The sequence below is a fragment of the Acomys minous genome (genome assembly GCF_964271855.1).
Source record: "Acomys minous genome assembly, chromosome: 3".
NCBI classification, from domain to species: domain Eukaryota; kingdom Metazoa; phylum Chordata; class Mammalia; order Rodentia; family Muridae; genus Acomys; species Acomys minous.
Window position 1 is genome coordinate 82,688,112 of NC_140485.1, and position 140,247 is coordinate 82,828,358.

The 140,247-nt window shown below is 47.5% G+C and overlaps 4 protein-coding genes across 7 annotated transcripts; 1 reads left to right on the forward strand and 3 right to left on the reverse strand.

The window, feature by feature from the left end:
* Positions 1–4,123: 4,123 nt before the first annotated feature.
* Positions 4,124–7,470, reverse strand: SOX12 (SRY-box transcription factor 12). Its single transcript, XM_084775358.1, has one exon. The coding sequence runs from the start codon at positions 6,947–6,949 to the stop codon at positions 6,005–6,007; it is 945 nt and encodes a 314-aa protein (XP_084631484.1). The 5' UTR covers positions 6,950–7,470; the 3' UTR covers positions 4,124–6,004.
* A 16,591-nt stretch (positions 7,471–24,061) lies between these two features.
* On the reverse strand, positions 24,062–25,273 carry ZCCHC3 (zinc finger CCHC-type containing 3; the record flags this gene model as incomplete). Its single annotated transcript, XM_084775224.1, has 1 exon — positions 24,062–25,273. One exon carries the CDS (start codon positions 25,271–25,273, stop codon positions 24,062–24,064), a length of 1,212 nt encoding a protein of 403 aa, XP_084631350.1.
* A 4,458-nt stretch (positions 25,274–29,731) lies between these two features.
* LOC311593940 (uncharacterized protein C20orf96) lies at positions 29,732–49,725 on the forward strand. 4 transcript variants are annotated; one of them, XR_014777873.1, is made up of 12 exons: positions 29,732–29,866; positions 30,041–30,089; positions 30,625–30,724; positions 36,128–36,240; positions 38,012–38,170; positions 40,572–40,671; positions 42,031–42,188; positions 42,271–42,372; positions 42,496–42,582; positions 43,169–43,287; positions 44,054–44,177; positions 44,331–44,588. XR_014777873.1 is itself a non-coding variant. In XM_084775355.1 (11 exons), the coding sequence occupies exons 1-11, from the start codon at positions 29,856–29,858 to the stop codon at positions 49,440–49,442; spliced, it is 1,029 nt and encodes a 342-aa protein (XP_084631481.1). In that variant the 5' UTR covers positions 29,732–29,855; the 3' UTR covers positions 49,443–49,725. The 4 variants fall into 4 exon arrangements, 3 of the variants coding, with proteins under 3 accessions (XP_084631481.1, XP_084631479.1, XP_084631480.1); XM_084775355.1 differs by lacking the exons at positions 44,054–44,177; positions 44,331–44,588 and adding an exon at positions 49,412–49,725; XM_084775353.1 differs by lacking the exon at positions 44,054–44,177.
* Positions 49,726–64,059: 14,334 nt separating this feature from the next.
* On the reverse strand, positions 64,060–68,623 carry DEFB129 (defensin beta 129). The gene is made up of 2 exons (XM_084776519.1): positions 68,526–68,623; positions 64,060–64,607 (listed from the first exon to the last, which is right to left on the reverse strand). The coding sequence occupies exons 1-2, from the start codon at positions 68,581–68,583 to the stop codon at positions 64,165–64,167; spliced, it is 501 nt and encodes a 166-aa protein (XP_084632645.1). The 5' UTR covers positions 68,584–68,623; the 3' UTR covers positions 64,060–64,164.
* Between the last annotated feature and the right edge of the window lie 71,624 nt (positions 68,624–140,247).

Consider the following 140,247-nt stretch of genomic DNA (forward strand, 5'->3'; position numbering starts at 1 on the left):
GCAAAGTACCAGAGTTCTCCGGACCTCCATGAGAAGGGTTCCACTCTAGCCTTTAACTCCATCTCCATGGCCACCCACATGCACATGCAAATACATGAACACACACATAGACATAAAAAATAAAATAAAATGTATTTTTGGGGGGAGACAGGAGGTCCATGACAGGGCTTCTCACTGCCCTGGAACTGGCCCTGTAGCCCAGACTGGCCTCAAACTCAGATTATCTGCCTGCTTCTGTCTCTTGAGAACTGGGATCCAAGGTGTGTGCCACCACCCACCCAGATAAAACTGTACCTTAATAATAAAAAAACAGAGCAAAAGCTTGTCACAATATGAGCAAATCTGTCAGTTTATTCAAACACATACAAGAGAACAGAGCCCACACGAGCTGGTGACAGGTAAGCACAGTCTGAGATAAAAGCCAGAGAGGCTGGGTGGCTCTTTTAAGTGACACGGCAAATGCCCCTCCACCCCCCCAACCCCCCGTACTTCCAGCCCAGGCCGTTTCCCATTCCATTCCAGGCCGTTGTACCTTGGTCTCTACACAGTCCCATGGCTTTAGGTTTTTTTGGAGCAGAAAGAAAAGAACTTGACATTTAGTTAAAAGGAGGCCAGAAACAGTGGAGGGCCAGAAACTCTGAGGTTGCTAAGAAACCTCTCAAGATGGGGAGAGGGTTGGCATTCACAGCGAAGCAATCTAGAAGAAACTAGATTGGCAGGTTTGCCTGCAAACCCTCGCTCTCCCTTTTACAGACCCCTGGAGTGCCAGGCTGGGTAGGTGCCCACGTGCACAGCTAAGGAAACTCACAGGGGCTGGCAACTGCGTTGGCAGGGCCACCACCAGGGAGCGGCCAGGTGCAGCTGAGGCAGTCTCAAAGCAGAGCTAATGACTGAAGATGAGTTTAGAAGAGTAAAGGAGCCAAGTGCAAACGGGACTTGAACTAAAGCCGAGACTTTGGGGACTGGATCCTGGGATCAATGGGGAGCCTGGGACGGTTTGCACTGACCACTGTCTGCATTTTCCAAAGGCCCCTGTGGAGACCCTTGATAAAAATCCAAATAAAGCTCAAGAGCCTTCCTACCTGTCTGTCCCACACTACCTCCTGCAGCCATTTCTAGGTCAGCTCTTCTGGTTGGGCTGTCCTTTTGTTGTTGTTGGGTTTTTTTTTTTTTTTTTTTGGTGGTTGTTTTTTGTTTTTTGAGACAGGGTTTCTCTGTTAGCCTTGGCTGTCCTGGTCTCGCTTTGTAGATCAGGCAGGCCTCGAACTCACAGCGATCTGCCTGCCTCTCAAGTCCTTTTGTTTTATCTAAACTGTCTCTTCTGGCCATGACTCTGCCTACCCTCGTTACTGCTTCCTAATGAACTGCCTGAAACCTTAGTGTGAACAGGCATTTCACTGCGCTGAGTTCAGAACGGACCCAGTAGAATGGCTTGGCTCAATCTCACGGGAGCTGAGCTTTCAGAGCCTCCAATGGCTGGTAGGGACATAAACGACTCTAGGCTGGAACTGTCCCCAAGGGTCTGTGTTTGCATACCCAGTATCAGACCTCAGTCCTCATGGTCTCTTCTGCGCTCCATCCACATGACAGGCTCTATACTGGCCTTTCAATGTGGTGGCTCTGAGTGACCTTAGCCTGGAAATCCTTACTGCTACATCCCGTTCCTTACAAAGGGATTTCAGAGGCCAGCCTAGAAGGTCAGAACCTGTAGCCATAACTGTAAAACCACCACCTACTGCAATTTCAGGCCACAGGGCTAAGTGATGTGACCATGTCCTATCGTGACTCTGCAGTCCTTGGACTCATTTACTGTTATCAGAATTTTTTTCTTTTTTTCCTTTTTTTTTTTTTTTTGAGTCAAGAGTTTCTCTGTGTAGTCTTGGCTGTCGTGGAACTCGCTCTGTAGACCAGGCCGGCCTTGAACTCAAGAGATCTGCCTGCCTCTGTCTCCCAACTGCTGAAATTAAAGGCATGCACCACCACTGCCCGGCTCATCAGAATCTTTTTTAAAGATTTATTTATGAGTCCAGGACAGCCAAGGCTACACAGAGAAACCCTGTCTCAAAAAACCAAAAAGAAAAGAAAACGATGTCGTGCTCTGCCTGCAGGCACACCGGCAGGCCAGAAGAGGGCACCAGATGTGAGCCACCATGTGGTTTCTGGGAATTGAACTCAGGACCTTTGGAAGAAAACCAGTGCCCTTAACTTCTGAGCCGTATCTCCAGCCCTTATGTCTTTTTCTTAAGATCCATGAGCTGGGTGAAGACTGTGCATGTTTGTCTTTTCCATTTTTGTATACCTAGGAGCTAAGACTCGCCTGGCTAATGCCCGCCCGCAGGAGATGCTGAGCTCGGGACAGACGTCAGTTGCTGGAATGCATGCCTAGCATCTATGAAGGCTTCAGTTCAAGCCTCGGTACTACATAACCCCAGCATGGTGGTCCATGTCCACAGACAGTCCTAGCACTCAGGAGGCAAGCCTAGGCTAAAAACTAACCCTGTCCCCCAAAAGCAGAAGAGGAGCTGTATGTGGTGGCACGTGCCTTTAGTCCACACTCTGAAAACAGAAACAAGTCAGATTTCTGAGTTCACGGCCAGCCTGATCTGTATAGTGAGGCTCCAAACTAACTAGTGTTATAGAGAGAGCCTGTGTCACCAAACCAAAACCAAATGACCTTGGGAGCCTGACCTCCATCTACTCCTCACTCACTAGATGTCCCCAGATCTCTACGAGCCCTCCCTTCAGAGCATCTGAAATGCAATCAGTTGTATCCCCACCAGCCTCAGTGTGGGACCCTAAGGTCTGCGAGGGAGACTAGAGAATTCCCCCTAGCACCTCTCCAGATCGTGGTAAGGACACTCAACCAAGTTCACCTTTTGTGTGCCTTGACCCAGGAAGGACAGATGACTAGCAGCCTTGGCATGGAGGGCAGGCTTAGAAAGGGCCAGCTTCAGGGCTGACCTTCCGAGGCCCATTGAGGGAGGAGTAGCTGAGGTGGGAGGGAGTAGCTGAGGCGCCCTAAAAGCCGTGAAGTCAGTGACACTTCCCCCTTTGCCAACCCCTAAACCGTCCAGTGAAGAAAACCAAGACCGAGTTTGGGCGTAAGATGTTTATTAGGATGAACACCTGTGGAAAAAAGAGGCGGGACTGGGCATCCAAGAACTCAACTGCAGGCCAGACAAAGCCTGCCCCATAGGCACCCAAACAACCTAGCTTACACTGGGGCAGCTCTAGGAAGGGGAAGGGTGTGGCCTTGGGCAAGCTGCCGCCCAGGCATGGGCAGACCTTGCAGGAAGCCCTCCTTTTCTCAATGCTACCGCTTCACTATTTCTCCCCATTTTGCTTCCAATCAGAAGCGGAAAGGATGCCCTGGTAAGACCCACACCCCATCTCAGCTAATAGAACAGAGTTAGAACCTCCTATGAAGACTCAACGGCCTGCTGCCCTCTGGTCCTCGGGTCACGCCTACACTGCAGGCTTGTGAAACGCCACTGGCCACATCTGAGGTGATAGCTCAGTGAGCCTCTAGCCATGGCTGCTCGGCGGGGGCTGTGAGACCCGTGATCCCCAGCTTTCTACTCTGGAAATGAGGCAACACAGCTGATGGAGCATACTAAGCTGAATGCTGCTCATCTGAAGCATGGTTTCACTCTGAAAATACCGCTGTGTGCCTCACAAGACACACGCGGGTAGAGCTGCTCAGGAGCTGGGGCTCTGGGCTAGACCCATCCAACCAATCCTTCTTCCTAATCCTCATTAAACAGTCAAGTTGACCTCCTTGGGTCAGTCCTACCTGCACACCTGTCTCATCTGACCTAAGGAAACTTAAATATTTGCATGGGATTTTGTAACTACAATGACTTGTTTCCTGCATCTCTTGAAAAAAAAATGTGGATATTGGGCTACAGAGGGCTGTCACTCATCCCGGCCCTCCCGTTTATGATGCCTGCCTGGCCACTGTGAAGATGACTTTGCCATCTTTAATGAAGGCAGGGATTCCTGAGATAAGAGGGTAGCAGGGGCCTAGAGAGACATCCAGCTCTCCCTGCACCAGCCCGTATTTCTAGGCACTTGAAGCTGGCCAGAGGTGAGAAGGACACACATGCAGAACCACAGGGCGAGGTCGGGGCAAATACACTTTATTCAGTCCTGGCATCAGACTGGCGAGTCCTGCTGTGGGTGCCAGCGCCCCAGAGGAGGGAACCCCCTCCCCTCCACTACAAGACTAGTTCTCCAAAGACCACAGACAGTGACATCTCTTCACTCACATGACGTTTTCCGCTTTTTTTTTCATTGTCTTTTTTGTTACTTGTTTTCTTAAAAAAAAAAAAAGGAAAGAAAAGAAAACAGAGAAAGAAAGAGAGAGAGAGAGAGAGAGAGAAAGGCCCAGAGCCGGAGCACCAAGCTTAAAGGAGGCAGCTGGTGGCGTTGTCAGCGAAGGGAACGCGTGGGGCAGAGACCTGCGGCGACCCAGGGCAGGGGGGGTCGAGGACTCTGGGACCGTTTGTTCCTGAGATTTGTGTGTGTGAATGAGTGTGTGTGAGCCACCCGGAGGGTGAACACACGCCGGTGAGATACAGGTAGTGAGGGCAGAGGGAGGATGAGGAGGCCGGAGGGGCGGGGCTCGAGGGGGAGACCGGTGGAGAAGACTTGGCACCTAGGCAGGGCTCAGGAGGGCAATCTAATCTCAACACAGCTTCCTCCTAACTATAGCAGTGCCGCCCCCATTTCTCACAAGGGCAGTCCGAGGTGCAAAGCACCAGGTCCACAAGCTTGGCTACCACCTCCAGTCGCCCTGGCCTGGTCTCTCCTCGAGCCACTGTTTAGACGTGGTGGTCCTCACTCCTGCCATCCCCTCTCTGCTGGTATGCCCGTCCAGAACCCTAGCAACAACGTGCTTCAGTGTCTCCCACTAAATTCTGCAGCTATAGTTGTTGAGCCTGGATTTGAGTGTGATTGGAAAAGGTCGATGGGCTTAGGGAGGAGCCCAGGCAGAGAGGATGCCCTGAGCTGATAGGGCACTTCCCGTGGAGGGGGATTGAGGGGGCAGCAGGAACTCTGTCCCCAGACTGGTTAGGTGTCTTGGTTCTGAGTTCTCGTGGACAATCCCATCTTGGTGGATTTCCAGACAAAGACCGAATTCCAAATTCCCACTTGGGGGAAAGGAAGTTTCCGGCGACCAAGATGGGTTGTAAAGGCAGTCACGCGGTGGAGGGTGGTAGTGGGCGTGGGTGACCCCGTCATAGAAAAGGGGTAGACACTTGCAGAGTTTAGGGCTAGCTAGTTTCTATCTCTCCCTTTGAGCGAGGCCCCCCCCCCCATTAAGGCAGTGACGCCCCGTTGGGTTGAGAGGAAGCCACAGGCTCCGGGATCAAAGGATTTCTTAGATCATTCTATAATCGCCCCCTCCCTTTCGGAGTTGGCGACAGAGGCCTGCAGCTCAACTGGGACCAGCCCCCTCCAAGAAGCATGAAGCATGCGCAAGAAGGGGATGGTTCCAGCTGAGGGGTGGGGCCACGAGATCCAGGGGGGGAAAAGGGATGGCGCCCTTCCCCCCAAGAAGAGGAGGGACCTGGGAGGAGCGGAGGAGCGCCAGACCGCAGCGCCCCCCTAACCACCAAGGCAGGCCTGGGTGAGGGCGGAGGGATTCTGGAGCGAAGGGGCGTGCCAACCGGCCACGAGGAGGGGAGTGTGCAAAGAGTTGGTGGGGGGAGGGTTCAGGTATGTAGGAGGTGTATGGGGGGCTGGCTGCTGGTGGCTACGCGGGACAGGACTGGATAGGGAGGGGCTTAGATGTCAGGGAGAAGGTGGGGGTTGGGCGGCCTTGGGGTGTGTCTGCGGGGGAGGGGTATGTCTGGATCTGTGAGGGGGGATGGGCACGACTAGGAGGGGGGAGGCTGTGCGGGAGACGGGGTGCCAGCCTCGGCCTCCGAGGGGCCCCAATACCTGATTCCTGTATGTAAACAGCTGGTTTGGGGGCGTGCGCGCCCCGCTGACGGTGGGCTCAGTAGGTGAAAACCAGGTCGGCGATACTAGACGGGCGCCAATCCCCTGCGATCATCTCGGTAACCTCAGGGGTGCAGTAGTCCGGGAATTCGAAGTGTGACGTGCCCGAGGGGGGCAGCAGGTCAGGGTCGCGGTCCAGGGCGCTGCAGTCCAAGCCGGTGGGGCCCGGGGGCATCCTGGACAGAAAGCCTAGCGGCTCCTCCCCCGACGCCACCGTCTCCTCTTCGCCCTCCTCTGCTGTAGCCACCTCCTCCTCCTCTTCCTCCAGCTCCTCGTCCTCCGACAGGGTCGGGGAGGCGGCATTGGCGGCTGCCCCCTCGCCGGATGTCCCCTGCGCGCGCTCTGCGGGTCCGCGGGCGGCGCGCCCCGCCGGGACCATCCTCCATAGCTCGCGCCCGGGGGTCTCCAGCAGGCGTACTTCCAGCAGCTCCTCCTCTTCGTCCTCGTCGTCGTCCTCCGGCGCCGCCGCGCCGCCCCCCAGAGGCCCTCCTGTCGCTCTGCGGCCCCCGCGGCCCGGCAGCTGTGGCCCGGGTTTCAGGCGGCTACCGCCACCGCCGCCTCCGGGGGGGCGGGGCCGCGCCTTGGCGGGCGCCCCCTTGCTCTTCTTGCGAGGCCGGTACTTGTAGTCCGGGTAGTCCGCCATGTGCTTGAGGCGCAGCCGCTCCGCCTCCCGCACGAACGGGATCTTCTCCGAGTCCTGCAGCAGCTGCCAGCGGCGGCCCAGGCGCTTGGAGATCTCAGCGTTGTGCATGTCGGGCCACTGGTCCATGATCTTTCTCCGCTCGTGCTGCGACCACACCATGAACGCGTTCATCGGCCGCTTGATGTGGCCGCTCGGGGTCTTGCACCAGCCCGGCTCGCGCGCCCCTTCGGCTGCCGGCCCGGGCCCCGGGGGCGGCGGCCCGCCGTCCCGCTTGGCCCGCGCGCCCCGCTGCTGCACCATCGCGCCGGGCCCGGGCCGCTAGACGCCGCCGGGGGCCGTCCGCATCCTCCGCGGCGGCGGTGGGGGGGAGGAGGCAGCGGCGACGGAGGGGCGGCCCCGCCCCGTGGCTCAGCCCGGCCCCCGCGAGCTAGGAGCGCGGCGCTCGGGCCGTCTGTGAGGGGGGAGGTCAGCGGCTCGGGCTCAGGCGGGCTCGGCGCGTCCCCGCCGCCCCGGGCCAGTAGAGCTCTGCCGCGCGCCGTGCATTGTTTTGCGGGGCCGAGGACTTGAGCCTCGTGGGGCCCCCGCGGGCTCCGGTCGCGGCCTGGCGCTCCTCTGCGGCCCCGCGCGCGCTTGCCCGCCCGCCGCCGCCTTCCAATGTCTTTCTCCCGGCGCGGCCCCGGAGGCGCGCGCACTCCCCTCCCTCCCGCCGTCTGCGGGCCGCTGCGGCGCGCGCGGGGCCGCCCCGTGTAAACACCGAGGTGCCCGCTCGGGCAGCGGCTGGGCCACGCCTCGCGCTCGGTGTCGCGTCATCCGTTGCTGGGCAGAGTACTCGGTATTTGCATCTCCCAATCGCTGGCTGCCTGGGCGGGGCGGTCTCGCGCCTGAGATGTAGGGGGAGAAGGATGAGATCGGTTTCTTTTCTTAGGATGGGAGCTGGAGTGAAGGGGGTGGGACGTGGAGTGCTTCCCATCTGTCCCTCAAAGCATTTCCTTTATCCGCCTTGCTTTTGCACGTTTAGATTGTTAGAATGACACCTGCCGTTAGGTAGGACTCCTTCCCAGTCTCTTTCCGGGACACCGATGGTGCGGGACTGCCACAGAGGGACCAAGACTTGGAAGAGGTTTTTTGGTTTTTATTTTTTGTTTTTTTGAGACAGGGTTTCTCTGTGTAGCCTTGGCTGTCCTGGACTCGCTTTGTAGACCAGGCTGGCCTCGAACTCACAGCGATCCGCCTGCCTCTGCCTCCCGAGTGCTGGGATTAAAGGCGTGCGCCACCACGCCCGGCTTGGAAGAGGTTTTAAAGGGGACAGACCCACCTTGCCGTCAAAACCCTCCCTCCTACATACTTGGTCCAGCCACAAGAAGGCTTAACAAATGCTTTGAGATCCAATAGTAGTTTTTATTTTTGTTTCTTCATCTTTTGAGACACTAAAAGAATCCCCAAGGGACTAGAATGCCCGCTTTCTAAAGACAACCCGCGGGACGCGCGCTGCCACCCTAGCCTGTCAGGCGGTCCCAGCGCGCTCCTTAGCGCACCGAGAAGCAGCGCCATCCTGCGCCTGAGGCGGAGCCGCCTCTTGCGTTTCTTGCACCCCGGGCGCGTCCTGGATCTAGCCCAGCGCGCGCTGCTAGTCCAATCCCGGCGGGTGGGCGCCCCGCCCCGCCCAGGGCGGAGCCTTCCTGGGGGCGTGGCCGAGAGGACTGCAGGCGGCGCGTGGCGGGGAGGGGCCGCGCTCTCCAGGCTCACCACGTGTGAGCCAGTTGTAGCACCACCCGGCGCGTGCAGCCCTAGGGGGAGGTCACCTTCATGGCGCCTGGGCTTGGCGATGGGAGGGGGCGTAGAGGCCTCGCCCCTCTATGCCCGAACTAGGAAGGGTCTGGCCAGTATCTGGAAAGTGACATCCTCTGTAGTGGCGTGGGCATGGTTCAAGGTGGGCAGCGAGTAGTAGACCTCTCGCTCAACTCTGGGAGCAGCAAGGACTGAGTGCTAGGTGTAGTGAGCGAGCGAGGGCAGAGGTGCGGGATGCGGGATGGTGATGCGGGGCTAGGGGGTGGGGAGGGCGAGGCGGATGGTTGGAGAGGCCCTAGGGGGAGGGGGCAGCTCTAAAAGGCACCGATGCTGGAAAGGCTCTCTCTCTCTCTCTCTCTCTCTCTCTCTCTCTCTCTCTCTCTCTCTCTCTCTCTCTCGTTTCCTGCCCGGGGTGCCTTCTCATTGGAAGCTGGAAAATCACTGTATTTTAATCTGCCCAACTGGGGCCGGGGCGGTTCTTTGTTCCGTGGAGTCAGACATCCCTTGTTTCACTACCCAGCCCCTCCCCCTTTTGTTTATCTAGAAGTGCAGATAATGCTGTTTCTCCTTGGCATAGGGGCCTTAAGGATTATGTGGGATAACGTATGTAAACACCTTCGTGATGTCTAAAGTACGAGTTATCTGGAGTTAGATTTCCTAGTAGTTAACCTTGGTCACCAGCAGTGCAGTTGATACCAACTTCATGAGGAAAACATCTAGTGAGCTTGCGATGCTTTTTTAAATTAGCACTTTTGTAATTTACTAGTCAGAACGTTTAAGACGATATGGGGAGCCATCGAGGCAGCTTAGCAGTAATAGACAGTTGCCCGAGATAATATCCAGATCCTACAACCGGAGAACTGACCCCTGCAACTTGCTCTGTGTCGTGTGTCCTCTTTCTCGTTCGTTCTCAGTGTCTGACTCTCTCCCCTACACAGACGCAAAACAAGTAAATATATTCTTTCTTTCTTTTTTTTTAGTTGTCCACCAGCCCACGTTTTTATTGTATTCAGACCCTCCTGGCTCAGGCGTTTCCATTGGTAGGATCACCCTACTGGGTGATTTGAGTGTTGAGCCGCTGGTTGGTCCAGTCCTGCCGAATGGCATCAAGGTGACAGTCAAAGTCCACAAGGTGCTGGTGGGCCCAGCCCTGCATCAGTACTCCCACCATCTGTTGGGACTCCTCCCGGTCTTTCCTCATCACTCTCTGCTCCTCCCAAAACACACTGGCGTGATAATACTCAGCTATACCAGACGGGCCCTTGTGTTTCTCCACCTCCACCTGCGCGACCTCCAGCATGATGCAGGACATGACGGACAAGGCAGGTGGCTGGGGAAGGGGCACACAGTCAGTGAGGCGGAGGCATTCTCCAGCCCCATCTTGGGAGCCAGCAAAAACCCGTTGAAGGCCCCCCCACCCCAGCCTACATTTTTAAAAGACTGCTGGCAGAGCTTTCTTTTCATTGCTCTAAGCCTCTCTGGGGTTTTGTTGTTGTTGTTGTTGTTTGACCCTGTAGCTGCAGCTACTATTAGACCAGTGTCTTAGAGTCATTCCCAACCATATTCTTAGATTAATTTCTTAGAAGCAATTTCCAGTTGCTTCAGTGTTCTCAGAAGAAGAAAAGAACGCCGTCGGCTAGTCCACCACCCTCCGAGCCATGTGCGCATGCACTCAGTTAGTAGCAGCACTCCATAGGTAACAGGCCCTGTGTTGGATGCTGCACAGCTATAGGTCATCTGGCAGAGACTGGTCTGCTGGCAAACAAACTAGCAAGCAAACAAAAATTCTGCCCTCTCTATTACAGGGGTTAGAACAGACAGGACAGCCTGGGAGTTCCATGGAGAAGGCAGGGCTACTGAAGTGCAGAACTGACTCCTATTTTACTTGATTTACCTCGCCCCGTACGGTTGGCCACACAAGCACAGGTACGCGGCGATCCAAGGCCAAGCAATGGCAGTCATCTCTCCTCCAGTCCCTGTGTATGACAGGTGTGTGCAGATAGTCGGCAGAGCGCTTGCCAAGAATGCTTGAAGCCATGGAGGTTTCAGTTTTCAGGTCCCCAGAACTACATAAAACTGGGTGTGGGGGTGCACCCTTGTAATCCCAGCACTCCAGAGGTTAAGGCAGAGGGACCAGAGGCTCGAGATCACCAATGTGCTGTACAGGTTGGAAGACAGCTTGGGCTTACATGAAATCTTTCAGGATGCACGATGATGGATGAACAAGTGAATGGCTTGTTTCCCAAAGTGGTGCTCTCAGAAGTCGCTGTATGCTTTAAGAGAGGTACAGGCTGGGGCTGGGGGTCCTCAGGCCCTGGCAGGAGGTACCTAAATATGCATCCTTCCCAATTTTGTTCCCTTTTGAGGTAGACAGGGGTTTTGTTTGGCCATCCCCATCCACCATGCCGTGCTCTCTGGCTTTCTAGGGCCAATGTCAATCAACTGTGACTGAAAAACCTCACAAACGCTCAACGGAAATAAACCTGTTTATAACTTGATTGGCTCAGGTAATTGTTGAAGTTACTGAAAACTGACCCTTGTTTTTTTGTTTGTTTTTGTTTTTGTTTTTCTTTCTCCCCTTGCCTGTTTCCTTAGGATGAGGTTACAGGGAGAGAGAGAGATAGCTGAAGCTACACACATGTAGTAGAGCTGGAGAGACGCCACAGTAGTTGAGACCCTGTGCTTCTCTTCCAGAGGACCTGAGTTTGATTCCAAAACCCCAAACTGAACGGCTCACAACTGCCTGCTAAGCTCCAGCTTCGTGGGGGACCCTTCACTTCTGGCCTTGGCAAGTACCTGCATTCATGTGTGCATACCCCTATGTATATAATTCTTAAAATACATACACATTTAAGGCTGGGGTGTGAATGAGGCTCTAGGTTTAATCCCAGGCCTAAACCAAAATAACAAAAGGTCCAGTTATATGTTCCATAGGTGTAACAGGGTTAGGTCAGCCTTGAATTCTATTTATTTATTCACTTTTATATCGTGTGTGTGTGTGTGTGTGTGTGTACACATGTGTATGCCATGGCACATGGATGGAGGTCAGAGGACAACCTCTCTCCTTCCAGAATGTGGGTTCCAGTCATTAGGTTTGGGGACAGCATCTTAACCTGCTGAGCCATCTCACCAGCCCCTGGCCCCCCATCTTTCTTTTCTTTAGTGTACTCAGCTCACTGACACCTGGGGCAGACAACATTTAAACAGTCACTGTGTTTAAATGATATTTTCAAGTAGCAGTCACTAAAAAGTGAATAATACTAATATAACTTCTGGGAAAATATAGGTAGTGTATATATATATATATGTATATATACACTCAAATGGTATATACTCACTTATATCTGCATATTAGCCCAAGGGGTATGTCCCACTGTGTTTAAATGATATTTTCAAGTAGCAGTCACTAAAAAGTGAATAATACTAATATAACTTCTGGGAAAATATAGGTAGTGTATATATATATATATATGTATATATATACTCAAATGGTATATACTCACTTATATCTGCATATTAGCCCAAGGGGTATGTCCCACGAAAGCTTTCACTTACCAGAAAACTGAGACAGAGGGGAGGACATTCTATTGGGACTCTAGATGAGAGAAGCATGGGAGAATGGCAAAGTAGAAGGATCCAGAGGGTCCTAGAAACCTACAAATCGAACATTATGATAGGCAGATTTGGGCCCAGGGGTCCAGCTCAAACTAAAGCACCAGCCAAGGACAATACAGGCGGTAAACCTTAAACCCCTACTCAGATCTAGACAATGGACAGAACACTCTCCACAGTAGAGTGGAGAGTGGGATATGACTTTCTCACATACTCTGGTGCCTCACCTTTGACCATGTCCCCTGGAGGGGGAGGCCTGGTGGCACTCAGAGGAAGGACAGCAGGTTACCAAGAAGAGACTTGATACCCTATGAACATATACAGGGGGAGGAAATCCCCCTCAGAAACAGTCATAGGGGAGGGGAATAAGGGGAAAATGGGAGGGAGGGAAGAATGGGAGGATACAAGGGATGGGATAACCATTGAGATGTAACAAGAATAAATTAATAAAGGAAAAAAAAAAGGCCAGGCAGTACCTTTAATCCTAGCAGGCCAGAGGCAGAGGCAGGCAGATCTCTATGAGTTCAGAGTCAGTCTACAGAGAGTTCCAGGCCAGCCAAGGCTACACAAAGAAACTGTCTCTGGAAGAAAAAAAAAGTATAGGTAGTGAAAATCTCTTTGATTGAACTTTGTATATGTAGTTATCTCAGTCAAAGTAATACTACATCCAAGAACAAGAAGTGGAATAAAGGGGCTGGAGAAATGGCTCAATTGTTAAGAGCACTTACGCTCTTCCAAAGGACAAGGGTTCAACTCCCAGCACAGATACAGTGGCTCACAAACATCTATAATGCCTGTTTTAGGAGAACCAACCCTTTTTTTTTTCTTTGTTTGGTTTTTTTCGAGACAGGGTTTCTCTGTGTAGCCTTGGCTGTCCTGGATTTCCTTTGCAGACCAGGCTGGCCTCGAACTCACATCTATCTGCCTGCCTCTGCCACCTGAGTGATGGGGTTAAAGGCGTGCGCCACCATGGCCGGCTTGAGAACCAACACTCTTACCTGGTCTCTGTAGACACTAGGCACACAAGTGGTGTGGGACGTGCATGCAGGCAAAACTCACATTCACATTAAGGAAAGAACAGGCAGAGTTCGAGGCCAGCCTTGTCTCTATATTGAGTCTCAGGCCTGTCAGGGCTATGTATTGAAACTCTTATCTTAAAAAATAAAATAGAACTAAGAGCCAGCTGCAGCTGTGGCTCTGTAGTTGTGGAGCTTGTCCAATATGCAAGTCACAGCCCAGGGTTCCATCCCCAGTGCTGCAGAAATAAACAAAAAATAAAAAAATAAATAGATAAATTAAGTAAGTACATGAAAGCCAGTTTCAGTATTAAGTATTCAAATTGGGTAAAATGACATTTTAATAAACAGTAGAAATAGAACTTTACTAAATTATATGTTGTGGCTTTTTTTTTTTGGTCTTTTAAATTTTTAAATAGGGGGCCAGCAAGATGGCTAAGTAAGGAAAGGCACTTGCCATCAAGTCTGATAATCCGAGTTCAATTCCTGGGACCCACATGGTGGAGAGAATCAGTTCCTAAGAGTTGCCCTGTGACCTCCATCCAGACAGGCACAGGGGCATTTTTTTCCTCCCCCAAATAAATAAATAAATAAACAAATAAAACTTTTTAAAAAATTAATTGCAAACACTGCAAATGGCCACGTGAAAATACAGGGTGTAAACATCTCAAAAAAGCAGATTCGTCGGTTTTAGAGCTGATGTGTTACTGTTGTTTAGTCTGAATCTGCTGTGTAAACTCCTCATACAATAACCAGGGGAGGCAGTGTCTGTGCAGGCATCAACGTGTGCAGGGAGGAACTTGTCTCAAAACTGATGCATGGAGCTGGCTGCCTCTGTCTTCTGGGGTGTAGGGCTGACTGTGTGGCTGGAATGCTTTGAATGGATTTTGCTTGTATACTGCTACCTAATAACAATCTGTAAGCGGTTTAGAGCTTACAGATGTGCTGTGAAAACTCAAGGTAGACCATCTGAGTACCCTTTACAGAGAGACACTGTTTCTCTGGTATGGTTCAAGAGCTGAGATTGCAAGGCCTTTATAGAAAGCAGACTGCAGAGCTGGGTGTGGTGGCACACGCCTGTAATCCCGGCATTCTGGGAGGTGGAGGCAAGCCTGGTCTACAGAGTGAGTCCAGGACAGCCAAGGCTACACGGAGAAACCCTGTCTCGAAAAAACGAAAAGAAAAAAAAAAAAAGGGCCGGGCAGTGGTGGTGCATACCTTTAAACCCAGCACTTGGGAGGCAGAGGCAGGTGGATCACTGTGAGTTCGAGGCCAGCCTGGTCTACAAAGTGAGACCAGGGCAGTCAAGGCTACACAGAGAAACCCTGTCTGTCTCGAAAAACAAAAACAAAACAAAACAAAAAAAGAAGCAGACTGCGTTCAATAAAAAAAAAAGTTTTTTTTATATGTATGAGTTTTTGCCTGTATGTATGTCTGCACACAACATGTGTGCTTAGTACCCAAAGAGGTAGAAGAAATGGACTTACAGACACTTGTCAGCAATGCTGTGGGTCCTGGTAATTGACCCTGGAACCTCTCTGGAAGGCCAGCCAGTGCCCTTAACTGCTAAGGCATCTCTCCTGCCCTTGAATCAGTTTTTGCTTTTGTAAATTTTATTTGTTTATTTATTTGGTTTTTGAGACAGGGTTTCTCTGTGTAGCCTTGGCTGTCCTGGACTCACTTTGTGGACCAGGCTGGCCTCGAACTCACAGTGATCTGCCTGCCTCTGCCTCCCGAGTGCTGGGGTTAAAGGCGTGCACCACCATGCCGGCCTGAATCCGTCTTATTATTTTTTGAATTTTCGGCAGACAAGGTACCCAATACCCACACAGCTGCTTGGTACCAGACGGCACAGCATTTCTGTAATGTCCCCTTCTTTGTGCCCCGGAAGCTGCATGAGATTGGTGGATACACCCTGTTCTCTCTTCTCACTATGGTGTATGCCAACCAGCTAGAAGACCCTCACATACTGGCGGCTCCCCGTGTGTGTCCAGAGAGGGAAGATAGAGTCAGCTAGTGTGGGCATGGCCGTGCTAGACCCATACCAACTGTCTGGCCCCCAAACCCCCCCATCTTCAAGCCTCGCCTGGTTCTGTGGGAACATTCAGGACGAGAAGACAAGCGAGCATTTAGGATCCTGATGTAGGCAGGCCTGGCCGGCCTGAACTACTTGCTGTATGGCACAGACTGTCCTTCAACTCAGAGACCCATCTGCCTCTTGTGTGCCGGGATTAAAGGCATTCACCACCATGTCTGGCCCTTGAATAAATTTCAATAAAATAAAATAAAATAAAATAAAATAAAATAAGGGCTCTGCAGTTAAGAGCACTGACTGCTCTTCCAGAGGTCCTGAATTCAATTCCCAGCAACCACATGGTGGCTCACAGCCATCTATAATGTGATCTGATGCCCTCCTCTGGCCTGCAAATATATATGCCGCAGAGCACTGTATACATATTAATAAATAAATAAATCTTTAAAAAAAAATAAATTCAGACATTGGGCCAGAGGATGGCTCAGCAGGTTGGTAAAGGTGCCTGCTGTCTGAGGATACAGACAGGATAACCTGAGTTTGACCCTGGAACCCACACAAAGGTGAGACAGGGCAACCAGTTCCACAAAGTTGCCCTCTGACCTCTACATACACTGGGGCACCTTCGTCGAAGCATCATACACACATACAGTCACTTATTCAAAAACCAAAACAAACCCCCAGAGATTATGAAGCCAGACATGGCGGTGCACGTCTTTAATCCCAGCACTCGGAAGGCAGAAGGCAGGTGGATTGATGTGAGTTTGAGGCCAGCTTGTTCTATATAGTGAGTTCCAGGATACCCAGAGCTATATAATAGAGAAACTGTTTTTTTTGTTTGTTTGTTTGTTTTTTTGTTTTTTTGAGACAGGGTCTCTCTGTGTTAGCCATGGCTGTCCTGGACTTACTTTGTAGACCAGGCTGGCCTCGAACTCACAGCGATCCGCCTGCCTCTGCCTCCCGAGTGCTGGGATTAAAGGCGTGCGCCACCATGCCCGGCCTGAGAAACTGTCTTTAAACAAACAAAAAACCCTTAGAGGTTATGATAGTGTAAGTGTGTCACAAGGATATTATCGTGTGAATGTGTGTGCATGCAGGTGTGTACACATGTGGAGGCCAGAGATCCATATCAGGTGTTGTCCTCTGTAACTCCATACCTTATTTTTAGAGATGGTCTCTAGAAGGTTGTTTAGGGTGTCAAAAAAGTTACGTGGCAGAGGCAGGTGGATCGATCTGAGTTCGAGGCCAGCCCTGGAACTCAGCACTCAGGAGGCCGAGCTAAAAGGGATTGCTGCAAATTCATAGCCACGGGAGAGCTACGTAGTGAGATCCTGCCTCGACATGCCTAAATAAATAAAGCCGAACAAAAGAATGAGGACAAATGTCTTATTCATTTGTGAAAGAAACTGGCAAAGCCAGGGTACATCAAGCCCGTGGCACATATGTCCACTGCCTGAACATATGTATTGTTCGATCTTCTACCACAAAATGAGGCCGGAGAGCACTCGGGCTGCAACTGGCAGAGAGGCCTTTCTCCAGTTCCTTCTAATTTGGAGCATTCCTTTAAAAAAAAAAAAAAAAAAAATCAAGTCCTGTTCTAGAGAACCCGTAAGGATGTCAGGGTCACTGTTGGTTGGTGGCGTCCCGGTAGCGGGGCCGGGCACTCAGTTGTGGGAGCCTGCTGATTGGTGAGCTGTGCTCTGGGGCTTGCTGCCCATTGGCTGAGTCGCTGGAACGTGAGTTATGGACCACTGAGGGCCCGCGCCGCGGTTCCCATGGCAACCAAGGCTTGGGCGAACAATTTAGAGAGGGGTGCCGCCCCCAGCTCCCCGCGCACCCTGCGCAGGGGGCAGGGCGGCCTGGAGGAATCCTGGGGCCCCGCTTGGGGGCTAAAGGAACACTCACTGCTACCTGGAGGAGGGTTGGAAGAGCCATCCTCAAAGAAAGAAAACTGACCCGTAATTCCATCTCGTCCTGACCTCCTTGTTGGCAGCATTTTGAACCCAGATCCTGACACAGACTATCCCCCAGTTCTCCAGAAGGAGGAGGATACCTGAAGATGAAGGCCGCTAGGCCTGGTGTAAGGCCAGTACCTGCCCCTGTGAACTCCTAGCGCCAGAGTTATGACAGCCTTAGACAAAAACACATAAGTAAGGTGTAGTGAGTGCAACGAGGAATGTGTGTTTTGAAGTCTCAACGCCACAGCTGTGTGGTTCCTGTTTTTATTTCTCAGGCTCAGCGCTGTCCTGGGAGGCTGAGGGCGGTGCTACCTGCCCAGTCCCCTCCTCCCATTAGCTATCCATCCATGCTGAGACAGCGGTCCTGCTGCAGACTGGAGGAATGAATTGATTTTAGCTCATAGTTTTCAGTCCATCCTAGTAGGGAGGGCAGCTTTGACAAAGTAAACTAACCGCTCAGCGGTGGCCAGGAAGCAGAGAGAATGTCTATGATTGTTTTCATTTTTTATTAGAGGCAGTCTCACTCTTAGTCCAGGCTAGCCTCAAACTTTTGGCAGTTCTCCTGCCTCAGCCTCCAAACAGTTGAGATTACAAACATGAGATAGGATATCCAGATTCCTAAATCTTTCTTGAATGTGGATGTGGGTATACATATACCACGTGTGTGTAAACCAGACTACAATAGTGGGGTTTGTGCCTACATGCCAAACAGATTTTGTTTTGTTTTGTTTTTTCCAAGACAGGCTTTCTCTGTGTAACAGCTCTAGCTGTCCTGGAACTCTCTCTGTTAGACCAGGCCGGCCTCGAACTCAGATCCTCCTGCCTCTGCCTCCCAAGTGCTGGGATTAAAGGTGTGTGCCATCACCACCGGCCTTGTTTTGTTTTTTGAGACAGTGTCATTTACTGGCAAATAGGTAAAGTATTTATTATTGGCTGGTTCTGAGCCTCAGATGTCTGCCTAGATGTCTGTAATACCCCAACACTTGACACCACACCTGGCTTTTTTTGTTTTGGTTTTGTTTTTTAAGTTATTTATTAATATGTATACACTGTTCTGCCTGCATGTACACTTGCAGGCCAGAAGAGTGCATCAGATCACATTATAGATGGTTGTGAGCCACCATGTGGTGGCTGGGAATTGAACTCAGGACCTCTTGAAGAGAGGTCAGTACTCTTAACCTCTGAGCCATCTCTCCAGCCCCCTGTTTATAACTCACTTATATTATGTAAACATGTTTTTGTTTTTATCCCCCAAGTATGGGATTTTAGTTTGGGCTTTAGTTTGTCCTCAACTGATAACTGTCTTGTTTGGGGCGTAGTCGTTGCCAGCTGATAACGACCTGCCTTGTGCGACACCGAGAAAGGCACTGTCTAGGACTCTGAGGGAGATAAATAAGAGTCTGCACGTCTTTAATCCCAGCACTCAGGAGGCAGAGGCAGGCGGATTGCTTTGAGTTTGAGGCCAGCCTGGTCTACATAGCAGAGAAAATGTGGCATAGGCATGTAGCAGTTTAGAGAGACCAGAGACAGATACGGCAGACAGAGGAAAAAAAAAATTTCAACGCAGCAGCTTGGAGGTGACTGCATGCTGCATTTGCTGTTGACAGAGACTGATATTGCCCCGAAAGAACCCAATTGACCCTAAACAGCTGGGAGAAGTAATGGGGTCTGCACCCCTCTCTCCATTTACCCAGGGTTAAGGAGTTGATGGAAGGAAGGTAGAAGCTTCAACACCCCAAATTGGAAAAAAAAAAAAGTGAACAGTAGTGTTTGGCTGTCCTGGAACTCACTCTGTAGACCAGGCTGGCCGGGACTCAGGGGTCCGCCTGCCTGAGCCTCTCGAGTGCTGGGATAAAAGGCGTGCGCCGCCACCGCGCAGTCACAGCTGGCTTTTTGACAGGCATTGCTGATTGAATCCAGGTCTTCAGGGTTGTATGGCAAGACCGCTAACGCTTACACTCTTCCCAGTCAGCCATTAAGTCTCCCTTGATCTCGCTGCTCTCTAGGCATCCCCACCTTCCAGAGTCAAGGCATCGATTGCCACCAGGTCAGACTGTGCTCAGCTTCTAGTTGGACTTTTCATTTTCCTTTCTTTCTTTTTCTTTTTTTTTTTTTTCTCTCTTTACTGGATACTTAAAACCTCATCCCTGGGCTTGGGGTTATAGCTCAGAGTTTGAGAGCCTGCTTAATCTGTGTGTTCAAGCTTTGATACTATAAATAAGTAAAAACATCCCAAACAATGTACAAGACTTCCCCCGCTTAAAAATTCTTTAGCAACTCGCTGGACGTGGTGGCGCACGCCTTTAATCCCAGCACTCAGGAGGCAGAGGCAGGTGGATCGCTGTGAGTTCGAGGCCAGCCTGGTCTATAAAGTGAGTCCAGGGCAGCCAAGGCTACACAGAGAAACCTTGTCTCAAAAACAAAACAAACAAACAACAACAAAAAAAAAAACAAAGCAAAACAAAAAATTCTTTAGCGACTTAAATCTGTTCTCTCTCTCTCCCCGATCTTGCGTTGTAGTTCAGGCTAGCTTCACACTCACCATCCGCCCACTTCAGCCTGTGGAGTGCTGGAAAGATGGGCGTGAACCACTGTGAAATTTTATGTTGCCCAGGCTGGACTTGGTCTCTCCTGGCTCCGCCTCCCAAGTACCAAGTGCTCGGATTGCAGGTGTGCATCACCTTGCAACCCACCTGAACAGGCATGGAGAATATTCTAGAAACTTGTGATCCTTCTTTGACTCAGGTTATAAACACAGTGAAACCCAAGACATCAGAGTTTCCTCTAGTCCCATGTTGGGAAACATGCCAGCCCCCGGTCAGGGAGCCTGTGTGCAGGAGGGAGTGCTCACCCAGTCCTAACAACTACCATACTGTGAGACCCACTGGAGCACAAAGGGCACTTGACAGCTTGGCCAGGGCAATGTTTACCTCTATTTAAACCTTAAACGTATGTTAGAACCCCAAAGATGGACCTGGCCTCTGTGTTCCTCTTCCCAGAGTGGCCACATTGAATAAATCTCTTTTCACTGGCGGTGGTGGCGGTGCACGCCTTTAATCCCATCACTTGGGAGGCAGAGGCAGGTGAATCTCTGTGAGTTCGAGGCCAGCCTAGTCTACAGAGAGAATTCTAGGGCAGCCAGGGCTACACAACAGAGAAACTCTTGTCTTGAAAAACCAAACCAAACCAAACCAAACCAACAACAAAAAACCTTTCTATTGTTTGTTAAACTGTCCTCTCCCAGGCTGACCCTCGCTGTGGCGGGCATGGGATTTTGATTTCTGCCATCCCACCAGTGGCATTGGTGGTGGGTGCTTCATCGCAGCAGCTTGCCTTGAGCGTTAGCTTCAGCGGTGTGCTGTCCAACCACCAGTAGTGGCCTCCTGTCTCTTGAGAACCGGTAGCTGAGCTGTGATGATCTAGATGCCACCGCTACCACCCAGCCCAGGATCCATTTTTTAATACCTACAGCTTGTACACACACCTGGGCTGGTGCACCAGGGGTCACTCAAGTTTCTAGAATCTTCTATTTAATTGCTCCCTGTTTTGCATAGGCCAGCAGCACTCTTGCTCTCTCTCTGTTTACCTCCCTACTTTCTTTACCTTTCCACGTCACTTAAGGGTTTGTTGGTTTTGTTTTCAAGACAGGGCCTCACGTAGGCCTGGCTGTCCTGGAACTGTCAACCAGGCTGGCCGCTGCTTGCCCAAGTGCTGGGATTAAAGGCCCATTCCGGGTATTTTCTGTGCAAAGTTATCTCTGACCCCAGTGTAAAGTACCTTTCCTTGTCCATCTTGTGACTTCTAGATACTTCCAAAGGACCCTTTACAAATGTTGAAGCTGCCAGAATGGAGAGCTGTGACTGGAAGTCCAGAGACAAAAATCACTGTCCTTAAGACATGGCCTTCTGGCCCCATAGTCTCCTGGCCACATGTGCAACCCTCGGCTGACCTGCGGGCATGGCAGGAAGGCATGGCATCCCGGAGCTGTCTCCCTAGCTCTGTGTGATCTCTGCTTGGGGCCGCGTCTGCTGTAGCTTCCTCTGGTGGGAATCAGGCAAGACCTAGCCTTTTGACATTCAGATCCTTCTAGACAACACGTAGCTTAAGTACAAGCTGCTGGCTTGGTTACCTGTCCACCCATCTCCACCGAAGCCCTACCTTAGTGGATGGTGGCCTTTCAGAGTGCCACACTGGGCCTGTTTGCAGCAGGGGCAGGCTCTGGAAAGCTGAACAAATGCACAGGTCCGGCAGCCTCCCTGAGGAGCTGCAGCTCGGGGGCTGCGCTCTGACGGGGAGAGGAAGCTGGGGGAGGGAGGGTTGCTGTGTTCCAGCTAGGGCCTGCACTGTCTGCTGGAGGCTCTGGCGTGCATCCCGAGGGGGATGGGCAGCGAAGCAAGTTTCTTCCTCGGGATTCCAGGGGGTGGGGGAGGGGCGTCGAGAGAAGCCTCCTTCAAACACCAGCTCCTAGGCACACAGCCTGCTGGGAGGAAGGGGGTGGGGAGTGTGCTGAAAGCCCGCTTTCTCTAGGAGGCCGCCAGCCCCGTAGGAAGGAGAAGGGGGGGGTGGGGGAGAGAAAGAAGGGGAGGGAGTTACTTGGGAGGGGTGGTGCGTCTGATGGCTTTTCGACCCAGGAAGGAGGGGTTGAGCTGGTTAAGAAAGCAAATTCCCAAGAGACTCCCAGGAGGTCTAGCTTCACATCAGTCCTGCAAAATCCTCAGATCGCCAACTCTTGAGAATCCGACGCTGGGAACTTCATCCTGTTAATAATCAAATCTTCAAATACCTCACCGCTGTTAGCCTTTCATGGGATTAGCAGCATCGGGTCCAGAGACCTGGCCTCTTATTTTGCCCAGATGCCTACTTCCCCCTCACATATTTCCAGCAGTGTTCTGCTTGCGGGAGCGCTCAAACACACCAGGAAGTAGGCCTAGCCAGGATTGAGAGTTCCAGGCCTGGAGTGTTGAGTCTGTACTGGGGTCTCCGAGTTCCATGACAGCCTAGGCTACACAGATACCCGCTTCAAAAAACCAAAACCTGAAACAACGCACGCCCCCCCTCAAAAAGAAAAAACCTGAAAAACTCACACAAAATAGTTTAACAGTGAGCCAAGCCTGGTGTGGTGGCACACACCTTAATCCCAGCACGTGGGAGGCAGAGGTAGGCGGATCACTGTGAGTACGAGTTCGAGACCGGCCTGAACTACAAAGCTAGCTCAGGACAGCCAAGGCTAACAGAGAGACCCTGTCTGGAAAAACAAACAACAAACAAACAGTGAACTGAGCCAAGGCAACGCACTGGGTTTAGGTAACTGCACAAGGCCTGGCTAGTGCCTGCAGGTTAGAGAAACAGCGAGGAACTCAGGGCTCTACAACTTCATCTGACACTTCAGGAAAAAACAAAAAAACAAAAAACAAAATCAAAACACAGTAATACGAAAGATAAATATTTATTCAGAACAAATCTTAACAGTTGATTTTACATTCTAAGCCACAAGGATATAGCAAAACAGCAAAGACAAAAACTGAAGCAGGGCAGTTTACTGTCTTTCACTTTAACTTGGAAACACTTTTGACCCAGGCCTTCTGTCCATCTTGGCCTGGTTCCCCAAGAACATTTCGAGTTTACAGCTCAATCATGATTCTGGGTTCAAACCACCTATGTCCTGAGGGTCAGAGGTTGAAGGTTGCTGATGAGCTGTGCTACCTTCCCTAGCCTTCCTAGTAGCTGAGGCAGAGGTGCAAATGTAAACATCTGGTAAGTTTCTTCACTGAGGGGAGCGTGCACCGGGAAGGCCCTGGACCATGTAAGATGTGGTAATCCATGGGGCTGATGCAGAGGGCTTAGTGTGTTCCTTGGTCCCTGCCCTGGCTCCCAAGTACTATGAAGTGGCAAGGCAAGCCCTCTCTCTCCGCTCCTCCTGGGCATGGTTTCTCAGCACGGTGCTGAGGCTGTCCAGGGGAGAGAGCAGACTTGTGTGGCCCACCAGTGCTGAGGAGTGCTGTGAGGTGTGAGAGGTAGCGGAGGAGCACCGGGCTTGGGGTCAGGGGACTCTGCTGCGGGCTATCTGAGGCCCCGCACATCACTGAACTTCTCTGGGGTCATTTTCTTTCCTGGAAATCCAAGGGGTTAGTTGAAAACACCTTTCAGGGAGGCAGAGGTGAGGGAGTCGCTGCAAGTTTGATGCCAGCCTTGTTCTATGAATGCAGCGAAGTTCCAAGCCGGCCAGGGCGAGACACAGTGAGACCCTGTCTTTAAACACAAAACCAAAAGCAACCTCTCCTGAAGAAAACCCAACAAACCACCACTTGGGTCTTTTCCAGCAGGAATGTATGACTTGTGAGCCAACACAAAGAGCTGTCACAAAGTCGGTACACTTTTATGCCACTGAGAGGCCCTTGGCCGCCATTCAGAGCTTATTCAGATCACACACTTCCAGCAACACGTTTTCACCAAGTCTGATACCACACTGAAGCAGCAAATGCAAAGGGCCCAGCAGAGAGCTGCAGACGGTAGACACCCTTGACAGAAGCCAGTCAGCAACGTTTTCGATCCAATAAAACACTTGATGGGAGTGCCTATCCCCGCGCTGGGCCCTGAGGCATAAAGATGACCAAGGCAGCCCAAAGGGCAAAAATCTTGTTAAGGAGACAACGTGTGAGGAGGGAGGTAGTACGAAGTACAAAGTGGGGAGACTGGGGTGTGTGTGTGTGAAAAGGAATTGACGAAAGTACCAAAACAAATGCAAAACAGGAGGGGGGGGGGCGGGGGACAGGCAACAGATCTGCATTTTACAGTTCCGAATAGTCCTTACGGGCAAAATTCACCATTTCAAACAGGCCGAAAAGGAGCACACGCGGTTTAAAAAAGGCATAGAGAGAACGTCTCTGGTAGGTTTTAGAAATATCTCCGTCTAAAACGATTAAAAAAAAAAGTCTTTAAACAAGAAGTTTTGGCACTTAAGAGGGGTAAGCTGGCTGTGTGTCCACCCTGGCAGACGCATGTGCGTTCAGTTCCCCGCCACACCAGTGAGCTGAGCTGCCACGGAATTGTGAACTGCTTTGGGACACTGGGCAAAAGCATGTCCTCTCTTGCCACAGAGGTTGCACACGATGACCTTCCGGCAGTAAGGGCTCAGGTGCCCCTCTTCCCCGCACCTGAAACACCTGTCCTGAGTGCAGGTGCCGCTCATGTGGGTCCGGGAACCACATTTAAAGCACGTCTTGGGCTGCCCCTTGTACCAGCTGTAGCCCCTCTCTGCTCCCAAGAAGAAGGCCCCGGGCAGGTGCCTCACTCCGCCCTCCCCCTGGCGCAGCTCAATCTCGCACTTATACTCCCCGGTCCAGATCCCAAACCTGTCGGTCACTTTCACGGGCACGGCCAGCACGTCGCAGTGACGCTTGAGCCAGGTCACGATATCCTCCACGTCCACGGTCTCGTTCCGGAAGAGGATGAAGAGGGTCTTCAAGCTGGATTTGCTCCGCCCCAAAACCACGAAGTTCTCCCAGCAGTCCTCCACCTCCCGCTTCTCCTCGTAGACGCGGAGGAACAAGGCTAGCTTGTCGGCCGATCGGAAGCTCACGTCGAACTCGCGGCTGCCGGGGATCTGGATGACCGCGTAGATGTCGTCCGGGTCCATGCCGATGGAGCGCAGGATGAGCGTTCCCACCACGAAGTCCCGGGTCGGACAGGCGCTCTCGTCTCCCTGGAAACAGATGCGCACGAGGAAGCGGCCCTTCCCGGGGCCAGCAGCCGGCGGCTCGTCCTGCAGCGGTCGCTCAGTTGCATCTTCGGTCGCGCCGGGCCTGGCGGGGGTCGCCATGGCCGCCGCCGTCCCCGCCACCTCGGCTTTCTTCCTTCGACCGGGGTCTCCCGCGCCGCCCGCGCCCTTCTTCCTGTAAGCGTCTGCCGCCTCACCCGCTGGGTCTCTCCGGCGGCCCTTTGGGTCCCCTCGACCGGCCGGGGGGAAGTCGCTGGGGTCCGGTGCGGCCAGGCCCCCGGGGCTGTCGAGCGCGCCACTCGCACCGCTGCCTGCTTCTTCGCGCCGCCGCGGCTCGCGGAAGTCGCCTTTCTTCTCCGCCAGGTTCTTAACCACCTGTGCCCAGCCCATCTTCTCGCGGACGCCCTCGGCTTCCTCGGCGCGGGCTACGGGCCGCGCGGCCAGCGGGAGTTGCGGCCGGCCCCGCGGTGGCTCCTCCTCTGCTCCGCCGCCGGTGGCCATGTTACCTCTTTCCCAGCATCCTCCACTCGCTCCCGCCGCGGCCCGAGGTGCTCATGGCGCGCGCCCGCCCGCTCCGGAGAACACCGCCGGCAGCGTGGGCCACTTCCCGCCCCCGCTCTGAAATCCGACTCTCCTGGCTTCCGCCCTCTTCCAAGGCGTGTGTGCGCGAATCTCGTGCCGGCCGGAGACAGCCCGGGCCCCCGCCCGCCCCCTCCGCGCGTGGCCGCGCCGCCCGGCCGCTCTCGAGGTTTTGGGGTTTCGCAAAGCCAACCTCAGTTGCATTCCAGGAGCAGAGCGCTCACCGCCCAAAGGCTGTGAGGAGTTCGCCGTGGTCTCGCTCATCCTTTGAGTGGCCTTTCAGTTAAAAAGCAAAAGAAATGGCGGCCCCCAAATACATCACAATACGTCCCCCTCCCACCGTTTTTAGGTTATGAACTCATTATACAGTGAAGCTGAACAGTTTCAGTGAAGGCTTTACTATTAACTTTTAAAGTTTTTTTTATTTTTATTTTTTAAGAGCTGGAGAGAGGGCTCAGCGTCAGGCGGCTTACAACTAACCCTGGCGTCTGCGGAAAACGAGCACACACATAAAACTAAAAATATGAGCCGGGCGGTGGTGGCGCACGCCTTTAATCCCAGCACTCGCGAGGCAGAGGCAGGCGGATCTCTGTGAGTTCGAGGCCAGCCTGGTCTACAAAGTGAGTCCAGGACAAGCCAAGGCTACACAGACCCTGTCTCGAAAAACCACATACACACAACCCAGTGTTGGTAAGGTGGTACACAATCCCAGCACTCTAAAGGTAGAGTCAGGCAAAGCCTTGAGTTCCACTCTCCAGAGCTACTTATTTACTACTTTTAAAATATCCTATTAACACCTGTATCCTTTCGCTGGTGTTTATTATTTTATTTTGGTCCATTTGGAGGTACTTGGACATTACTTGTATTTTTCAGAACTGGTATGGGCTAGGCATGAGGACGCACATCTATAGGGAGGTAGAAGCAAGTACAGTGAAATCTACCTAGAGAGGGCTGGGCCAGACCAGCTTGGGAAACACAAGAAGACCTTGTCACAGACCACAAAACAGGAGGAGGAGATGGTTTAGTGGGTAAAGGCACTGGCTACCGCGCCTGCCCTGGGTTCCATGCCAGGGACCTGACTGACCTACTTGGTAGAAGGACACCCAGAGTGTCACCTGAAGTTGTCTCACCTCTATAGAGGTGTCATGACAAGCACACACAGAGACACAGTAAGAATGGAAAGAAAACAAAACAGGTCTAGGGACAAGGTCCCCAGCAAGTCAAGGTGCTTGTAGCACAAACCTGGAGCTCTGAGTTGGATCCCCGGAACCTACTTGAAGGGAAATAAATAACTTTACAAAACTGCCTCCTGATTGTTACACTTGGCTTGCCATTCGAGTCCACATGTACACAGGAATAATAATAAAAAATGTAAAAAACATACTTGAACTCTGCTCAAGTGGACAAGAATCATATATTACATGCTTTTTAAAAGTGCCTCCATAGTGTACTGAGCACACTCCAGGCTTTAGCACATAGACTCATCTTCTATAAAACCAGTTCTGTAGCCGGGCGCGGTGGGGCATGCACACCTTTGATCCCAGCACTCAGGAGGCAGAGACAGGTGGTTCTCTGTGAGTTCGAGGCCAGCTCTTGTAGTCCAGGACCACCAGGGCTACACAGAGAATCCCTGTCTAAAAAAACAAAACAAAACAAACAAAAAACAACAACAACAACAAAAACTTGAAAGAAGATAAACTATACTCGAGGTTACCTGTTAAGTCTGTCAAGTGATCTGAACTGCTTTCTTATCTATAAAGTTGGTATCGTTACCAACTTTAACGGTAACCAACTTTGGCAGTCCTGGACTACAAGAGCTGGCCTCGAACACATAAAGATTCACCTGCCTCTGCCTCCCAAGGGCTGGGACTAAAGATGTATGCCACACCGCCCAGCTTTATTTTTTTAAGCTAAAATTTATTTTATGGAAATGTGCACCACATGTATGCAGGTGGTCATGGAGGCAAGAAGAGGGCCTCAGATTCCCTGTAACTGCAGTTACAGATGGTTGTGAGCCAGTATATGGGGTGTTGGGAATCAGACCCAGCCCATCATGGCGGGCCAGTCGCAGTAGCAGGACCTTGAAGCGGCTGGTCACATGGCATCCGCTGTCAGTGAGAAGCTCGCAGGAGTTGCTTCTGCTTAGCTCACTTTCTCCTTTCTACCAGCTAGGGAGTGGCGCGCTCACACTGGGTGGACTCCACAATTATCCTAACCAAGGTAATTCCCTACAGACATGCCCCCGAGGCCAGTCTGTTGGGTCATTCTAGAGCTCATTAAATTGACAATTGTGATTAACCAACCACACATTAAAAAAACTGGGACCCTAAGGCAGTGATGACTCATGCTTTTAGTCCTAGCCCTCTGGAGGCAGAGGCAGGTGAGGCCATTTGAGTTTGAGGCCAGCCTAGTGTACAGAGCTAGTTATAGCACAGGCAGGACGACACAGAGAAACCCTGTTTGAAAAAACAAAAATTAAAAGAAAAGCTGCAGGGAGGGGGGGGGAGTGGCGTGTGTGTCTAAGGCATTGGGGTCCTTCACATGGCTGTGCTCACGTCAACACATTCACTAGTGACCTCCTTTGCCTGCCACCTCAACACAGAAATGGTCTTCAGTTTTTTGTTTGTTTTGTTTTTTCGTTTTTGTGATGCTAAGGATTGAAACCAGAGGCGTGTATACTATGGCAGTGCTCCACCCCCCAGCCCTCTGCAGTGGCTTTTTAAAAAATGTATTAGTTGGGGGCTGGAGAGATGGCGCAGGGGTTAAGAACACTGTCTGCTCTTCCAAAGGTCTTGAGTTCAATTCCCAGAAACCACATGGTGACTCACAGCCATCTATAATGAGGTCTGGTGTCCACTTCTGTCATACAGGCACACACGCAAACAGAATACCGTACACACGATAAGTAAATAAATATTTTCTAAAAATGTATTAGTTAAGGCCCGGCGTGGTGGCACACACCTTTAATCCCAGCACTCAAGAGGCAGAGGCAGGCGCATCACTGTGAGTTCGAGGCCAGCCTGGTCTACAAAGCAAGTCAAAAAGAGCAAGGCTACACAGAGAAATCCTGTCTCAACAAAACAAAAAACCCAAAAACATTCTGCCCCCTCCCCCTGTCTTTCTCTCCTGGCCCTCAGCTCTGTAAATAAGGATGACTTTGAAGTCCGTGACCCTCCTGCGGCCAAATACAGGGCGCTGGGGTTACAGGCCAGCCCACCATGCCCTGCTAGCACCTGTGTGTTTTAGAGGGTGGGGAAAAGTGAGGAGCTTTGCCCTAGTGTTTTACAGTAACATCCTTTTGTTGAAGTTGTGGAGAATTTTAAGTCATTTATTCATCCCCAGTTGGTGTTAAATGGTAATGCTTTTGTGGTGGCTGTTCTTCATTGTCAACTTCACTGCACCTGAAATTAACTAAAATTCAAAAATGGAGGGATTCCTCCCCCCCCCCTTTTTTCTTTTTCTTTCTTTCTTTGCTTAATCTGAAGTAGAAAGATCCACTTCTAATCTGGGTCTTGAGGTGGGAAGACATACCTTTAATCTGGGCCACGCCTTCCGCTGGGAGCCCTTTTAAAGACACAGAAGACAGAAGCTTTTCTTTGCCTGCTTGCCCTCCCCTTGCTGGCCAAGTCTGTTCCTCTCCTGGCATTAGAGCCGCCTTCTGTGGGATTCCAGCACCTATTGAAGACCAGCTGAGACTTCCAGCCTCCAGCACTCAACTGGACAACTCGACAACTTCTGGATTCTTAGACTGCCCATTCATAGTCAGCCATTGTTGGATTAGTTGGACCACAGCCTGTAATAACAGCAGGGCAGAGGATCTCTGTGGGTTCTAGGTCAGCCTGAGTCACATGGTAAGAACCTGTCGCAAAAATAAAACTGATAAGTAAATAAAATAAAAATAAATAAAGCCCAGAGGTGCCTCCCCCCATTTATCCTTTGATGGGTTCACACATGCAATAGAACACACTGCAATGTATGCATCTCCCACTGCCCCCTCCCCCAACTCCTCCGGGATCTTCCTTCCCATCCAAGTTGGAGAGTGAGCCGCCTTGATTTTGTGCTGGTCAGATATCTTTGAGAAAATAGGGGCATATGAGATTTGGAGTGCATATGTAGGAACTGGTCCCAGGTGGCAGTTAATCCACGCACGTAGGACGTGTGTGTGTGTGTGTGTGTGTGTGTGTGTGTGTGTGTGTTTTCAGTGAGATGAACAGGTCATGTTTCCTAATCTCCACAATATTCTCGACGAAATAGGAAGCAAAATCAGTAGTGAGGACGAGGAAGCCAGTGATGGAAGTTTGATGAAAGTGGGAAGCCTGTTGAAAGTTTGAAACCAGAATGCGGGGCGCTACCGTTTTGCTTAGGTTAGTCTCCTTCGGCGTGCCGTAGTTGCGTTTCCTTGGAGACCAGACGCTACTAAGGTCCATTCAGAGACTAGAGGTGGCTGAAGCCTCGCGGCATCTGGAGGCGGTCTGTGCTCGGAGGAGCAGGACTTTTTTCCCCAATGGCGCAAAAGTAAGCAGAGAGCATGGGAGTTGGGGAGTGGGGAACGCATGCGGGGGCTTCAATCCCTCAGCCTTCGCTTTCCAAGCTCCAGTTCCCTGGGGTGCTTGGTAAAGCCGGGCTGGCGGATCCCTGCTTGGGCTGGGGATAATGGACGTTTTCCCACCTACTCTCGACTCTTTCTAGAAACACCTACTCTAGGACTCACTCCTCAGGATACAAGTTTCAAGTACCGGTGAGTGCGGGAAGGGTAGGGCAGACTGGTGTGGGGGAGGAGGGTCTCCGTGCCCCAGGGTTTCACCTGCATGATAGATTCTAGCCCTGAATGCCAAGCCCAGCCATGCCGCTGGAGCCAGCCTCTGAACCTCACTTAAACGCCACTTATTACCTGATTAGGTCATAAGGGTGAATCAAATGGCTCCGCACATTAATCTCATCACCAGGGAGGTCTTGCTTTCTGTTTCTTCTGGTTCCTAGCACCTCACAGCCTGCATGTCCTTGGCTCTACCTGGTCAACACAAAATAAAAGCGAAGGGCAATATTCACAGATCAGCTGAAGGCTGTACACAAACTTCTCAGAATTCTTGCACCAACCCAAGGAGTTAGCTTGTGATGTTAGATTCGCTTCACAGTCGGGAAAGTCGAGCCTTAGAGCTTAGGTCACTTGCTCTAGGACACAGATAACCTGAAAAGGGTGAGCTGGAGTTGAACCCACTGACCCTGCGACTGACTGACTGTGTTATGTACGGTGGCATTGTGTTCCTTAACAGCGGTCAAAGAAGAACTTGAAGCCGTTTACCCTGCCGCCCCTGGGACGAACCAAAAACCCCAACAAAAGCGAAATGAAGACGCTGATTAGTATGCAACCAGGTGGGCAGAGGCTCTTGGGAGCAATTATGGGTGTTGGGGACAAGCTATAGTGGCTGTTTTTGGCCACCAACATACCATTTATAACTAATGTGACAAATATGGAAGTTCATTTCTCAGGAATGCATTTGTAGGGAGAGGAGTTGTCTGTTCCATGCAATGACTTAGGGATCTAGGCTTGTTTTTACCACATAGATCTAATGTTTGGTAAGTCCTTGAGGACCTGTAGAGAGGGGTGAGAGAGCAAGAACAAGGGGACCTAGATCTGAAGTGATGCATTCCAGGGGTTGTAACTCCCATCACATGAGCATGCCTGACTGGGAAGCTAGCTGTCTGGTTTTATGTTCAAGAGGGGAGCACATGGTCTGGGGGAATTATAGAATCTTCTCTGTCACATCATTGTTAGCCTTTCCAGGGAAATTCTGAGGTCTTGGCTCAGGCAAATGTGGGTTTGCTTCTTGGCAGAGCTAGTTGCTCACTTGGAAGAGTCATCTTTCTGAAGCTTAGTGAGCTTAATTGGGGGAAAAGGATTGTTGTGGTCTAGGCAAGGTGATGCACACAGGTAATCCCTCCAGCATTCAGGAGGCTGAGCTTCAAAGAGCAGCCCTTGTGTGTGTAGCTATCTCCTAACAGAAACATTCCCCATCCCCCTGGAGGGAGAAGTAAAGGAAATTTACAGGGCCCAGGAAGTAAAGGAAAGTTACAGGGCTCAGGAAGTAAAGGAAAGTTACAGGGCTCAGGAAGTAAGGGAAAGTTACAGGGCCCAGGAAGTAAAGGAAAGTTACAGGGCTCAGGAAGTAAAGGAAAGTTACAGGGCTCAGGAAGTAAGGGAAAGTTACAGGGCCCAGGAAGTAAGGGAAAGTTACAGGGCTCAGGAAGTAAAGGAAAGTTACAGGGCTCAGGAAGTAAAGGAAAGTTACAGGGCTCAGGAAGTAAAGGAAAGTTACAGGGCTCAGGAAGTAAGAGAAAGTTACAGGGCTCAGGAAGTAAGGGAAAGTTACAGGGCCCAGGAAGTAAAGGAAAGTTACAGGGCTCAGGAAGTAAAGGAAAGTTACAGGGCTCAGGAAGTAAAGGAAACGTATAAAGCTCAGGAAGTTCATTAAACAGGAATCACAGGACCCCTCCTCTAGGGTTTATGAATAATTACAGCTGCACAGAGAGATATGGCAGGGCTGCTTGCGACCAAGGACCTCTAGGAACATTGTTTGCATGAATTTTCACCCACATGTGAGTGGGCTTTGGGGGATGCAGCTGCCTCTGGGCCATCTATGCCATCGGTGCTCCTGTACATAACCCCTAACTCCCACAAGTAACCCCAGAAAACACTAGTTCCAGCGGCTAGACTTGGGTAGCATGTGTCTGATCTGTTGTTTGGTACCCTGCCTAAAAAGCTCACACCTCCCCCGGAAAAGCCACACTGCACCCTATCTCCCTCAAGCAAAAAACAACCACCATATATGTATTTGAGACAAGGGAGGTCTCACTATGTAGAACAAGCCGGCCTCAAACTCACAGAAATCCTCCTGCCTCTGACACCAAGTTTAGACTAAGTAGCAGATATTGGGAACACCCCTTATGTGAAGAGGGGCTTGGGGAGGACGGGCTTAGAGTAAGAAAAATTGCTGGCAGCCGGGCGTGGTGGCGCACGCCTTTAATCCCAGCACTCGGGAGGCAGAGGCAGGTGGATCACTGTGAGTTCGAGGCCAGCCTGGTCTACAAAGCGAGTCCAGGACAGCCAAGGCTACACAGAGAAACTCTGTCTCGAAAAACCAAAAAAGAAAAAAAAAAAAAAAAAAAAGAAAGAAAGAAAAATGCTGGCTACAGAAGCATTAGGACCTGAGTTGAGACCACCAGTACCCATGTAAAAATGGGCGTGGCAACACAGTGGGCGTGGCAGCACAGTGGGCGTGGCAGCACAGTTCTACAGCCACGGAGCTACATCCCAAACCATCTCTTCGTTTCGTTTTGCTTTGCTTTAATTTTATGTGAATTTTTGTTTTGCCTGCATGTATGTCTATGTACCACTTACGTGCCTGGTACCCTTGGAGGTTGCCGGTGCTTCAGTGGATGGTCCCACACCCCCCTGCGTATACGGGCAGCTGAAATTGGATTCCGTTATAAAGGCATGAAGTTGAAGTGTGTGGAGGACACTGTTGTTTTTAATTGTATGTATTATTAGTATTATCAGTATGCCTGCCTAGCGATCAATGAAGACACTGACACTGGTTGTATTTTAAAATAGCCTTAGTTAACCTGGGTCAGGGCAGACATTAATGCTCTAGACTGTTTCCCATAGTGGGGCAGGGATCCTATGCCATCTGCTTCCAATAACTTCTATCAAGCTACCTCCCATGCATAATCCCAAATACTTGCTAATGTTCTTCATGTGGGCCGAATTCTCCATCCATTCCGGCCATGTGCTTCTCCTCCACCTAATGGTGGCCTCCTTCTTTCTCCTCTCAGGACCCTCTCCTCATCTTCTTTCTCCTTTCTTCTTCCCAGGATTCCTCTCCCTTCCCCCTAAGCTGGAGAACCTTTGCCATACTTCTATCTTCTGCCCTGCCCAAGTGGGATGGCTTTTTATTAATTAGCATCAGATACATCAGACCATCCCCCAGTGGGACATGGGGGTTATCTGGGAGCAGTTGGGCGGTGGAGGAGGGAATAAATAGGATAGAAACTTATTATATATGTATGCATTTCTCAGAGTAGATGAAAAATATCAGAGGTATACTTTAAAAAGTCAGTTGGCCAACCTAGGCTTTGTGGAACAGGCCTGCAACCCTGACTATTCAAAGACTTTAATCCCAGCACTCGGGAGGCAGAGGCAGGTGCATCTCTGTGAGTTCGAGGCCAGCCTGGACTACAGAGGGAGTTCCAGGACAGCCAGAGCTGTCACACAGAGAAACCCTGTCTCGAAAAACAACAACAACAACAACAACAACAACAACAACAACAACAAAAAGAGTTTGCAGGATAGTCAGCTAAAGGCTTTTCGGGGCAACTTAACAAGATTTGGTCTTAAAATGCAGAGCAGAAAGCTGGGTGTGGTGGCGCACGCCTTTAATCCTAGCACTCGGGAGGCAGAGGCAGGTGGATGCTGTGAGTTCGAGGCCAGCCTGGTCTACAAAGTGAGTCCAGGACAGCCAATGCTACACAGAGAAACCCTGTCTCAAAAAACAAAAACAAAACAAAACGAACAACAAAAAAACCTCCAAACAAAATGTAGAGTGAAGAGAGGGAGGCTGGAGAGATGGCCCAGTGGTTAAGAGCCTTGCTGCTCTTCCGGAGGACACAGGTCTGGTTCCCAGAACCCACAACAGGCAACTCTCAACCGCTTGTAACTTCAGTTCCCGGGCATATGACGCTATCTTCTGGCCTCCTGGCACATGGCAAACATGTGGCACACAGACAGAAAATCAGACATGCACACATGCGCAAATAATAAAAACAAATAAAAACTTACCTAAAAACAAAAGCATAAAATGAGAGAAAAATGAGACACAACTTTGTACAGCTTTTAGAAAAACGCAGGACAGAAATCTATGACCAAGTGTGGAATTTGTTAGATATTACATCAACAGTTAAATCCAGCGAAGAAAAGTAGGTATACTGGAATCCATCAAGATAAAAACAAAAACAAAAACGGGGGGGGGGGGGGGGGGAGGGCTAACGAGATGGCTCAACGCTCAACCCGCTAAGGTGCCCTTCAGGAAGCCTGAGGAGCGATGTGCAGCCTCAAGGCCCCACACAGCACAAGGAGCGACTCACCTGCAGGGAGCTGTCCCTGACCTCTGCACCTGCATGCTGTGGCATGAAACTTTCAGGAATTGTCACCCGTGCTGCGGTGCCATCCTGATACCCTTGTAAGTGGCCCCAGCAAACTCACTGGTTCTCAAGCCAGACTTGAGTGGAAGCATTCCTTTGGTTTGTCATCTTGTGCGGGGTGAACAGATGTTGGCTCGTGTCCCACGAGGGAAAGGCATACAACATCCAGTGCTGGTAAAGAAAAACTAGGTCATGTGTACATTGCTGGTGTTTTGTAGAAAGACGTAGCACTCTGAGATAACATTGGCTTATCTCAGATGAAGTCCCTGTGATACTCTCATGCAACTCCATACGTTTACTCTTAAAAAAGATGATTTCATTTTGTACGCAGATGTGTAAGCACATGTGTAGGCAGATGCACATACGTGTATGCAGATGTGGAGGCCAGAAGATGTTGTTGCGTGTCCTCTATCACGTTCCACCTACTCCTCTAAAGCAAGGTCTCTCCCTGAACCTCCAGCCAGGTGGAGAGAGCCAGGATTGTTTGCTGATGCCCAGTCCCTCACTTCCTCCTCCTCGCCCTGTCAGGGCCTGTAAGAACATGGAGAGGGTTTTTTTTTTTTTTAAGATTTATTTATTAATACATATACAGTTCTCTACCTGTAGGCCAGAAGAGGGCATTAGATCACGTTATAGATGGTTGTGAGCCACCATGTGGTTGCTGGGAATTGAACTCAGGACCTCTGGAAGAGCAGGCGGTGCTCTTAACCTCTGAGCCATCTCTCCAGCCCCTGAGAGGGGTTCTTTTTATTATTATTATTATTATTATTATTATTATTATTATTATTATTATTATTATTATTATTATTATTATTTGAGACAGGGTCTCTCTGTGTAGTCCTGGCTGGCCTCGAACTCACAGAGATCCTCCTGTCTCAGCCTTCTGTGTGGGATTAAAGGCATATGCCACCATGCCTGGCTGTGGAAGGGGTGGTGATGGTGGTGGTGGTGGTAGTGGTGGTAGTGGTGGTGATGGTGCTGGTGATTGTGGTGGTGCTGGTGTTGGTGCTGGTGCTGGTGTTGGTGCTGGTGTTGGTGCTGGTGGTGGTGTTGGTGCTGCTGGTGGTGGTGGTGCTGATGCTGGTGGTGCTGGTGGTGGTGCTGGTGGTGGTGATGGTGGTGGTGGTGGTGCTGATGCTGGTGGTGCTGGTGGTGGTGCTGGTGCTGGTGCTGGTGCTGGTGGTGGTGATGGTTGGTGTTTCTTCCTTCTGGTTGATGGTGGGGTTGGTCTGGTTTACCTTAGTGTTTCCATTAAGCTTACTTCCCAGGGAGCAAAATGAACCTTGAAGGGAACCTTGAAGTTTACTACTTGGGGGAAAGGGTCCTGTCTCTGGCCATCTGCCCTTGCTAGCCATCCCTCTGTTGTCCCCATGTCCCTGCATTCTCATGGGCTTGTCCCTCCCTATGACAAGGCCCAGGGTGGGGCTAAGGGTTTCTTTGTGGGTTGCAGTTTCCTCCTTTGTCTGTGTCATGTGGTAAATCTGTCAGTGAGTAGGACTGTGGGCCTGGGCTCAGCCAATTGCATGCAGGCCCATGCGCGCCCTCACCCTCTCTCCCCCTTTTCCCGTCTGTTCGCAGGGGTGCACTCCTACAGTTCTGTAGATGTGGCAAACCGGATGAAGAATCTAAGACTTGGAAGAAGGGAGCATCCGCACCATGGGAAGACGCAGAGCAAAATCCAGCTGATGAGGGTAAGCGAGGCCCAGGGCAGAACCCGGCTCCACTGTGTGGCAGCACTGGTCAATTTCCTCCACAGGGCAAGGCCATGGGCATACTTACCATTCTTATTCCGCCAATGGGGAAAGAAATGACCTGTACCAGGTCACACATCTCACACATCCAGAAAACAGTGGCACGGGGGCCAAAACAGTTAAGGTTGGGTTGTTGTCTTTAGACTAAAAGAATTGGACTTTCCTTAATTCTCTGCGTTAGAAGTGTAACCCAGTGCCTTCCCGCGTGGTTTTAGTGGGTCGATCGTTCGTTAGAAGATCTGCTTCCAATGGTCTTCCTACCCTGACTTCAGGAGAGTTTATGTGGTTTTGTTTGATACACAGCGTGGACATGGATGTTGTTGCAGTAAACTGTGTCCCTCAGCGGTTCTTCCTGCTGTCTTTTGTAAGCGTTGAGTCAGTCGGCCAGCAGGCCCTAACTGAGCACCTGCTGTGTGCTTGGCCCTGTTCTGAGCTTGGAGGTTCACCAGGGCTGGGCTCTGGCCTTGGGGAGACAGGTGATTAAACACATACATAAAACGTGAAGTGATAAACCAGAGGACGTGGTAGGTCCTGCCTGGAATTCCAGCATTTGGGAGGCAGGATGACAGGCTTAGGCTGCAGTATGAGTTCAAGGCTGGCTTACACTATGGAGTTATTTGAGGTTAGTTAACTTGTCCAGGTTCCCCCAGATGGCAAGTAGCAGACGTGGGAGAGCTCATCCTCCTGACACTATGAGGCCAGACTCTCCTGGCTGCTTCTCTTTTTTGAGACAGGGTATTTCTATGTTCCTCCCCCTGGCCAGATTAGCCAGGTGATCTCCTGCTTTATCCTGTGCTGGTGTGACAAGCCCGTGCCTCCATGTGTGAGCCTCTTGCAGCACGAGTTCCACTGAGTTCTTGAGGTAGGATAATGGAAAGGCAGACATGGAGACTCTGCAGTCTATTGCTTCTGGGCTGTGGTGGCAGTGTAATCTAAGCCTCCACTTGGGAGCTGGAGGATGATTCTATGTGTCATCTGTAGAGCGAGTCACACCCTCATGTCCAGTAGGTCATTTGTTATTAATTGTCATTAGCCATTAACGTTATTGGTCTTTTTTTTTCCCTTTCAAAACAGGGTCTCTCTGTGTAGCCTTGGATGTCCTGGACTCACTTTGTAGACCAGGCTGGCCTCGAACTCACAGAGATCCACCTGCCTCAGCCTCCCGAGTGCTGGGATTAAAGGCATGTGCTACGACCGCCCAGCTTTTCGTTATTGGTCTTATGTACCTTAGGCAAATCACTTACTCCTTCAGACTCACTTTCCATAAGGGTGTTGTTTGATAAGAAAATGTGGGTGGTCTCTCCTCCACCCTTCCCTGCTTGTAGTCCACACCTAGCCTGTCGCCTCTGCCTTCTTACCTAGTTGGGCTGTTGTCATTCTTTGTTAGTGTTCATTGATTCTAAGAGGTCTTTGGTAACAGGGCATATATCCTTACCTACTGAATGTTTGCTAATTAGATGGCAATGAGCCATCAACTGTCATCAACTGCAATTGTCATCGCAGAGATGCGGTGGGTCTGGGAGGAGGGATGTCTGGAGGGTAGTGGGTGAAAAGATGACAGGGTCTCCATTTCCAGGCGGATCCCACAGGGGATGGGGAACAGCAGTATTTACTTCGGGAGGCCTCAGGGGGCGGGAGGGTCCTCAGGCCCCAGCAGATTTGGGCACACTACCGTGGCATTTTCCTTCTTGTTCCTGCCCTGTGTCCCTAGTCGATGCTTCGAAGCCAGCGGAACTCACTCCAGGAGCTCTACCATCATGAGGGCTTCCTCAGCAAGCTCAACCAGGAGCTGACCCAGTCCATCCAGGACATGGAGAACAGTTGGGCGGTGAATGCGCGCTCCATGCTGCAGCAGCAGGACGTCCTCGGGGTGAGTTGTTTCCGCCCTTCTGCCCTCCTCCTTCCCGCGCAGGCGCGCCCTCTGCTGGCTGCTTCCGACTCCTGTATGCCCTGCTGCCTCTAACTGAGAGAATGCAGTGCCTTCCTTCATCCCCACGTACTGGATGGGAGACTTGGGGGCCTTACCTTCTGTGTTGGAGCTTGGTGCAATGGATCACAGTAACACTTCAAAAGGGAGGTTGTAGCTGTCGCACCTAGCACTTGTGCAGGAGAAAGTATTTGGTGCTGCCTCCACTGCCTGCCAGATGCCCATAGTGAGACAGCAAATGTTTTATATACAGGCATAAATGTCTTCCAACAACCTGACAGGCTGGGCACTATTCTTGCCTTCATTTTACAGATGAAGGAATGGAAAGTGCAAGGTTAGGGAACTTGCTCCAGGCCACCCAGAGAGCAAGAATCAGAGCCAGGATTTGAACCCAGGCAGTCTTATGCTAGGCTCTGTGCCTTCCTTGCCCTGATGTCACTGCTTTTAGAAAGCACAGTTGATTGAGTCCACTGTCACCTTGCTGGGGGAGTAACCAGCATACGGTCTGGAGCCAGCTGTGCTATTGCGAAGCTCAGTGGTGGCATGTAGGGTGTGTGGGTGAAGAGCCACTTGCGGAGAGCCCACGGAGCATCCTCCTGGTGCTGGGGCACCAGGGCAGGAAGGTCCCAGGGACCAGGGACCGAGAGTCAGGGCTAGAGAAGAGTCAGAGAGTGGACGAATGATTGCTTTCCTGCTTTTGCTGGCTCAGAGGTGACCTGGACTCTGAGGTGCAGAGAGGCATTCAGACTCTTGGGTGGCCAGATTAGTCTCTCAGGCTGCTGTAGGAAGATGTTGGGGTGGGGGCCGTCAACAGGATAGAGGTCAGAAGTCCAAGGTCAAGGAGTCAGCAGGGCAGTTTCTGTTGTAGCCTCTCTTCTTATTTTGCAGATGGTCTTATATACCTTTTCTCTGTGTGCACGGAGAGAGCGCTGCTGTCTTGTGGGGACACATCTGTCCTCTGTGACAAGGGCCTGTCCTGTGACCTCATTCACTCTTATTTTATTTTATTTTTTTAGATTTATTTATTTATTATGTATATAGTGCTGTGCCTGTATGTACACCTGCAGACCAGAGGCAGGCATCAGATGACATTATAGATGGTTGTGAGCCACCATATGGGTGCTGGGAATTGAACTCATGACCTCTGGAAGAGCAGTCAAGTGCTCTTAACTACTGAGCCATCATCTCTCCAGCCCCTCTCATTCACTCTTATTTGCTTTCCTAAGAGTCTCAGCTCCAGAAGCGGTTACACATAAGGAGCTTTGATGGGCACAGTCCAGTCCTACGAGACCAAAGCCACACCGTTCCTCAGCCCAAGGGAGCTTCCTGTTCTCTCTGTGTCTCTCTGTCTCTGTCTCTGTCTCTGTCTCTCTCTCTCACACACACACATGCTCACGTACACGCATACACAGACATGCACAAACACTTGCATGTGGAAGCCATTTGGTGGTGTGCATCAGGAGCTTTCCATAGTCTTTTATTTATTTATTTATTTATTTTTTGGTTTTTCGAGACAGGGTTTCTCTGTGTATCCTTGACTGTCCTGGACTCACTTTGTAGACCAGGCTGGCCTCCAACTCACAGCGATCCACCTGCCTCTGCCTCCCAAGTGCTGGGATTAAAGGCGTGCGCCACCACGCCCGGCTTGTCCATATTCTTTATTGAGTCTTCCTGGAACTGGAGACTTGTGTGTTGGCCTAGGCTGGCTGGCATGCTTCAGGGATCCCAGTAATTCCACAACACCACTCCTGGCTTTGTACTATGGGTACAGGGGACTGAAGCTGACTGAAGCTAACTGAGCCATCCCTCCAGCTTCGGGGCATTTTTGGACCATCCTGGGTACACCTATGGGCCATTGGGAGCAGCCAATTATGAGATACTTTTCCACACGAAGCCTTCTCTTTAATGGGGTCACAGGAAGTTGCAGTTAGCATTGGGCATGTGCTGTACTGGAAGGGAGGAAATTTGCGGGGAGGGGGGTCCCCAAGGGGACCTCTGACACAGACATTGGAACATCGGGAAGACTTCTTGGGGGAAAGCCATACTCTGCTGACAGAGGTTGGATGGGCAGGTGCTGCGGGCAGAGGAAACAGGCGTGGGATGAGAGTGACCTAGGGCATTAGAGTTGCTCTGATGACTGGACAGCAAGGTGTGAGGGAGGGATATGGGACCGTTGGATCCTGGAAGGTCAACCAGAAGGAATCCATGGAGGGCTGGAGCGGGAGATGACGGCTGGGCCTGGGAATGGGGCTGTCGAGGCGCTCTGTGGCTGCAGCTCCCTGTGAGCTGGAGAGCCAGCAGAGTCTGGGGTGAGCCAACCTTACCCCAGGTCTCCCTCATGTAGAATACCATTGACATCTTGGAGTACTCAAACAAGAAGCGGGTGCAGCAGCTGAAAGATGAACTCGAGGAGTGGAAAGAAAAGGAGGAGAGAAAGACAAACAGTAAGGGCTGACCGCCTGGGCCTCTCACCTGTGCGCCTGGGGGAGGGCAGCCCCTAGCACTGCCGCCCTCTAAGGGCGAGCGCATTGTCGAGAGCCAGAGCTAGTAGCTTACCTAGAACAAAGAGAACTTAGTTTCCCAGGCCCAGTGTTTGCTGGTCTGTGGCTGCCTACTCACTGTAATTTCCCGGGATGCAGGGACTTCTCTCACACTTTATCCATGAAGAGACTGAAGACGAGTGTGAGGAGGTGCCGGCTGTAGGCTTTGTGGCTAAGAGCTGGAATCTGGCCCTAGCCTGGCTTTTTATTATGGTCCCTCTGAGAGGCAGTGGCTGGGACTCAGGTCTTCTGGTTTCCCTTGCTCTAGATTTGTAGGGATTTTTCCCTCCCTGCATAGGCTAGGTGCTGAGGAGGTGCATGCGTGCGTGCGTGCGTGCGTGCGTGCGTGTGTGTATTGTAGTGCATGCATGTGTGTATGTGTGCATCTGTGTATGTGTGTGTGTATGCATGAATGCGTGTGTATGTGGGCGTGTGTGTATGTGGGCATGTGTGTATGTGCCTGTGTGTGTGTGTGTGTGGCAGGGGACTTGTGCCAGGTAGTCTGAGATCCTGAGGATTCCTTTTATGGAGGAAGGCAAGCCAGACATTGTCTTTTATTCATTTACTTTTTTGAAACAGGGTCTCTGTGGCCAGGCTTGCCTTGAATTCTCAGAAGCCCTCCCATCTTTCCCTCTTGGCCCTGGGATTATAGGTGTGAGCCATCATGTCTGCTAGGTTTTTCTTTTCTTTTTCTCTCCCTCTCCTCCTCCCCCTCCTTTCTTTCTTTCTTTTGTTATTTCAAGAAAGGTTTTTCCCTGTGTAGCCCTGGCTGTCCTGGACTTGCTTTGTAGACCAGGCTGGCCTTGAACTCACAGAGATCCATCTGCCTCTGCCTCCCTGAGTGCTGGGATTACAGGCATGTGCCACTGCGTCTGGCTTAGATTTTGTGTTAAATGTGCCAACAATCATGTGTCGGGCCCCAGTGTTGCCCTGTCTCTCTGGTCTTGTTCTCTCAGGAGCATGAGTCTGAAGATGCTTGGGATCCAGTTAGGGACAGTCTTGGTGAGGACCACTTAGCAGATAGCAGAACTGGACTGGCCCAGGGATCATGTAGCTTTTCCTTTCTTTTTCCTGGGGCCACAGACACTAGCAGCTTTAACGTCCACCACCTCCCACCTCATGTGGACACACCTCAGCCCAGATCCCAGTCCTCTGGCCAAGGACAGCTGGGTTTCTGGGGCCTCCTGGGAAGGTCCTCGGAAGGAAGGCCCAGACATTTGCGCTTTTAGGTACCCTTCCCTTCCCTCTGCTGCCTCTCCACAGGCCTGCAGGAGGAGGTGGATCAGCTGAATGCTGAGATCCTGAAGACCCAGGAGGAAGTCAATTTCCTGAGCACCTACATGGATCATGAGTACCCAGTCAGGTCCGTTCAGATCGCCAACTGCATACGCCAGGTGCAGCAGGCAAAAGACAGGCAACAGGTAAGCGAGTCCCTGGCCCCGGAGCCTGGACTGCAGGGCAGGTGCAAGTAATGGGAGCCAAGCCCTGTCTGCTGACCCCTAGGATGAGCTGGACAACCTCAGGGAGATGCGTGAAGTGGTCCTGGCACGTTTTTCCCGCGAGATTCAGGAGAAGAAGAATAACATCCTAATGTCTCTGGTGGTGGTGAGTAGGCAGCTGCTGGCCTGGTCCTCCCAACTGCCTTGGTCCCCATCTCCCGTGCCCCTGTCAGTCTCCTATGCACTCCTGCCTAGGGGACTCAGGGACACACTTCTCTTTCTTCCACAGAAAACCCAAAAACCCCACGAGGAACTACTTCTGCTGAAGTCGCGGAACAGCCAGAACCTGCAGAGGCACGTGGACTGGTTGAGAGAGGTGAGGACAGCGGGAAGGCCATGGCCTCTGTGAGAGAGCTAGCTGCAGGTGGGCCTTGGCTTATGCTGACCCAGTCCCTCGGAGGGGGCCCTCGCTCTGGCATCGGCCTTCTCCTTTGACTGCCATTGCTGTCCCGCTCATTCATCTCAAAGGACATTCACGCTGGCCTGGATCTTGCCTCTCGGGCCGCCCTTGCAGGCCACGACCCATTAGCATCATTGCACGTCCCCTGCCTGCACTAACCACTGCCCTCCACCCGTGGCCTGGGATCAGGGTTAGGGAGTGAGGCCCCACCCTTTCTGGAGTGACTGCTCATCATCTTGGCACCATTATCTGTTTTCAACTCAAGGTCCCCATGTCCGCCAGCCCCTGTTTTCTCGTGTCGTGTGTCCTACCCCTTTGTAACCAGCCTCCCCTTTCCACTGTCCCTTCACCTCACAGGGAAGTGGCCCCTATGAAATCCAGCGCACTGTAAAGACAAGGCCCATGCTGTCTCCCCAGACACCATCCTGCTACGGGTGGTGGTGGTTTCCCTTCTTGCCAAGGTTGGACTTCACACACTTCCTTTCTGTGTCTCTCCTCTCAGCATACTGCACAGTTGAGGAAAGAGATACCGGCATTAGAGGAGGAGGTGAAGCAAATGTACGCAGAAGTCTCGAACCCCCGAGAGGTCGTTTTTAAGGATATTCTACTTCAGAGACCCAAGTATGTAGCCCTAGCTGTCATGATGGACCGAGCAGACCCGTTCCTAGGGAAAGGCGGTCTGGGTGGGTCATGAGAGCCTAGGCTTGGAGGCGGCTGGGGGTGGGGTCCTGGGTCCTGGGTGTGCCTCCACTTTGCCACTAGCCTAGACTTCGCTTTCCCTGCCCACCTTTGGCGTAGCTGAAGCCGGTGGTTGGTTCCAAGGAAAACTCAGGGACAACGGTTGGAAGGCCTGCTTTCCCCCAGAACTGGGCTCTATGGTAGGACCAGATGGTAGGACCAGAACAGGCCAGACCTCTTCAGGATGCCACCGCAGGACCTTGTGTAGTGGCAGAGCATTTGAAACTTGTAGAATTTTCCCCATTTGTCTCCCTGTCTCCCTTCCGGCCTTTCCTTCTCTTGTGTCCTGCCCCCACTTTGTATTTTGAGACCGACTCTCTTTTTGTAGCTTAGACTGGCTTCAGTTACTGGTCCTCTGGTTTAAGCCTCCCGAATGCTGGGATTACCATGTGTCTATCGAATTTCCTTCCAGGAGGGGGTGTTAAGCAACAGCTAACCCCATAAGGCTCTAACGACAAACCAACGTTTGCTTCCACCAAAGTTCCTCCTGGGAAACCAATGAGTTTTTATTGAGTTTGCTTATGGAGCCGGGGTGAGGTGAACCCAAAGCAGCCACACTGGGCAGCCTGCGTCCAGAATGGGTGATAGCTCCCTTGGCCGTGTGGATGGAGCCCTCTTCCCCTCTTCTTCCTCAGTCTATAAACTCTAGCCTCTCCCCGAGACCCCTGGCTGGGAGAAGTGGTTAGATGCTCAGCTGAGGGTCCTGTGACCCTCCTGACACCGTCTGTGAGGGCAACGTCGCCAGGCAACAGATTGAGCTGCTATGACACTTTGTAAGTGGGCACAGCCGGACATATGAAGATGGTGGTAGCTTGGTTCAGAGGAAGGTCCTGTGCAGCACCATGCCCTGCTGTTCTTGCTACCCCCCCCCCCCCATTTTCCACCTCCTTTCTTCCTTTCTTCCTTCCCTTTCTACTTCCTGCCAGGTGCACCCCAGACATGGACGTTGAGCTCGACATCCCCCTGCAGGAGCCGTTCCCCTTCTAGATGGCGGTGCCTGGGCCCCTGCCCCCCATCCTTCCCAGCACCACGAGTTCCATCCGTTGACTCACGAGATGGCGGTTCCGTTATGAACCTAGCCCACTGCCCCTCCCCTCGCCTCCCTGTCTCCCTGCTGGTTGGACCAGGCAAGAATTCCCGGTCCAGCCTGCTTGTTCCTTGGTAGCAATAAAGCTGGATTTGTGTTTGCTTGGTTCTGGTGTATGGGGCCCCACCCAAGCTCTGCTGGACATGCCCTGGCAATGGCCGTTGCGTTAGGATCAGGCTGCTGTGCTGCTGGCATCTGGGAGAAGTGCCGGCATGATGCCTCTCCTCATCGCCCTCCTGGTCCAGTGGGAGCTCAGCTTCCCTTGCAGTTGGGGGCCTTGTGGGAAAGATTAAGCTTTGTCACAGGTGGAAGCAGTCTTGGCGGGCTTTACCCTTGGGGCACCCATGAATACCTTGTGATAGACTGAGTGGAGCCATCCTGGGCCTGGAATTCAGGAAGCAGACCTGGGAACCCCACCTGGGCTATTGCTTTCCTAATTGACCCTCAACGGGAGAAGGAGACCGCCCTTTCCATGTGACTGAGGGAGGTAGGGAGGAGAGAACAACAAGTTTAGCCTGGGCGAGAGCACGTGAAGAGCAGCAACCAGGCCGGACCAGCACTCGGGCCAGAGAGACACCTAAGGACCCGTCCCGTGGAACGGATACCGGAAGGTTCACTCTTTTGTCCCTTTAACCTTTTTTCCTTCTTGTGTAAGCTAGTTGGGTTGTATAATAAAGTTTAATTGTTAAGAAACAGAGCCAACATCTGGCGCCCAACGTGGGGCCCGATGGGTTCCACAGTCCCTAATGGTATGAGGGAAGATTCAGTATTCGAAGGTATAGAAATGCTGTTTCAGGGTATCAGCAAAGTCGCAACTGCTGTTGCAAAACTCTTTCCTGCATTATACTTAGAGGGAATTCTCTGTTTTCTCATTGTCCTTTTATTACAATATTTCATGCTTAGAAGGATTAGAAGACAGGCTAATGACATAGAAAAGCCGGAAGGGTCAGTAAGTTCTATCCTTTTGGAAAAGATTGCAGATCTGACTGGACAGATGGAAAGGCTGAAGAAAGAAAATGAAGGGATGGGAAAGCGGATAGAATTTTTGGCAATTGGTGGTGATGAAGGACAGAAAATAGAGAGACCGGAAAGCCAGAAAAACCCAGAAGAGTCAATAAGCTCTATTCTTTTGGAAAGAATTACTGACTTGACTAAACAAATGGGCAAAATGCAGAGAAAACTGGAAGGGCTGGAAAAGCAGAAGGCACCTTTGGTTAAAAAGGGTGGAGAAGGTCAGAAACCAGAGGCAAAGGAAGCCAGACCGACCAAAAGGTGTTTGGAAGTAAATGTCCCAGTGGAGGATACCTCCACAGTCACCCTGACACCTTCAGCTTTTCCAGTCACTGTAAGACATGTACCCTAGCAAAATGGTGCTGAGGGTTATGATGAAATGGCCTGGCGTCCTGTAGACATGATGGATTTAAAACATTTTAAGGAATCTGTCGTCAAATGTGGTATGCACTGTGCCTTCGTTAAACAAATGTTAAACAGCTGGGCCTATCAGAATAGACTTGTTCCCCAAGATTGGAAAAATTTAGTTTCAGTGGTATTGGAAGCAGCACAACAGTTACAGTGGTTATCATGGTGGCGAACAGAGGCTATAAAAATAGAACAAGAAAATACTGCACAGGGAATAAATATTAATAGAGATCAATTGCTTGGTGAAGGACAATATACTAACATAAGAGAACAAATTCAAGCTGAAGATAGAGTGATTGAACAATGTCGTAAGGCAGCCTTGAGAGCTTGGGAGCTGGTAGAGGAACCTGGGAAAACAACTATTCCCTTTACTAAGGTGTTCCAAGGATCTCTGGAGCCCTTTACAGAATTTTTGCAGAGATTAGGATCTGCTATGGATAAAATGAGGCCAGATTCTGACAACAAACAGGCATTAAAACTTATCATGGCTTATGAGAATGCAAATACTGAATGTAAGAGGGTGCTTAGACCGTTAAAGGAAAGAGGCGCTCCACTAGATGACTGGGTAAAGGAGACAGTTAATATCAACTCTCAGGAATATCAAAATAATATTTTGGGACAAGCTTTAGCCAGAGAGCCCAGATATCATAATACTCGGTGCTTCAATTGTGGTAAAATTGGTCATGTGCAAAGAAACTGTAGAGATAGAAGGCGCAATAACCCAGGAGAAAACGTAACTCATAGGAGAGAACAAGGAGGTTCTGGTTATGATGGTAATGAGGTACCAAGACTCCCAGGGTACTGTAGTCGCTGTGGAAAAGGAAAACATTGGTCTCAGGATTGTCAGTCTAAGCGAGATGTGCAAGGCAATATCTTGCCGACGGGAAACAGCAGGAGGGGGCCATTGGCTCGGGCCCTCGTAAACAATGCCAGCCGAATTCCTTTGGCCAGTCAGGAAGTGACAGACCTGCAGGAAAACAGGAACTGAGTGTTAGTGATCTAATACATGCTACTGAAGGCAGTGCAGCCTTGGATCTGGCTTCAAATGTGTCTCTTACTCTATCTCCCCATGTTGAATGTTACAAATTAAATACTGGTGTTTTTGGACCTTTGCCTTCAGGCACAGTAGGAATGGTTCTGGGAAGAAGTGGGCTGACTTCTCAGGGTTTTATCCCGGTATTATAGATGGAGATTCTAAGGAGGAAATAAAAATCATGGCATATGTGAAAAAGGAGATGAAAATTGATGCCGGGGATAGGATTGCTCAACTCCTACTGTTTCCTTACATTAAGGGCAAAGCCGCTCCAGTGGAAAGGACTGGTGCGTTCAGAAGCACAGGGACACGTGTGTTCTGGCAAACAGTAATTAATGATCAGAGACCTAAATTAATTATACAATTGAATGATGTTAAAATAGAAGGCTTGGTAGGCAGCGGAGCCGATGTCTCCATCATTTGACAGAAGTCTTGGAACCAAAATTGACCACTTAAGAAGGTTTATACAGAAATTGTAGGAATTGGTACATTATCTCAAATAAAACAAAGTGTACAGTGGCTTGAGTGTATGGGACCAGACGGGCAGATAGGGAGGCTGAAACCCTATGTGGCTGACATTCCCATAAATCTATGGGGAAGAGACCTTTTACAGCAATGGGGTAATCAGATTACTATTCCTGCAAATACTGAGATTAAACAAGGTTGAAACTATGGGTGAATTGGTATGTGTTTCTGGGGAAGAGATTAACGTAAGTGATCAGAGGCGATCACAAGCTATGCCCATTGTCCAACCTCAGAACTCTTCAGATTTAGGTGTCAAAATTTATAAGAGGGGCCACTGCTGAGATACCAACCGCCTTGCCCCTAAAATGGATTTCAAACAGACCTGTATGGCAGGAGCAGTGGCCCTTAACAAAAAAAAAGTTACAGGCGCTTCAAGGTTTAGTGAAAGAGCAGCTGGAGGCTCAACACATCGAAGAATCTTCCAGTCCCTGGAATTCCCTTGTGTTTGTGGTAAGAAAGAAATCAGGTGGATGGAGAATGATAACAGATTTGAGGGCCATAAACAAGGTGATTCAGCCCATGGGTTCGCTTCAACCTGGAATTCCTGTGCCTTCCTTGCTACCTCGGTCTTGGCATATAATTACAATTGATTTAAAAGATTGTTTTTTCACCATACCTCTACATGAGAAGGACAGGGAAAGGTTTGCTTTCTCAGTACCTACTCTGAACAGTAATTCTCCAATGAAGAGATATCATTGGAAGGTACTTCCACAGGGAATGTTGAATAGCCCAACTTTATGCCAGTATTTTGTGCAACAACCTTTAGAAATAATTCGTAAGCTGTTTCCTCAATCTATCATATACCATTACATGGATGATATTCTGCTAGCTGATTCTGATCCTAGTGTTGTAGAAAAAAATGTTTCAGGAAGCACAAAGAATTCTGCCATGCTGGGGATTACAGATTGCTGTGGAAAAAATACAAAGAGGAGATTCAATTACCTATTTAGGCTATAAAATAACTGAACAAACAATTCGACCACAAAAGGTACAGATCCGTAGAGATCAATTGCAAACTCTTAAAACTCTTAATGATTTTCAAAGATTATTGGGAGATATTAACTGGTTAAGGCCTACAATCGGGTTAGCTACCTATGAGTTAAGTAACTTGTTTCAAACATTACAAGGGGATTCGGATTTAAACAGTCCTAGGTGTCTAACCGCTGAGGCAGAAAAGGAGTTAATTCTGGTGGAGCAAAAACTTCAAAAGGCATATGTTCATAGAATTGATCCTGAACTTGGTTGCATTCTGGTTATTTTGCCTTCGAAACATTCTCCTACTGGGCTTCTTATGCAAAGGGAAGACAGGAACATAGAATGGATATTCCTGGCAAATAAACAAAGCAAAAAATAGAAAACATACATAGAGAAAATTTCTGAATTGATTATAAAGGGAAGAATAAGGTTGCGCCAACTGTCAGGGATGGACCCGGCGGAAATTGTAGTGCCTCTTACTGATTCTGAGATTATGTCATTATGAGTAATTAATGAAGATTGACAAAAAGCTTGTAGTAATTATTTGGGAGACATTAACAATAGATACCCCAAAAGCAAATGTATACAGTTTATAAAAAGAACTAATTGGATCCTTCCAAGTATTGTAAAGAGGTCACCAATCTCAGGGGCACCCACCTTTTTCACTGATGCAAATAAATCAGGTATGGCTGGTTATAAGTCTGAGAAAATGACCAAGGTGATTAAAAGCCCATTTACATCAGTTCAAAAATCAGAATTATATGCAATCCTTATGGTATTGTTAGATTTTCCTGAATCTCTTAATATCATTACTGACTCTCAATATGCTGAAAAGGTTGTTTTGCATATAGAAACTTCTGAATTTACTTCTGATAACACAGAAATGACTACCTTATTTATAGAACTGCAACAGGTCATCAGAAGCAGAAATTATCCCTTGTATATTACTCATATTCGATCCCATACAGGTTTACCAGGTCCATTGGCACAAGGAAATGAAGAGATCGACAAATTATTGATAGGTAATGTATTTGAAGCCTCAAAATTTCATGAAAAACATCATGTCAATGGTAAGGAGTTGAAGAAAAGATTTTCTATCACTTGGCAACAAGCCAGAGAAATGATTAATAAGTGTTCTACATGTTCCTTATATAGTCAACTACCATTACCTGCTGGAATTAACCCTAGAGGTAACAAAAGGAATGAAATTTGGCAGATGGATGTGTTTCATTTTGCAGAATTTGGAAAAATGAGATATGTGCATCATACCATTGATACATATTCAGGTTTTCAATGGGCAACTTCTGAAAGGGCTGACTGTGTGATTACTCATTTGCTGGAAATAATGGCATTTATGGGAATACCTGCACAAATTAAGACTGACAGTGCTCCTGCATATGTGTCCCTTAAGATGAAAAACTTCTTTATGTATTATAATATAAAACATGTTACTGGTATACCTCACAACCCCACAGGACAAGCAGTTGTGGAAAGAGCTAATCGTACCTTAAAAGAAATGCTTATTAGACAAAAGGGAAGAGTAAAAACACCCAGGGACCGATTAAATAATGCTTTGTTGACTCTAAATTTTCTTAATGTGAATGATGAAGGGACATCAGCTGCGGAGAGACATTGGGTGATAGAAAAAACTGAGGAGTTGGGACAACCAATATTCTACAAGGACTTGTCAAGTATGAAATGGAAACCTGCAGTAGTTTTGAGATGAGGTCGTGGGTATGCGTATGTTTCCACAGGGAGTGAAAATATATGGTTACCAACTAAACTTATAAAGATTAGATCTGACCATATAGCAAGTGAATCTTAAGAGCTACCTGGTTCTTAACAACTTGACATCGTTCCTTACAGCTTGGAGAACTAATGCCCTCTTCTGTCCTGTTGGTGTATGTGCAGGTAGAGCCCTGTATTTGCAAAAAGCAGGACAATGCTGAAGACAGCAGGCAGCATGGGTGATTTAACCCCAAAAGCATGCCTCTGGCACCTCGAGCAAGATGCCTCAACTGTTGTTTCCCTGAAAAATTATATATGTACTAACATACCTGTACTAATGATTTCAAAAGTCTGCTTACTTTCAGAGCAAAAAACAGGATAATTATGAAGATCGAACTTCTGCCTCTGGCACAACTGCTTCTTCCAGAAATTGCATGCATATTAACAATAAATCGGCTAGCTGAAAGGATCAATCCCAAAAGGACTGGACAAAAACAGCTAGCTTTTCCAGCGCTTGGCCAATATATTATTTTTCTAGGGAACCCAAAAAAGATTTTTCTCCTAAACAGCATAAAGTAATTTTGAGAACACAACGCCCCCATTCCCAGTAGGTAGGGTGTGTGGTTTTAGTGGGTTACCAATGCTCATCTTTGCCTAACGGGGTTATTTACAATTAATAAAGTTCAGTTGGGGATTTATTTCTTCTATCTTTCTTTCTCTCTTACTTTCTATCCCTTTTAATATTAAGGAAAAGGGGGGAGGAAGGGAGGATACAGGTTTGTAGAATAAAAGGTAGATTATTGAATCTACTAACTTCAAAAATCCTACATTGGTATTGTAGATTGATGAAAATTTAAGACTTTTGATTGATGGAAATTTAAGACTTCAACTTTTACTTTACATTGATATGAACTTAAATTGTATATTGTCATTCATTTTTGCCTTATGTATTGTATGTTATATGTTGACAAAATATTGTATATTGTATGTTAGAAACTTACGTTCGTTTTGTTCGATGTTTATTTAATGTATTGCTGTACCACTAATGTCTTTAAAAAAACTGTTCGGGAACATCGGAGATAAAAGTTGGCATTTAGTTATGTAGAAATCCTACTAGATACTCACTTACTTTGTTATAGAGCAGGTTTGTTTAATTCCTTGTATATGTCTTCAAAGGAATAGATTGATAACTGTAAGAATAGATAGAGTTGGTCTTCAAACTCTTCAGAGATCCACAGAATATGGCATTTAACAATCAGGGCTTTCCTGACAGAGAGAGACATCCGCTCCTGGCTGTTTCTCCATTTACATCATTGAAGATGGGGGCTTCAGGAGACGCTGGTGACAGAATGGTCACTAGACGGAGAAATTGCTCTTATCTCTACTGCTGATGACAGGCTGACTGTCTGCAGTGATCAACAGTGATGCTGGAAAGTTGACTGCCCAGCTTTGAAGAGACTAGATGGGCCAGACCCTCGGATTTCCTGCTTCAAAAAGCAGTTTGTTGGATGTTTTGGGCCGATAAGGCTGAAGACTGATTGCCCCAATGAAGGAGAGAATTCAGTGACTATCCAGGCAGTCTGCTCTCTCTGTCCTATGCAACTTGGAAGTTGCCCGCTAGCACTTCCTTTATTAGATAGATTTTCCTTCTTGGGTCTCTGATGGGATTGAAGACTAGATAGCCACAGCGTTACTAGAAGCTTTAGTTTAAGAATTAAAAACACATTTATAGATTGATAATTGCAATTTCTCATGAAAGAAAAGGACTCTCTTTGGTAGGATAGTGGAATACTTTCCCTCAGGTTAACAAGTATAAAAGGCTTTGTTATGTACTTGATACCTGATGATTATGTATATATGTATATGTGTGTATATAGTTCTTAATTTTTTAAAAGAGAAGGGGGATGTGTGGGAAAGATTAAGCTTTGTCACAGGTGGAAGCAGTCTTGGCGGGCTTTACCCTTGGGGCACCCCATGAATACCTTGTAATAGACTGAGTGGAGCCATCCTGGGCCTGGAATTCAGGAAGCAGACCTGGGAACCCCACCTGGGCTATTGTTTTCCTAATTGACCCTCAACGGGAGAAGGAGACCGCCCTTTCCATGTGACTGAGGGAGGTGGGGAGGAGAGAACAACAGGTTCAGCCTGGGCTTGAGCGCATGGGGAGCAGCGACTAGGCCGGACCAGCACTCGGGCCAGAGAGACACCTAAGGACCCGTCCCGTGGAACGGATACCGGAAGGTTCACTCTTTTGCACCTTTAACCTTTTTTTCCTTTTTGTGTAAGCTAGTTGGGTTGTATAATAAAGTTTAATTGTTAAGAAACAGAGCCAACAGGGCCTAGTGGGGAAACTCTTGGAATCCATTCACCTGTAAGATTTCTGGGTCCCCAGTGTTGATGGCTGTATCTTTTCTGGCCTTGCCTTGCCCCTCCCTCAAATGTACAGGGATGTGGCTCCAACTCAGGCTAGCTGCAGAGCTATTCACAGCAGTGCACTGCAGGTCCCCATCAGATGAGAGCCAGTCTCCCAAAGTAAGCCACCTCCGGCTCCCGGTGAGCACACGCCTGGTCAAGCTCCAGACATCTTTCCTCACCTTGCAACTACTTTAAAGGGCTGAGAGTCTGTAGCAGGAAGAATGTGGGGCTCAAGCCAGTAGTCCCCAGGGAGGCTTCATTCAGAAATCAAAGGATGCCACTGGGACCTCGTTTCTGTTTTTCTACTTTGTCCTCAAGGGTCAGCACCTCTGGGCTTACTGTGTGCCAACATCAGCTTATTCAAGGGGGAGGAGAGAGGCTTTGTCCTACACCCTTGGCCAGAGCATCCTATCTTGAGCCAGTCTGGGGTGGGGAGCTGGCTGGTTTAACATGGGTCACATGCTCCACCTCAGGGTGGAGGGAGGAGTAAGGCACATGAGCCAATTGACAGTCTCCAAATGGTTTAGTTTTTCTTTTTTTTTTTTTTAATTTTAAGATTTATTTATTTATTATGTATACAATGTTCTGCCTGCATGTTACACCTGCAGGCCAGAAGAGGGCATTGGCTTTCATTGTAGATGGTTGTGAGCCACCATGTGGTTTCTGGGAATTGAACTCAGGACCTTTGGAAGAGCAGGCAGTGCTCTTAACCTGTGAACCATCTCTCCAGCCCCCTTGTTTGGTTTTTCAAATCGACAATGTTGGACACAATATAAAAAATCTTGGAAATAAAAATCACCTCGCTTTAGGAACATACTTCAGCACATTAAGCCCTCATGAGAACACCCCTAAAGAGGCAGGCATTGTGACTTCCATTTTGTAGATGGAGGAATGAAAGGTGAAGAAATTAAAGTCAAGTTTGTTTCAAAGTCATCAGGCCAGTCTCACAGAGGCAGCCAGCCTTAGCCATGGTCAGCCAGGAGCTCAGCTAAGCTGGACAGGGTTCCTGATGCTAGCTCCCCCACCACTGGGACAGTGCTTTGGCTTGCATGGTTCTGGCTCCAAAAGCCATGTTAACATACAATCCCCTAAGGTAGTAAGCTAGGAGGTATGGTGTGGCCCCTTGAGGTGAGCACCCTCCAAAAGGTCTGCTGGGAATGAGCTCACTCACTGCTTCTTGTTATCCTGCCAAGGGCAGACAGGGCATGTCCAGTCCTCATGAAGATGCATGCAGTGGTCACACCTTGGATGATGCAGAGCTCTAGCTCTTAAAGACAGGTATCTGGCTGGCACCTCTGGCTCAGCCTTCCCAACCTCTGGACTTCAAGAAGTAAATGTCTGTGTGTGTAAGTTACGGAGTTCGAAGCATTCTGCTTCAACAGCTTGAGCCAACTTTAGGCAGATAAGCTCTTTACAGAACCAAGTCCCCGGTCCTTTTTCACAGGCGGGCGCCGCTGCACCCAACTAGAATTGGGGTCCTAATTCAGTGGTTCAGAATGCTTGCTGCAGGCTGGAGAGGTGGCTCAGAGGTTAAGGGCACCACCTGCTCTTCCAAAGGTCCTGAGTTCAATTCCCAGCAACCACATGGTGGCTCACAACCATCTATAATGTGATGGGGTGCCCTCTTCTGGCCTGCAGGTGTACATGCAGACAGAACACTGTATATATAATAATAAAGAAATCTTAAAAAACAAACAAACAAACAAACAAACAACAAAAAAACCCCAGAATGCTTGCTGCTCAACAGTGCAAAGACTTGAGTTCGGATCCCGCATGTGACAAGCTGGGCATAGCCTTGTACGTCTCCATAACCTCAGTGCTGTTGGGAGTGGAGACAGGAGGATCACTGGGACTTACTGTCTGCCAGCCTAGCTGGAAAGGCTTGGCACTCCAGGTTCAGGGAGAAACTCTGCATCAGAGGAATAAAGCAGAGGGCGATAGAGGGGAGCACCCAACAGCCTCCCCCCTGCACAGATCCTGGAGCGTGTGCACACACCACACTCTCCAGAGCAGGGAGTCATCAGAATGAGGGCACCAGAGGACTAGGAATTATGTCTCTGCTAATTCTTCTTAAAATTACTGGACATCTTACAGAGCAAAGGGCGCCACCAGGACATTTTACACATGCCACATCCGTGCCTGTCACCTTCCCTTTGCTTCCTTCCCCACTTGTAAGCCAGTTGGCTTTTTAGGATTCCAGCTTTGAGAGAGAGACGCATGCATTTGCTGCCTTTCTGAGCCTGGCTCTTGTTTCATTTCATATAAAGATCTCCAGTTAGACACACACACACACACACACACACACACACACACACACACACACACACGTGTTTTTCTGGACTGTATGCACAGTCTCATTCATTTTTATGGCACAGCAATAGCCATGTGCCTCCATACAGACCATTACAAAATTAGTGTAGGGACGGGCACGCTACAGCACACTTTTAATCCCAACGCTCTGGAGACAGACAGAGGTAGGTGGATATTTGTGAGTTTGAGGACAGCCTGGTCTACACAGGGAATGCTAAGACCACCATCTACACAGAGGGACCCTGTTCCAAAACAACCACAAATTTAGTGTATTGTAGTTGTACAACATAGCAGATTTCCATAAGGCTTTGTTTCTTTTTCCCGGGTCCAGACTGGGTTGGAACTAGTGATCCTCCTGCCTCAGCCTCCAGAGTGCTGGGATTGCAGACATGTTACCATGCTTGGTGGGGCCTCTCCTTCCCTCTTCCCTCCCTCTCTTCCCTCTCCTCCTATGGATCTTCTTCTCTTCTCCCCCAGGCCTCCACATTCTCTTTCTGTGCACCAGGTATTTTTTATTTTATTTTATTTTAAGTAGGAGGGTTTGAAAAGCCTCTCTGGGGTCAGTGAGCTGGACTAATTGTGATACTGGACAAAACTCCCACGTCAGAGCGCTCTCTCCGAGGACCTTATGAAGTGAAGTGAGACCCTCCACCTGATCTTAATGTGTCTGGGACACCGACAGGAGCTGGGCGAACTTTGTGGACGCCTGAGCAGCGGTTTCCTTGCCTTGCCCCTAAGCCCATCTCCAATGATGTGGTGATGCCGGGTTGTGCCAGCAGATGGCGATCAAGGCCAATCAAAAGTAATCTGAGGCAGGTTTGCGGCTGAGATGGAGGGGGCGTTTTTTTGGTTTTGTTTTTCGTTTTGTTTTTCCCAGGTAGGAGGCTTTATTTGGAAGGGTATGCAGAGGTGGTCTCTGGGGAGACAATTTTTAAAAATTAAACATTTTCATTTTATATATACATTTATATTATTACATGTATATACAATAAACTACCTATAGCAAGAAGAAGCACGACACAATCAGGAATTATATAAATGTTACGTTCTTAGTGTTTGGGCTATTTGTATTTGGCAGCCTTGAAGAAAACATCTTTCCTATCTTGGTGCATCTAAAATTTTGAACGTAAATCAGTATCTATCGTATCTGTTCATTATCAACTTAAAACATCTAACTAGACCTAAAAACATCTTACAGGTAAGCAATATTTGTGAGGCAAGATGGAGGTTTTAAGGCCAGTATCACTACCGAAGTGACATTTGGGCAGTGCCCTGTCTCTCACTGCTCTTGCCTGGGCCCTGTTTGACAGCTGACTTCAGTTCTGCTCTCTGGGGCCTGCCTTCTGTCCCCTAAGCATGGCCTGTGTGCCCTAGCTGGTCCCTTGCTTTGAATTCTATTCTCGAGGTCTTTGGGTTAAAATAAATTAGTACACAGACAGTGGGTTTTGTTATGAAATTTGCATACTGTTTATCTTTAGTTTTTTTCGATCAGGGGACCGAAAATCCCAGCACTTGGGAGGCAGAGGCAGGCGGATTGCTGTGAGTTCGAGGCCAGCCTGGTCTACAAAGTGAGTCCAGGACAGCCAGGACTACACAGAGAAACCCTGTCTCAAAAACAAACAAACAAACCAAAGAGTGCCTGCCACCATACAAGCCTGAGGACCAGAGATGGAGCCCCAGAGCCCATGGCGGAAGGAGGGGTGTCCTCTGAGCTCTACATACGTGCTATGTCATGTGCACACTCAAATCATCATCATAATAAAAAAATCCTGCTCCAAACACACCCTTAAAAACGTTCACCTCGATGGTAAGAACCTACAAGTCACAGCTGCTCCCCTGCCCAGGCTTCGGGAATGGTGGCTGAGGGGACAGCGTTGCTGTCACTTCGCCCGCAATGCTGGCTCTACATGTATAACACCATCACAGGCAAGATGACGAACGGAAAGTATCCAAAGCTGAAAGAAGTGGATGATGTGCTTGGTAGACCAGCTCTCCCTGGGAGAATGTGGACTCTGCTGTGGGGCCAAGTCCACAATGCGAATAGTCCCCTGCCTACGTCACGCAGCGTCAGACCCGTCACGCAGACGACGAGCCGAGGCGCCTTCTGTAAGCGCTGCAAGGCTCAGCGTGGACACCAGTGTCGAGACTTAGCATGGACACCAGTTGGGGGCACTGAGGGCAGGCCTTGCCCGGCTGCAAGTGTGAATTTTATGTCCTGAAGGTCTTTGCGAAGCTGGCTCCTCTGTGATGGAGGACCAGGTGAGACAGCCCCTCTGCAAGTCAGCAGATAAGAAAGTCCTTAATACACAGGGGCCTCAGGTACTGGGGAGACACACACGGAGACGTTCGCTTGGGTTCAGATCCTGTTCCTTATGTTTACTGTTTTTATCTAATTCACCTACGCTTATAAAAACAGTGTCGTCTCTGTCCGTCTGTCTCTGGGACAGGTGTAAAGGTTCATACCCCAGGCTGGCCCTTAAACTCACAAGTCTCTGTCTCCCCCTCCCAAGTGCTTTGATTGCAGGTGTGTGCCATCACGTCTGACATTGTAATTTTGTTACTTCATCTCAATAATTTGGTTCATCCGAGGCTTGAAAAGCTTCCCGCGCACCCCCACCCCCCACCCCATGCCCTGAGACAGAATTTCTCTGTGCAGCCCTGGCTGTCCTGGAACTCACTCTGTAGACCAGGCTGGCCTCAAACTCAGAGATTCGTGTACTTCTGACTCCCGAGTGCTGGGATTGAAAGCATGTGCCACCGCAACCTGGTGTCCATGCCAGACTTTAAAGAAAAAAATATGTAACGATTTATGAATTTTAATTAAAAATGTTATGTGTTGTAAATGTCTGCTTGCATGTGTATGTGTGCAGTGTGCCTGTCTGCTGCTGGAGGAAGCCAGAAACGGGCATGGATCTGTTGGAACTGGAATCACAGCGATCATCAGGTCTATGCAAGAACAGCAAGTGCTCTTAACCAGTGAGCCACCTCTCCAGCCCCCAGGACCTTGTTTTTTTTTTTTTAATTAAGATTTAATTCCATATTTTCTTTTGTCTATTTTTCAGTTTATAGATACTTAAACTGACTCCATATCTGGCTATGTGACTAATGCATATGGTTTTTATTTTTATCGAGGCTACATTTCCCCATCTCTGCCAAGTAAAACTCTCCTGAAGTTGACTCTTTTGTTCTTCGAAGATTTATTTTTTAGTTTTAACTAAGTGGGTGTATGTGTGTTTGTGTATGCATATGTGCATATGCATGTGTGTACATGTATGCATATATGTGTATATGTGCACATGTGTGTGTATATGTCTGCATGTGTGTGTATTTGTGGGAATGTGTGCATGCACATACATGAATGCAAGTGCTCAAGGCGATTGGAAGAGGGCATTGTATTTCTTGGAGCTGGAGGTACAGGCTGTTGTGAGATGCCCAGTGTGATTGCTGAGAACCAAACTCTGGGCCTCTGCCCGAGTAGCAAGTGCTCTTAAGTGTCGAGCCATCTCTTCAGCTCCTCCTTTGTTCTTTAGATGTGACCCTGGATGCCTTTTCTCAAGTGTACCAAAGTATTCCAGGTCTATTTTGTGTATTTGCTTCAGGCCAAGAGATCGTGATGACTTCCATGAGATTTTGGGGATTTGCAATTAGAGGCTCCAGTCATACGACCATGGCAGCCGGTGCTCCTGGGTGCTCAGGACAAGGATTAAAAAAAAAAAGTTTGAAAATAAAGTCTTGCTGGGTGTGGGGTTACAGCTCAGTACTCCAGCATGAGACTCTGTCTCAAAGAGCACCTCCCCCAGTCATGAGGACTGGAGAAGTCAGGCGTAACCTTACGCGTCTTTTATGTGCCTGTGCAACTCGTGCGACAGTTGGCAGTGCTGTCCTCCGGCTTCTGCAGAGCTGCCTTTCCAGGCAAGGGGCTTCTCTGGTGTGGCCAGTGCCACTGGCTCACGTATGGCTGCCTGTCCTCACTTCAGTTTTATGAACGTGGCTCTTATGATGCAGCTCATGCTGATCTAAAACTCCCACCCCAACCTCAGCCTCCTGAGCGCTGGGAGTACAGACGCGCATGATTATGCCTGGGCAATCTGTGTGTGTGTAGATTTATTTTAAATTGTTTGCTTGTTTTCTAGACAGGATCTCTCTGTGTAGCCTTGGCCGTGCTAGACTCACTTTGTAGACCAGGCTGGCCTCGAACTCACAGCGATCTGCCTGCCTCTGCCTCCCCAGTCCTGGGATTAAAGGAGTGCACCACCACATCCAACTTTTACATTGTTTATATACGTGCATGTCTCTGTGTGTGTGTGGGGGAATGAGCACACATGTGTGGGAGCTGGGTGTGTGTGTGTGTGTGTGTGTGTGTGTGTGTGTGTGTGTGTGTGTCAGAGGTTTTAGGTCCTGTAGAGCTGGAGTTACAGACAGTCCTGAGCTCCTTCACAGGAATTCTGGGAATGGAACTGCAGAGAAGTGCTCACTCTTTTTTTTTCCTTTTTTGAGACAGGGTCTCTCTGTGTAGCCTTGGCTGACCTGGACTCGCATTGTAGCCCAGGCTGGCCTCGAACTCACAGGGATCCACCTGCCTCTGCCTCCCGAGTGCTGGGATTAAAGGCATGCGCCACCACTGCACGGCAGAAGTGCTCACTCTTAACCACTGAGCCATCTCTCTGGCTTCTGCTTTTTGAATTTTAGTATTTTTACATTAGGTATAAATATTGAAGTGAGTTGGGTGGTGGTGGCGCACGCCTTTAATCTCAGAACTCGGGAGGCAGAGGCAGGCGGAACTCCGTGAGTTTGAGGCCGGCCTGGTCTATAAAGACAGTTTCAGGACAACCAGGGCTGTTACACGAAAAACTCTATCTGGAGAAAAATAACAAGGACAACAGCAACCAAACCAAACCAAAACATAAAAAAACAAAAACAAAAAAATAACCAACAAATATTGAAGTGGTTCCCAAATAAAACTTTCAAATTTGAGCAACACTGAGCAACACTGGGGCAGCCTCAGCTCACACCCATCCTCCATCTGCCTACTGCCGTCCATTTGAAAATGTCCGCCCTTTAAAGCAGGTGTGTCTCACGGCTTCTCCTGTCTGTCGTTCACTTCTCCACAACAGGGCTTTCTGGGTTACTCAGGGTCAGCTAACGATGGGAACAAGAGGAGCCAGAGGCAAGAACACCACGCTTGAGAGATGAGGAGATGTCAACGTGGCGGGAGAGGTGACGCAGAGAGACAGAGCCACCGAGTGACCGCCTAAAGCACTCAGCTCTGCTGGACCTCAAGTGAGCTTAGCGAGGGTGAAGCCAGAGCCTCCACGTTAGGGCGAGCCAATTTGGACTGACTAGTTAGCCATGGCACACACTGGCTGAGCACTCACAGAGTACTTAGTGGCCTGGCCCTCATCTTAAGCACATCTTTGCTGGGATCCAATGCAGCCCTTCACAGGCTAGGCAAGTGGCCCTGACACGAGGGATGGCCAAGTAAGCCCCTCACTGGAGGGTTGTCTCAGCTACGAGTGGTCTGCACTACTCTTAGCTGACTGTGCGACACTACCAGTTTATGATATTTTTTCCCCACTAGCCATGTCTGGGACCCTGTAAACTTTAGGCTTACTTACATGCTGCATTCTGTTAAGGATGCCCACCAGCATGTCTGCTACCAGCTGGCTTGTAGGGCACTAGAGGGAGTCAGCCTTTTCTTTTCTTTTTTAAAGATTTATTTATTATTTACACAGTATTCTGCCCACATGTGTGCCTGCCCACCACAAGAAGGCATCAGATCTCATTACAGGTGGTTGTGAGCCACCCTGTGGTTGCTGGAAATTGAACTCGGGACCTTCGGAAGAACAGATGGTGCTCTTAACCTCTGAGCCATCTCTCTAGCCCCAGTCTTTTCTTTTTTATCTTTTTCTTTCCTTCAACAAGCACACCCCGTGTTGTTATCTGGGTTGGGCATAGCTGCTACCATCAGGAGGCAGAGCAGTTGTGACATGCAGGAGATTTTTTTTCCCCAAGTTTGGAGTATTAAGGTTCTTGGAGTGGGGGCTGGAGAGATGGCTCAGAGGTTAAGAGCACTGGTTGCTCTTCCAGAGGTCATGAGTTCAATTCCCAACAACCACATGGTGGCTCACAGCCATCTGTAATGAGATCTGAGTGCCTTCTTCTGGTGTGCAGGTGTACATGCAGGCATAACAGTATATATATAATAATAAATAAATCATAAAAAATAATCTCATCCGGGCGGTGGTAGTGCATGCCTTTAATCCCGGCACTCAGGAAGCAGAGGCAGGTGGATCATTGTGAGTTCAAGGCTAGCCTGAACAGCCAAAGCTACACAGAGAAACCCTGTCTCAAAAAACCAAAAACCAAAAACAAACAAACAAACAAACAAACAAAAAACCCAACCCAACCCAAACCAAACCAAACCAAACCAAAACAAAAGATTCTCAGAGTGAGCAAAAATGTTTCACTAGGGACCTGAGGCTCCTCCCCTCCCCAGAGTGTCTGAGTGTCACTATCTCAGGGACAAACACTTGTCTGCGGTGGCACTTCTCTCTGATGTAGTTACCTGTGAGTGGACTGTGCTCCTGTAAAGGGCGCCAGGAAGCTCAGCGGTTCAGCACACTGTACTGGGGTGGAGCCCGCCCTGTCAGCTCTCTCCTCAAGAGCTGTGCACTGTCCTGCTGAAGTGAAGAGGACCTGCCTCAGGGCCGCTGACTCTTCGCTTCGTGTTGTGAGATTCAGCAATAAGGACACTGAGTCTGTGACCTGCAAGCTTTGGTCGTTTATTTAATTAGGATAGATATAGATATCATGTGTGTGTGTTGTGTGTGTGTATATGTGTGTATGTGTGTATGTGTGTGTTGTGTGTATGTGTGTATATGTGTGTGCATATGTGTGTATGTGTGTATGTATGTGTTGTGTGTTGTGTGTATGTGTGTATATGTGTGTGCATATGTGTGTTGTGTGTGTGTATATGTGTGTTGTGTGTGTGTATGTGTGTTGTGTGTGTATATGTGTGTATGTGTGTTGTGTGTGTGTATGTGTGTATATGTGTGTGTATGTGTGTGTTGTGTGTATGTGTGTTGTGTGTGTATATGTGTGTATGTGTATATGTGTGTGTTGTGTGTATATGTGTTGTGTGTATGTATATGTGTGTTGTGTGTATGTGTGTTGTGTGTGTATATGTGTTGTGTGTGTATATGTGTGTATGTGTGTGTTGTGTGTATGTGTGTATATGTGTGTGTATATGCGTGTATATGTGTATATGTGTATGTGTGTATGTGTGTGTATGTGTGTGTGTGTGTGTGTGTGTGTGAGTGTATGTCAACTGTGTGCAGATGCCCACAGAAGTCAGAAGAAGGCATTCATCACCTGGAACCAGAAGGACAGTTTGTTGCTCCTGCTATGGGTGCTGGGAATCAAACCCAGGTCCTCTGGGAGAACAGAAAGTGCTCTTAACCTCTGAACCATCTCTTCAGTCTCTGTCTCTGCTTCCTTCTCTCACTCACTTCCTTCCGTGCCGTCTGAGCTGGTCTTGCACTGTGACAGTTCTCTTACCTCCGTCTCCTGAGTGCTGGGATGACAGGCATGCACCACCATGCCTGGCTTCTAATCCGTTTCTCCCACGTTTAAAGCCATTTCCCTTTAAATTCAACTTATCATTAATGTGTGTGTTTATGAGTGTGTACATGATCATGTGGGAAACTGTGTGTGAGGTCAGAGGGCAACTTTTGGGAGCTGGTTCTCTCTCTACTGTGTGGGTTCGGGGGACTGGACTCAGGCTGTAAGCCTTGATGGCCAATGCCCTCACCCTCACAGCCATGATGCCAGATCCCAAAGTCTACCTTTTTTTTTTTTTTGAGAAATGATCTTGGAAAAGTTGTAAATTGTGATATTGAAATTAAACAAACAAACAAACAAACAAACAAACAAAGAACTGGTTGGAGAGATGAGTCAGCCTGCAAAATATTTTCTATGCAAGAAGACCTGAGCTTGGGACTTGCTAGCCAGACCAGTCTAGCAAAGTCAGAGAGCTTCAGGTTCAATGAGAGACCCTGCCTTTAAAAAATAAGAAGAAAAACCATGGAAGACAGGGATGTAAATCTCTGTTATAGAAAAGAACTAAGACCTAAGTAGTAACTTTTCAACGAACCAGCAGTTAACACCAATGGCACCGGTAGCGAAGACTAGAGACCCGGGTTTCAGGAATGGAACCTCTGTAAAGGATGAACAAGAGAACCCATTTCACCAAGCTGTCCTCTTACCTTCACTAATGCAGATCTCTGTGAGTTCAAGGCCAACCTGGTATACAGAGCTAGTTCTAGGACACCTAAAGCCTCATACAGAAACCCTGGCTAAGAGAGAGAGAGAGAGAGAGAGAGAGAGAGAGAGAGAGAGAGAGAGAGAGAGAGAGAATATGAAGTTTGGAGGGGGTAGAGAAGTAGAGAAAGCTAAGGGTTGAGGGATGAGAAAGAATATGCTAAACATATAATGTAAATAATTCTCAAAGAATAAGCAAGCAGGCCGGGTGGTGGCTACGGCGGCAGCCTTTAATCCCAGCACTTGGGAGGCAGAGGCAGGCGGATCGCTGTGAGTTCGAGGCCAGCCTGGTCTACAAAAGTGAGTCCAGGACAGTCAAAGCTACACAGATAAACCCTGTCTGGAAAAAACAAAAAATAAAAACAAAAACAAACAAACAAACAAACGCCCCTCTGAGACTTCCCCTTTCAAACACTGGGATTCTGAGAGGTGCATCTGCTAACTTTTCTCAAGTTCCAGCCTTAGATTAACCGTTCTCCCTCCACTGTGATGGTTACTTTTGACAGCCCACTTGACGCTCTCTAAAATCCCCTCAGAAAACTGTCTCCATGAGAAGTTGTCTAGATCTGTGTTACACTAAGAAACGAGTTCAAACGAGTGTCACCAGCTTCTATTCTTCTCTGTGTTCTGGTTTGTGTAGGGGCCCTTACCCCAAGATCTGCAATAAGAGAAAATATGTCTTATTCTTTCCTTCGCATTGCCACAAATGGGGGAGCGTCACATAAATATTACATATGGAGGCCTGATGCTCAGCATTTGCCGAGCCTGGGCTTGCTCTCTTCCCTAGCACAGTCCTCTGGGGGACGAATGACAACGTTACACAAACTGGAGTGTCGATGGAATTTATTATATGTGTGTTTACAGAACAGTTACATCTGATTTTAATGCCTGTAGAGGTAGAGAGGAGCCTGACACCCTAGGAGAAAGGCATGCTTCCCCTCTGCCATGTCTAAGGTGGTCCAGCTGGGGGCTGAAGGGCGGCCTTGGTAGAATCCTTGCTTTGTTTGGTGTGCCTCTTGGCAGAAGCAGCACGACTCGGGCAGCTTCTCCCGGTCTTGGTGGTGACAGATTTCACAGGGGAGGCATTTGGGACAAGGGCGTAGTTCATACTGGGCGGAAGGTGGTTGGTGGCTCGGATTTGGGAGAGTGTGACTAAGGCCTCTTTTCCTCTCATCTCTTCTCTGGAATTTTTCTCGCTCCTCAGCATCTCGATGATGTCGTCGTCGGGTATGCGGGGTATTTCATGTCGCAGGTAGCTTTTAATCAATTTGGTCACTCTGGAGGCAACGCAGCATTTTTTGGATATGCAGGTCTGTATCTCCATCTCCTCAGCGAGGCAGCTGTCTTTGCATTTCCCAAAGCCCATTAGACATCTTTTTATGACAAAAAATTCTGCATGGGGTGGGGTGTGGGAGAGGGAGAGAAACCAAGGGACCAAAGTTAAAGATTAGTTCAGACTGCTGGTGGGAGTGTGTCGGCCTTCAGGGACAGTGTTTGATGATGGGGGCACCTTACGGAAGACCTGGACAGTCACTGTACACTGGTGGGGCCCAAAACAAATCTCTTGTTTAGTCTCCTTTCCTTGAGTAACTTTAGAAATACTGCTGCAACACCCAGGGGACAAAGACAGGCAGATCTCTGTGAATTTTAAGGCAGCCTAGTCTACATAGAGAGTTCCAGTCTAGCTAGGGGCTACACAGTGAAATACTGTCTCAAGAACAACAGAAAACAACAAAACAAGGTGAATGGTACCTGAGGAAAGACACCTAATACTGGCTTACACACACACACACACACACACACACACACACCCCACATCCCACCCCCCCACATATACACACACCACACACACATGCCACCCCCCCATACACATCCCCACACAGACATGCCACACACACACCCCCACATACACACAACACACACATATACACACATACATGCCACACACACACACACCACACACACATGCCACCCCCATACACATCCCCACACCCCCCACACACATATGCGCACACACACACACACACCCCACATACACCCCCACACCACACACACACACATATACACACATACACACACATGCCACACACACACACCCCGCATACCCACAACACACACATATACACACATACATGCCACACACACACACACACACCACACACACACACACACACATCAAGGCTATAAAGAGGAAGGCAAGATTTGCAACCTAAGTCCTTGACTTCAGAATGGCACCTTACTCCTCCCCTTCTTCCCTCTCTCTCTCTTCCCCTCCCTTCCCTCCGTCCCTTTCTTCCTTTCCTCTTTCTGTTTTCCTCCCTCCCTTTTTTTCTTTCCTCCATCCTATCCTCCCGCCCTCCTCCCTCTCACCCCTAGTTCCTCCTTCCTTTCTTCCTTTTCTCCCTCCCATTCTTTTTGTTTGGTGGTACTGGGCTTTGAACCCAGGACTTTGCGGCAGTCACTCTCCCACTGAGCTACATCTCCAGCCATAATACAGCATTTTGGATCTCCAGTCTTGCGTCTTCCACACCAGCAGAGCCTCCCACCCCCCTCTATAATCCTAGCAAACATCAACGCCAGTAAAATCTGCCATACAAGTAATCCAAGAGTCGCGACTGCTAACATAGGCTAGTTGTGAACACATCGGTGAGTTCAGTGTACAAGGTGTGCTGATCAAGGTAAGCCTTCCTTTGTCGAAGCTCGGCTAGTCGCTGCTGCGGACTCAGGTGGGCTATTTCTCTTTGTCCACATGACACTATACGCAGTGCTCTTCTTTCCGTGTGAGAAGGATGCAATGATAATTTGCAAGAAAATAAATGGGATAGGGGCTTGCGTTAAGTGAGATAAACTAAGGAAGAATTCTAAAACAGAGTTCATAGGATTTTTAGAGGTGTCTTCTTTGAGCCCATGGACTTTGACCTCTCTCAATCACTAGCTCATGGTTCCTGGGACATGCCATTTTGTCACTTCCAGCCTTTCCCGACATTCTGTTCAGCAGAGATCTTGTTCGTTACTGTAGCTCCAACCTTGTCTCTGTCAAGATCACTCATATATTATAATGTCCAGCCTAATTCCCCACTGATCTTAGTAATTCATCTTTATCTGTGCAATGACCCATCCCAGTGTCTCACTGGTTTTTCCTCAACTAAGAAATCGTCTTTCTCTATTACTCCCTTACCAATTTTTATCAATTTTATATAAATTAGGAGTGATTTATTTAGCACCAGACAATGTCCAAAGGTTACAGCACCTGTGACAACCTGTACAAGATTGGATCTGTCAACATCCTGCTGTGGAAGGGAAGAGAGCTCAAGAGGCTACCCCGTCCCTGAGATTTATGTAGCTAAGGATGGTTAGGGGAAGAGAGATATTTTTCTTTTTTAAGATTTATTTATTTATTATGTATACAGATTTTGTTATAGATGGTTGTGAGCCAACATGTGGTTGCTGGGAATTGAACTCATGACTTTGGAAGAGCAGTCAGTGCTCTTACCCTCTGAGCCATCTCCCAAGATATTTTTCTTTTCATGCCCCTGTAGATAACCCATTGCTCATGCTTCAGAAAGCAACCCTAATAAAACTCACTGGGCCACTGAAAAATAAAAAATAAAAGAGAGAGAGAAAGAGAGAGAGAGAGAGAGAGACAGACAGACAGACAGACAGACAGACAGACAGGAAGTTAGAAAGGGGAGCAGAGAGCAGAGGGGAGGAGTGAGAACAGGATCAGCAGGAGTGAGAGAGGGCAAAGAGAGGGTAGGGAGTAAATACAATAAAATATATACAGAGTAAGATATAATAAATCCAATTATATATATACATATATATGTAATGCTGTTAATAAAACAAATAATTTCCAAATGATATTCTCACACGTATATTTATTTTGTTATTTTCACACATCTTCCCATTGTTTGCCGAAGGAGTACAAAATAGCAACATTTTGAACTAGAAACAGTCACACTGATTTGACCATTACACTCACGTCAGTTTTGAAGTTTGACACGGTTAAGTGACTTTACTCAAGGGCGATGCAGACTTACCCGCCTTCGTTCCCAACATAAAAACATTACAAGCACCTTTGACTCTTTTTTTTTTCTCTGTGTAACAGCCCTGGCTGTCCTGGACTCACTTTGTAGATCAGGCTGGCCTCGAACTCACAGAGATCTGCCTGCCTCTGCCTTCGGAGTGCTGGGAGACTCTTGGTTTTCTTTGTCTGACTCATTGGGATTATTCCAAGCAGCTGGGTGGTTCTTGTTTGCAGAAACAAGCCTCCATCTTTCTCCTTTTTCAGGAACAGTGGCCAGTTCTCTGTCCCATCGTGTGCTACAATGTGTCCCTAGCCACCCCTATGGTAGTTGGAGGGTTTCCAGGATACAGACACTGCGGGAAAGTACAAGACTCTCCTGGAAAAGCCGACATGGAGACACAGATCTGCTTACTAGGTCCTAAAAGGGGTTTTGAGCACAGAGGTAAGGATTTCATGAACAGACATATGTGCTCATTGGATCTTTGCATTAAGAGGCGGTTTTAACGGGGGCTGGGGAGAGGGCTCGGTGGGCAAAGCACTTGTGCAAACATGAGGACCTGAGCTGTGATCCTCGAAAGCCACATAAAGCCAGATGCACTGGTGCAGGCATGTGAAACCCCAGTGTCCCTACAGTGCAGCGGGAGGAGGGGACAGGAGAATTCCCAGAAGCCCATGGGCCACGGAGCCTGGTGTACACAGTGGCAAACAATAAAAGACCCTGTGGTAAACAAGACGGATGGCGAGGACTGACACCTGGTGTTGTCTTCTGACCTCCACACGCATGGACCTGCATGCTCTCTCTCTCTGTCACGTATCACACTGTATTTCCCTCTCTCACATACACATCACATACACACACACACCATAGAGATCTTAAAAATATAAAAGATGGTTAAGTCAGAAATAGAGCAAGCTCACACACACACACACACACACACACACACACACACACACACAGGCACGCACACACCCCACCCACCCCCACACACTCACACACACATGCACACATACACACACACACACACACACATGCGCACACACACACTCCCCACTCAGGAAGGTTGCATAAGATGTGATACAGTTTCTGAATACACAAACAACACTCCGTTTTCGCTGTAGCTCCTTGGCGTCTCCTTCAGACGCAGTCTGGGAATTGGGTCAGCTCTCCAGCCATCTTTTTTGGGAATGTCATCTTTGAGCATCTGTTAGGGGTCGCAGCACCACAGGCGGCTCAGTCCTGCTTCCTCACATCAACCCTCCCCAAACCCTGGAGCCCGCATTACCTGATTTCACCTGACACTGTAGCATGAGGCTGGCAAAGAGAGGGAAAAGGAGCTTCATGGCTGCGTGGCAGAAGGAGAGATGTGGCTCTGGGTTGGTGTTCTTGGGCTCCAGCCTTTGTTGGCCTCTGCCTGGCCTTGGGCCATGAGCAGTGATGTGTGACCAAACCGGTCTGTGCTCTGTTCACTGAATTTTCTCTGACTCTGTTTGATAACATTTGTTTTCCAGCACATTTCGATGTGTTGCTATTCTTTGTCTGGAGGGGAACACAATATATCTAATACAAGAAAGAAAGGATGATCTTTATGTTTCTTGTTCTTTTGTTTTGTTTTGTTTTGTTTTGTTTGTTTTTTCAAAACAGGGTTTCTCTGTGTAGCCCTGGCTGTCCTGGACTCACTTTGTAGACCAGGCTGGCCTCGAATTCACAGCGATCTGCCTGCCTCTGCCTCCTGAGTGCTGGGATTAAAGGCGTGCGCCACCACGCTCAGCTCTTTTTCTTTTATTTAAAAGGCTTTGAGTCCTTTCCTTTCTGCTGGTGCTGACTGCTTGATGTTGAATTGGGTAAGTTTATGAAACCCAGGAACGTGGTGCCAGTCCTGCCTGAATTCAAAGTCATCATGGTGAAGACCATTGCTGATGGCACCTCAGACTGCCCTGACAGCCATGACAGTGGGCATATCACTATCCCCGAAAAGTGACAGCTGCCATGGGCAAGAAGAAAATTGCCAAGAGATCAAAGATCAAATCATTTGTGAAAGTTTATAACTATAATAACCTCATGTACACAAGGTACTCTGTGGACATCCCCTTGGACGAAACTGTTGTTGATAAGGATGTCTTTAGAGACCCACAGCCCCGAAGCGCAAGGCCAGGTGGGAGGCCATGGTCAAGGTTGAGGAATGATACAAGACAGAGAAGAGCAAATGGTTTTTCTAGAAACTTCACTTTTAGGTATATTTTGTTCCTCTCATTAAAGAAAAAAAAGATTTTATTCTTATTTTTACACATGTGTACATGTGTACATGTGTGTGTGTGTGTGTGTGTGTGTGTGTGTGTGTGTATGTGTGTATGTGTGTGCCTGTGCATTCAAGTGCAGTTCCCTCAGAGGCCAGAAGAGGGCATTAGGTCCCCTGGAGTTGGGATTTAAAGTGGGTGTGAGTGGCCCACCTTGGGTTCAAGGGACAGATTTGTGGCTCTTTGCAACAAAAAAAATGAGGTCTGAACCACTGAGCATCTCTCCAGCCCCACACTTCCTCCTGTTACTAACACTGGAGCAGGGTAAATATGACTTTCTCCAGACAGTCAAAAGAAGCAGGCTGGAAGGGGCTCCGAGGTACTTCAGAGAGAGAGAGCTCAGCTTTCAGATAAGTCTGCCTCTGCAGACTGCTTGGGTCTCTGCATGCTGAGCAGGGACAAGCATCCAGCCTGCTCATGAAGCTTGAGGTAGTGCTGGATATAAATGTGGGTGGCCTCAGCCTTCCTCTGCAGGAAAGCCATTCCCCAAGAGTTGAATTATTGACATGCTTAATATTATGTACTATGTGTGCACTGTCTATACATGGCACAGACAACAAGAAACGTGTGCTCTTGACTTTTTAGACTACTGCGTCTTCCACAATTAAAAGGGGGCACGACCCAGTGTCCCAGCTCTCAACCTTGTAGCTCAATTACTTCTGCTTCAAAGTGTTTACAACAAAGTTAATTTCTTCCATAAAGAGTGTGTGAGTAGGGCTAGAAAAGATGGCTCAGAGTTTAAAAATGCATATTGCTTAGCTGGGTGGTGGGAGCTCACGCCCTCAATCCCAGCACTCAGAAGGAAGAGGCAGGTGGATCTTTGTGAATTTGAGGCCAAGCCTAGTCTACAGAGAGAGTTCTAGAACAGCCGGGGCTGCATAGAGAAACCCTGTCATGAAAACAATCAAAGTTGGGGTAGGGGGGCGAGCAGGGGACCCAGTTTCAACTTCCAGCATCCATATGGCAATGCACAACAGTTAGTAACTCCAGTTCCAGGGGATCCAACACCTTCTCTGGCCTCTGTGGGCACCAGGCATCCACGTGGTATGCAGATATGCATGCAGGCAAGACACCCATACACATAAAATAAGTAAATATTAAAAGACAATCATGCGTTTCCCCCCTAGTATTTATAGTGGAAAAGGCCTCGGTGCAATGGTCTCCATGTCACAGATGAGGAAACAGAAGCAAAAAGTATGCTTAGCTTTCCTGGGGCCTGATGATTGCAGAAGTATACCCCAGTTCACTCTCACGCTGGATCACTCCTGTGCCCAGTGTCCTTGATTGATGTTCGCTCTCTGTGATGAATTGATCATTTCCTCCTTTCTTTCTACTATCACGGTGAAGCTCCTGACTCGACCCATGCCTCTAACAGATCCTTACTTGTCCACGTGAGCATTGTTCAGGGGCTGAAGACAGCATGGCATCATGAGCTGAGTGTCCTGTGCAAACTTGGCATAGTGGTAGACGCTGACATCCCAGAACGTGGTAGGCCAAGGTAGGAAGGTTGTGAACTTGAGGGCAGTCTGAGCTGCATGAAAAGATTCTAAACAGAAAAGAATAGACAAAAAGAAAGTCAAGGGCTGGAGAGATGGCTCAGAGGTTAAGAGCACTGGCTGCTCTTTCAAAGGTCCTGAGTTCAATTCCCAGCAACCACATGGTGGCTCACAACCATCTATAATGAGATCTGGTGCCCTCTTCTGGCATGCAAGGATATATGCAGGCAGAACACTGTATATATAATGAATAAACAAATCTTGAAAAAAAAGAAAGAAAGAAAGGAAGGAAGGAAGAAAGAAAGAAAGAAAGACAAAATCCAGTCGAAGTACAGCCCAGGCCCAGGGTACCCATCATGAAACACACCCAACTGCAGTTCCATAAAACAGGGAGTGTGTTGTAGCCAGAAGCATAGGTGAGAACAAAGACAGTGCTGTAGGTCTCATTGATCTTGGGGTGACAGCTCCATCAGGGTGATGAGCAGGTTAGGATTGTAGAACAGTGTTGGTTCTCAGTCAGGCTTTGTTGGGCTGTCCACACTGTGTACCCAGCCTCTTGGATTCCCCTTGGCACAGCCTTAGCCTCAGCCTGGGAATTTATGTTGCATTGGAAATCTTTTGTTTGCTTGTTTGTTTGTTGTTTGTTTTCAAGATAGGCTCTCTATATCTTTCCTTGGTTGTTCTGGAACTTGCTTTGTAGACCAGGCTGGCCTTGAACTCACAGAGATCAGCCTGCCTCTGCCTCCCAAATGTTGGGATTAAAGGCGTGCGCCACCATTGCCTGGTCTTTCACTGGAAGTCTTAGCCTTCCCATGATGCACTGGAGATCTTAGCCTTCTGTTGGGCTGGCCAAAGTCTCACGAGCTTCTTAACAAAAAAGCAGCAATGGCTGCAAAGAAGGAACTCTTTCTCCTTTCCTCCCTCCCTCCCTCCCTCTCTCTCTCCCTCCTCCCTTCCCTCTGTTCTTTCTTCCTTTCAGTTTGTGTGTGACTTTTTGTTTGTGTACAGGCACACGTGCATGTGTGTGGAGGCCAAAGGTTCTGTGTAGAGGTTTCCCACTGACCTGGAACTCATCAAATAGGCCGGCTGTCCAGAGAGCTCTAGGCATCCACCTATCTCTGCCTCCACTAAAATGAAAAGTGCAGTCCACCATGCTTGGCTTTTTAAAAATGTGGGTTCTGTGTAGGGTAAAACAAAACAAAACAAAAAAACTGAGTTCAATTCTACAGCTGGAAGTCCCACCAAATCCCTGAGCTTGCCCCAAGCTCAGGACTTGAAAAACCACCAATCCCTATTCTGGAAATCTCCATCTGGGAAAACTCCACCCCCACGAAACCAGCCTCTGACCCAGCTCTTTGCTGCTTCTAGCCTGAGCAGTGACAGCCACCCTCATGTGTCTCTCCCAATAAATGTCATATGTGAGGTTCGTTGGATAGCGTGACTTTGTGGCATTCCTTGGATCCCGAATGCCAGGATACCTTTCCTCTCTGAGCTGTAACTCTTACATTCTGGGCATTAAATTCGGTTCCTTGTGCTTGCAAGGTAAACATTTCACCAATTGATCTATCTCTCCAATGCCCGAAAAGGTTCTTTCTTGTCTCCATTGATGTTTAAGCGGCACAGTCAGTGTTCAACCGGCCATTATTATCAGGTATTATTTTTCATCATATCTCAGGTGTTTGGGACTTTTACCTGTTGACAGAGCACACAGGGCTGAGCAGGGGTGCTGACTCTGTGTGATCATGTCTGTGGCACTGGCACAGCAGACTCACAGCCTGGCATCTGGAAACTCACTCACTTCAATTCTAGCTGTGATACAGGCTGTGGGCCTAGAGACCTTTCCGTCTCTACCTGCCAGGCCGTCTACAGTGGACCTTCCCACGTGCTCCATGCGCCCCACTCAACATGGCAGAGACAGAAGGCCAGTCAGAAGAACACTGCCTCCGAAGCCACTCTGGGTCTCTTCTACTGTGGTTACAAAGACCAACCAAGGTTCAAGAAGGTTCATTGATACCTCTTTCCCCCTCCCCCATCTTATTTGCTATTAAAAAAAAATAGCATTCCTGTAATCCCAGCACTCGGGGAGGAACATTCGGGCAGATCTCTGTGAGTTCGAGGCCAGCCTGTTTTATAGATCAAGTTCCAGGACAGCCAAGGCTACACTGAGAAACCCTGTCTGTGGAGAAAAAAAAATATATGTATATATATTGAAAATTTCATATATTTATTCGGTATATATTAATCATATCCATCCATTACTATCTACTCTAGCTGCCCCCCCCCCCCCCGATGCCCCACTCCATCTCCGGCTGGGGATTGGTCTGGTGCTATGTGTATGACTGCAAAATGCGATTTCTCAGATGGGCCCGCTGCTTCTTGTAAAGCACCCATAGGCAGGTGGGGCAAGTAGAAGGTTAGGGACAGCTGATTGGGTGGGCTTGAGGAGAGGTTTCCACAGGGGCCCTTCAAAGTGAAAGTATATAACGATTAAGTATTTTCCTTAGAAATAAATATTTACTACACTTAATACGGCACTCTGATTAATTTGATTGTACTTAGTCAAATGGCTTTGCTTAAAAATCAGTTAATTTGTTTAGACAAAAAGAGTTGAAATGCTGGAGATTGTTCTGGAGCTATGTATACAAATGCCAGTTTCTGGGCCCCAAGATCTGGCTGCAGTCCAGACGAGTGCGTGCTCAGGCATACTGGTCTTGTTGTGTAAACTTTGCTCCCCCAATTATCTCAAGACTGGACACCCCATAACTGGGCAGAAGAGAAGTAGGCAGGGATTTGGTTCCCAAGGCTTGGGATCTCAGGTAGGAACCATGAAGCTGAGAGGCAGGAGGAGGAAGGAAGAGGAAGGAGATGGAGAGAGAGGGCATGGCCTGATGGAGAGAGGGTGTGGCCTGATGGAGGGGTGTGGCCTGATGGAGAGAGGGCGTGGTCTGATGGGGAGAGAGGGTGTGGCCTGATGGAGAAAGAGGGCATGGCCTGATGAGCAGATCCAGCCCGTACAGGACAAGTTTTGGCAAGTAACTTGAGGAGTGCAGCTGGGAGGTAGCCAGATTGGCTTAGAAAATTAGTTTAAACCGTAGCTGCCCAGTTACTATGGTTAAAGCTGATTAAATAAATCTGTAGGTCTCAGTCTCAATTACTGAGGAACTAGGTGGATGATAGAAAAGCCCTCTAGAATTAATAAATATTCTACAACAGGGCTAGAGAGATGGCTCAGAGGTTTAAAGCACTGGCTATTCTTCCAGAGGTCCTGAGTTCAGTTCCCAGCAACGACATGGTGGCTCATAACCACCTATAATGTGATCGGATGCCCTCTTCTGGCCTGCAGGTGTACATGCAGGCCGAGCACTCATACATATTAATAAATACATCTTAAAAATATTCTACAACAATCTCCTCAACTTCACATCCTTTTTTTTTGTATTGACATCGCTTTTTAAAAAATTTGCATATGGGTGTTTTGCCTGCATATAATTGTGCACCATATGTATGCCAAAACAGAGTTTCAGATCCCCCAGAACTGTAGTTACAGATGGTTCTGAACTGATGGTTGTGAGTTGTCATGTTGGTTCTGGAAATTGAACCTGAGACCTTTGGAAGAGCAGCCAGTCTTCTTAACCACAGAACTATCTCTGCAGTTCCTTGACAACAATCTTCTTCTTTTTCTTCTTCTTTTTCTTCTTCTTCTTCTTCTTCTTCTTCTTCTTCTTCTTCTTCTTCTTTTTCTTTTTCGAGACAGGGTTTCTCTGGGTAGCCTTGGCTGTCCTGGACTCACCTTGTAGACCAGGCTGGTTTTGAACTCACAGCGATCTGCCTGCCTCTCCCACCCAAATGTTAGGATTAAAGGTATGTGCCACAATGCCCAGCTTCTTTTCTGTATTTTGAGACAGAGTTTTTCTGTGCAGCCCTCACATCCAGGAACTCACTATGTGGATGACCACTGCCCAGCTCAATTTTTAAAAAAAAAGGTTTTTCTACATAGCCCTGGCTGTCTTAGAATTCCCTATGTAGACCAGGCCAGCCTCAAACTCACAGAGATCAACCCTCCAAAGTGCACACCACTACAAAGCTAGATTTGTTTTTGTTGTTGTTTGTTTGTTTTGTTTTTTGAGATAGGTCTCACTATTGGCTCTAGCTGTCCTAGAACTTTATTTTTTAATGTGGGCTCTGAGGATTTGAACTCAGGTCCTCATGCCTGCACTTCAAGTGTTCTTACCCACTGAGCCATCCTCCCAGCCTTGGCCACCATTTTTTTTTTAATGGAGCATAGGTAAAAAATACTCCCAACTATTTTTTTTTATTTTGAAATGATAAATCTGCTTTGTTAATTTTGAGAAAACTTCTGCTCAAATATCCAAGTCTGAGAAAACCACAAGTCAGTGATTTTCAGTAAAAAAATAATAATAATAAATAAAAATGGTGTTTCATAAAATGTGGGTAGTTTGGGCTGGGAAGATAGCTTAGTAATGTGCTTCCTGTGCCAATGTGAGGAACCTGAGTTTGCTCCCCAGCACCATCATAAGAAAGCCAGGAGGATTCTGGGACCCCATTGGCCAGCCAGCCTGACCTATTCGGCAAGCCCCAGGCTGGGTAGCAGAGTAAGGAGGGGTGGGAGGCAAGAGTGCAGGTTAGCGCAGGACTGGGCAGGACTGGGCAGACAGGGTTGGTTCGAACTTGGAGAGTCTGACCCCTAGTGGTTAATTTTAGGCTTACCTAAACACATCGCACTGGTGAAAACCATTCTTGTGATGATCCATCCAATCCCAAGCTTACCTAAATCTCTATGAGGAACAAAGTAAGCTAAATACAGCTCGGGCATGACTGTACCAAAACGCTTTGTAAAGTACATGTGGCCCCTTCCATAAAGATAGGCTCAATAGATTGCCCAAGAAACGCAGGTTTACAAGGAGGGTCTGGAGGAGGCTCCAGCGCCGCAAAGGCTCCAGCCACACAGAAAGCACAAAGGTCACCAGGCTCGACAGCACATCTGTTCTAGCCCTGTGGGTGGAAAATAGGCTTGTTCATGCCTTCCCTTGAAGGAACAACCCTGCCCACTTAACGTTCCAGGATCCCCTAGCGCGTGTCTGTGAGTAAGGAGATCTTCATGCCCCTACACCCCCCCCCCCCATTTCTTATATTTTTAAAGAGAAAATTGTGTCTGTAATAGAGGCCATAGCTGAATGTACTGTTTGCATGGCTAGTCTAAATCTTAGAGTCACCTAAAACAGAAAGGTAAGAATCGCTAGCCACGGAAAGCCATCTTAATCAGGATGTCTACTCACTTGAGAAATTTGTTTTTCTCTTTATGCAGATTGTCAGTTTGACCATCCATAGTGTCTTACTGCTGTGAGGAGACACCATGACCACGGCAACTCTCATAAAGGAAAACATTCTGGGGCCTGGAGAGATGGCTCAGCAGTTATGGGCACTGACCACTCTTCCAATTCCCAGCACCCACATGGCAGCTCACAACTGTCTATAACTCCAAGACCTGACACCCTCATACAGACATACATGCAGGCAAAATGCTGATGCACATAAAATAAATAAAAATAAAGGAAAACATTTCACTGGAGCTGCTACGGCAGCGTGCTCCCACCATGATGACAATGGACTAATCCTCTAAACTGTAAGCCAGCTCCAATGAAATGTTTCCTTTATCAGAGTTGCTGTGGTCCTGGTGTTTCTTCACAGCAATAAAACTCAAACTAAGGCAGTTCCCTGTTACATGTGTATAATTTATATGTGTAACTCCTGTGCTACATAAATCTCTCTCTCTCTCTCTCTCTCTCTCTCTCTCCCTCTCTCTCTCTGGATTTTTTGAGACAGCATTTCTCTGTGTGGCATTGGTTGTCCTGGACTCACTTTATAGACCAGGCTGGCCTCAGGCTCACAGCCTTTCTGAGTGCTGGGATTACAGGTGTGTGCCACTGTGCCCAGCTACATTAATATCTTTTTAAGAGTCAAGGAGTAGCCAAGTCTCTTCTGATACAAACAGGCTGTTCTTGTTGAGTGCCATGTGCCAAATGAAGCCAGAGGTTATTTTCTCAACCACTGGCAACAAATAGCATTACTCTAAGTAAAATAATAGCAACTTTAGTAAGTAATACAGTAGCTATTCCTTCTCTTATCAACATACAACTATAATTTCCACTATCAGAGGTTTCTAAAGAATACTTAATTGTGCTAAAATCTGTATTATTGCATTTGGGTTGATCAGTTAGATTAGTCTAACCCAAAATATCCTCCATTCATGTGACTAAATATTTGTCTACTATCTTTCGTTCGACAACTGGTCCTAGAGTATTAAAAACAATTCTTTTTTTAAAAGATTTATTTATTTATTATATGTACAGTTCTCTGCCTGCATGTACACCTGCACTCCAGAAGAGGGTACCAGCTCTCATTATAGATGGTTATGAGCCATCATATTGTTGCTGAGAATTGAACTCTGGACCTCAGGAAGAGCAGTCAGTGCCCTCAGCTGAGCCATCTCTCCAGCCCCAAAAAACAATTCTTAACATGGCAAAACAACATCATACTGTCTGCCCCTACTACAGACCTGAATTTTATCCCTCCTCCCCCTGACTAAAATGCATTTGGATTCTGCATTGACAAGCTGAGAAGTAACATACATTATAGTCAATAAACATAACAGCATCATTTTGGGTCAGTAGTTGTGGTGGTTTGAATAAAAATGGCCCTCGAAGGCTCATACATTTGTATGCTTAGTTACTAGGGAGTGGCATTATTTGAAAGGATTAGAAGGATTAAGAGGTGTGGCCTTGTTGGAGGAAGCCTGCCACTCGGGGTGGCCTTCTCTCTCCCACACCCTCTATGGATCAGGATCAGCTCCAGCACCATGCCTGCGTGCTGCCATGCTCCCCACCATGATGATAAAGGACTGAACTTCTGAAACTGCCAGCCAGTCCCCAGCTAAATGCTTTTTCTTATGACCGTTGCCTTGGTCATGGTGCCTCTCACAGCATGGCAGCAGTGACTGAGACCGTAGTATTGTGTCCTTGTTGTATCCCCAAGGTCTCAGCTTCACAAGCTAAAATCTTGATGTCTCCCTAAGCCACTGGCTGATTCTCCCTCTTGGGATGTATGCTCTAGGTGGCTTGGTTGTCTATCTACCGATGCTTCGTCTGTCTGACAGACTCAGGGATGCTGTCCTGGTTTAATGCATTAAAGCAAGAGCCATCCGTGACCTTGTTTATTTTCTGGAAAGATACAAGCATAACTTTTCCCTGACGTTAGGAGAACATTTGGCCCTTTCCATTGATTAGTGTGTAGATATTTCCATTGAACATATATGGAAAAAAATGATTTTGAGCAGTAGAAGAAGCATTTTCCTTTAAAGTGAAAAAAAAATTTAAGGCAAGCGTGACTAAATATAGCATAGGGTGTGGGGATTGAAGTGGGTGTTACATACCCACCTTTCATTTTAAAGTTTGCCGTTTAAGTATTTGATGGTGCCATTCCACAGTAGCTTGACCTGTGATTTGTAAGCGAGTCAGGTAACATGATTAATTTCCGTAAAATGCAAAATTCCTTAAAGTGTTTGCTAGTATAAGCAGGATCATTATCAGTTTTTATGATAACAGGAGTCCTAGAAAGGAGAAGGTGTGTCATGTGATCAGCGGCATCTGAGGTGTTTTCGCCCCTGTGGGAGGACGCAGTAATCATATTAGAAAAAGCATCAACTGTTAAACGAAGGTATCTGAAGCTTTTGCCAAATGGTGTTAGATTAATTCTGCCAGCAGAGGGCAGTGGAGAAACAGGGACAGGCCCAGGTGGTTTGCTCGGCCTGCTCTGGAGGTAAGGAGGCTTGCTCTTCTAGTGGTTTTTCATTTTGATAAAGAAATCAATGAGGTTTTCAAGTGGCCTGGAAAAAAAAAAGTACTAAGGATGAGGATGAGGCCAGCACATCAGCTTGAGCATTAGCAGGTGTTAACGGACCTGTGAGATTAGGATGATCACGAATTATGAAGTAAAGGTCTAGTACATGGTGGTACAGGTATCTGAAGGGAGAGAAATAATTGTGAAATAATATTAATAATGGGGTGGGATTAAGTCTTGCAGTTTCTAAAAGAGAAACAATTTAAGCACAATGTGCGGAGTTGGCTAAAATACTCAACGGCTGAGAAACATCTACAAATGCTGATGATTACAGTCCGTCCAGAGTGTTGAGGTGTACGAGCAGGGGTAGGTATAATTGTATGTGTGTGTGTGTGCGCACATGTGTGTTTGTGTGTGTGTGCATGTGTGTAGGGTGTGGAATTTGTATATAAAACATAAGCTCCTTGTTCTTTCAAAGAGCCATCTGTAAAAGCATTAAAATCTATCTCCAAGCCGGGCGTGGTAGCACACGCCTTTAATCCCAGCACCCAAGAGGCAGAGGCAGGTGGATCTCTGTGAGTTTGAGGCCAGCCTGGTCTACAGAGTGAGTTCCAGGACAGCCAGGGCCACACAAAGAAGCCCCCCCCCTCTCTCTCTCACACACACACATACACACACACACACACACACACACACACACACACACGTTATCTCTACAGGATTTTTAGGTGTAATTTCAGGTAATACCCATTGGGTATCTTCAAAAACAATATTTAGGATGATTTATCTGTAGATCCCAGATAACATGCTAACACCACCTGCCAGTGAGTACTAGTGTGAAGCAAGTGATCACCCTGTATTTTATTTAATGGCACTATAGTTCCTGTAGGCTCCTTGTCAGCAAGTTGTTTAAAACGTGTCCCTCCCATCACTAGTGAGTCTACACTTCCTTGTAAAAAATAGCCACAGGCCATTGTGGAGAGTTAGAACATACACAGGCCTCTATAAAACCATTACCTTGTTGGCACATAACTCCAGTAGGGGGAGGGAGGGCAGGTAATCAGTAGGCGAGCAACAGATTGGTTCTATGACCTACGGCTGTAGCAGCAGCATTAATTTTTTAAAAACTAACTTGTTCTGCTTCAGGTGTTATGTTTCTTATGAGTTTAACCGAGAGACTTGGGGGAAAATAAATTAATGAGTGGAGGAGATACGTCCTCAGTACTAATAGTCAGAGAAGGACACGCTCAATTGGCACCAGTTAAAAAATTTTTTTTTCCTAAGTAATTGAGGGCACACTGTTTGGGAAGTTCTAAGCAGAATCGATGATGCAGGTTTGTTGTTGTATAGTAACACATTACACATCTAGATAATTACACGGCGATCGCTTTTGTATTTTATCTAGAGATGCCATTTAAACATGGCCCTTTTAGCTTATTTGCAGTGAAAGTTAAGCCTTCATTTAAGCATTGCTTAGACAAACAGGAGAGAAGTGTGCCCTTTTTACGATAACTGAGCAATACAGCTGGGGATTTAAGGAGCATCAGCTTAAGAGCTTCATGTACGTAATGGTGACATGTAGTGGGGGCTGCTTTTTAAATCCCTCACGATTAAAACTTCCCAGTGATTATTGGGCCATTTGCTGTTGATTGTTTGAAGCAGGAATCGAGAATGCAAAATGTTCCTTCTTTTCTTTTCTTTTTTTTTTTTAAAAGATTTATTTCTTATTATGTATACACTGTTGTGCCTGCATGTAACACCTGCAGGCCAGAAGAGGGCACCAGATATCATTAGAGATGGGGGTGAGCCACCTTGTGGTTGCTGGGAATTGAACTCACGACCTTTGGAAGAGCTGACATTGCTCTTAACCTCTGAGCCATTTCTCCAGCCCTGTTCCTTATTTTCATGGTGTAAAGGAGCAGAGAAAAAGCAATCGCTTAAGTCAAGTACAATATAATCATGTCCTTGAGGAGTCGTTAGGAGGAGGGAGCCTTGGCTGGAGGTTTCCCATTGTTTTCATAGTGGCCTTCGTGTCCCTGAGATCATTAACTGTCAATTATTTGCCTTTTTTTTTTTTTGCTTTTTGAGACAGGGTTTCTCTGTGTAGCCTTGGCTTGTCCTGGACTCACTTTGTAGACCAGACAGGCCTCGAACTCACAGAGATCCACCTGCCTCTGCCTCCCAAGTGCTGGGATTAAAGGTGTGTGCTACCACACCCGGCAACTATTTACCTTTTTATGACTTATGAAAATAGGGGAAATCTTAGGACTTACTGAAGGTTCTGTAAGTCATAGCTACAATTGTTCCTGCACTAGAAGTTGGGCCTGTTTTAATTTTCCTCCGTGGAGGGGCCATGATCAATCCCTACGGGGTCATCGGAGAGCTATCACAGTTTTTAAAACTGTATGGATGGTCCTTAATCAGTGCCTCCAGTGATGGAGGCCATCCTGCTTCATTTGTTGTATCTCTTCTCCACAGATTATACGGGAGTCTGGAGACAATATAAGGCTGCACACTGCCAGGAGAAGAACCGTTGTCAATCCAATTTAAGTCATTAGTACTTTTTAAAGAAGCCTGTTGGGGCCGGGCGTGGTGGCTCATGCCTTTAATCCCAGCACTTGGGAGGCAGAGGCAGGCGGATCGCTGTGAGTTCGAGGCCAGCCTGGTCTACAAAGTGAGTTCAGGACAGCCAAGGCTACAGAGAGAGAGCCTGTCTCGAAAAACAAAAATCAAAACCGACCAAACAAATCAAACAAACAAACAAAAAACCAAACAACAACAACAACAAAAAAGAAAAAAATAAAAGAAAAAGAAAAAGAAAAGAAAGAAATGGGGGGAAAAAAAAGTCTGTTGGCCTCCAATGCCTTGTAAAGGTGGGCCTCTGACATTGGCCAGTGTGGGCCACTGGTTTTGACTAATAACTGGATGATGTGCCCAGTGTCTAGAATGTTTCTAAAGGGACAGTTTTTAATGTTTAAGGCCAACATAGGATGTCTGTCCTCTGAAATTGGTATTGTTAATACAGCCAAGGACTTTAATCCCATTGCTGAGATCTCGGTGCTCTTCCTGAATGACTGGACACTGCTATTGAGCCTGGTTCATTTTTTGGGGTCAGTTTCTCCCTTGATTCTGGGGCTGCGTGTTATCCCTTGGGAGTTGAAAGGATGGGAATCCTGGTCAAATTTGGGTTTACGTTCTTTAAAAAAAAAAAAAGATTTTATTTATTTACTTTATGTATGAGTGCTCCTGCAGGCCAGAAGAGGGCATCAGATCACATTATAGATGGTTGTGAGCCACCATGTCATTGCTGGGATTTGAACTCATGACCTCTGGAAGAGCAGACAGTGCTCTTATCCACCGAGCCATCTCTCCAGCCCTGGGTTGACATTCTTTAGATGAATCTTTTCCCTTTTTACATCATGGGAAAAGGTGAGGGACCAGATTACTAGATTTTTTTTTTTTGCACTAATTTTTCCTTTATCTTATCATTCAAAACAAGATCCTTTTTGAGGAGTATTTTTGAATAGCTGCTGTAGTGACCGCTGTAACACAAGATGAGCTGCCAGTACGCTGAATGGCTGTCACCTGGTTAGAAGGCGCACCGTGTTTCACCGGAGCTATGGCTGCTCCACACTCCTTGGTGACTCCATCAAACCCGTGCTGTCTGACCAGGATATCTGCTCTTCCCCACAAGCAGTTTTCTGTTGTACTGCTGCTCTTAGTGCGAGCAAGAAGCTCAGGCCAAGGCTCGTTAACCTGTCTTAAAGTGGCCAGAGAACGCGCAGTTTCTCCATGATCAGGAACAGTTCTCTGGGCTGGCAGTGCACAAGGGCGTACTTGGTCACGATGCTGGGCCAACCCGCTCATCTGTGCTAGAGCATCATTGTATTGCCCCATTCCCTGAAAGCATGCCCGAATTAACAGGGACATTGTAGTCACAGTTTCTTCCTGCCTGTTTATCACATTTGTCATCAAATACTGTCCTGGGGCTAAGGAAGCATTACAGACTTGCTTATGGTCCCAAGGAGTAGCAATATCCCCGCTTGAATTTTCTCACACATCAATAAATGGAGCGTGCACGCCATTGGCAGCAGTAGATTTTTCTGAAACTCTTTAAGAGCTCAAAAGTAAACGAGTGATGTTGATGCACATTTTGGACCTGAGAATCTAAAATCACCAGTATCCTAAGAGCTGGCACGGTAAGGGGGTCGGTCCAACCACGGCTGATTATACTCCTCAACCGTTGTAAGTTGTCTCTGAGAGTGAGGCAGTAGAGACTGAACTTCTGAGTTGGATTGACGAGAATGGGTATTTATTGTACATGGATAGAAATTTGGCCTGTTTGCCAACTGGGGTAACATGTCTGAATTGGTCTCCTGGAATGCAGGAGCAGTAGTCCCCTGCTGAGATGTGTTTGGGGGGGGGCTCCTTCTCAGGGGATTCCTCCTCACTATAGTCCTTTAAAAAAAAAAGATTTGTTTATTTTGTATACAGTGTTCTGTCTGCACACCAGAAGAGGATACCAGGTCTCATTATAGATGGTTGTGAGCCACCACGTGGTTGCTGGGAATTGAACTCAGGACCTCTGGGAGAGCAGCCAGTGCTCTTAACCTCTGAGCCATCTCTCCAGCCCCTACTATAGTTCTCTTGAAGAAGATTCAAGTAATACATTACTGCAGTCCAGATTGCAAAATAATTAACAGTGATTTTTATCTCCCTTTTCATGGGCTCTTTTTACATTAGCTCCTACACCTTTCCTCTGAGGTTGACCCTCTGAGTTTTACGTGTACATAATCGGAGCTGAACATACATCCCTCACATATACAGACAGACAGACAGATAGACAGACAGACACACACACACACAAACATGGGGGGGGGTAGGGGTAAGACACACACACACACACACACACACACACACACACACACCTCTGCCTCCCTAGTGCTGAGGTTAATGGCACATTACCCCCACACTGGGCTATCCTCATAGACATGAAATGGAAAACATAATATTTCAAAGCTTGGTTCTTGGTGCTGTGGAACCCAGCCTCCAGTTATGAATATGCATGGCTGCTTTGACTCTGGTGATGCACTGGCCACCTCGTTGCCATGACTACAGGAAGCCAAAGTTAATTCTGTGAAAAGGCTAAAGCTTCCCCAAACATCTTTAGTGTTGTTTTCCCTCCTCCCTCTCTCTCCCCTAAAGCTCCTCCCATTTTTCATGTATTCCTTCACTCTGTCCCCACATGTATCCTGCTAGTCCCCTCTTTAGTGCTCCCCCCTCCCCTGCCACAGCTTGTTTTTACTTCCTGGTTTCTGTGATTACTCTAGCTTGTATACTCACTTCTAGCTACACCCCACGATACCTCAACAACATGGCTGCCTGATCATGACCCTATACAAGGACAGCACAGATAGATGTGCTACTGTGGAATGGGGAAATCTCACGAGCCTCATTTCTTGACAGAGAACCGCAGGTAACTAAGGAATGCTGGAAGTGGAGAAGAAGCCACTCCTTGTGACAAGCTTCTTAATTGGTTATCCAATTCTAAGCGGTCATCCCTGAAATCATGTGCACATACAAGCAGCACTAAATGAACTCAGCATACTCTATTTATATACATATATATGATATCAAGCAATACTAAATGGACTCAGCAAGCTGCATTTATGTATTTATGCTTAAATACATATACAGATTATACACATATATAAAATAACAATAAAAAAAACCATGAATTTGAGAGAGAGCAACATGAAATGGAAAGGCAAAGGATGAAATGTTGTACTTACATTTCAATTATGAAACAAAATAGTTATTTAGTAAGAAATTTAAAAGATTAATTGTGGCAATGGGCAAACGAGAGAAAAACAAGTCATAAAGTAAAAGGAGACATTTCTCAAAAGATACACAGTCTTCAGGCTCTGGGGCGATGACTTAGTGGGTAGGTGTGCTTGCTGTGCTAGCTGCAGGATCCGAGGTCAGAGGTCAAGTTCTCAGCACTCATCTCAAAACCCAGATGTGGCCACATGTGCTTGTAACCCCAGCTTGGGGTGGGGTACAGGCAGATTCCTGGGGTTCGCTGGCAAGCTGAACTGGTGAGCTCTGGGTTTATGAGAGCTACGGAACTAACGTGGAGAGCAACAGAGGAAGACAGCTGACACAGTCCTTTGGCCATCACTTGCACACGTGGGTGCAAGCACCCGTGCGCATACATGTGCATACATGTGCAAAACTCTCCCACCCAAATGGAAAGATGTCACCGATCACTAGGGAAACAAATCAAAGGAAGGTGAGCAGTCTCAGGTCACACTTGTCCTTGTGGCTACTGTCAGAAAGACAGTAAAAGGTGCCAGCTACTAGAGACAGGAGGATCAGGAATTCAAAGGAAGGCTTCGCCCACACAGAGATTTCAAGGCTAGCCTACCCTCCACGACACCATGTTTCAGAGAGAACTACAACACCAACACAAAGGAAACAAAACAGTAACAAGGAACAGAAATTGGCAAAGATGTGGAGAAGAGACCCCGGCACCCTGCTGGAGGCATGTAAATGAACACCGCCATTATGGAAAGGGTATGGAGACTCCTGAAAACATTAAAGACTGTTGTCCTGGATCACTACAGAAGTGCCTGTAGGGCATATAGGAGTAGTTAAAGAGTCATCTGCACCCCCTGCACCCCCTATTGCTGCACTATCCATAATATTTTAAAAAAATGGCAAGCAAAGATCTATTCATTTACTTTTTGAGAGAGTCTCATTATGTAGCCCTGGCTGGCCTTGCTTGCTTCTGACTTCCAAGTGTTATGATCAAAGGCGTGCGCCATCACGCCCCCGCTTAAAACCTAAAATTTTTAAATTTAATTTTATGTGTATGTGTGTGTGAAGGAACCCACAGAAGTCAGGAGGTTAAAAAAAAATGGGTCCCCTGAAACGGAGTTACAGATGGCTGTGAGACACTGGGAACCGAACCAAAGTTCTTAACTATTAGTCCCTTTTTACTATTTTAAAGTTTTGTTTGTTTGTTTGTTTTGGTTTTTTGAGACAGGGTTTCTCTGTGTAACATTTCCTGTCTTAGACTCACTTTGTAGACCAGGCTGGCCTCGAACTCACAGAGATCCACCTACCTCTGCCTCCCGAGTGCTGGTGGGATTAAAGGCGTGAACCACCGACATCCGGCTAAAGTTTTATTTTTTAAAGACATATAATCACCATTGCTAGCCGTAGCAAGCGGAATTTAGTTCATTAAGATTACTCTTTTAAAACATTTATATACTTATCTATGTGTGTGCTCATCACTCAAACATGGTGGAGCTTGTGTGCTGTCAGGGAAGAGCTGGTGGAAGTGGGTTCTCCCTTCCCACCATGCGAGCTCTATGGTTGAACTCAGGCCATCATGGTGCAGGATATTTGACCACACTATAAACCCTGAAATTGTGTACTGGAAAAACCTGTTTCTAATTGTGGTGTGGTGCAGCCCTAGCACATACCTTTACTCTGAGAGCATTCTGTAAACAGGATTAAATAAAGTCAACCATAGTTCAAGAGGCAGAGCAAGCAACCATTTGATAGGGAGTGAACACAGGAGGAAAAAAAAATCACAGTGAGAGGAAGTCCTCTCTATGGATGGATAGAGAGATGCACAGGAAGTAGCAAGGAGGGACAGGCAGTTTGAAGGGGTTTTGAGACGTCATGGAGAAGGAGCTTTTTCCTTCTGGGATGTTGGCTGAGTAGGAAGGTCAGCTGCGTGCTTTCTCTGCTGCTCTGAGCTAGCAGGCTTTTACCCCAGCATCTGACTCCTGAGTCTTTATTGATAAAAATCAAATATTTGGGATTTTGTTTAAAAAACAACAGCATCAGGCTTGGCAGGAAGCATCTTTATCCACTGAGCCATCTTGCCAGCCCACAGTAAGGTTTGTTTGTTTTTTTTTCCCAATATGCATCTTCAAAAAGACTGATACTATTATTTACTGTTTTAAAGATTACTTAATTTTGTATTTGTGTTTTTGTACGTGTGTCCATACGCACGAGCATGTATACAGTTGGGAGTTTGTATGCCCACGGAGGTCACAGGGGATCAGATCCCCGAAAACTGGAGTTACGGGAGGTTCTGAACTACCAGTGCATACTCTTAACTACAGAACTCTCTCTCTAGGACCAAGATGGACACTGTACCACCAGCTTTAGCTTTTCTTTCTTCTCTATTTTCTCTGATATTTTTAGTGTTTATTCTTTTTATTGTTAATTCTAATCTGTTGTGTTTTACCTTAGATATGAATTCTTCTTTGTTAGTTTTTTTGTTTGTTTGTTTGTTTGTTTTGAGACAGGGTTTCTCTGTGTAGCCATGGCTGTCCTGGACTCACTTTGTAGACCAGGCTGGCCTCAAACTCACAGCGATCTGCCTGCCTCTGCCTCTTCGAGTGCTGGGATTACAGGCGTGCACCACCATGCTGGGCATGAATTCTTTTTTTCTTTTCTTTCTTTTTTTTTGAAAGTATTTTCTTTATATCTTTTATGTAGTATTCTGCCTGCATGTGAGCCAGCTGGCCAGAAGAGGGCACCAGATCTCAGTCTAGATGGTTATGAGCCACCAGGTGGTTGCTGAGAATTGCACTCAGGACCTCTGGAAGAACAGCCAGTGCTCTTAACCTCTGAGCCATCTCTCCAGCCCACGAATTCTTTTTATTTAATTAATTTATTCAGATTACATCTCAGTTGTCATCCCATGCCTTGTATTCACCTGTTCCTCCCTCCCTCCTGCTTTCACCCTATTCTCCTCCCCTATGTGAGTGACCTAGGGGGACCACCTCCCCCACTATATGATCATAGGCTATTAAGTTTCTTCTTGATAGCCTGCTTATCCTTTCTCTGAATGCTACCAGGCCTCCCCACCAAGGGGAAGTGGTCAAATATGGCAGCCCATGAATTCTTATCTTTATGTAAAATATATGTAATACAGCCTGTGTTCATGTTTGGTGCCAAATTATTATTTCCACATCAAGCCTATAGCATATGTAGAACTGTGATAGATAAGTGTTAATATCAGAATAATTCTTTTTTTTCTTTCACAGTTTTTAAACTTTTAAAACAATTCTTTGTGAATTTTACATCATGGACCCTAATCCCACTCAATTATTTGTCCCTTCATACCCACTCTTTGCCCTTGCAACCTCCTCACCAAAAGGAAGCTAACAGACAAACAACCCAAACCAAACTAAACCAAACCAAACCAACCAACCAGGCCCATCTCTACTATGCTACCCAGGCTGGTACAAGGCCCACACTCCTGAGTGCTGCAGCCAGTGAGGTGTGGGGCCAGCTCTGCACAGCTCTTGGATGCCAACGTGGCCCCAGACATGGCTCCAAGGGGCAGCATGGGATGGGACGTCACCTGTCCACGGGGGTGGGGGGGCTGGGAGTGTGGGGGTGTGGGGGGTGGGGATGTGGGGGGGGAGCAGGGCAGGCTGCCCACATCAGGCCACTCACATCACTCTCTGCTTTTCACCTCCAGTTCCTCCTCTCCATGCTCAAAGTGCTCAGCTTCTCTTTCTTTTCCATCTCTCCACCACATGGTTCCTGCTGTGGATGAGCCACGTGTTGAGCAGGCCTCTGGGTGTCTTTCGTGGGCAGGCCTCTTCCAGGATAATTCTTAATAAATAATGGCTCAATATTTAAAGAAGATTCAGCTATATATAATATAATATTTTATTCATCTTCCTTTTTTTTTAAAAAAAAAATAGAGTCTCATTAGGTAGCCCTTCCTGGCTGTCCTGGAACTTGATATGTAGACCAGGCTGGCATCAAACTCACAGAGCTCTGCCTTCCCCTGCCTCCCAAGAGCTTCAGTTACAGGCGTGTGTCACCAAAACCAGCATCTTCAGTTATCTTTTTAATCATTTTATCTTTTATGGTTACTTAAATATATTATTCATACACACGTGACACATGGGGAAATTTTAACATCTTATAACTAGCTATTTTCATTTCATATTCCACTTTTATTGATCAATTTTATTATTTGACAATCTCATATATGTACATAATGTATTTTGAGACTTGTCTCCTCAATTCTTTCTTATCTCCCTCCCAACCCTTCATCCCATCTCTTCCCTAATAATTCCTTCCCAAGATTCACGACTTTTGGTTTTGTGTATGTGTGACCCATTTATTTGTATTGGAGAGCCATACATGTGATTGTTGTGTTTTGGAGGGCTGTCTATGCGACCGTTGTGTTGGAGGACCGCCCATGTGACCATTGTGTTGGAGGGCCATCCCTGTGACCATTGTGTTGGAGGGCCATCCATGTGACCGTTGTGTTGGAGGGCCATCCATGTGACTGTTGTGTTGGAGGGCCATCCATGTGACCGTTGTGTTGGAGGGCCATCCCTGTGACCATTGTGTTGGAGGGCCATCCATGTGACCATTGTGTTGGAGGGCCATCCCTGTGACCATGTGTTGGAGGGCCATCCATGTGACCGTTGTGTTGGAGGGCCATCCCTGTGACCATTGTGTTGAAGGGCCATCCATGTGACCGTTGTGTTGGAGGGCCATCCATGTGACTGTTGTGTTGGAGGGCCATCCATGTGACCGTTGTGTTGGAGGGCCATCCCTGTGACCATTGTGTTGGAGGGCCATCCATGTGACTGTTGTGTTGGAGGGCCATCCATGTGACTGTTGTGTTGGAGGGCCATCCATGTGACTGTTGCGTTGGAGGGCCATCCATGTGACTGTTGTGTTGGAGGGCCATCAATGTGACCGTTGTGTTGGAGGGCCATCCATGTGACCGTTGTGTTATTTAATTTATGTGTAAGAATGTTTTGTCTGTAGACCACATGCATGTCTGGTGCCCATGGAGGTCAGAGGAGGACATCAGATACCCTAAAACTGGAGTTGTGGAAAGCTGTGAACAGTCATGTGGGTGCTGAGAGTTGAACCTTGGTCTTCAGCAAGATCATGTGCTTTAAACAACTGAGCTATCTCTCCAGTCTCCATAATACACATTTGTTTTTAGTGTACAGTAAGTGTTTGGATCACAGTGTAATAAGGAGGAAGTGAAGTGTGTGTAACCCTAAGTGGGCCATGGAATTTGAGCTAGCAAAACAACTTCTGGAGTAAAAGTATAAAAAGAATTTCCCACCAGGCATGGTGGCACACGCCCTTAATCCCAGCACTCAAGGAGGCAGAGGCTGGTGGATCTCTGTGAGTTCGAGGCCAGCCTGGTCTACAAAGCGAGTCTAGGACAGCAGAGCTGTTACACAGAGAGAGCCTGTCTTGAAAAACCTAAAACAAGGAAGAAGAATCTTTTAAAAAGGGGATTATTATATTTTTTTTCTGTTTTTTTCCTTTTGATAAATACATGTGTGATTTTTGCTGCATGAATCGCCAATCCTTCACTCTCGGCTTCTAAACAAGCCGACAGGAGAATCTTATCTCAACCCTCGAAGTCTTCCTGTGCTAGAATTATCACTCCCATTTCTTCCGGATACCGAGTGTCCAACACTTTGGCAAGATAACATCTTAAGTAGAATTCAGAGAGCCTTCGTCAGAAATTAACACAGTTAAAATCTATTTATAAGTAAGGGATTAGAAACGATTTGCATGGCTGTGGATGCAGGTAGGAGCAAAAATGTTGAAGGTGATTAAAAAAAACCCAAACCTGGCCACATCTGTGAAGCAAGCTTTCCTTACCATTCCCAGCCTACTCAAGAGGAGCTATGCTTAGCTATAAACAGCTCTGAGAATGAGGAGGCTGTGTGCTTCTTGTACCCATCTGTCTGCCATGTGTATCTAGATGGCACCTTGACAGCTTGTAGGCCTGAGGGAACTGGCCCGATGGATGGGCAGACTTGGGGATGAAGGGATGAAGCGTGTCAGTTTTGAGCTGTAAGGACGTCATCAGAGGAAAACTAGGAACTCAAATGGTCTCAGCCTAGGCTGCCTCCTAAATGATGCAAGACTGGTCCTGAGCAGAGAGTGTGGCCAGCGCAGCCAATGAGTGAGGCATCGTTGGGTTGGACATGGTGTCTTTAGTCTCCCAGTGTTGTAATCTAATGCTATGTGTCAATTTTTTATTGTTTTTGTGAGCGATAAAGCAATGATGACCATAAACCAGGGACGGCCCATCCAAAGCAGGGACTATAGTCAACCAAAGTTGACTCGGGTGGGCTGACAGCCAGGGGGAGACAGCCCGGCAGCCCTCCACATCCTGAGGAAGAGGGAGTAGGTGTGAGAGACTGGAACATTGTGTGATTGTGGATTTCAAGTTTGGGGATGTGGGTGGGGCTGGACCTGGGCTCCCTGTCTGTCCATTTGAGTTAAAACCAAAGCTTGGCACGCTGGTGGTGCTCTGAGCTGTGGCTCACCACAGGGTGCCCTGCTGCTGCCTCTGGAGGCTCTGTCAACATGAAGCTGCTTCCACTTCTCATTGTCTTGCTGTGTGTGGTACCTGCAGGTAATTTGTCCAAACGCACTGTGAATTAGGGGGACCTGGAGCTAGTAAAAACAGGGGTGGGATGCTTAAGATTGCCGATAGCTAGCCGACATCCTCAGTAGTGCCCGTTCTCCCAGGTACCTTAGAAGAGAGATAGCAATGAGGTCAGAGGCATCCTTGTTGAAGGTACCAGTCATCTTTATGACACTGAGCAGTTGTTACCTGGGAACTTTGGCGATTCCCATTTCCAATCAAGTTCATTCTTAGCTTGGGCTGCAGCAGTGATGCGAGCAGCACACAGCGAACGCCTTTCTCCATCATTAAGTAGTTAATTAGCTGAGGGAATTATTCCCTTTGAACCTTAACTCTTTTCTTCTGGCAAGTGAGTGTAACATTTCCAGCTCAGATGCAAAGACACGAAGCCTCACATTGGCAGATGGGGACCTGACACCAAGGGCTCCCTTCTGCTTTGCTTGAAAGGAGCCATATTGTGCTTTCATGGCCCTCAAAATACACTGCTTTTTTCTTCAGTGGTGTTGCCTCATGATGCCGTTTGCAACAAGGAGAACGCATCTTTGCTATCCACATTTATTCTGTAGGCTTTTCTGGTTTTGTGAAGAGAGGGAAGTGAAGGTGTAGACAGAGAGGTTTGGGACGTTAGTGCAAGGACCGGAAGAGGGCATAGCTGGGCTCTCCAGGGGGAAAGGTGCCCATCAGATTGCGTTTGCTCACTAGGCAAGACTCTTATCTGAGATGAAGAAGAAGAAGAAGAATTTCTCTGGGGTGGGCAGAAGCAGTTCTCAGGAGCAACTGTGGCTGAATGTCATGAAGTCTTGGCAAGGGTGATGCCTGCAGCCTACAGTGTGAAATCCAGAAGGAGTGTGTGTGTGTGTGTGTGTGTGTGTGTGTGTGTGTGTGTGTGTGCATATCCACCCTTGCGTGCTGAGTTCATGGGAGGATGTTGGGTGTCCTGCACTGCCTCCCATTCCCCGTGTCCTTGGAAACTATTACTGAATTCTGGAGCTAGGCTGGCAGTTAGCAAGCCTCATAAACTGTCTTCACCTTGTTCCCCACACCCCATCGGTGCTGTGGTTACAGGCACAGCCACAGCTGTCTTTTATGTAGGATTTGAACTCATGCTGTGCAGCAAGTCTTCTTACTTCCTGGGACATCTCTCCTGGCCTCTGTTGAGTTTTTTCTTTCTTTCTTCCTTTTTTTTTTCTGTTTAAGAATTTTTTTTTTGGCCGGGCGTGGTGGCTCACGACTTTAATCCCAGCACTCAAGAGGCAGAGGCAGGTGGATCATTGTGAATTTGAGGTCAGCCTGGTCTACAAAGCGAGTCCAGAACAGCCACAGCTACACAGAGAAACCCTGTCTCAACTCCTCCTCAAAATAATTCTTTTGAAAAAAATTTATTTAATTAATTTATTCAGATTACATCTCAATTGTTATCCCTTTACTTGTATCCTCCCGTTCCTCCCTCCCTCTCCTTTTCACCCTATTCCCCTCTTCTAGGTCTGTGACTGGGGTGGACCTCCTCCCCCACCATATGGTCACAGCCTATCAAGGCTCATCTTGGTAGCCTGCTTATCCTTTCTCTGAGTGCCACCAGGCCTCCCCACCAAGGGGAAGTGGTCAAATATGGGGCACCAGAGTTCAGAGTTTCTTTTCAATTAAAAAAAAATGCGGAGAAGATGGCCAGGCAAGTAAGAGTATTTGCAGTACAAGAATCAGAATGAGAGTTTGGTCCCTAAACCTATGTAAAAATAACATTAAACTTTATTTAATTATTATTGCATATGTGTGAAGTATATCTGTGGTTGCATGTGTGCCCTTGTGTGCAGTGGAGGTCAGGGGACAGCACTGTGGGCTTTCTTTCTCCTGCTGCTTTCTGTGGGTTTGAGGGATTGCACCCAGGCTGCGGGGCGGTCATGCAGGTGTCTTTATCTGTAGGGCCATCCTGCTGGCCCCGCCTGTGATGTTTGTTGAAAAGCTGATTTGACTCTGTAGGGTACTGATGATGACACATTTGTGCTGTCTGGGGACACAAGGCTGAGGGAGTGCTGACTTCAGAGCATTAAGCAGGGTGGGCTCTGCCTAACTTAGGGTAGTACCTAGCTCAGGCTGAGTTAGGTCTTCTTTCTCCCTCTTTCTTGTCACAGAAGGCTGCTTGGGTATTGCTAGGACAAACTGTCTTTTTTTAAAATAAATATTAACTTTATGGGTACAAGTGTTCTGCCAGCACATATGTGGGTGCACCACATGTGTGTCTAGTGTCCAGAAAGCTCAGAAGAGGGTGCTGGGCCTCTTGGAGCATTATAGGTAGCTGAGAACCCCCATGTGGGTGCTGGGAACCAGACCTGGGTCCTTTGCAAGAGCAGCAAGCACTCTTAGCTGCTATTCCATCTCTCCAGCCCCTCAAATGCCCTTCATTGGGGTGCTCCGAGTTTCCTTGTGTCAGCATAGGGTTTCCCTTTGGGATGGAGGAGCCGGTGGCAGAGGGTGGGGTCTGCTGTCCCTGTGAGTGGGAGCCCAGCTGGGTCTTCTGCTTTCCCTCAAACTAACCCTCCTCAGTGTTCTTTCCTGTGTTCAGATGGTGCGCAACCCAAAAGATGTTTTAACAATGTATCAGGCTACTGCAGGAAGAGATGCAAACTAGGGGAGATATCCGAGGTGGGCTGCCTGCATGCCAAGTACTGTTGCATTAATGAGCAGGCTAACAGAAACTACAAAGTCATCAACCAGCCGGAAAAGCCCAAAAAGAAGTCAAAAGAAGTCCCACACTATTGGGTCCTGCCCACCATCACATACTTTACCATCAGTATCTGAAGCAACCACTCGCCCCTGAAGGCCACTGTCCTCTGAAGCCCTGTGGAATCCAGTGGGCTGCCTCCGACCTGTCACTCCCCCTTTCCCCCAGCCATCCCCTGAACCTGATTCCCCACCACAATAAAGCTCTTTTTATCCATTCCCTTTCTGGACCCTTTCTCTGTGAGTGATTAGCTGCTGTGTTGCCTGTGTTTTACCTGTGAAATGGGGACACAGAGGTTAAGTGAACACTGGGAGAGATGGCTGTAAGTCAGTCCACTTTCTATCCAAGATGGTATCCCACAAATTTCAGGTATTTCCCTTCGTTTAAAAAAAATGAAATAATTTTGGACTTTTTTAGCGTGTGGGCTTGTGCATGTGTATGCATCATGACATACATGTATCATGGCGGTGTGTTTTTGTAGGTCAGAGGACAACTTTAGGGAGTCAGCTCTTTCTTTCCACTCTTGGGGTCCCAGGGATTGAACTCAGGTTGTCAGGCTTTGCAGCAAGCACCTTCTCTGCCCACTGTGCCATCTCATCCCTGCCCCCAGACGCTGCGGTGAAACTTCTTATGTCTCGGAGAAACTAGAGAACAGACCGACTGACAGACAGACACACACACACAATGAGAGAGAGAGAGAGAGAGAGAGAGAGAGAGAGAGAGAGAGAGAGAGAAAGACAGACAAACAGACACACACACAAACACACAGACACACAGACACACACACAGACACATACATACAACATAGACACAGCCCCCACTGCAGTCACATACACAGACAGACACACAGACAGACAGACAGAAAGACAGACACACAAACACACACACACACACACACACACACACACACACACACACACCTTCTGCTAACAACCAAGAATTTATTATAGTCAGAAGGAAAGGTACTTGAACATTTTCCTAACATGTGCTGGGACAGCTCTGACGAGAAGGATGACGCCTGTCGAGAAGCCTAGGATGGGATCTGGACCGCCTTGCCTACGCCTCTCTCCTCTCCTCTACTAGCAATCAGAATATCTAGTTGACACAAAGTTTAGATACGCACAGGCCTGTGGTTTTGGGTGAGGCGTCATCATAACTTTTTTTTTTTCCAGTTCTTTGGTGTCGAGGCAGCAGGATTTCCCATCTGGGCACAGCACCTGACTGTTTTCTGTCAGTCTGCAAATCTTCCTGCAGTGTCTGTGCGCAGGGCGATCCCAGCATCTCTCATGTTGCTTAGTTACTGTGCAGAGAGAGCCCAGATCAGCCCGAGGCTGCGGATGGTGCAGTCGGCACCGGGAAGGCTGAGGAGGTCTGGGGCTTGTCTTAGCAACAACTGAAGAGCATTATCTCCTCAGGTGAGCTTGGACTTGCCATTTAGTGGAACCACTCACACTGAGGCCTCCCTCCAGCACCCAAGAGACTAGAAACATCAGATGGTATTTGGGAAGGTCAAGGAACTGCATTGCCAAGGGGTGCCCTGCTTCTTCGACACCTCAGTAAAGCTGCCTGCTCCTCAATGCTTCCCAGACACTATGTCCCTCCAACTGCCCCAGCTCTGAAACCCTGGCATGAGAAATCCTAACTGTGCGTCCTGTGACTCAGACGTGATGTTCCTGAGTTCTACCATAGCTGGGAGTCGTTTCCTGCCCCCTGGTCGGGTGGTTTCCTCTGCAGGTCTCCTTGCCCCACCTACAGGCAGCATCACTACCTCTGCTGGCGCACTGCTTCTTCTGGTTTCTATATTATCATGATAGTTGGGCTGGCTCCCTCTCACTCCTGGACTTGTTCTAACTCTATGATTCCATTGGAATAGGGCCCATTACATTGTACAGTGTAAAATAGTGTACAAATACAGAGAATTTGCTTTCTTCCTTTCCAATTTGTAGTCTTTTTTTTGTTGTTGTTTTGTTTTGTTTTTCGAGACAGGGTCTCTCTGTGTTAGCCTTGGCTGTCCTGGACTCACTTTGTAGACCAGGCTGGCCTTGACTCATAGCGATCCGCCTGCCTCTGCCTCCCGAGTGCTGGGATTAAAGGCGTGCGCCACCACGCCGGCTCGGTAGTCTTTTTTTAAAAGTTTAAAATTATTTATATTATGTGTGAGTGTATGCATGTATGCACGTGCATGTGGGTGTGTTTGGTCCCTGTAGTGATCGGAAGAGGGCAACAAATCTCTGGAACTAGGGTTACAGATATTTGTAAACTCTGAGTGCTGGGACTCAGACCCAAGCCCTCTGCTAACTGCCAAGATATTTAGCTCCTCCAGCACTTTCCACTTGAATTTTTCATTTCTTTTTCTTGTCTTATTGCTTTGGTGAAGACTCCAAACACTGCCAGGCTGTAGTGGCGCACGCCTTTAATCCCAGCACTCGAGAGGCAAAGGCAGGTGGATTGCTGTGAGTTCGAGGCCAGCCTGGTCTACAAAGAGAGTCTGGAGCAGTCAAGGCTACACAGAGAAACCCTGTCTTGGAAAACCAAAACTACACAAACAAACAAACAAAAAAAAAAAAAAGAAAAAGAAAAAATTCCAAACACTATACTGAGTAAGAGTGGAGACACTAGGCACCTGTATCTGCCTTTAGAGTGTAAGAGGTTTGTCCTTTGTATTGCTAGTTTCTTTGACGCTTTTACCACAGCAGCAAAGGCATTTTTCCCCTTAAGTTCAAGTATGTGTGAGGAAGAGTGGGATGTGAGGCAAGAAGAGAAGAGAGTGTGCTAGTACTTGGCTTAGAGTCCCTACCCACAGGCCTAAGGTGCTTCTGAGGCAGTGATCCACTTAATTGGTGAGGAGCAAGCACATCAAGTGCCCCCGAGAGCCTTTCAAACAGGCTCCTTCTGCTGGCAGCCTGTAGAGAAGGACGTGGAAGAAGGGAGCTTTTGCTCTTTGCCTGCTCGCCCTCACTCTTGCTGACGCGTCCATCTGCCCTGCTGCTGAGGTGCTCCTTCCTTGGAATTCCAACATACACTAAAGAGCAGCTGAGACATCCAGCCTTGTGGGCTGAACCACTACTGGATTCTTGGACCTTCCCTTCAGGAGCCAGCCATTGCTGGACTAGCCAGACCACAGCCTATAAGCTGGTCTAATCAATACTTTTTATAGCATACAGATTTATTCTATCAGTTCTGTTCCTCTGGAGAATCCTGAATAACATGCCACTCTTGCAGAAGACCTGAGTTGGGTGGTTCACAACTGCTTATAACGCCAGTCCCAGGAAATCTGACTTCCTCATCTGTCCTCTGTGGGCACATATTCACATACACACACACCCACATACAGGCATGCAATTAAAAATAAATACAACTTATGAAAATAAAATCTTTAAGGGCTGGAGATACAGCCCAGTCATTAGAAGTGCACACTGCTATTGCAGAGGACCTGAATTCATTTCTCAGCACCCACATCAGGGAGCTCACAAACACCTAAAACTTCAGCTCCAGGGGACCTGGCCCCTTTTTTCTGAACTCTTCTAATATCTGCACTTACCTGTGCACACACTTAATTTAAAAAATTTTTTTAAAAGAGTGAATACAAATTCTAGTTAGGGGGGTGATAAAAGAAAAAAATGGAATGGTTCTCCCTATTAAACAAATTTCATGAGCAGATACACAGAGTCCAATATGATGGCATAAACCTGTAGATTAATCGTAATGGTTGTGCCTTGAAAGTTGCAGATTTCTGCAGTGTGGTTATCTATGTCCTGAACAAGAATTATAAGGATTCCCCCCCCACACACACCTCTGCCCCAGGCAGGGGCAAGTGGAAAGAGACAATCTGGAAGCCGATAGCAATCCAGTGAGTTCAAATCCATCCCACGTAAGGATGTGTTGTAGATCAAGTTGCCTTGTGGAGAGCACTGGGAAGGGCATGGCACTGAGGTTCTAAGCACAGTAGGCAACGCCATGGCTCCGGGAAAACACCAGAGTGGGGATTAGTGGTTAGGTGTGTGTAAGGAATACAGAGAGAACAGTGAGAGGCTGTGGTACTAGCCCCACCGGAAGTCCCAATGGCTGATCCTTCATCCGGAAGCGGGGAAGGGGGACGGTGGAGACAGAACCCAGGACGTGCATTAGAGAGGGGAGGACGCATCCGGACCTGCTAGGAACAGGACCAAGTGAAGGAAAAGGACTGTATGCTGGTGGCACCCAGAGACTCATACGGGAGATGACTGTTGTACTAACATTTTCCTCCCACTGTTAGGTGTCTACAGTAAATCTTTGGTTTCATAGGAGACCAAAGCATAAACTAATCATGTGTGTGCGTGTGTGTATGTGTGTGTGTGTGTGTGTGTGTGTGGTCGCAGTGCCCATATGCCAGAGAACATTGTGTCCCTTTCCACTTAGTCCTTTGAGTTAGGGTCTCTCACTGAACCTGAAGTCAAGCAATCCTCGTGTTTCTACTCCTCACAATGGTGGGTGCCACGTGTGCTTTTGCCTACAACACTGGGTGCCACGTGTGCTTGTGCTCACAATGCTGGGGGTTCCACGTGTCCTTGTGCTCACAATGCTGGGTTCCAAATGTGCTTGTGTTCACAACACTGGGTTCCACGTGTGCTTGTGCTCTTGCTGTAGTTTTGTGGGTCCTGGAGAACCAAACTCACGCTTCTGCACACGTGACTCTACTGAGAACCTCCCTAGCCCCCCCTTTTTTTTTATTAGAATTATGTTGGTATGACAAGGACGGGGAGGAAGACACTCAATGCCACTCTGTCATCCCCTAGTAATCAGACTGATTAACAAACATGACAACTGCAGGTGCCCAGAAAGCACAGCTGAGCACACTTCCTGCTCTTCATCCAGCTCTGGCTGAGAAAGGAAGTGTAGATAGGACACTCCCAGTTGTGTGTCCTGTTGGTGGGACAGAACACTTAGAAAACCTCGTTCCTTAACCTGAGTATCTTGCCCAGTCTTCCAGTCACACCAACGTCCTTGGTTCTCCTTTCTTCTTACCTGAGCTAAAAGCTAATACTCAGGATTTCCGAGGACAGAAGCTGACTCGATGACATCACAGTGTCCCAGGTTTCTGATGCTTAGAATTTGTGTGAGTTTTTATTAAGTGAGGCTGCTGTATCAGGGCCTGGACTGGTGTGGGGAGTCAAACACATGGAAGTGCTCACCAAAGAATTCCTCAGGGAATTAAGAAAATTATGTTGTAGCCGAGGGCACACCTTTAATCCCAGCACTCAGGAGGCAGTGGCAGACCAATCTCTGTGAGTTCGCGGCCAGCCTGGTCTACAAAGTGAGGCCAGGACAACAGGAGAAACCCTGTCTCAAAAAACCAAACCAACCCAACCAACCAACCAAACAGACAGACAAAAAACCCAAAACCAAAAACAAAACAACAAAAACAAAAACAAACAACCAAAAAAAAAAAAACCCAAACCAAAACTTTATATGTATGGATGTTTGGCTTATATTTATGTATGTGCACTGAGTCTGTACCTGATTCCCACAGAGGCCAAAGAGAGAGTTAGAGCCACTGAGCAGGGAGTTACAGAAGGTTTGCTGCTGCCATGTGGGCGATGGGCGATGGGAACTGATTTTATTTTATTTATTTTTTTTTTAGTTCCAAATCACTTCAGAAACATACAGGTGGTTGGGTTTGGTGACCCACGCCTGTAATCCCAGCATTTGCATGGCTGAGACAGAAAAAATCCTGAGTTTGAGGCTGTCCCAGTCTTCCAAGTGAGATCTTCTCTCAAAGAACTACCGTTTTTATTTTTTATTTTTATTTATTTATTTTTTTGAGACAGGGTTTCTCTGTGTAGCCTTGGCTGTCCTAGACTCACTTTGTAGACTAGGCTGGCCTCGAACTCACAGTGATCCGCTTGCCTCTGCCTCCCGAGTGCTGGGATTAAAGGCGTGCGCCACCACGCCCGGCCCAGAACTACCGTTTTTAATTCCTAGAAAATTACTTCTGCAGGAGGCCGCCAATGAGCCGGCCCCTGTTTTGTGCGCTGGAGTGGTGCCCAGGCTTTGCACCCTGGGTCAGGACGGCTCGTGAGGACCAGCTTCTGTGCAGTGCCTCCCTACACTTCCTGTACATTACAGCCTGACACTCCTGGTTAGGGACCTACTGAAGGTCTGGACTTGTTGTCTAGGAAGATGGGCTTCCAGCTCTCAGTCCCGAATGGGGCTTGAGGAATAACCGCTCTTATGCCCCAGTTCTTTCTAAATCCCCTCCCTAGAAAGGGCCACAGTGAGGAGATAGTTGCCTTGGCAAACCTGGCTGAAAAGAGGCATTGTGGGAAAGGGATAGAGAGAGAAAACCAACACGGACTTGGGCCTCTTTGCTTTATTCAACCAAGGGTATTAGGTAAAGAAACTGAGGCTGAGGCTTCAGGCAGAGGCAGCAGTAGTGCCTTCGTCAGGCGCTGCGGTCCCCGCTCCAGGCGCCCCTGTCGCCCCACCTGTCGCCCCTGGCGCCCCCGTGGCCCCCTGTGCACCCCCAGACGAATCTTGGCTTCCTCCTGAAGGCTTTGAGCTCGCTCCACAAGAAACACAGCAGAGTTTTCCTTTGGGGCACATCCCTGTAGCAGGCTCTATTTGTTGCTCTTTCTTTTTGCAAGTCAACCTGCAGTTGCCAAATGTGTTCGCACACTTTTTCACATACCAGCTACCTGCAGGGAGGAGAAGAGGGCATCAAGCCTGGGTACTGAGCAGGCATAGATAAAACCACGCCCAGGCAGGGCTTGGTAGCTCGCGTCTTTAAGCCCAATACTCAGAGGCGAAGGGAGAGACAGACAGATCCCTGTGAGTTCCAAGCTGGCCGGGACTGCACTGTGTAGAGGGGCTGTACAGAGAGACCCTGGTTCAAAAAGCACAACAGCGCCCACCTTCTTAGCGCTCTTTCTCCCAGGCTCCTGCCAATATTGTTTATTTTAAAAAAGGGAGGAGAGGGCACCAGTTTCCTGAAATGTAGCAAAAATAGAAATAAAGAGACAATGACAGGTTCTTAAAAGGGAATGCACAAAATCGTTGTGGACATTTCTCTCACCATTGACAAAATGCACACCCAGGGCTTTTGTTGATAATTGGGGAGATTTTCAAAGTCTTTCCGTACTTCTGAGGTCCTACAGATGATAGAATCTGACTCTGGACTTGTCTTGCCTACTGTCCTTTTAAAAGTGGATACTTAAGGGGGCTGGAGAGATGGCTCAGTGCCAGTTTCAGTTTCCAAGCGCTACACGGCAGCTCACAGCCAGGACAGCTAAGGCTACACACAGAGAAACCCTGTCTCAAAAAACAAAAAGTAAAGAATTTCTAACATTTGCCTATAGGAGAGAAGTTCCCAGTGACACATAAGCCAGGCTGTGTGCTCTAATTTACAATGATTGCACATTAAAAACCACCCAAGTAGCACAAGAAGGGACTCTCCAAGTGGATACGTCTATAAAACACAACAGAAAAAAGGCATCTATGGCAAATTGGGCTTTCTAGGAACACAGACTGTAACAATTTTCCTGACACGTTCCCAAGTTAAGATAAAAGGTTCTACCCAAATGTGGAGTGCGGATTATAGGAGGTTGGGTTAGAGAGGAAAGGGGTTGGCGTGAAGGTGGGTTGGACTTTATCCGCTGAATGGTGTCAGAAAATTACAGAGAAAAATTAAGGCTACAACTTGCCAGTTAATGTAGAGGAAGTAAGAACCTTGGCCTGACAGACAAAACTTCCTCAGTTTACTTGTAGAGATGGAGACGTTCACCTGTCTAGCTCTCTTCCTCGTCTGGGACCATTTTTACCTCACAGTGTTCTGCGTGCCCCACGCCTCTGCGCATGGAATCTGTCTGGCCGTGTCTACGCATGCGCATTCTCTTGTTCTTGGCATTTTTCTTTTCAGAGAAGAGTCTATGCTGTTGCCAACTGGTTGAACAGTTTTTTTCCCATTCTGTTGGTGATCAGGAAATTCAGAAAGCCTAATGATTCTGTACAATTAATGCACGCTAATCAAGGACAGAAGATTAAAGAAGCCAGTTACAAATGCGCAGCCGCTGGTTCCGTGTCTGGAATTGTTAGTAGAGATGAAGTGCGGCCCAGTTTCTTTATTTCTAAACCAATTCTTGGCTTTTGTTCAGGTTTTGTGGGGATAAACTACAGATGACAGTTCCACAGGCTGACTGTGGGCTGCAGCTCAGGTAGGGGAGCTCTTCCTGACAGCCATGTGCCCTGGGAATCCAGACTGTGGGGGGAAGGGCGTGAGCGTTCCTGCCACAAAGGCTGTGCACGTTTATGGGGATGGATATTATATTCTAACTCCCCTTTATCTGATGCCTCACACAATGAATGCGCATCAAAATATCCCATTAGACTCCAGAAACCTGTGTCACTGTGTGTGGGGAAGGCTGCAGGTGGAGCCTAGTGCCACAAGACTAATAAGTAGAAGCCCCGAGGGTGACACCCAGCCCCACAAAAAGGAAATAATAAAAGCCATGGTCGTGCTCCACGCCTCAAAGGTCAGCGCCCGGGAGGCAGAGGCAGGAGGATGGTGAGCTGGAGGCTAGATTAGGCCACACAGCAGGCCCTGTCTCAAAAACAAAACAAAACAAAACAAAACAAACAAAAAACCAAACAAGTTAATTGCGAAGCCAAACCCAAGTGGCAGAGTGAGCTGGGCGAGAGGCCACAAGCCCAGAATTTCAGAAGCACAGGCAAGGAAGTCCACAAGGCCTGCCTGGTCTCCTGTGCAGGGGCCTGACTCAAAATCAGCTGAGCGACCTGAAGGAAGGAGGAATGCCTGACAGACAGCTGTTGTGTAGCGACTCCAGCAGCCCCCTGTACCCACGCCTGGTGCCTCTCTGGCCTCACCTACACTCCAGTCCTGAAACCAGGAAGCAGAACTGCAAGAGTGCGGCTTGGGAGAGGGATAGCGCAGAGACGCCTTCATGGGCCACGAAGTGCAGTGAGCAGAGATGGCCCCAAGAGAGAGGACAGGCGGGCGTGGGGCGGAGGTGGGGGGGGGGGGAGGAGAGGAAGGGTGGGATGGGGGAGGGGGGAGAGGGGAGAGAGGACGGGGCGGGTTGGGTGGGGCGTTGGTGGTGGCAGGGACTCTAGAAGCCACAGCTGCTCTGCCTCTGGAGGGGATGGGCCTGAGTTTTCGTTCCCGTCCCCAAGCCCTGATCACCGCTAAAGGCTCCACTCTGAGGGCCTTAAAGAGCTTTGGGACAAACTTCTGCTGCCTTCCCGTGAGGACCCTGCCTCACAGCTGGCTCGCTTGGCTGACATTAGGGGGTTCATGGAGAAGATCCTGTTCTAGGCTGACTAATGTGCCTTTCTCCCCAGGATTTCACATTTACCTGTGACCAAGTGGGCCAGGAGCATGACGATCACGAAGGCGGGCAGGAGGGGCTTCATGGCTCCTTTCCGCAGGCGGTGTGCTCCTCCGTGGAGTCCAGGGCTCTCAGGCTCTCAGCACAGATCTTTATTATCACCTTAGGAGGAGGCTGGGCTCAGCCAGTAGAACTGAGGAGCAAGGCCAGCTGTGTCAACCATGACTTCAGTTGATTGGCCAGCAGCTCTGGGTGAGAAAGCACCAAGTGGGGCCCAGCACTAACTATGCCTTTGGCCCTGCACTAACTATGCCTTCGGGGGTGGGGGGTGGGGGAGGAGGAAGGCATAAGCCTGAGGTGTGAGCTCTGTGAAAGCTCAGGGCAACTTACAGAGAGGGATAGGATCACCTCAAGGCTGGAGAGCCTAGTGCCTGCGCTTTTAGCAGCTCCTGGTGCTGGCAGAGGGCTGGCTCAGGTCACAGCAGCCTATGTGCCCTCTGCTCGCCTGCCTGTCTGTTCTCATGAGACACGTGCCTGCTGGATACTTGCATGCAGTATGCTTTTCTGTATATGAATTCTGTGTCACCGTGTGCTTTTCTACATGCATGTGATTGTTTTCTTTACTTCATTCTTCTCAGAGAAGAGTCTAAGCTATTGTTTATTAACTGAACAAGTTACCACTCTGTTGGTAGTCTGTGAACTCGAATAGTCTTTTTAAAATTAAAGCTTATTTTAAAAAAAAGTATTTTTTATTTGAGACACAGTTTCTCTGTGTTAATCTTGGCTGTCCTGGAGTCGCTTTGTTGACCAGGCTGGCCTCGAACTCACAGTTATCCACCTGTGTGCACCACCACGCCCGGCCCTTAAAACATTTCTTTATTTAATGTTTTGCGTGCGTGTGTTTGTGTTCATGCCTGACTGTATGTACGTGCACCACATGAATGCAGGAGCTTGCAGAAGTCAGAAGATGGTGTCGAGTGAACCAACACGGGTGTGTTCTGGGAACTGAAGCCGGGTTTTATGCAATAGCAGGCAGAAATTTTAACTGCTGAACCATCTCTTCAACCCAATTATTATTATCATTATTGCATGCATGTAACATATACATATATAATATGATGTGGGTGCCATGGCCCATGCATGTGTGGAGGTCAGAGCATAAGTTTTGGGAGAGTTGGTTCTCATTTGACCTTGGGATCTGAAGGTTGAATTCAGGTCATCCGGCCAGTGTGGCAAGTGTTTTTACATGCTGTGCCATTTTTCTGGCCCCAGAAAATCTCCAGCCCCCTGAAGTATCTGCTTTTAACAAGGCAATATGCCAGACAAAAGCCCTGAACGTGTATTTTGTCAATGGTGAGAGAAATGTCCACAATGACCTGTGCATTCCTTTACTTTTCTTTTTTTCCGGTTTTTTGAGATAGAGTTTCTCTGTGTATCCTTGGCTGTCCTGTACCCACTTTGTAGAACAGGCTGGCCTCAAACTCACAGCGATCCACCTGCCTCTGCCTCCTGAGTACTGGGATTAAAGGCTGTGCATTCCCTTTGAAGAGTGTGTCTTTGCTTCTCTCTAGGTGTTTATTTATGCTTTTGTTACATTTCAGGAAACTGGTTACAGATTTTTTAAATAAAAATATTTCATATAGCTGGGTGGTGGCACACGCCTTTAATCCCAGAACTCAAGGAGGCAGAGGCAGGCCGATCATTGTGAGTTCAATGCCAGCCTGGGTGTGGTTTTATCTGTGCCTGCTCAGTACCCAGGTTTGATGGCTTGCTCTCCTGCCTTCAGGTAACTGGTTTGTGAAAAAGTGTGCAAACAAATTAAGCACCTGCAGGAAGACATGCAGAAATGGAGAACTGCAGATGGAGCCTGTTACAGGCATGTACCACAAAGGAAAATATGAAATATGTCCACCTACCTCATGTTATGCTAATTATAAATAGATTTACACCAAGCGGGAAAACCAGATCAAAGCAAATTAATATTCAAGGAGATACATTCATTCTCGGTTTAGTCCAAGGAGTTGGCCCAGGTGTCCACCACAATAAGAAAGACCATATGGATATAGAAACAAAAATACATGGTTAGCTATACAGGACAAGACAGATACCTGTTTTTTAGAAAATCTTTGTCATAAAAATCTTGCTTTGAATACATAATGTACATTTGAAATAAGAAAAAGATAAAACTCATAATGAGCACATAGATAAAACCACTGCTTTAAACTTATAATAAACAAAGTATCTAGTTAGATGTTGGGATCCATAGTCCTACTGTAACTCCTTTTTAATGAAATGGTTGTATCTATTTTTGAATGAGTTAATTTTTTTCCATAGAGAACTTTTTTTTTACCAGATTGTATAAAAACCCAAAATAGAATTAAACAATTGTTGAAGCCATCTCCTTTGCCTAAAAGTGTGTCTGTCTGTCTGCTTATATGTCTGACTGTCTGTCTCTATTCTCTCTCTGTCTGTGTGTATATTTATATATGTATGTTCATGTATCTGTGGATGAATGGTGCCTTTGGCAGCGCCCTTGTTTTGTCTAGTGATTGTATGTATGCATGTGTGTGTGAGGTTTGTAAAAATCTGCCTGCTTTGTCTGCCCAACGTGTGCTTCTAAGTTTAGGAAGTGATAAGCGCTCAGAGTGCTTTATTGCCCTGCTTAATTAGGTGTCTAGCCCCTAGCAAGCTGCAGCTCACTGCTAAGCCATCAAGTCAAAAGGACTGAGGTGTTTCCTTTTCCAAGCCCTCTGTGCTCACCACAGGGCTGAGCTAAGACCTCCTGTTGTGAAGGAACAAAGATTCTCAGCTAGAGAACTGCTGGGGCAGCAAGGAAGCCAGGGGGTCCTGGCAGGTAGCTCTCTTTCCCTTAACAGTTAATGTGTAAGTAGCAAGGCCACCAGACTGGAACTTCAAGAGTTAAAGTGTAAACATCAAGGCTACAGGCCTGAAAGATGAAGAATTAAAGTAAGTGGGGAAACAATGTCATTTGCTGACGTTGCCTCCTGCCTTGGTTTACCCTGTATGCTGGAGATGGCCCCTAGCCCTTTCGCTTCCGCCCTTTAAGCTTCTTTTGTAAGTCTAGTCTAGTCAGCAGGAATCTCTCAATCTGCTTCTTATTCTTTGTTGGCACTTATTTTCTTTCGGGAATTGGGGTGTCATTCCATTCTGTCCTAGCCTATATTGTTTATTTCCTCCGATTAAACTATTGTTACTCTAATCGAGATATTCTTAACTACGACTTGGTGCTTTTGTTTTAATAAATTTAAACCGTTTCTATGTAATGTACTTTTGGCCGTTTGGCTATAGTAAACTGTGGTGAAGATCTTTTGTGTGTATGGCCATTTGGTAGTTCATAAACCTCCTGCCCAGGTATAATAATTAGCTTTAATTATCAATTTGATATAATCTGGAATCACCTGGGCAGAGAGTTATGGATGTTGCTTTGGCCTGTGGACTTGTTTGTGGGAGCTGTTTCAATTAACATCTGCATAGTTGTATTTCAAAATCAGACCAGGAAGCATGACTGCTGACAACCACTTCAGCTTGCCTTCGTTATTGGCATCAGCCGGCCTTAAAAAAACTGCTCCGTTTTTGGTGTGTAGGTTTATTTCCTTCCTTGATCCCAAGAGTTCTTTTGAGAAAAACCACTAGTTGCTATGCTTCAGCAAACCCATCCATTCCACTGGAATTGCTGCACACTGGGGCTAGCGGAAAAAGCTCTCTTCCCGCAAGGTCTGGTGTGACACCTGCTTCTATAGCAACTGAAGATTACAATGGCCCAGGGGTCCCACTCAAACTAAGGCACCAGCCAACGACAATACAGGCGGTAAACTTTAAACCCCTACCCAGATCTAGCCAATGGTCAGAACATTCTCCACAGTAGAGTGGAGAGTGGGATATGACTTTCTCACGTACTCTGGTGCCTCACCTTTGACCATGTCCCCTGGAGGGGGAGGCCTGGTGGCACTCAGAGGAAGGATAGCAGGTTACCAAGAAGAGACTTGATACCCTATGAGCATATACAGGGGGAGGTAATCCCCCTCAGGAACAGTCATAGGGGAGGGGAATAAGGGGAAATGGGAGGGAGGGAAGAATGGGAGGATACAAGGCATGGGATAACCATTGAGATGTAACAAGAATAAATTAACTAAAAAAAAAAAAGATTACAATGGGGACTCTATTGGAGATCATGGCTTCTCCATCCTCGTGGTCCTCTGTGCTGTATCTGATTGGTCATTGGATTGCAGAAGGTCTCTTCCTGGATCATCTGACAACTCACAGATGTCTTCCGGCCTTCTGTCTTACCCTCACAGAGGCATGTGTTTATTTTTAAATAGATACTTAATTCTTTAGCTTGTCATTTTGAACTTAAGGAAGAATGTAATCCTACACCACACTCTGTCTATAACCCGTGGTTCTGGAGTCGAGAACCTACTGCTGTCCGTGTCACGAAACACAACAACAAATGACGATGTCCTTTACAAACTCAGGTTTTATTTTTCTCATAAGGCACAAGCACAGAGATTTTAGACATTTGCACCACACTGGATACCTTCTCCTCCTCTCTTCATGCGCCCTTAGGCGTCCAACAGCAGCTTTGCCTCCATCGTCTGTCTGTCCTGCAGGAACAAGGAGAGGGGCAAGACAGACAATAGTGGGTTGCCACTTGAATCTGCATCTTTCTGGCCTGCTTCGTAGTTCAGGCTAGTCTCCAACTTCCCAGCCTCTCTCCTCAGCCTCCTGAGTGCTGGGATTACAGGCCACTGTCCCCATGCCTGGCTCCCTACCCTTCCTTTAATGCTCCTTCTTGAGACCCTGTTAAAACTACACAACTTAAACAGAACCGCTAATAGTTGCATCACGTTCTACAACGGCGTGTTTAGAAATTTGGAGCTGTAGGTTATACGTACAGCTCACTGCTCCCAGGCTGTTATTTCCACAGGACAACACAAGGTAACAAGGAACAAAACTCTCGAGATTTCAAGAATACGTTTACACTTCAGGGCTTCTCATGTAGAATGCTGGGTTCTCCCACAGATCTGGCACATTCGGTAGGGCCAGCCAAGCATCGTTTTCCTAGAACACTGAAGTCTCATTGCACCGACAGCCTTTGGGCACATCCCAGGGCTTCAAGGGCACAGCTGCACATTTGTGCCTCCACCCATGAGAGGATAACAGGAGACAGAAGAGCTTTGATGACAGGCGGCAAGTGTGTCACTCTCAGCACTGCTGTCCTCTAGGCTCCTTCTGGAATGACCCACCGACCTCTGCTCACAGCACTCAAACGCTTTTCAGTCTAAAGTCCCAAAGTCTTCCACATTCCTCCAAAAATCAACAGTCCACTCTCCATGGCACCTGTGCCTGAACTAAATCTAATAGCACACCGCGACCAAAAGCAACTTATGGAAGAAAGTTTATTTGGCTGCAGCTCCAGAGAAGCCCACAATGCCGAGGAAGGGTGCAACAGTAGGCTGCCAGAGCAGGAAGCCCGCTCACTTCGATTTGTTAGCACAGCAGAAAAGAGCTCCCTGAAAGTAGAGCAAGGCTGCAAACTATCAAAAGCCACATCTCCAGTTCCTAAAGGTTCCATAACCTCTTGAACTGAACCGCCAATAGGGGGCCAAGTGTGAAAAAACGCTTGAGCCTGTAGGGGAGGGGCTGCATTCCCATTCAAACCACACAGCTGAGGACTGTCTGTCACGTGTCCTGTGTATGTTAATGAGATAGTTGAGAGACAGAGGTGTGATGACAGAAATGCAAGTCAGAGAAGAGAGACCCCAGGGTCAAGGCTTGCAGGCAGCTGTTAAAGCCAAAAAGGAGGGAGATGGTTTCTCTAGCAGCAACTGAGTTTAACTAGGATGGCCCATTTAGCACTTCTGACTTGCAGAACACAATGATAAATTGTACACAAGGCTGAAGGCACGGTTTTGTGCTTAAGAGCAATGGCTATTCATAGTTTCTCAGCTGTCTGTAACACCAGATCCAGGAGATCTGATGCCATCTTATGGCCTCCATGGGTACTGCGTGCATATGGTGTATAGACATTTATTCCAGCAAATGATACCCATATGCATAAAAACAATCTTTAAAATTACACATGATTAATTTGTGGAGTTTTGTGTCCTTTCATCTCTATCATTTTTTCCCTCTCATATCTAGTGTTAGGAGGTTGAAAGGGTGGAAGAAAACAGAACCCACAAAGTAGCTAAATCTGGTTATAACTGAATACTTTCTTTCATAAGCTGCCTTGGTTATGATGTCTCTTCACAGCAATAAAACAACAATGGTATATATAACGTAGAGTCTAAGGAATAGGGACAGAGCCCCATTTTCCTCTGTTTTCTTTCCTTTTAAAATTTTTTCTTCACATTTTTTCACAGAGTCTCAAATCAGGCTGTTCTGGAAACTCCTATTCCTCCTAGCTTTACATCTTTTCCCCCCTGCCTCTACATTTTGAGTGGCAGTATTACTGACGTGTGCCACCATGCTGCTCTGGGAAGCCACATGTTGGCGGGGCCATATTCCTTACAGCTGGGGGCGAAGATCTGTACATGAAAACCTGCACTAGTCAGACTGCAGTCCCTCTCCTGGCCCCAGTATCTGGCTGCGGCCAAGAATGTCATCTCAACTGTGCACTTGTGATCTCTGTCTTCATCTTCCAAAGACAGTGGCTGGAGCAGCCATTTACTTCCCTTATCTTTATAATCAGGTCTAGTAAAGCAATTCAAGAGCAAGAGCAAACGTATTCTGCAAGTGCATACACTTATAATTTGCCTGTTAAAATATTGATAGGCTTATTATTGATAAGTGGATTCAAATATCTACTAGAGGCCAGTGTTTGTCCACATTGTACCTGGATCACTCATTTCAGTTTTCTGACACACACACACACACACACACACACACACACACACACGTGCTCACGCGCACGCGCACACACACACGCACACACGCACGCACACACACAGACACACACGCACACACAAACACACACATGCACACACACGCACACACACAGACACACGCACACAGAGACACACAGACAGGCACACACATGCACACACAAACACACACACACACACACACACACACACACACACACACACGCCAGTTGTTTTGGTTGGACAGCATCTTCACTGTTCAGGTTGTTTGAAACTTTTGACTGTAAAGATCTCATATTCCAGGGAAGACAATGTCAGGGGTGGGAGCTCTTCTTCTGAGCGGCTAAAGGAAACATCAGGGTTGTCCTCACAGGACCTATGCATCACCTTCCCCTGACTTTGCTACCAGCCTCTGCATGATTTAAGTCATCATTGAGAAGTAAATGTTCACTCCCCGGGTCAAGAGTTTCTCTATAAATAACTTCGTGAGGGACAAATAAGGAAAAGAAGCCGGGCTAGCCTGTACTGTCTTACTTATGACGTTGGATATGGTGTATAATGAAGGGCTAGCCTGTACTGTCTTACTTATGACGTTGGATATGGTGTATAATGAAGGGCTAGCCTGTACTGTCTTACTTATGACATTGGGTATACTGTATAATGAAGGGCCTAACCTGTACTGTCTTACTTATGATGTTGGGTATAGTGTATAATGAAGGGCTAGCCTGTACTGTCTTACTTATGACGTTGGGTATAGTGTATAATGAAGGGCTAGCCTGTACGGTCTTATGACATTGGATATAGTGTATAATGAAGGGCTAGCCTGTACTGTCTTACTTATGATGTTGGGTATAGCGTATAATGCCATGCCCTCAATTAAACACGAAGGAGAAGATGTTTATAGGCATATAGAAATAATAAAATTTTGGCCAAACACTTTACCTATAAATACTGTTAGGATAAGTTTTCTATGAAAAAAGAAAACAATAAAATATAAGATTTTTGTGGCTCCCCTTTATTTCTGGGACTGTTGGCCACTGGTCCTCAGGAACCAAGGAGCAGAGGTGACAGCGAACTGGGGGTTCAGTGGCCTGTGAGCACAATGCCCTTCCAGGATCAGCTTCCGGGAGGCAGATAAACTTTATTCATGGTGAAGGAGAGTTATACAGATCTCTAGGGATGGGGCTAGGGATTTGCAGGGTGGGCGAATGTCATTGGTTGAAGGGCTAAGATGCTGAGATACCTCATTAGCATGGAAAGGGATTCCAGAAATCCCAGGTGCTTGCTGAACAAATTCTACTGGGAGGAAGGGACCTGGGCCTGTAATTTCCCTAAGGACTGCGTGACATTCAATAAGTACAGGGTGTGGGGTCCAGGATCCCCCAGGCAGAGGAGAGGAAGCCTCACTGACAAAGGGAGTCCTCCATTTTGTACCAAGCTCAGGGCTTCTCAGTAATGGTAGGCTGTGACCTCAGCAGTGGGGTTTCCCAACAGACCTTATTCATAAACATGCAAATAACTCTATCTTCTGATATGGAAGAAGTCTCCTAAGTCTAAAGAGCAAGAGGGAAATGGAAGCTGGAGCGATGGCTCAGTGGTTAAGAGCACCTGCTGCTCTTGCAGAGGACCTGAGTTCAGTTCCCGTGTGGGCAGCTCAAACCTCCTATAACGCTAGTTCCAAGAGGTCTGATGGCCTCTCCTAATGACCGAGAGCATTCCATACACATATGGAAATCCTGGAAAGTAACTGGGTATGATGTTTCTGGGTAGGTAGAGGGTAGGTGACATGTTTGATCGGGCTGTAAATGGCATCTTTGTAAAGCTGAACCTAGTCAAAATGGGTATTATTATTATTATTATTATTATTATTATTATTATTATTATTATTATTATTATTATTATTTTTAATGGGGCTGGAGAGTTGGCTCAGTGGATAAAGCATTTGGCACACAAAGGAACCGAGTTTGTATTTCCAGAAGTCATATACAGCCAGATATGGTGTATGCGTATGTAATCCCAGGGGTGTTACTGTGAGAGAAAAGGAGGAGGCAGGAACATGGCAAGATGCTCACAGGCCAGGCAGCGTGATGGAAAAATATAAAAGGCTCTGTCTGAAACAAGGCGGAAGGCAAGCAAGGCTCAACCTCTGAGGCTGTCCCTTGGCCCTCCACATACAGTGTGTACATCGCGCTCACATAATACATTATAATGATAAAAATTAAGTGAAAGATGGAAAAAGCTGCTAGTGGGAAAGTGAGCAAAACCAAATCCTTTCACACTGTTTTCGGGATGTGAAGATGTGCAGCTTTCATGCAGAACAGTATAAAGTTCCTCAAAAACTCCAGGTTTCACAACCCACCTTGGAGGGGTACATCCAAAAGAAATGAAATGAGAATGCAATGAGGCTCCCGTATAACCGGGTTTACTGCTGCATTATTCACAACAGATAGTACACGGAGTTAACGTAGCTATCTATCAACACATAAGTGACAGGGTGCTGCATATTCACAATGGAACATCCAGCCAAAATAACTCTTGTTATTTGTAGAAAATGGATGTTTCACTTAACTTGTTAAGTGAAAGAAGCCAGATACAGAAAAACAAATGTTACATGCCCTTGGCCACCTGTATATGCTAGACAGTTGGTCCAATGTGAAATGCTGCTGCTGGGCGGGAGGTCGAGGGAGAGATGGAGTGGGACTGGCTAGTGGGACCCAAGCACCCTAACACGGAAGCAGTAAGTTCCGGTATTCCACAGGCCAGCGTGTTGATTGTAAGTATGGCAACCTAGTCTGTATTTTATTAATAAGTAATACAAGAGCTCAAAATTTCCAAAACAGAAGAAAATATACGTATAAGGAACTCTGAGGTACCATGGTTGGAATTCGATATTACATATTATGTGTGCATGGAATGATCACACGCGAGACCATAGACATGTACAATAAAGGCAATAACAAAACATACAGTTACACCAGTGTCCATCCGTGATTGAAACTAGCCCACATCTTTTAGTAAATCAAAAGAATATAGATAAGGAATATAAGCTCAATCAAGAGAATTCTCGTCTCTAAAAAACATTTGGCTTGTGCGCTGGCCTTAGCTTTACGTCTGTACTCACTGTTATACAATATCCGACACAAGCCAAGACTGCTTGCATTGGTTCCTTATTATTCTGGGAAGTCTTTATAGTTATCCCAGACACGAAAGGAGAGAGCAATTATTTCATTGTAGCATTAGATATCAGATTTGGTGCTCCCCACAGTGGGGGTATGGGATGTCTTCACAAGTGCAATGTAGTCCCAGATCCAGAAGGGCTTGTCTTGGCACCAGCAACAATCTCGGTATCACGTGTGTTCACGTCAACATTCACGGGGTATTCTGTCTTGAGGGTAACAGCAGGAAGAGGAGACGTTCCTATGGTGTTTTCAGGCACAGTTGGATTAAAAGTTTCTTCATCAACAAAAATGGTGGTCCCTGAATCAGGGGCAGGGTTCCAATACGTTACATTCTTTGGGTAGGCCAAAGAAGGAGATGGCTTTTGGACATTTTCTTTTGATAGTGCGAGGGGAATGCAGCATGACACTTTGTTCCTACACAGAAGGATGTACCGTTCATCCTCTAGACAGCGGATTCTGCACTGCCCTAAATTATTCTTCCAGCATTTTTGTTTAGACCAGCCAATTGGCCAGCCAGCTGCAGGGAATAAAAAGTAAATACAAAAGTTTAATTCTAGCAGAAACATAACTTTCTTTCTTTCTTTTTTTTTAAGATTTATTTAAGTATACGGTGTTTCACCTTCATGTATGCCTATCCACCAGAAGAGGGCGCCAGATCTCACTGTAGATGGTTGTGAGCCACCATGTGGTTGCTGGGAGTTGAACTTAGGACCTTTGGAAGAGCAAGCAGCGCTCTTAACCACTGAGCCATCTCTCCAGCCCCAGAAACATAACTTTCATTCGATCAAAAAAAAAAATTACCTCTGCCCTCTAGACTAACACCATGACGAATCCTAAAAGACACTGAGAGACACAGACAAGAAAACACAAAACATTAAATTTGTGATATGCTATGTGTCCTCATGACAATGCAGTGCAAGCCGGGTGTGGTGGCACACGCAGGGTGTGGTGGCACACGCAGGGGGTGGGGGCACACGCAGGGGGTGGGGGCACGCACATTTGGAGCTGTTGTGTAAACCTAGACTCTTTTTGTTTGCTGTTTTGGTTTTTGAAGACAGGGTTTTCTCTATGTCGCCCTGGCTGCCCTGGAACTTGCTTTGTAGACCAGGCTAGGTTTGGACTCAAGAAATCCGCTTGCCTTTGCTTCCTGAGTGCTGGGATCAAAAGTGTGCACCACCTAGACTCTTTAAAAGGTTAGAAGCAAGCAGGAAATGTCCCCAGGAGGCAAGGATTGTTTCCGAAAAGCAGTGACGCGTGAAGGAAGTCGCTAAGCGTATGCAAGATGCTTCTGAAATGGCTGCAGGTTTGAAGTGTGATATGCAAAGTTCAGAGGTCACGAGGTAGAAAAGAACGAGAGGCAGTGGTGTCAGACGCCCCCACCCCCAGTCCCTTTACAATATAGTGAGAGCTCAGTGGCTTAGCTCTGTTATAGGTTAGTCAGTTCTGGGAGCCTCGTTGATAGACAGGAAAAAAAAAATGAGACTATGTAGATGTGCTAGCGGCTCTGCCAGGGCAAGCCATCGGCGGCTGTAACTGAGCTGTTGCTGTAGACAGGTGGTTGGGATACGAGGTAAGAGAAGCAACCAATGGAGACATCACAGAGAACTGGATTTCTGAGCCATGAAGGCAGAGGGAGGCATGTGCCATTCACAGGAGAACAAAGAATTGACAAAAAGAAGAAACGATGGGGCCAAGACTTTGTTTGCTTTGGGGGCGCATAACATGATAAACCCAGGGGAGTCAAGGAGGCAGTAGGAGGAGCTCAGAAGAGAGGTCTCAACTGAAAATATGAACGTCAGAGTCAGTGGCCGTAGACAACAGTCAAAGTCACAGAATAATGTGACAGAGGCAGAGACAACATTGGGCTCTGCTGGGTTTCAGTCTCAACAGAGCAGTTCATCGTGTGCTGGTCAATCAGTCTCCACCACCGCATCCACCTGAGCTTGTGTCGAGCATCTGAAATCCCAGCATTCTGGAGATCTTATCAGATGGGAGAATCAGAAGTTCAGGGTCTTCCTTGGCAATGCATCTATTTAGAGATGTTTTATAAGCCCAAGCCATTATTTATGCAAGTGAAAAAAAAAATCTCTGTAAGCAAATTGCTACACCTTTAATCTTAATGAATCTGCTTTCTCAGTACATGAAGGCTCTTTAAAAAAAAAATCAACAGGCAGGGCTTCGGAAATCTAGTGGAACCTGTTTTCAGACTCACAGCCACAGCATCTTTATCCAACCCCTAGGAGAAAGCGTTTCATTTAAGAGATTGTAATCTTGTAATATTAGAACAGAAAACATGCGGATGAGTGACTGGGAAACATATAGCTGGGCTAAAAAAAGAAGCCTTTGATCTTTCTCCCTCCCTTCTCCCCTCCCTCCCTCTATGCCCCCCCCTCTCCTGCTCACAAATGGAAACAGCATACATTTGTTTACAAGTTTTCCTTGCAGAATTGTTGGTGACAAAGAGCTGTGTTCTACCTGAGGTGAAGCAATTCAATACATTGAAGAAATCCCACTTCCCTCAAAGTTTACCTGCCGATTGAATACAATGAAGAAGGAGGGACTGTGCATTGCCAAGGAGTCTCACCTGGGTGTGGTGGCACATGCCTGCAAGGCCAAGACTAGGGAGGCTGACACAGGAAGACTGCAAGTTTGAAACCAGTCTGGCCAACATGCAAGATCTTGCCTTAAAAATAAGGCCCTAAAGCTGGGGAGGTGGCTCAGAGGTTAAGAGCACCGACTGCTCTTCCAGAGGTCCTGAGTTCAATTCCCAGCAACCACATGGTGGCTCACAAGCCTCTATAGTGAGATCTGGTGCCCTCTTCTGGCCTGCAGGTGTACATGCAGGCAGAACACTGTATATACATAATAAATAAACAAACATATTTTTTTAAAGTCCCTAAAGCATGATCATAAATTTGCAGAACAATCCTCACGGATCGTTTACAGCTGAACCTTTAAAAGTCTACACGGGACAAGCATGTAATAGGTTCACATACGCTGGAGCATCCAGTAAACTAGTGGCCCTGACTGACCATGAAGGGGAAGACGGGACCAGGAGTTTTAGGTTGGAATGTGTGCTCCTTTCGCTTAGCCTAGTTGTGTTGATTGTTTTTTTTAACGCATAAACCAAATGACAAACATTTCTCAGTAAAAACAGAAAACCGAAACAGTCATTGTTTTAAAAATGGGGATGAGAACTTCATTCAAATCAGAGGCTGCTCTTCAACCGCACGTCTTCCCGCCACATCTTTATCCTGAGAGTCTCTTGCACAAAACAGCTCCGCAGGACATGCAGTGTGGACCTGCTTTCTGCATCGAAGACCGTGAACTGGGGGCAATCTCAGGCCTAAGAAGGGTTTATGATCTAGAGAAGGGTTAGGCTAGTAGGACATGGCCATAAGGTAGGTGCAGAAGTGTAGGGAGGGGGTCACGTGACACAGAGTGGTTGTACAGAAAGATCTGCAAGGCAGCTCAGAGCGGAGAGAGGATTCTTGCCTTCTGAAGACTCATCTCAGAGACTCCCCAGATATGTCAGAGAGTAGAGGCTGAAGCTGCCAGAGGAAGGAGGAGGAGGCAGAGGAGGGGGAGGAGGAGGGGGAAGAAGATGGAGGAGGAGGGGGAGGAGGAGGAGGAGGAGGAGGAGGAGGAGGAGGAGGAGGAGGAGGAAGAAGAAGAAGAAGAAGAAGAAGACGACAACGACTCCTATCCCCTGTTTTTCATCGATCAGAGGTTCTTCCTGAATGACGCTCAGCACCAGTGCCCAGGACACTGTTCAACCATTCACCCTAACTCCACCACCCCAATATTCTAAGGTTCCATTACCTTTGGTCACCTGAGTTAGCAATCCACAGATAATGAAGGCCAGTGTTGGAAAAATCATGGCTCCAGAGAGAGAACGCTCTACGTCCAGAGGAGCCCAGAATGCTTTATCCAGCAAGGGATCTAGGTCTTCACCTTTATGGGCATCACGGGTGCTGAGGCGGGGAAGGTGAGAATGCCATGCTGTCCCGCCTGTCATTTGCATCGCACGGTCATGCCCAGCACTAGAGACTATTAAAGGTAGATGAAGCCTTATGAGACCAGACATAGTCCTGGGCGGTTTGATGGAGAGAACGTCAAAGAGGACATTTTCCCTCAAACCTAGATGGGGTCAGTTTCTTTTCTGCCCATGTGCAGGACCCTACATACATACATCCAACAATGGTAGAATGGTGTGTGAAGTTACCACTGTGGCAGACCAGTGGATCATAGCATGTAGCAAAGTGTTTCTCTTTTCTCTGGGTGTTATGAATCCCTGTGAAAGAAGGGATGTGCAGAAGGGAAAACATTTAAAGCCCCAACTCCATGGAGTACTAAGTAGAAAGGATCAGAAATTGAGGTCAAAATAGAAAAGCAGGTTTTACTATGACTATCTCTTCTCCATTCCACATTCCCACTGACCCCAGTTGTTGACAGAACTAAATAAGAAACAATACTGGGCAAGGAGAAATGCTTTTATTATGTATTTTTCTTTCTTGAGACAGGGTCTCTCTACATAACCCTGGCTGTCCTGAAACTCACTATGTAGACCAGGCTGTCCTCAAACTCACAGAGATCTGCCTGGCTCAGAAAACATACACCACAGTGTCTGGCTTTTTGGGTTTGTTCCTTTGTTTTGTTTTCAGAAGAGAGATAAAAACAAACAAACAAACAAACAAAAACTCAAATAAAAAATGTTACCTTACTGAATTAAAAAAAAAGAAGAGAAAATTAAGCCTAAAACAAGTAGACAAAATGAAATATCAAGAGCTAACTATAGGGGCTGGGGTTTAGCTCAGTGGTACAGTGCTTGCCTAGCAAGTGCAAGGCCCTGGGTTCGGTCCTCGGCTCTGGGGAAAAAAAAAAAGAGCTAACTATGATGATGACACTGAAAACAGGAGACTCATAGAGATGTGTCAATAAAACCAAAAGATAAGCCCCAGAAGATCAGATGAATGAACTTAATACCTGTTCCAAGCCGTGAAGAAGAGCCCAGATGGTTACCGGATGGACTGGAAGGAAAAGTGTAACTGCCAACTCCACGGATGACAAGAGGGCGATAACTGAATTAATGTTATTCTACAATGGTTATTAATACAGGAGATGAGCCAAGTCCTTAAAATACATAAAACAACCTGACAGGGAAATAGGTTACCCAAACAATCCTGCACCCGACTCAAAAAGCTAAATGAACAGTTTTCAATCTTCCAAGAAAGGAATAGTCACGCGTAGATGGTTTTAGTCAAGTAGATATGCGTCGGATCTGGGTAGGCAATTTTCCAAAGAAGACACACAAATGTTTGATAAACGTTAAGGGATGTTCACTGACAATGGAAAGGATACAAAATGGAATTGTAAAAAGCATCCCCAGGAGAAAGTGGCTTTCTAACTAGGTCACTGCAGGCGCTGGAGAGATGGCTCAACAGTAAAGAGCACTGGTTGCTCATCTAGAGGACCCAGGGTTGATTCCCAGAGCCTACAAGGGTGGCTTAAAAACCACCTATATTGGGTCCTGCGTGGTGGCGCACGCCTTTAATCCCAGCACTCGGGAGGCAGAGGCAGGCAGATTGATCTGAGTTCAAGGCCAGCCTGGCCTACAAAGGGAGTCCAAGATAACCAAGGCTACACAGAGAAACCCTGTCTCAAAAAAACAAAAACAAACTAAAAAAAAAAAAAAGCAAGAAAGAAAAGAAAAAAAGAAAAACCACCTATAACTCCAGACTCAGGGGAATCTGATGCCCCCTACTGGTCTCTGTGGGCACTGCACATATATGGTACGCAACCATGCTGCTCTGTAGACAAAAACACTTTAGTCATAAAAATAAATAAATTAGATGGACTCTCAGAGTCATTTTTATTTGAATTTCTCTGATGACTAAGGACATTGAACATTTCTTTAAGTGCTTTTTGGCCATTCAATATTCCTCTGTTGAGGATTATCTGTTTAGCTCTATACCCCACTTTTTAATTGGATTATTTGGTTTGTTTGGTGTTTAATTTCTTGATTTCTTTATATAGTTTGGATATATAAGGCCTCTGTCAGATGTAGGATGGGGGAAGATATTTTCTTAGTCTATAGGCTGTCGTTTTGTTCTGTTGACAGTGTCCTTTGCCTTACAGAAGCTTTTCAGTTTCATGAGGTCCCATTTATTAATTTTTCATCTTAGAGCCCGAGCTGTTGGTGGTCTGTTCAGGAAGTTGTCTCCTGTGCCAATGAGCTCAGTTCCTCTCTTTTTCTTCTAACATATTTAGGGTGTCCGGTTTTTGTTGAGGTCTTTAATCTACTTGGACTTTAGTTTGGTGCAGGGTGATAAATATGGATCTATTTGCATATTTCTACCTGTAGACATCCAGTTAGACCGGCACCATTTGTTAAATATGCTATATTTTCCCATTGTATTGTTTTGACTTCTGAGATTCCATATTACAGCCATCAGGATGGCTAAGATAAAAAAAACAAAAAAACAAAACAACAACAGCAAAAAAACAACTGATGATGATGTTTTATAAAAGACCACGAATTTATCCTAAAAACAAGCACCCCCTCCGCCAAAAAAATCCCCTGAAATGACAGCACATGCAGGCAAGGATGTGGAGAAAGGGGAACGCTCCACCACTGCTTGTGCAACCACTTTGGAAATTAACCTGGCACTTTCTCAGAAAACTGGGAATAGCTTTACCTCTAGACCCAGCTATACCACTCCTGAGCATATACTCAAAAGATGCTCCACCACACAACAGGGACATTTGTTCAACTATGTTCATAGCAGCTTTATTTGTAATAGCCAGAATCTGGAAACAACCTAAATATCCCTCAACGGAAGAATGCATAAAGAAACTGTGGTACATTTACACAATGGAACACTACTCAGCTATCAAAAACAAGGAAATCTTGAAATTTACAGCCAAATGGATGGAACGAGAAGAGATAATCCTGAGTGAGGTAACGCAGACCCAGAAAGACACGCATGCTATATACTCACTTATAAGTGGATATTAGCTCAACCTAGATGTCTTCTGAGAGATTACACCCAGTGGAGGATCAGGACAGATGCTGGGACTTGCAGCCAGACTCTGGGCGGAACGCTGAGAGTCATCTGGAGGAGTGTGTGTGTGTGTGGGGGGGGGCAGGAATGGAAGGACCGAAGGGATCAGGAGCTCCACAAGGAGACATCAAAGCGGGCGGATCTGGATGGGGCCTATGAAGGAGGGAGGCAGGGGCTACCTATGAAATGAACTCTGGTGCCCGGGATTTGATCACTTCACCTTGGCCCGGCCGCCTTGCAGGCCCACAGAGGAAGGGGCTGCAGGCTATCCTGATGAGACCTGATAGGCTGTGGTCAGATGGTGGGGGAGGATCTCCCCCAACCCCCACCTTCCACCCCCAACCCCCGGCACGTACACGGTGTCTCACAACTGACTGTAACCTCAGTTCCAGGAGATGTGTAATTCTCTTCTGGCTTCTGCTAGCACCAGGCATGCACACGGTGCACATAAGTACATGAAGGCAAAACACAAGCACACGATAAATATAAATAAATATTTTTTTTAATAACAGACAAAGGAAACAATTTAATATGCAAAGGAAAACCATAAATCCCACTTAAGGACACCCCTACCAGACTAACAGCAGACTTCTTTGGAATTGTGTAGCTCAGGAGAGAACGGACTGACATAGTCCACGGCCTGGAAGAAAACAGCTGCCAACCAAAGTTGTCAATACAAAGCAAGGCTGCCTTTCGGAAATGGAGACCCTTAAAGGCCACCAGAGAATTCATGAGCATCAGAGTCAGAAGGTGCTTTAGGGATTCCTCCTGCAACCAGGAGTGAAGTAAAGGTGGATGAGTGTGAAAAAACAGCTGCCACTTGAAAGGCAGATACAGACACTAACAAAACGGCAGATCATCACACGTCACAGGAGACGCAGGAGTAGAAACAGAACCAGCAAAGATACAGGAAACAGTTAGAACACGACCACCAAAATAATGTTAAATGCCATTACCTGCCAGTCATAAACGTAAACGTAAACAGATTAAAGTCTTTGATGAAAAGAAACAGACCAAGATGGGCATGGTGGTGCACACCTGTAATCCCAGCTCTCAGGGAGGCAGAGGCAGGCAGATCTCTGTGAGTTCCAGGCCAGCCTGGTGTACAAAGCGAGTCCAGGACAGCCAAGGCTACACAGAGAAGCCCTGTCTTGAACAACAAACACACAAGCAACAAACAAAGGAACAGACCAGGCAAAAGGATTCCAACTACATGCTGCCCCCCAGAAACTCCTCTCATCAATAGAAATGTGTCCAGATGGACAGAAAGAAAGAATGGTATTCTAAGAAAATAAAAACTTAAAGCAAGCAGGGCTGGCTGTACTTACACCTAATAAAAAGAATTCTGGGACAAAAAAAAAAAAATAGGAAGAGACAAAGAAGGCCCCCATGTAATGATTGAAGGAACAATTCAACAAAAGATACAATTATCACAAGTCTCTGTGTACCTAGTGCGGACTACTCAATTCTGTAAAACAGACCCAAAAGGAAAGAAAGATGGGCGCCATCTCAGTAACAGTGAGGGATTTTTAACATTCCTCTCTGTCTAGTGGACACATTAACCAGACAGATCAACGTGGAAGCATCAGAAGTGAGGTGCACTCGTCACAGAACTGCACAGTATATACAAAATAGATCCTCTGCTCTTAACGTGTAACTTCCTCTAGAATATTCCATACATTAAACTATAAAACCAATACTGATAAATGAATTAAAATTATTTTCTATATATTTTCTTATCACAATTAGAGAAAACTACAAGTCAATAATAAAAAAATTAGGAATTGTGCCATGAACACAGTATGATTCTTTTAAAAAACTAGTGTTTCGCACTTGGCGCAGTGGTGCACGCTTGTAATCCCAGCAGTCTGCGAGGCAGAGGCAGGCAGATCTCTCTGAGTTCAAAGCTAGCCTGATCTATAAAGTGAGTCCAGAACAGTCAGAGCTACAGAAAAACCCTGTATTTCACTCCGTTAACCTCGCTGACCTAGAATTCACTATGTAGACCAGGCTGGGCTCAAACTCACAGAAACCAGCCTGCCTCTGCCTCCTGAGAGCCAGAAATAAAAATGGAGCACACTTTTGAATGAACTTAAAGGAAAACTAAAGACTAAAACTAAAGACTAAAATTCTCAAGGGATGTATATAGTAAAAACCTTATGTCCGGGCTGGAGAGATGGCTCAGAGGTTAAGAGCACTGGCTGCTCTTCGAGAGGTCCTGAGTTCAATTCCCAGCAACCACATGGTGGCTCACAACCATCTCTAATGTGATCTGATGCCCTCTCCTGGTGTGAAGGTGTACATGCAGGCAGAGCACTGTATACATAATAATTAATAAATAAATCTTAAAAAAAAAAACCTTATGTCCAAGAAAAAAAAAGGGGGGCTTGGAAAATTAAGCAACTAAAAACATGTAGAAAATGGGCATAAGACAATAATAGCTATATGGCCCAGGAAGTTATGGATGACAGGAAATACTTGGAAGATGTCTAACAGTGCTAGCCAGGAAAGAAGTACAGCTTAAGGTCAGGAGGAGACACAGCATTCTAGAATTAAGATAGTGAAAGCTGACACTTGTGTGTGGGGTGGGCATCCATAAACATTGCATTCGGAAGCTCAAGGCACAGGATGGAGAGACTGAGGCTGACAGCAGTTACACAGTGAGTTTAGCACCCGGCCTGAGGTAACTACAAGTGAGAAATAATATTTATATCCTAGAAAACAGTGCGTAGGCGTTTCATACCGTGAGTGCCACTCAGCAGTGGAAGGAAGAAGCTAAGAGCCAGAACAGCAGCCTCAGAAGGCCGCACACCAGGAGATGAAAGGCCAGTTGGTTTCTAAAGGTGACAGATGGTGAGGTGGGGGCTACAGTGACTGGAAAGGATCATGGCAACTGTGTGTCCCCAGGAAAGACAGTTGCCCTGTCTGAGCTCCTGTTCTCAATTCCATAGGATGATCATTATCATCCCCCTCCCCCTCCATGTTTCAGTTGTTTGTATTTCATCCAATAACTTTTTTTCCCAGTGTCTTCTATGGACTAGTGTTCTATAGGCTCAATTTTCTTAATTATATTTTATTATGAACTTATTAAACAAGCCTACCTCCCTTACAACCCTTGAACTCACAGAGATCTGCCTGCCTCTGCCTCCCACAGTGCTGGGGTTACAAGACACTATGATTTGGTGCTTTCGTTTTAATAAATTTAAACTGTTTCTAGGTAAGGTACTTTTGGCAGATTGGCTATAGTAAACTGCGGTGAAGGACTTTTGTGTTTATGGCCATTTGGTATTTTATAAACCTCCTGCCCAGGTGTAATAATTAGCTGTAATTGTCAATGTGATCTACTCTGGAATCACCTGGGCAGAGAGTTATGGCTGTTGCTTTGGCCTGTGGACTTGTTTGTGGGAGCTGTTTCAATGAAGTTAATTGCTGTGGGAGGGCTCAGCCCTCTGTGGCCGCACCATCCCTCTAAAGTGCTAGGGGCCATCTCCAGCATACAGGGTAAATCAAGGCAGGTGCCAACGTCAGCAAATGGCAGTGTTTCCCTACTTCCTTTAATTCTTCATCTTTCAGGCCTGTAGCCTTGATATTTACACTTTAACTCTTAAAGTTCCAGTCTGGTGGCCTTGCTGCTTACACATTAACAGTTAAGGGAAAGAGAGCTACCTGCCAGGACCCCCTGGCTTCCTTGCTGCCCCAGCAGCTCCCTAGCTGAGAATCTTTGTTCCTTCACAACAGGAGGTCTTAGCTCAGCCCTGTGGTGAGCACAGAGGGCTTGGAAAAGGAAACACCTCAGTCCTTTTGACTTGATGGCTTAGCAGTGAGCTGCAGCTTGCTAGGGGCTAGACACCTAATTAAGCAGGGCAATAAAGCACTCTGAGCGCTTATCACTTCCTAAACTTAGAAGCACACGTTTGGCAGACAAAGCAGGCAGATTTTTACTAACCTCACACACACATGCATACATACAATCACTAGACAAAACAAGGGCGCTGCCAAAGGCACCATTCATCCACAGATACATGAACATACATGTATAAATATTCACACAGACAGAGAGAGAATAGAGACAGACAGTCAGACATATAAGCAGACAGACAGACACACTTTTAGGCAAAGGAGATGGCTTCAACAATTGTTTAATTCTGTCTTGGGTTTTTATACAATCTGGTAAAAAAAAAGTTCTCTATGGAAAAAAATTAACTCATTCAAAAATAGATACAATCATTTCATTAAAAAGGAGTTACAGTAGGACTATGGATCCCAATATCTAACTAGATACTTTGGTTATTATAAGTTTAAAGCAGTGGTTTTATGTATGTGCTCATTATGAGTTCAAAGCAGAAGTTTTATCTTTTTCTTATTTCAAATGTACATTATGTATTCAAAGCAAGATTTTTATGACAAAGATTTTCTAAAAAACAGGTATCTGTCTTGTCCTGTATAGCTCACCATGTATTTTTTTTTTCTATATCCATATGGTCTTTCTTATTGTGGTGGACACCTGGGCCAACTCCTTGGATTAAACCTGGAATGAATGTATCTCCTTGAATATTAATTTGCTTTGATCTGGTTTTCCTGCTTGGTGTAAATCTATTTATAATTAGCATAACATGAGGTAGGTGGACATATTTCATATTTTCCTTTGAGGCACATCCCTGTAACAAGCTCTGTCTGCAGTTCTCCATTTCTGCATGTCTTCCTGCAGGTGCCTAATTTGTTTGCACACTTTTTCACAAACCAGTTACCTGAAGGCAGGAGAGCAAGCCATCAAACCTGGGTACTAAGCAGGCATAGATAAAACCACACCCAGGCTGGCATTGAACTCACAAAGATCGGCCTGCCTCTGCCTCCTTGAGTTCTGGGATTAAAGGCGTGTGCCACCACCCAGCTATATGAAATATTTTTATTAAAAAAATCTGTAACCAGTTTCCAGAAATGTAACAAAAGCATAAATAAACACCCAGAGAGAAGCAAAGACACACTCTTCAAAGGGAATGCACAGCCTTTAATCCCAGTACTCAGGAGGCAGAGGCAGGTGGATTGCTGTGAGTTTGAGGCCAGCCTGGTCTACAAAGTGGGTCCAGGACAGCCAAGGATACACAGAGAAACCCTGTCTCAAAAACAAAACAAAACAAAACAAACAAACAAACAAACAAACAACAACAACAAAAAGGAATGCACAGGTCATTGTGGACTTTCTCTTACCATTGACAAAATACACATCCAGGGCTTTTGTCTGCATATTGCCTTGTTAAAAGTGGATACTTCAGGGGGCTGGAGATTTTCTGGGGCCAGAAAAATGGCACAGCATGTAAAAACACTTGCCACACTGGCTGGATGACCTGAATTCAACCTTCAGATCCCAAGGTCAAATGAGAACCAACTCTCTCAAAACTTATGCTCTGACCTCCACACATGCATGGGCCATGGCACCCACATCATATTATATATGCATATGTTACATGCATGCAATAATGATAATAATAATTGGGTTGAAGAGATGGTTCAGCAGTTAAAATTTCTGCCTGCTATTGCATAAAACCCGGCTTCAGTTCCCAGAACACACCCATGTTGGTTCACTCGACACCATCTTCTGACTTCTGCAAGCTCCTGCATTCATGTGGTGCACGTACATACAGTCAGGCATGAGCACAAACACACGCACGCAAAACATTAAATAAAGAAATGTTTTAAGGGCCGGGCGTGGTGGTGCACACAGGTGGATCACTGTGAGTTCGAGGCCAGCCTGGTCTACAAAGCCACTCCAGGACAGCCAAGACTAACACAGAGAAACCCTGTCTCAAATAAAAAATAATATATATATATATATATATATATGTATATATATATATATATATATATATAATATATTTAATAAGCTTTATTTTTAAAAAAGACTATCTAAGTTCACAGCCGACCAACAGAGAGGTAACTTGTTCAGTTAATAAACAATAGCTTAGACTCTTCTCTGAGAAGAATGAGGTAAAGAAAACAATCACATGTATGTAGAAAAGCACACGGCGACACAGGATTCATATACAGAAAAGCATACTGCATGCAAGTATCCAGCAGGCATGTGTCTCATGAGAACAGACAGGCAGGCGAGCAGAGGGCACATAGGCTGCTGTGACCTGAGCCAGCCCTCTGCCAGCACCAGGAGCTGCTAAAAGCCCAGGCACTAGGCTCTCCAGCCTTGAGGTGATCCTATCCCTCTCTGTAAGTTGCCCTGTGCTTTCACAGAGCTCACACCTCAGGCTTATGCCTTTCTCCTCCCCACCCCCGAAGGCATAGTTAGTGCAGCGCCAAAAGCAAAGTTAGTGCTGGGCCCCACTTGGTGCTTTCTCACCCAGAGCTGCTGGCCAATCAACTGAAGTCATGGTTGACACAGCTGGCCTTGCTCCTCAGTTCTACTGGCTGAGCCCAGCCTCCTCCTAAGGTGATAATAAAGATCTGTGCTGAGAGCCTGAGAGCCCTGGACTCCACGGAGGAGCACACTGCCTGCGGAAAGGAGCCATGAAGCCCCTCCTGCCCGCCTTCGTGATCGTCATGCTCCTGGCCCACTTGGTCACAGGTAAATGTGAAATCCTGGGGAGAAAGGCACATTAGTCAGCCTAGAACAGGATCTTCTCCATGAACCCCCTAATGTCAGCCAAGCGAGCCAGCTGTGAGGCAGGGTCCTCACGGGAAGGCAGCAGAAGTTTGTCCCAAAGCTCTTTAAGGCCCTCAGAGTGGAGCCTTAGCCGTGATCAGGGCTTGGGGACGGGAACGAAAACTCAGGCCCATCCCCTCCAGAGGCAGAGCAGCTGTGGCTTCTAGAGTCCCTGCCACCACCAACGCCCCACCCCACCCGCCTCGTCCTCACTCCCCTCTCCCCCCTCCCCCAAGCCCGCCCTTCCTCTCCCCCCCCTCCACCTCGCCCTTCCTCTCCCCCCCTCCCCTCCGCCCCACGCCCGCCTGTCCTCTCTCTTGGGGCCATCTCTGCTCACTGCACTTCGTGGCCCATGAAGGCGTCTCTGCGCTATCCCTCTCCCAAGCCGCACTGTTGTAGTTCTGGCTCCTGGTTTCAGGACTGGAGTGTAGGTGAGGCCAGAGAGGCACCAGGCGTGGGCACAGGGGGCTGCTGGAGTCTCTACACAACAGCTGTCTGTCAGGCATTCCTCCTTCCTTCAGGTCACTCAGCTGATTTTGAGTCAGGCCCCTGCACAGGAGACCAGGCAGGCCTTGTGGACTTCCTTGCCTGTGCTTCTGAAATTCTGGGCTTGTGGCCTCTCGCCCAGCTCACTCTGCCACTTGGGTTTGGCTTCGCAATTAACTTGTTTGGTTTTTTGTTTGTTTTGTTTTGTTTTGTTTTGTTTTTGAGACAGGGCCTGCTGTGTGGCCTAATCTAGCCTCCAGCTCACCATCCTCCTGCCTCTGCCTCCCGGGCGCTGACCTTTGAGGCGTGGAGCACGACCATGGCTTTTATTATTTCCTTTTTGTGGGGCTGGGTGTCACCCTCGGGGCTTCTACTTATTAGTCTTGTGGCACTAGGCTGCACCTGCAGCCTTCCCCACACACAGTGACACAGATTTCTGGAGTCTAATGGGATATTTTGATGCGCATTCATTGTGTGAGGCATCAGATAAAGGGGAGTTAGAATATAATATCCATCCCCATAAACGTGCACAGCCTTTGTGGCAGGAACGCTCACGCCCTTCCCCCCACAGTCTGGATTCCCAGGGCACATGGCTGTCAGGAAGAGCTCCCCTACCTGAGCTGCAGCCCACAGGCAGCCTGTGGAACTGTCATCTGTAGTTTATCCCCACAAACCTGAACAAAACCCAAGAGTTGGTTTAGAAATAAAGAAACTGGGCCGCACTTCATCTCTACTAACAATTCCAGACACGGAACCAGCGGCTGCGCATTTGTAACTGGCTTCTTTAATCTTCTGTCCTTGATTAGCATGCATTAATTGTACAGAATCATTAGGCTTTCTGAATTTCCTGATCACCAACAGAATGGGAAAAAAACTGTTCAACCAGTTGGCAACAGCATAGACTCTTCTCTGAAAAGAAAAATGCCAAGAACAAGAGCATGCGCATGCGTAGACACGGCCAGACAGATTCCATGCGCAGAGGCGTGGGGCACGCAGAACCCTGTGAGGTAAAATTGGTCCCAGACGAGGAAGAGAGCTAGACAGGCGAACGTCTCCATCTCTACAAGTAAACTGAGGAAGTTTTGTCTGTCAGGCCAAGGTTCTTACTTCCTCTACATTAACTGGCAAGTTGTAGCCTTAATTTTTCTCTGTAATTTTCTGACACCATTCAGCGGGTAAAGTCCAACCCACCTTCATGCCAACCCCTTTCCTCTCTAACCCAACCTCTTATAATCCGCACTCCACATTTGGGTAGAACCTTTTATCTTAACTTGGGAACGTGTCAGGACAATTGTTACAGTCTGTGTTCCTAGAAAACCCAATTTGCCATAGATGCCTTTTTTCTGTTGTGTTTTATAGACGTATCCACTTGGAGAGTCCCTTCTTGTGCTACTTGGGTGGTTTATCATTGTAAATTAGAGCACACAGCCTGGTTTATGTGTCACTGGGAACTTCTCTCCTATAGGCAAATACTAGAAATTATTTTTTTTTTATTTTTTTTGGATTTTTGAGACAGGGTTTCTCTGTGTAGCCTTGGCTGTCCTGTACCAGACTGGCCTCGAACTCACAGCGATCCATCAGCCTCTGCCTCCCAAGTGCTGGGATTAAGAGAATGTGCCACCACTGCCCGGCATAATTTTTTTTTATGATATCAAAGAAATAAGAGAATAAGATGTCAGGCAGCAGATATTAGATTATATGAAGTGTATTATGTGAGCATGGGGAGAGAAGCACACGGGGGAGGGGTCCCCCAGAGAGAGACAGAGACAGAGGTAGTGGAAGAGAGGGAGTACTGAGTACTGAGTACTGAGGTTACAGGTGAGCACCACCACAACCAGCTCCAAAGTTTCTTTTGCGGGATGCTCCTCTGGGAGGAGGCTGAGCAGCTGATAGGGCGATGAGTGGGGGGATACAGCAGAGAGCTGCTCCAGTCACTGACTGCCAACCGCACCACACCCTGTCACTGGAATTCCCCTCTCACTCGCTTGCTGTTTTTCTTCACATGCTGGCTGCTTTGCTGCCTCCCACTCTCTGTCTCAGACTCTCGGACCTTGCCTTCTTGTTCACTGTCATAGCCCAAATATCTTGCCAAGTCAGGAATGAGTGGAACCACAGAAAGTGAGCCTGGGACCAGTCTCAGCGTGTCCTCATGGTCCCTAAGCATTCCAACACGTGGTGTGGCAATTGACTGTTGTATCTGGGGTACCCGGGGGGACACATACACTAGTCCCCCTGAGGTGTGTCTCCCTAATAAACATGTTCCTCACCACCCCATATGATCTCAACACTCAGGAGACTGAGATGGAATAGCCTGAGCTGCATAATGAAATGTCTCAAAACAACAACAACAACAACAAAGATTCTAGAACGTGCTTATAGCTCAGTATCGTAGAGGCATATACCGAAAGAGATGGGTATATAGGGTTCAGTATATACATTTGGAAGACATTTTTATGCTTTTCTTTCCAAAACTATCTACACTTTAAAAGATTTGTTTTTCCTTTTGTGTATATGAGCGTTTGCTTGTATGTACGTGGACCACTGTGGTGCTGTACCCATAGGAGCCCAGAGAAATGTCAGATTTTCTGGAACCTGAGCTACAGCCGGCTGTGAGCTGCCATGTAGCGCTTGGAAACTGAAACCGGCACTGAGCCATCTCTCCAGCCCCCTTAAGTATCCACTTTTAACAGGGCAGTAGGCAAGACAAGTCCAGAGTCAGATTCTATCATCTGTAGGACCTCAGAAGTACGGAAAGACTTTGAAAATCTCCCCAATCATCAACAAAAGCCCTGGGTGTGCATTTTGTCAATGGTGAGAGAAATGTCCACAACGATTTTGTGCATTCCCTTTTAAGAACCTGTCGTTGTCTCTTTATTTCTATTTTTGCTACATTTCAGGAAACTGGTGCCCTCTCCTCCCTTTTTTTAAATAAACAATATTGGCAGGAGCCTGGGAGAAAGAGCGCTAAGAAGGTGGGCGCTGTTGTGCTTTTTGAACCAGGGTCTCTCTGTACAGCCCCTCTACACAGTGCAGTCCCGGCCAGCTTGGAACTCACAGGGATCTGTCTGTCTCTCCCTTCGCCTCTGAGTATTGGGCTTAAAGGTGCTAGCTACCAAGCCCTTCCTGGGCGTGGTTTTATCTATGCCTGCTCAGTACCCAGGCTTGATGCCCTCTTCTCCTCCCTGCAGGTAGCTGGTATGTGAAAAAGTGTGCTAACAAAAAGGGCAACTGCAGGTCGAATTGCAGAAAAGGAGAGCAGCCAGCAAGGCCTGCTAGAGGGATGTGCCCCACGGGAAAATCGTGCTGTCTTCTGGACATCCAAGTTGCTTGTGCAGCGGGCTCAAAGCCTTCAGGAGGAAGCCAAGATTCGTCTGGGGGTGCACAGGGGGCCACGGGGGCGCCAGGGGCGACAGGTGGGGCGCCAGGGGCTCCTGGAGCGGGGACCGCAGCACCTGACGAAGGCACTACTGCTGCCTCTGCCTGAAGCCTCAGCCTCAGTTTCTTTACCTAATACCCTTGGTTGAATAAAGCAAAGAGGCCTAAGTCCGTGTTGGTTTTCTCTCTCTATCCCTTTCCCACAATGCCTCTTTTCAGCCAGGTTTGCCAAGGCAACCTATCTCCTCACTGTGGCCCTTTCTAGGGAGGGGATTTAGAAAGAACTGGGGCATAAGAGCGGTTATTCCTCAAGCCCCATTCGGGACTGAGAGCTGGAAGCCCATCTTCCTAGACAACAAGTCCAGACCTTCAGTAGGTCCCTAACCAGGCGTGTCAAGCTGTAATGTACAGGAAGTGTAAGAGGCACTGCACAGAAGCTGGTCCTCACGAGCGGTCCTGACCCAGGGTGCAAAGCCTGGGCACCACTCCAGCGCACAAAACAGGGGCCGGCTCATTGGCGGCCTCCTGCAGAAGTAATTTTCTAGGAATTAAAAACGGTAGTTCTTGTCCGGGCGTGGTGGCGCACGCCTTTAATCCCAGCACTCGGGAGGCAGAGGCAAGCGGATCACTGTGAGTTCGAGGCCAGCCTAGTCTACAAAGTGAGTCTAGGACAGCCAAGGCTACACAGAGAAACCCTGTCTCGAAAAAAAATAAATAAATAAAAATAAAAATAAAAACGGTAGTTCTTTGAGAGAAGATCTCACTTGGAAGACTGGGACAGCCTCAAACTCAGGATTTTTTCTGCCTCAACCATGCAAATGCTGGGGTTATGCTTCTGAAGTGATTTGGAACTAAATATTAAAAAAAATAATAAAATCAGTTCCCATCGCCCACATGGCAGCAGCAACCCTTCTGTAACTCCCTGCTCAGTGGCTCTAACTCTCTCTTTGGCCTCTGTGGGAATCAGGTACAGACTCAGTGCACATACATAAATATAAGCCAAACATCCAAACATATAAAGTTTTGGTTTCGGTTTTTTAGTTGTTTGCTTTTGTTGTTTTGTTTTTGGTTTTGGGTTTTTTGTCTGTGTGTTTGTTTGTTTGGGTGGTTTGGTTTTTTTTGAGACAGGGTTTCTCCTGTTGTCCTGGCCTCACTTTGTAGACCAGGCTGGCCTCGAACTCACAGAGATTGGCCTGCCTCTGCCTCCTGAGTGCTGGGATTAATGGTGCGCCCTCTGCTATAACATAATTTTCTTAATTCCCTGAGGAATTCTTTGGTGAGCACTTCCATGTGTTTGACTCCCCACACCAGTCCGGGCCCTGATACAGCAGCCTCACTTAATAGAAACTCACACAAATTCTAAGCATCAGAAACCTGGGACACTGTGATGTTATCGAGTCAGCTTCTGTCCTCGGAAATCCTGAGTATTAGCTTTTAGCTCAGGTAAGAAGAAAGGAGAACCAAGGACGTTGGTGTGACCGGAAGACTGGGCAAGATACTCAGGTTAAGGAACGAGGTTTTCTAAGTGTTCTGTCCCACCAACAGGACACACAACTGGGAGTGTCCTATCTACACTTCCTTTCTCAGCCAGAGCCGGATGAAGAGCAGGAAGTGTGCTCAGCTGTGCTTTCTGGGCACCTGCAGTTGTCATGTTTGTTAATCAGTCTGATTACTAGGGGATGACAGAGTGGCATTGAGTGTCTTCCTCCCCGGCCTTGTCATACCAACATAATTCTAATTAAAAAAGGGGGGGCTAGGGAGGTTCTCAGTAGAGTCACGTGTGCAGAAGCGTGAGTTTGGTTCTCCAGGACCCACAAAACTACAGCATGAGCACAAGCACACGTGGAACCCAGCGTTGTGGGGAGTAGAGACACGAGGATTGCTTGGGCTTCAGGTTCAGTGAGAGACCCTAACTCAAAGGACTAAGTGGAAAGGGACACAATGTCCTCTGGCATATGGGCACTGTGACCCTCCCCCCCCCATGATTAGTTTATGCTTTGGGCTCCTATGAAACCAAAGATTTACTGTAGACACCTAACAGTGGGAGGAAAATGTTAGTACAACAGTCATCTCCCGTATGAGTCTCTGGGTGCCACCAGCATACAGTCCTTTTCCTTCACTTGGTCCTGTTCCTAGCAGGTCCGGATGCGTCCTCCCCTCTCTAATGCACGTCCTGGGTTCTGTCTCCACCGTCCCCCTTCCCCGCTTCCGGATGAAGGATCAGCCATTGGGACTTCCGGTGGGGCTAGTACCACAGCCTCTCACTGTTCTCTCTGTATTCCTTACACACACCTAACCACTAATCCCCACTCTGGTGTTTTCCTGGAGCCATCGCGTTGCCTGCTGTGCTTAGAACCCCAGTGCCATGCCCTTTCCACTCCTCTCCACAAGGCAACTTGATCTACAACACATCCTTACGTGGGATGGATTTGAACTCACTGGATTGCTTTCGGCTTCCAGATTGTCTCTTTCCACTTGCCCCTGCCTGGGGCAGAGGTGTGTGTGTGTGGGGGGAATCCTTATAATTCTTGTTCAGGACATAGATAACCATACTGTAGACATCTGCAACTTTCAAGGCACAACCATTATGATTAATCTACAGGTTTATGCCATCATATTGGACTCTGTGTATCTGCTCATGAAATTTGTTTAATAGGGAGAACCATTCCATTTTTTTCTTTTATCACCCCTAACTAGAATTTGTATTCACTCTTTTAAAAATTTTTTTAAAATTAAGTGTGTGCACAGGTAAGTGCAGATATTAGAAGAGTTCAGAAAAAAGGGGCCAGGTCCCCTGGAGCTGAAGTTTTAGGTGTTTGTGTGCTCCCTGATGTGGATGCTGAGAAATGAATTCAGGTCCTCTGCAATAGCAGTGTGCACTTCTAATGACTGGGCTGTGTCTCCAGCCCTTAAAGATTTTATTTTCATAAGTTGTATTTATTTTTAATTGCATGCCTGTATGTGGGCGTGTGTGTATGTGAATATGTGCCCACAGAGGACAGATGAGGAAGTCAGATTTCCTGGGACTGGCGTTATAAGCAGTTGTGAACCACCCAACTCAGGTCTTCTGCAAGAGTGGCATGTTATTCAGGATTCTCCAGAGGAACAGAACTGATAGAATAAATCTGTATGCTATAAAAAGTATTGATTAGACCGGCTTATAGGCTGTGGTCTGGCTAGTCCAGCAATGGCTGGCTCCTGAAGGGAAGGTCCAAGAATCCAGTAGTGGTTCAGCCCACAAGGCTGGATGTCTCAGCTGCTCTTTAGTGTATGTTGGAATTCCAAGGAAGGAGTGCCTCAGCAGCAGGGCAGATGGATGTGCCAGCAAGAGTGAGGGCGAGCAGGCAAAGAGCAAAAGCTCCCTTCTCTACAGGCTGCCAGCAGATGGTGTGATCCAGATTTACTATGGCTTTCCCAACCTCCAGTGATCAAGACTAAGGGTGGGTCTCCCCACCTTAAATAATGCAATCAAGACAAATTCCTCACAGGTATGCCCACCTGTTTTAGTCGAGTCCAGCTTTAGCCGGGTTGACCACCAAGACTAGTCATCACCCACAGCATGTCCTCTTAACCACTGCGCCGTATCTTCAGACCCATAGGTTCGCTATTAAGTCTTATTGGTGAAGTAAACGGAGTTCTTGATGGGTGTGTTATGGAAATCGTACCTTCATTTATTGTAGCTCTTCCCCGGGGAAACAAGCTTCCATGTCCTTCTAAAGACATAGCTATGCTCTATGTGACTGCATTTGTCACCACAAGTAGGACAACTTTTCCTCCTGTACCCCTGGCTGTCTTTGTAGACAAGACGGAACTCACACAACAGGGTGGACGGAAGAAAGCAGGTCACTTCAGCCGAGAAGGTAGGGAGAGAACGCACAAGGGCTTTGGGGTCTTACATGTCCAAGATCAGTTCCGGGTCACATCAGATGTTCGTCTTTTAGACTGGGCCGAGTAATATCCCGTCTCTGAGTATATATTTTTGAACATGAGGAACATGGAACATATATTTCCTTCCACCAAAGGGACGTTGATAATGGCAATGGTGGTGTATTGAGTTAAGCATACCACAGGGACTTAGTTAAGGCACGCTGCTCATTCCTGGACCAGTTAGCAAGAGCTTTGCCGATAGCCCTGCCTGCTGGACTATGTGTGGGAGGCACAGGGGAGCCGTGCCTCCCCTGAAGGGAAACACATTACCACACAGCGGAGTGTGAAAGGTGAGGGCCCGTGGGCTCTCTCTGAACAGCCAGGTGCTGTTTGAAAGGCTCTCGGGGGCACTTGATGTGCTTGCTCCTCACCAATTAAGTGGATCACTGCCTCAGAAGCACCTTAGGCCTGTGGGTAGGGACTCTAAGCCAAGTACTAGCACACTCTCTTCTCTTCTTGCCTCACATCCCACTCTTCCTCACACATACTTGAACTTAAGGAAAAAAAATGCATTTGCTGCTGTGGTAAAAGCGTCAAAGAAACTAGCAATACAAACGACAAACCTCTTACACTCTAAAGGCAGATACAGGTGCCTAGTGTCTCCACTCTTACTCAGTATAGTGTTTGGAATTTTTTACTTTTCCTTTTTCTTTTTCTTCTGTTTGTTTAGTTTTGGTTTTTAAAGACAGGGTCTCTCTGTGTAGCCTTGACTGCTCCAGCCTCTCGTTGTAGAGCAGGCTACCCTCCAACTCACAGCAATCCACCTGCCTCTGCCTCCCGAGTGCTGGGATTAAAGGCGTGCGCCACTACAGACTGGCAGTGTTCGGAGTCTTCACCAAAGCAATAAGACAAGAAAAAGAAATGAAAAATCCAAGTGGAAAGTGCTGGAGGAGCTAAATATCTTGGCAGTTAGCAGAGGGCTTGGGTCTGAGTCCCAGCACTCAGAGTTAACAAACATCTGTAACCATAGTTCCAGATATTTGTTGCCCTCTTCCAATCACTACAGGGACCGAACACACCCACACGCATGTGCATACATGCATACACTCAGACATAAAATAAATAATTTTAAACTTTAAAAAAAGACTACAAATTGGAAAGGAAGAAAGCAAATTCTCTGTATTTGTACACTATTTTACACTGTACAATGTAATGGGCCCTATTCCAATGGAATCATAGAGTTAGAACAAGTCCAGGAGTGAGAGGGAGCCAGCCCAACTATCATGATAATATAGAAACCAGAAGAAGCAGTGCGCCAGCAGAGGTAGTGATGCTGCCTGTAGGTGGGGCAAGGAGACCTGCAGAGGAAACCACCCGACCAGGGGGCAGGAAACGACTCCCAGCTATGGTAGAACTCAGGAACATCACGTCTGAGTCACAGGACGCACAGTTAGGATTTCTCATGCCAGGGTTTCAGAGCTGGGACAGTTGGAGGGACATAGTATCTGGGAAACATTGAGGAGCAGGCAGCTTTACTGAGGTGTCGAAGAAGCAGGGCACCCCTCGACAATGCAGTTCCTTGACCTTCCCAAATACCATCTGATGTTTCTAGTCTCTTGGGTGCTGGAGGGAGGCCTCAGTGTGAGTGGTTCCACTAAATGGCAAGTCCAAGCTCACCTGAGGAGATAATGCTCTTCAGTTGTTGCTAAGACAAGCCCCAGGCCTCCTCAGCCTTCCCGGTGCCGACTGCACCATCCGCAGCCTCGGGCTGATCTGGGCTCTCTCTGCACAGTAACTGAGCAACATGAAAGATGCTGGGATCCCCCTGCGCACAGACACTGCAGGAAGATTTGCAGACTGACAGAAAACAGTCAGGTGCTGTGCCCAGATGGGAAATCCTGCTGCCTCGGCACCAGAGAACTGGAAAAAAAAAGTTATGATGACGCCTCACCCAAAACCACAGGCCTGTGCGTATCTAAACTTTGTGTCAACTAGATATTCTGATTGCTAGTAAAGGAGAGGAGAGAGGCGTAGGCAAGGCGGTCCAGATCCCATCTTAGGCTTCTCGACAGGTGTCATCCTTCTCGTCAGAGCTGTCCCAGCACATGTTAGGAGAATGTTCACGTACCTTTCCTCCTGACTATAATAAATTCTTGGTTGTTAGCAGAAGGTGTGTGTGTGTCTGTCTGTCTGTCGGTCTGTTCCCTAGTTTCTTAGAGACATAAGAAGTTTCACCGCAGCGTGTGGGGGCAGGGATGAGATGGCACAGTGGGCAGAGAAGGTGCTTGCTGCAAAGCCTGACAACCTGAGTTCAATCCCTGGGACTCCAAGAGTGGAAAGAAAGAGCTGACTCCCTAAAGTTGTCCTCTGACCTACAAATACACACTGCCATGATAAATGTATGTTATGATGCATACACATGCACAAGCCCACATGCTAAAAAGTCCAAAATTATTTCAATTTTTTTAAACGAAGGGAAATACCTGAAATTTGTGGGATACCATCTTGGATAGAAAGTGGACTGACTTACAGCCATCTCTCCCAGTGTTCACTTAACCTCTGTGTCCCCATTTCACAGGTAAAACACAGGCAACACAGCAGCTAATCACTCACAGAGAAAGGATCCAGAAAGGGAATGGATAAAAAGGGCTTTATTGTTGTGGGGAATCAGGTTCAGGGGATGGCTGGGGGAAAGGGGGAGTGACAGGTCGGAGGCAGCCCACTGGATTCCACAGGGCTTCAGAGGACAGTGGCCTTCAGGGGCAAGTGGTTGCTTCAGATACTGATGGTAAAGTATGTGACGGTGGGCAGGACCCAATAGTGTGGGACTTCTTTTGACTTCTTTTTGGGCTTTTCCGGCTGGTTGATGACTTTGTAGTTTCTGTTAGCCTGCTCATTAACGCAACAGTACTTGGCATGCAGGCAGCCCACCTCGGATATCTCCCCTAGTTTGCATCTCTTCCTGCAGTAGCCTGATACATTGTTAAAACATCTTTTGGGTTGCGCACCATCTGAACACAGGAAAGAACACTGAGGAGGGTTAGTTTGAGGGAAAGCAGAAGACCCAGCTGGGCTCCCACTCACAGGGACAGCAGACCCCACCCTCTGCCACCGGCTCCTCCATCCCAAAGGGAAACCCTATGCTGACACAAGGAAACTCGGAGCACCCCAATGAAGGGCACTTGAGGGGCTGGAGAGATGGAATAGCAGCTAAGAGTGCTTGCTGCTCTTGCAAAGGACCCAGGTCTGGTTCCCAGCACCCACATGGGGGTTCTCAGCTACCTATAATTCTCCTAGAGGCCCAGCACCCTCTTCTGGGCTTTCTGGACACTAGACACACATGTGGTGCACCCACATATGTGCTGGCAGAACACTTGTACCCATAAAATTAATATTTATTAAAAAAAAAAGACAGTTTGTCCTAGCAATACCCAAGCAGCCTTCTGTGACAAGAAAGAGAGAGAAAGAAGACCTAACTCAGCCTGAGCTAGGTACTACCCTAAGTTAGGCAGAGCCCACCCTGCTTAATGCTCTGAAGTCAGCACTCCCTCAGCCTTGTGTCCCCAGACAGCACAAACGTGTCACCATCAGTACCCTACAGAGTCAAATCAGCTTTTCAACAAACATCACAGGCGGGGCCAGCAGGATGGCCCTACAGATAAAGACACCTGCATGACCGCCCCGCAGCCTGGGTGCAATCCCTCAAACCCACAGAAAGCAGCAGGAGAAAGAAAGCCCACAGTGCTGTCCCCTGACCTCCACTGCACACAAGGGCACGCATGCAACCACAGATATACTTCACACATATGCAATAATAATTAAATAAAGTTTAATGTTATTTTTACATAGGTTTAGGGACCAAACTCTCATTCTGATTCTTGTACTGCAAATACTCTTACTTGCCTGGCCATCTCCTCTGCATTTTTTTTTTTGAAAAGAAACTCTGAACTCTGGTGCCCCATATTTGACCACTTCCCCTTGGTGGGGAGGCCTGGTGGCACTCAGAGAAAGGATAAGCAGGCTACCAAGATGAGCCTTGATAGGCTGTGACCATATGGTGGGGGAGGAGGTCCACCTCAGTCACAGACCTAGGGGAGGGGAATAGGGTGAAAGAGAGAGCGAGGGAGAAACGGGAGGATACAAGTAAGGGGATATCAATTGAGATGTAATCTGAATAAATTAGTTAAATAAATTTTTTAAAAGAATTCTTTTCAGGGGGAGTTGAGACAGGGTTTCTCTGTGTAGCCTTGGTTGTCCTGGACTCACTTTGTAGACCAGGCTGGCCTCGAACTCACAGCGATCAGCCTGCCTCTGCCTCCTGAGTGCTGGGATTAAAGGCATGGGCCACCATACCTGGCTAAAAACAAAAAGAATTTTTCTTTTGGTTTATTGAGACAGCGTCTCTCTGTGTTAGCCCTGGCTGTCCTGGACTCTCTTTGTAGACCAGGCTGGCCTCAAACTCACATTGATCCGCCTGCCTCTGCCTCCTGAGTGCTGGGATTAAAGGTTTGTGCCACCATGCCCGGCCAAAAAAAGAATTCTTAAACAGCAACAAAAAAGGAAGGAAAAAGAAAAAAAAGAAAGGAAGAAAGAAAGAAGGAAGGAAAGAAACTCACAGAGGCCAGGAGGTAAGAAGACTTGCTGCATAGCATGAGTTCAAATCCTACATAAAAGACAGCTATGGCTGTGCCTGTAACCCGAGTACCGATGGGGTGCGGGGAACAAGGTAAAGACAGTTTATGAGGCTTGCTAACTGCCAGCCTAGCTCCAGAGTTCAGTAATAGTTTCCAAGGACACAGAGAATGGGAGGCAGTGCAGGACACCCAACATCCTCCTATGGACTCAGCGTGCATGGGTGGACACACACACACACACACACACACACACACACACACACACACACTCCTTTTGTGTTTCACACTGTAGGCTGCAGGCATAACCCTTGCCAAGACTTCATGATGTTCAGGCACAGTGGCTCCTGAGAACTGCTTCTGCCCACCTCAGAGAAATTCTCCAGACCTCTTACTCACTTTCTTCTTCATCTCAGATAAGAGTCTTGCCCAGCGAGCAACACAATCTGATGGGCACCTTTCCCCCTGGAGAGCCCAGCTATGCCCTTTTCCGGTCCTTGCACTAACGTCCCAAACCTCCCTGTCTATACCTTCACTTCCCTCTCTTCACAAAACCAGAAAAGCCTACAGAATAAATGTGGATAGCAAAGATGCGTTCTCCCTCTTGCAAACGGCATCAAGAGGCAACACCACTGAAGAAAAGAGCGGTGTATTTTGAGGGTCATGAAAACACAATATGGCTCCTTTCAAGCAAAGCAGAAGGGAGCCCTTGGTGTC

Coding starts and splice junctions, on each gene's coding strand:
- DEFB129 (XM_084776519.1), bottom strand. CDS start 68,583: ATGAAGCTCCTTTTCCCTCTCTTTGCCAGCCTCATGCTACAGTGTCAG. Junction 64,608..68,525: donor ACAGTGTCAGGTGAAATCAG/GTAATGCGGGCT, acceptor CACCCCATGCAG/AATTTTTTGTCATAAAAAGA.
- LOC311593940 (XM_084775353.1), top strand. Junction 38,171..40,571: donor AGCAGCAGGACGTCCTCGGG/GTGAGTTGTTTC, acceptor TCCCTCATGTAG/AATACCATTGACATCTTGGA. Junction 43,288..44,330: donor ATTCTACTTCAGAGACCCAA/GTATGTAGCCCT, acceptor ACTTCCTGCCAG/GTGCACCCCAGACATGGACG.
- SOX12 (XM_084775358.1), bottom strand. CDS start 6,949: ATGGTGCAGCAGCGGGGCGCGCGGGCCAAGCGGGACGGCGGGCCGCCG.